The sequence below is a fragment of the Heterocephalus glaber genome, unplaced genomic scaffold (assembly GCF_053883595.1).
Source record: "Heterocephalus glaber isolate CG9 unplaced genomic scaffold, H.glaber_assembly_v1.0 deba00001509, whole genome shotgun sequence".
NCBI classification, from domain to species: Eukaryota; Metazoa; Chordata; class Mammalia; order Rodentia; family Bathyergidae; genus Heterocephalus; species Heterocephalus glaber.
The window spans coordinates 38,503,967-38,648,145 of NW_028258325.1; the positions used below are offsets into that span (position 1 = coordinate 38,503,967).

The window sequence follows — 144,179 nt, forward strand, 5'->3', positions numbered from 1 at the left end:
ATGAAGAAGTAACATACATCTGATTTGTTAATGGGAGAAAGGTCAATGTCTCATTGTAAGAACATTTAGATTAGGAAATACCGTTATAGCTATTTCTGGAAATCACTATCTACCATACCTCTAGTTCAGTAAATAATGAGCTCTGAAAGTATGATAGAATTCATATATGTATCTTTCACGAGCCAAAAGCATCTTTACTTCACTGAATATAGCATTTTTGTTCAAATGCTATTTTAATTTTCATCTTGATAGTTTAAGAAATTAGGTCATGGATGAAAACTATGCCATTTAAAAGCCATTAGGAAACATACACATTCTAGAATTGTAAAAGAAGCATTTTAGTTCTTATTAGCTTTTCTTATGATGAATTACAAAGTGAATCAGCTTTGCACTGGGATGTCAGCATGGCTCAATAAACTAATCAATGAACTAAGGCTTGAACATATGGTAAATACATTCTCCTCTCCCCAAGATATTTTAAGCCTCATCAAAATCACTCAAACCAGATGCACATTCAATTTTTTTAATGCAAGACTAAAACCCATACCAGAAATGTTTTTTGTCAGACCTTCTGGAAGTTTTTGCAACATATTTGCATGCATTCTTGAATGTTTAACTAATTAATCAAAATATACTGGAACTGGTTCAAGTGTAATTGGTTCTTAATGATCAGATATGTGGAGATAGTTATGATTTCTGTTCTATATAATTTCACAGTTGCTTCTCTTTCTCACTACACCACAATGCCTATAACTCTATTAATTATAATGACTATTCCTGATTCCATACATCTGTATCCAGTCTGCAAAAAATGATTATATATTATATTATAATATACTATGTAATATAGGAGTTAAAACAAAATGCATCTATCATCTTAACATTTTTAAATGTACATATTAGTAATGCTAGCTATAGTCATATTGCTGTACAACATACCTTTAGAACTTTTACATTTTCAAAACTGAAACTATATCCACTGAACACTGCCCCTTTTTTCTGCTCTTACAAGACCCACACTACTTACTGTTTTAATGAGTTTAAATCATCAAACCTCTCTACAAGTTAGCTAGATCCATCATACACATGAAATCACATGTTTGTCTTTTAGCAACTGGCTTATTTTTCTTAGTATAATGTCCTCAGAATTTATCCATGTTGTAGAATATACTAGGATTTCTTTCTTTTTTAAGGCTAAATAGTATATTGTAGGTATCCTCCACATTTTTTTATTCTTTCATCCCTTGATGGACATTTAAGATACTCCCATTTGAATATTGTGAATAATTCTGCAATGAATATGGATGAGAAATATCTCTTTGGGATTCTCTTTTCAATTCTTTCAGATATACATGGAATTGATGGATCATTGCAGAAGTAATTTGCATTCAAATAATTTAAAACATTAAAACTGCACCCCCTATTTGGTGATATCCAGGATTTTCTTCACCTCTCATGTCTGCAATCTTGAACTAGAACATTTAACCTGTGACTTTGATTTTTCAGTTATATTAAAGTAAACAATCTTGATAAAAACCTTTTTTATTCATTGAGTTTATTGGTACACTTTAGGTATATATTATGATCACATTCATCATTGGAACTTTGTGCCTGTAGATGATATGGCTTGGTTCTTGTTTTTTCTCATTCCCCTTCCCTCCCTTCCACTCTTTCACCATCCCTTATTTACAAAAACTTTGTTTCCATATTTTTCTTCTTTTCTCATTTTTTCTTTCCCTTCTTTCCTCTCCCCCACCCCCTTCCTACTTCCACTTCCCCTTTGAACCTTTTCTTCCTATTTCACCTAGTGTATTATACATTTGGTCCTCATTTACACTTTCAGTTTCTCATACCAGAAAAACAATTTGGTATTTACACATATGTGCCAGATTTATTCAACTTAAGACTACAGTCTCAAGGTGTATCCTTTTAGCTATAAATGTCTCTAGTTTCTCATTCTTTATGGCTGAGTAATACTCCATTTTATAAAACAAAACAAATTAAAACAAAACTGAAAACAAAACAAAAACACACCTTCTTTATCCAGTCACCAGTTGATGAGCAATTGGGCTGTTTCCAAGATTTATTAATTACAATCTATGCTGCTGTAAACATGGGTGTGCATATATCACTGTGGAATAATGCTTTTAATTCTTTTGGAAAGATGCCCAGCAGGGGAATAGCTGGGTCAAATGAGACTTCCGATCCTAGTTCTTTAAGGAATCTCCATACTGGTTTCCGCAGTGGTTGCACTAGTCTACCAGCAGTGGAGCAGGGTTCCTCTTTCCCCACAGCCCTGCCAGCATTTGTTATTCATTGATTTCATGATAGCACCCATTCTTTCTGGGGTGAAGTGGAATCTCAGTGCTGTTTTTGTTTGCATCTCTTGAATGACCAGTGATATTGAACGTTTTTTCATATGTTTATTTACTATTTCTACTTCTTTGTCTGAGAAAATTCTGTTCATTCCAGATGCCCATTTTTGGATTGGGCTTTTAAATTTGGAGGGGTCTGATTTTTTTAAGCTCTTTATATATTCTAGATAGTAGACCTTTGTCTGAGGAACAGCTGATAAAATGTTTTTCTCCACATAATGGGTTGTCTCTTCACTCTGTTCGTGGTTTTTCTTGTGCAGAAGCTTTTTAATAAGATGAGATCCCAGTTGTAGATTCTTTGTGCTAGTTCCCATGCAAATGAGATTTTGTTCATAAAGGCTTTTCCTACACCAATATCTTCAAGAAACCTTAATTAAATTTGATATTTTTAATGCTATGTTGAGTAGAAATATTTTGCTCACCTTATATTCTAATGTCAATGACTAGAACAAAACATATTCATGATAATGGCTTAAGCCTTAGGTCTAGTATGAGGAACATGGATACAAAGAGAAGCAGTTTTCTAGAATGCTCAACGGAGCAGATCTCTGGCTGCATTGATAGTGTTTAATGCCACCTGTGCTACTCTCTCTATGTCTTAGGCCCGGTGTTATAATCACTCCAGGCATTAGTTTTCTTCTGTGTAAATCGGGGATGATAAGGTAGCTACTTCTTAGATATGTTGTAAGGATTAAACTAGTCATTTGTAATAATGCTTTTAGGGCCTACCCAGTACATATTATCCAGTTATTATTACTTTTTCTTCATATCCTACTATTTTTTTGTCCCCTGATCATTTTTTATTCTCAGAAACCATTCCCTTTCACAAGTTTTCATAAAAAGTGTAGCTCTAAGCTTCACTCTAATTAGTTCAATGTGTCACCTCCAAAGTTATACTAATTTGTTCATCGTGGTCAAATTAGAATTAAAGTATAATATGCTTATAAAATATCACAAATATTTAGTCTCAGGACCTATCAATACTGTCAGTACAACATGCTTGTTTATATTTTTGTTGATAATTCTGACAACAGTTAAAACTCATTACTATTTACACTAGTTTATAAAAATTAATGTTTATTCTCTTACTTGAGATTGTGTGTGTGCACACGTGTGTACCGCCAGATGAGAATTTGAAAATATACACCAAAGTGAAAAGAATTGCACCAAATTTAATCCAAAATGTATGGCTTAGTAATTTTAGAAGTTTCCATAAACAGACTCATGAAATGGGCCAAAATCTCCATATTACTGTCAAAATATGTAATCCAAAATAATGCTGCATTTAACTTAAGTCATTTATCAGTTTTAGGGCAGTATTTATCAAAATCAGATTTCTAGTGAAAGGAAGTGCAGACCTTTCAAGAAACAAGCATCTGCAGTATCTGGCCCAATATCTATACATATAAAACCAGCTACTAGATAACTAATCTATTAAAACAGCAGTTACAATTTTATTTCAAATTAGTTACTTCCACTAAAGCTTCTTTTTATATGCAGGTTAAAAATTACAATGAACCACTAAATTCATACTCCTTTAAACCTACAGAATTACAACTTGTATGATTTTCCCAGTGCTACCTGATGCACCACTGACCAAAGGTGTTCAGAACACATGTAGCAATCATGGGTAGTGTATACTGCCAATAATTTAAGAAAAATAATGTGCTTATGCAGTGAGAATTCTTTCTAGTGAAAATATAATCTTAAAGGAGTATATTTATGTAAAATAATGAAATACTCATTAATGGATAAATGATAAAGGAATAAAGGATAATGATACTACTTAATAAGTTCAAAACAGAGAAGAAGGAATATCAAAGTAAATACTGTCACAGATTTTTTTATACTATATAATAGTCTCTTGTTTCCACCAAATGATTCATTATGGTTAGCTCCTAATAATTTTTATATTTCAATGAGCTTCCTATAATCCAAGCTTCCTATAACCCAACAGGGTTCTCGATATGCCCTTCATGTTCATAATTTTCCTTTATTATGTGTTTTCACCAGATTCTAATTTATTCAAAGTCAGACACTATATCATATTCATTACTTCTACCCTATTGAGAAAGAAAGTACTAAGGAGATCTAAGCTCTTGCCTTGGCTCAGTCTTTCTTTCACTAGTCAAGTTGTCAGAGAGAGAGAGAGGGAGAGACAGAGACAGAGAGACAGAGAGAACTTAAGTTAAATTGAATTTTGTCAACAAATATCAATTTATAACACAGAATAAATTAGCTTTTTTCCTTAGAGCAAACATGTCTAGAAATTTATTGCAAGAATGTGCTAAATAGTTTGCTTGCCAGTGTCAGAGAAAATGGAGCTAGAGAGACAGTTCAAGCTACTTTGATGCACAGGCCAATCTGGCCTGGCCCACCCATGGCTATACCCACTGAAACATGAGGTAGAGATTCAGAGATGTCAGGAGCTGCCTTTAACACTTGCTTTTCAGGAAGTAAATAAATAGGTGACCCCAAGGTGCACTAATTTCAATCAATTTTGAATCCCAATAATGTCCTCAAACACTATCTGTGTATTTCTATTTTCCCCTCCAAATCTTCTCTCCCTTGTTTGGCTTTCTTCTCTGTGTCCTAGAAAAAATAACCTCTATGGATCTGAGCACTAACCCCTTGCACTCTGGCCTGTAACCGAGGTACACCTGGGAGCAAAGAATAGACAGAAGAAGGGAGGCTGTGTCACTGGGATATCTGGTTCTCTCCTTTGGGGTTGTCACAGCACCCTCAATGATGTGTTCTTCCACTGGTGAAGAATGCACTTCCTCTTGGGGTCCTTGTGCCAACAGTAGTTTCTTCTGGATTTCTGCAAATACTTCCTTTCCTTTGGTTCTTTAACCCCATATTCTTTTTCTATAAGTAGTTTCAAGATTCTGAAAAGTCCTTGAAGATTTTTCTTACTCGGCTTTTGTAGTGTTCACTTATTAAACATTCCTTATACAATTTAAACATTCATTATTACTCTTCTGGAACCATGACTGAAAAACACTTCAAAAACATCTCGAGGCAAGAGTGAATTTTCTAATGTTCTTTACTCATCCTTGAGGAGACCAAGTCGGGAAGAAACGGATTATGTATGTGGCATAACTGATTTTGAATTCTTTTCTAATTTGCCCTAAACCTGAGGTTTACATTATAAACACAAGATTATGAGCAAAAGGCTTAAGCTTGATAAATGCAGTGTTGTGAAGGCCATCAAGCTCTCTAGCTGAAAATTTTCTTCATCTATAGAGTGTTTAATATTAGTATTTTATATTACATAAGTCTTGCTAATAGTCATCTGAAGTTATCCAAATTGAAATACATGTATATTAAAATAGTGTGCTAATACTGGTTATTATTACTAATGTTAAGATAGTTCCTCAAATTTCATATATTTTCTTCTGATAATAAATATTTTAAAAGATGAGGCAGAAAGAAAAACAAACTTTATCAGAACAATTTTTAAAATATTTTAAATCCAAGGCTTAGTTGAGTGTAAGTTTTGGTGGTGATTTGAATCACTATCCAGATATTTGACTTATAGTAGAGTGTATTAGAAATAAATATATTTACTCTATATTGTGAAAGAACATCTACTACTTTACTCAGAATGTACAATGTTTAACAAACTGTTCTTTGTGAATATTTGAAATGTAAATTTTAATAATTGAAATGCATCTACTGAAATACAGAGGGAAAGCACATGAGTAATGTGCAAGGAGAATTAAATATTTATTCCAATGAAATTATTCCTAAAGAGCTGCTTGGGTCTTAGTGCTATGAAAAGTGTTGTGAAATGCAAGACTTTATATTGACAAAAATTTTAATGGGGAAGTATGCTCAAGGAGAGGAATCATTATTATTACTATCATTTTTATATTTACCATTTCTTTTATGAAGAATCTTTTGTCAGTTTTGATGGTAGAAAATCCTATGTTAATCTCTGGATTAACCTACTTTATTTACTTCAAATAACATTGAAGCATGTATTTTCACTAATGAAACAGATTTATAATAAGTTTGTACAGATTTTAAAAGAGAGCATAACTTTGATTAATGTGTCTTTGAAAGACATTAAGTGTATGACTACAGTGGAGGGCAATTAGCTGTATTACTTGAAACAAAAGTCTTCAACCAGAACATTTCTCTTTAAAATTAAAAAAAAATTTAAAGAAAATTCATATTTAAATGCCATGATTTTTAATTAGCACATTGAAGTTACTGTGAGACAGGAGTTGAGAAACTTTTTTTTTCCATAAAATCAGATAGTAGATATTTAAGCTTTATGTGCCATTTGATTTTGTTGTCCCTGCTGGAGTCTGGGAGTCACACACCTGATGTAAATGATGTGGCTGTGGCTGTAGTTTGCCAATACCCTATATTTTGATTGGATGTAAAGAATCCTTTTTAAAGACATTTTTAGCATATACTTAAAGGGTTTCCATTGGAAGAAAATCCACTTTGGACCAAACACGAAAAGGATAATAGAGATGATGTTATTACTGAATAACAATATAGTGTTTCTGCACTTTAAACAAGGTGGAGTTTTTGTTTTTCAGGTCCCCAATTCTCTTTTGTGAAAGGAGCATTTTCTGCTATTGGAACATGGCCAATCACTTTGCCTTCAGACTAGTCCTGTGTAATTGAAAAATAAGGGTATTCACAGTTAGAGGTACAAAAATTCAATTTTAGCCTACAGAATATATGAAGTGTGCTGAATGAAAATCCTAACCAATATGTATTGTTCTCAATTCACCTAAGAAAGAGTATCTGGAAATTCAAATTAGGATTAAATCACAAATTTTTAGAATTATCCAGATGTTCACAGACAGCAGCAAAAATTACATATATATATATATATATATATATATCACTTATCTTCACTTGATCACTAATAATTCAATTCTTTCTCAAAAATCTCTATCAAGAAGAAACTTTTAAATACATTTCATAATTTGAAAAATGTGAAATATGGATCAGAAATTAATGCTGAAGTTGTGATCACATATGCTACAATAATAGAGGGAGATATCAACATGAAAATTATCAAAAAGGACACATTTTAAGAGAAAGGAACATGAAACTTTATTTCACAAGTTATAGGCTTTATTTTGTACGTAGAATCATGAATGTACAGAACACATTGAAAAATTAAAATCTTTGCCACACATAAATGCTTCTCAAAAAGATAAAGCAGAAACTGAACAAAAGCATTTTCATCACAAGCCAAAAAACTTTACTAAATAAAATGACTACACACAGTTGATACAAATAATTACTATTACAGCGATTTATTCAGACCTCAATTTTTGCACTTAAGTAAATCATGTCCAAAAAGTTTGTTCTTAACCCATTGCTGCTTAATGGTATTTCAGTTATCACAGTCACAAAAATTCACAGAACCAAAGGGTCCAAGTACATTTCATTGTTCAGCAATAAAAAATTATTTATTAAGACGAATATTTCAGAAATTAAAGGTTGAAAATGTTATCAATTTCCTGTATTCTTCTGGTCCCACAATAGCCTCTTTCTTTTCACAGTTCTCTTTTTCCCCCTCCCTTTTCCTAGAATATATATGTATATATATATACACATATATATATACATATATATGTATATATATATATATATATGTATATATATATACATATATATATGTATATATATGCTAGGATAGAAAGATAAAAGAGGCTATTTGAAGAGAAAGCCCTTTTGATAAGTAGCAGATCTTATGAAAATAATAATAAACCAGACAAACTACCTTTAATGTATACTTTGAGATAGTGTTCATTTTTACATCCCTAGTACATAAATTATTAAAAAGCTTAAAAGTGTGCATTTGATTTAAATACAACAGCAAGCAAGACTATAATACATCCAGAATTTCTTTCTAACATTTGAGTGTTTATTCACACACAGACAAATATTGTTCGATGTAGGACCTTCGGGCCCCATGTGCACACCATTTATTTTGGTCAATACCATTTGCTAATCAGATTTTAGTATCTGCCAATTCTCTTTCTTATTTCAGGTTATCTCCCCCTCCCACTGAAAACTTATTTCACCAGTACATCCATTTCCATCCTTACTCACTTTCTATATTTTAAAAGCTGCTTTAAGCTTCTTACACCCAATGTAATAATAAGATGAATCTTCCGAAGGTTTAATAACTTCTTTTTGTACTTAAGTATCTCTATTCATTCTTCCTGATTTTATAAAGTCATCTGGCCACCTGAAGTCTGTATTTTCATTTCTCAAGTGTAACTCTAGGTTTTTCCTTCCAGCTTCACTTTTGATTATCTTGATATGAATCATTACTTCCAATTAAAATGGAATTTTCATTTTTGTCCATACTTCTGTTTCTTTATTCAAGCTTCTTTCTCAACCAGAAATTGTGATCTCTATTTCTCTCACCTATGGGCATATTAAATCCTCAAAGTCATATTTTTAAACACATATCTTCCTGGAAATCTTCCCAGATTATCCATCTTTTCTTAAATTGTATAACTAATCATCTTCTCTCTCTCTGTTTGTTCCTTAAGAGTTCATATTTCCTCTTTCTAGTCTATCTGGAACAGTCTGTGCATAGAAAATGCTCCTTAAATATTTGAGTTGTGCCATCTCACTTCTAAACTGCAAACATAGGTAGGCAGAGCCAACTTTAAATTTATTAAAGTGAGTGTCGATAGTGTTTGAAACTCTAATTGCAATGTGTTTAATAAACCTTTGGTAATTGTTTTGGTGACCTTACAGTGCCATGTCAAGGCCAGTGAAAGATGATCAACAGAAGCATAGTACAACTATGTCCAGACTTCCTGTGACATAACAGTGAAGAACTGGATAAATTTGTTGTTATTGTGTCACTTCAACCCTAATGATAAGACTAATACAGTAATCAGGAATGTGGTTCCTTAATACAGCAAATTTTCCAAGAGTGGGAAGAGCATTGATATAGATATTTGATAATTTTATGTATGCATTTCATTTGTTATGTGTTTATTAAATACTGATTGTTAGTTGCAACTTTACTCATACCAATCATTCCATTTAAGCTATGCTCTTATATAATGTAAGTATAGAATTATTTAGTCACAATATACTAAATTTAAATATAATTTCATATATACAATTATGAGTGTAAGAGTCCTACCTGATATTCTTTCTGAGGCTGAATTATAGGCAAGAATGCAGCTCTCCATTTTATTCTTGTTCTTAAGGAAAAATACAGTCTATTTATGATTACAGTATATGTAGATATCAGAGTATGGGAACACATTACAGGTTTAAAAAAACCCCGATGAATGCTTTCATGTTTACCAATAGTGTGATAAAGTTTTATCAGGACTTAAAGCTTAATGAAATCTCTCTATAACTTAAAATGAAATATATTCAATGGATTATAATTCTTAATTTGACATCAAAACTTTATATTTCATTTGGCTTTACTGGGGGAATCTTTCTTTTTCTTTAATGGATTCTCAGATAATCTAAGTACTTTTTTATTTCTAAAACTAGTTAGCACTCTAGGAATTAACTTCAAGTGATTACAATTTTATTCATGTAATTCAAGGATACATAAACTATTACTCTGTCATTGTAAATCAAAACAAAGTTATGTCAGTCACATTCTTCTCAGTGCCTTTATATCCTGATCATATATTCCACGGATGGATCTATGTGATTTAACGTTATTTTCAATCCCACTGTTTTTCTAATTCTTTTCATTATTTACATCTACTTTTTGATCTATGTTAGAGGTTTGTTTGTTTGTTTGTTGCATCCAGCAAGAGTCCCAGTAAAACCATTACAATAATACATAGCTCCCCTGGAGAAAGAGAAAGATTTAAAAAAATGACCTTTGCCAACATGGTACAACTAATACTTGAAAAAAGAACAAGAATTAGAGTACATCCTCTAAGAGAATAAGCTCTTCTGACTTTTTATTTTAAAAATGTAAGTGCATCTCTACTTTTGTTTTTGTTTTTTGTTACTGGAGATCGAACTCAGGTCTTTGAGCTTGCGCAGCAGGCGGTGAAAACACTGAGCTAAATCCCCAGCCCACATCTCTACTTCTCAATGTTTATTTTTAGGTATAGTAAGATTTTTATGCTGCATCTCTTTCTGATCCATAAATTTAGATAAAGCTGCCCAAAATACCACTGGATTTGAAAACTGATTGTTTTGATGGTATATACAAGAAATATATATATAGAGAGAAGTATCTTCTATATTTTTATCAATTGTATTTTCACATGTAAATATTGTGAACATTTAAAATAGAGTTAATAAGACACCAATGAGAAAATCAAGGCAATTTATATCAAGCATATTAAAGTGCTCTGAAATGTAGTCATGCTCAAATAAAATTGAAAGAGCCTGGAAATCTAAACTACTGCATAATAATGAGCAGGCTACAGCTTAGAACATGGAACTGGCCATAAAATAATTTAGTGCAATACTTTATTTCTTTATGTATTTTTTTCATTTATTTCTAAATGAATGCTAATCTTTAAAATGTCCACCAATATTCATTGCTATAAACAAGAATGCACAAATAATCTGAAAATGAATATACACATGTCCAAAGTTTAATTTGACTCACCATCCCAGAAAAATACAGCCGTTTTGGTGAGTTCTTGTCAGTAAAGTTCAATTTCTACTTTTTTTTTTTGCCTAGAGGTTCTTTTCACTTTAATCTAAATATATTTCAAAGTGTATTTGGGTTAAAATGAAAAAAGAATTATATATTCCGAAAACATAAGGATAACTCAGGCTTTTACTGCCCATGTGGAGGAATTATCACACTATAAACTAGAGCATCAAGTACATAGGTGACAGCATCCTTTTCAAACCCTAAATTAGTCCTGGAACATAAATCTCTTCATCTGGGTAATCATTCTTGGCAATGGAAACAATTTTTAAAGTTTATGTCCAAGCTAACCCTGCTGATTCTCCATAAAATTAAATGACGGTGGATGAATATGGAGTGTTATAAATAACTGATATGCCAAGTGATTTACAGGGCCATATCACTGAAACCTAATTTTAACTCTCCTCTTTACAAGAGACATGTGGCAGCTATTGACCCCACCAGTATTTCCTATAGAGACTTCATTTGGACTTGTCTGGTGTCTGTTGAAAACTATATTGGTCCCAAATTCATGTTCCTTAAAGATATCTGTAATAAAAGTCACCTTAATATGATTCTGTGGCTTTCCTCATTTCCTATAAAAGATAATCTAATAATGATTTATAACGTTGTACAATGGGCTCTGAACTCAAGAGGTAGAAGAGACAAATGCATGACATAGGCATAAATTGTTTACAAGTAAGTCTGATCTAACAAATACATATGTAAGTCCATATTCTCAATGTGGCTTGCAACTTAACTTGCCAAATCTTTTTCCACCACAAAAAGTAAATACAAGTGCTCTTCCCTAATGATTTTATTAACTTAAAGACTGTCACACCTTTGTAGCACATGAAAAAAAGTGATCACTTCTTTTTGTATTTAATATTTATGTTGGTAGATTTTATCATCTATATTTCATAAATAGTGGAGGAAAATGAAATGGATAAATATAATTTGCTTATCATTTTTCAAATTGTATTTCAAAAACCTGCTGAAGTAGTTTCTATTTAACTTTGCAAATCCTCAAACGAAATGTAGCTGGAGTTTTGTATTTCATATTTTATAAGGAAATGGACTGTATTAAATGACAAACAAATATTAGTCATTTTATAAGTCATGTGCTATTACCAACGAGATTCATTCAGTTATTCCACAATGTATTCATAAATCATAATATCACTTTTTAACCCTACTAAATATCAACTCATAGTATAAATTAATTTAAAATCATAAGAATAAATTACTTTCTCCTCAGGAGTAAAACATCTTGAAAAAAATGCAAGGAATTCATGGCTTTTATTTATTTTTTAACAAGATATATACTAAACAGGGCAGACAAATAAAAACCAAGAAAAAAAAAATCAAGTTAAAATCCTCTTAGGTAAAAAAAAAAATAGATAAATCTTAGGCATTAGCCTCCTATTACATTGATAAATATATTTAAATAAAATATGTACTAAATTACTTCACCTTGAAAGTATATATCACAAATCCTAATAGAATATAAGTAACATAAAGAAAATGAAAATAAAATATATAATAGTATTTAAATATATTGGATTTAACAATTCATAAGTTTCATGTAAATTTAGGTAAATGAATCTCAAAGCTGATATTTTGTTTACCTATGGAAACCTAAAAATAGTCACAATACTGTTTGTATTTTAAGCATTGGTTTTTCTCCATTTTAAGTTTTAACTTCATGTTACTGAAGCACAACTGATTAAATTGGATTTGCTTAGAATTATAATTTTAGTCTAGTCATGAAATTTATAAGTAAAGATAACCAACCCAATAAACCAGATTGAACAGGGCAAAAGCTGTTGGGAAGAATATTCGAGAATAGGAGTCAATTTTGGCAATGCGTATGTGTATCCTTCCTTCCCTCCAGGATCCTGCTCTGCAGTCTTCAAAGCAGCAGAAGAAGCTGGCACAATCTTTGCCCTCCAAACACTGGTAGCCATAGTCATCCTCTCCTTGGGGCAGAGCAATGCTATTCATTGGAATCAGAGTGGAGCCAGGGTGGACATCAGGGGACACCTGAGTGAAATAATAATTGAGTTTTTCAGGCAAAGAGCAAAATAAAGGATGATTACTATGTCACCATCAAGGCAAGCTCTTACTTAGCAACACATAACTTTCCTTACATCCCAAAGATCATATAGAAAACACTTCAGAAAATGCAGTGTATATTTTATATCTTTAGAAACTTGGTGCACTATAATACTGTCAACTATGAATCTCATTCTAAAAGGAGAAAATGTTTCTATGATATTTTACACTAAAATATTTATAGTACTATGAATATACTTGTTTGCTATTATATGGTTTTTTATTTTAGTGACCATGGGAATAAATGACAATGAAGACATTGATAACACAAATCTTTTAAGAAACTCTGAGTAACACAAAAATATAAGTTTGTAGTAGTGAATAGGTGCAAATTAACATATTTTGGAGATATGCTGTTCAGGAGTTAAAACTGCAGTTTGGGGAAGAAGTGGGGTTCAGAATTTTGCTCATTCTAGCAAGGTGGCTATCCTCATAGCTGGAATTATATTAGCACCTAATTTTTTGTGACAACTGTGAAGGGTAAATCTCATAACTTATGGGGAAATGATCAGTTTTCCTTCTTGAATGGTAATAATAGATACTATTATTATTAGAGTTATTTGGGACACATATCAAGTTAACTTGTTAATGTGTTCAGGTTCTGAATAATACTTAAATGATAAAAATAATTTTTGAAAATATTAAATATAAGACAAGGTCAGAAGAACAGAGAACGTTAAGGCAAACAGTTTCGAGTCAAACAAATGTATTTTGAATTTCGAGCATTGAATAGTACAGTTCTTGAAACTTGAGCAGAAAATTTGACTGCTCTTTTGCAATTGAGATTCTGTTGTACCAATATCACAGTGCCAATAACGCTAATCTGTTTGATGATGAAATGAGATGATGCACATGAAACACCAAGCAAAATATTTGAAACAAAGTATTCAGTTGCCAGTAGATACTACTTATTGTTGCCATTACTATTATTGTTATTGCTGATGCCTGACAAGAATAAAACACAACTATAAAATCCATGATGAAGCAAACATACAGGCAATGATAACAACAAAGACTTGAGCTTCATTCAGAAAGTCACTAGAAAAAAAAAAAATACTTGAATAAAATTGCAAGTAAAATATGTATGAAGTCTTCACTTTTAGTGATTTATCATCCTTCATAATTTCTGCATATTTCCAGGGTCATCTAAATTATGCATCTTACAATTATTAAAATCAATACTTTGATTAGCTTAACATTGCATATAATGCCAAGACTATAAAAATTGTTTTCATGTATTATAAGGGGAAGTTTATTATCAGAAGTTAAGGACAAATCTTTCAAAGATTACATTTTGGGGATACTTGATTAGAGTCCAAACTTTTAGTGGGACACTGAAATTATGTAAAAACTTACAGATTGGTATTAATTTCTTTGTCACTTAATACTTAAATAACATTTTCACATGAGAGTCAGAAAGAAAAGTAGTTAACATAGAAGTTCTTTAGTTGAAAATTTTAAAGTTATTTGGCAGAAAACACATTTCATATATCACTTTGGACTGTCATAAGTAAAATACCTTGGATTTATCAGAAGAAATCAATTGTGTATGAGAGAGATGATTAAACATTAAAGTGCATAAAAATGGAGAAATACTGGAAGTAGTTCATTATAAAAATGGACTAATCTTTGTTGTTCAATATTTTGATGATTCTATTGCAATGACACTTTGACAATTTTCCAGTTTCTTTCTGCCCCTTTTCTCCCCTTCAAAAAAAAAACAAATTCATAAATTCAAAGAAGCTGCACTTCAATGAATGATGAAAGTGAACAGAAGTAGACTGCATACACACTGAGACAAATATACAAAGATCTACACAGTATCAATAAAACAAAATACTGGCAACACATAGACTTCTCACCTGGAAAACCCTGAATGATTAATGGGAAGAATATATAGATATGAGCTGCATTTATCTGAATTGCAACTCCACTACATTGGCTGCCCTCAAAAAAAGAGCAAATATTGGAAAAATAAAAATAAAACAGCTAAAGTAACACAAAAAGAAACAACATAACTGAATATCTTAAATGAATATCCTATAAGCATTGTTACAATGATCAAAAATTATAAAATACATATCTGTTTTAAAAACAGACAGGCGATAAGTATTGGTAATGAGTTCTCAATTTGAATATTAAAATTTGTAATGAACTTCTGAATGTCAAAAATTGAAATAGCCTAACAGATAAAGTATACCCAAAGAAAATACATTTCAGGAAGCTGAGGAAATGGAAATGTGAGTTTGGAAACTGTTCTTTCTCTCAAAAATGTCAGAGACATTCAATCAAAGGATAAAATGGGAATAATAAATCAATTGGCATGGAAGATACGGTATTAGTTAAATGATCGTTTCTGGATTAACAGCTGCACTGTTTGAATTAGAGAACAACTGCTGTCCAAGCAGAGAAGTAGGATGCTGATGAGTGGGTTTTGTTTTTGTTGTTGCTATTGTTTGTCTGTGTTTTTTCATATTGTTAGAACTCCATAAATTCTGAAGGAACAACAGTAAGATCATAACAACACTTCATGGAAGATTAAGACTCCTTCCTGAGATTGGTTTTGGAATGTTGTGGAGTGCCCTCATTGTTCTAACATTTATCATTTAGAGAGTATATGTGTAAGTTTGGAAGCCAGGAGTAGTTATGTTCCCCCCAACACATGAAAATATATCTGACCAGTGAAACTTTGACACATGTCCTGCTACTGGAGAATAATCAAAAACAACATTTGAGAACCAACAATACAAATGAAAAACATAATGATGAGCACTAGATTACTGACTCTAACAATTCAGGAAGCAAGAGAACATTAATTCTGGTAATTAGTCTACTCAGAAATGCATGAGGAGTTAATGCATCCATTGGAAAGAAAACAAAGGGAGAATAGTTGGAAAATTACAATTTCTCAGAAATTGAAAAGGTTATTGTAAATTTGAAAAAGCTCAAAAAGTTTTAAAATAAAATCTTGAATTTGTCCATTGTGTAGAGAGAAAAATATGTCAAAGAAAAAGATGATGGTGTGAAAATCTAGAATACATGCTTAACCTAAGAAGTATTAAAAATCTATATAACAGTAGTTTTAGGGAAAATCAAGAAACTATGGGACAAAATCTATCAAATTCCTAGAAGTAAAAGACAGCAATATTAAGTAATAATGTAAAGTATGATTTAAAAAGTCTTTCATTGTGAGAAAAAATTTTACATCACGGGAAACGTGATAGAAAATAGCAAAGAAATTAAAAAGGTTAAACTAAAATAATAATCAGACAGGAGTTAGAATTAATCACAATAATAAATTCAGATTTTAAAGTTTTGAATTTAATATGGTAACTTAATAGTTTAAGATAAAATTTAATATAACTATCAATTGTTCAGATGAAATATTGAGAGAGAATGAGACAATAGGAAAGGTACTTTTTCTTTTCCACCAAAGAGCTAATCTTTTAGCTTTTTCTCTGATACATTAAAATTTGCTGCACTGAGAATTAGAAGTAAAATGAAAGTAATCATTAGAGGAATGTAAAAGCATAAGTGGTAAAAATGTGATTAATTTTGAGAGATAAGACTAACAGTGCTAGGTAAATAATTTCATTTTTCATTTGTACATTATTGTTCTATTTGTCTCTATTGCATACACATATTAATATTATGTTAAAATTTGTTTTTTAAATGAGAATTTTACTCAATAATTAATTTGTTTCTTTTCAGCGGTAATAGTCTGTGGTACTTTTGATAAGAAGAGAAATATGAAAAGATGTTACTTAGATGTCAAAATGAAAGACTTCTTGATGATATCCAGAAGAGCATCATAGAACCACTGTGACAACTGAAATTAAATGATCACTCTATTTGTCGAAAACATCCACCATGCACTGATGTTTTACAATTACTTAGGCAACCTTTTGCTGCCTTTTACGTTTCACTAATTTGATCCCTGCTGGGAGCTTGGCCAAATATAACTTCAGGGAAAAAACTTTTTATAATTTGTGAAATAGTAGATTGATTCAGTTTTTCATTATTCTATTATGTACTCTGAAATATAGATGAATTCTTAATCATGAAGATAATCCACTGACTGGAAAGAATATCACTTGTTTGTAGAGAAGAGGCTGTGGGTTGGGGAGTTGCAGGAAAAATACACAAACCCTTCCACATTATCTCCAACTTAATATTTTGCCCTCACAGTATGCTTCTTTTTGAACTATAGCAATAGTTGCAAGATTTATCTCCCTACCTCTTTACCACTTGAATATATACCCTGTTATTTCTACTTATGCTTCAAGACTATTATTGCAAATATTCCATCCTGCTTAAAAATGTATATAACTTATCAGTATTCATAAGACAAAGTTTCAACTTTCAGCATGACACTGGAGACTTTAAACAACTTGGCCATAGAAAAGTAGTTTACTTTTCTGTCCTTAACATGCGTCATTTTCTTCTTGAGGTTCCTATTTTCTAAAAGAGCACTGTTCAAGGAAACTTTCTGCTCTGGTAAGACTGTACTGTATTTGTCTTTTTCAGTACACAAGCCTCTTGTCACATGTGACTACTGAGCACTTGAAATATGTCTAGTGTTATTAAGATTTAAATTTTGAATTTAGTTTAACTTTTATTAATTTTAAATAACCTAGCCATATGCAACTAGAGGCTATTGTATAAAGCTCAACTTTGCTCACAGTTCTGTCTTCAATGGTTCTCTCTGTCTTCAATATTCTCCCTAACTTACTCTTCTCAAATTGCAACTTATTCTTCAAAAAACTATTCCCATAATGTTACATGTTTTCAAAAATTTTCTCTGCCAAACTTCCTTTAGAAGACTAGTTTACATGCTTTTTGAACAAATTATTTACACTTGAAATGATAGGAAACCTCCACTCCACTGTGACCCACATAGCCATAAACCTCTTGTCAACACTATGTGCCTGTTGGATCAATGCTTCACAGATTGTGTTATATCAAGAAGGTCTTCAATGCTGGGGAGTAGCCATATAGCCTCAGCTTTTTGGCACCTGTCTATTCCAATAAGAACATTTCTTCTGAAAGGATATCTTGTGTTCTCATAAAACATTATTTACATTCATTGTATAAAAATATTCAGCTTCTAAAAAAAAGTATGAGAAGCCACCCATCTCATTGTCAATTCTCTTACCTCTTCATTTACTTTTAATTTTTATATTAAACTGTCATTTTTATTTTACTTTACTGTCTTACATTTGCATTGGGAATCAATTTTCTAAACTAGACTTGAAGAACCCTGAATGTGGAAAACACATTCCATTTCTTTTTGTCTCCAAAGTACCTTGCCTATGATCAGTGAAATATATATTCTGTCATTTTATGTTTTCATCAAACTGAGAGATTAAAAATAAGAAACTCCTATTCTCAAATAAGTAAAGCAGGATTCCAATGTAAGTATAACATGGCTTTCTGAGGTTCTGATCTCCTGTTGGCTAAATAATCAAGTTTCAATATGATGTACTCTTAGTTGACAATGGCTTATTTACTATAATTGCCTCTCAGTGACCATTACCTCTACCAATTAAGGGTCTTGATGACTTGGTTATATAGTTAACTTCTCAGATCTTCTCAAAAATGAAATCTGAAATAATTATACTTAAATCATTTTTAATTACTGGTAATAAAAAATCATATATTGTATGGGAATGAGTACCAATTCAAATGTCATTGATAGGCACAATAAAAAAGAAAAGAATAGAAATAAAAATAAGGGAAGAAGGAAGGAAGGGAGAAAATAATAAATACTTAATGTGGAGAGGAAGATATAAAATATCTTTATTAGTTTATATTTTTCTTAAACGATTCCCTGAAGCTAAAAATCTATTGCATTTAAATCTCATCTCTACTTAAAGGAAACAACCCACGACATCCTAGGATCCTTAGGTAAGCAGTTGGAGATGTCAAGAATAGGATTTTAATTTTGCTTAATAGCCAATATGATGATCCTTCAGTAACTCCAGCCACAAATAATCAAAAGAAAAAAAGAGGCCAACATATGCTAAATTTCAAGCTAGTCATTTTGTGGCTATTAAAAAAAGGACATAGAAGGACAAAGAAAGAGTCAGAGAGAAAGAGGAGATGAAGCCACAAACAACTAAACCAAGAATAAGGACAGGATGCTGCAAGACGTCTGGGTCTAGGTAGCACATTTAATTTTCCTGACTGGAAGAGGAGCCATGGAATGTGGAGTCTACAAAGCCAAATAGAAGATTTACAACAACAGCGAATGGAGCTGGCTTGTCTGTTCCTTATAAAAGTACATTCTGATTTACCTGATCAGCAAGACCATACAGCTAACCACTGAACCAAGCAGAAATTCAGGTTTGACAACTTATCTGCTTTGCTTTCAAAGTACTACTTGTGATGAAAGCACTCATAAAGCACATAAATGAACAACAGAAGAAAAGAAAGGCTAGAACACTTTGTTTTGGATGGCTGTACAAATATGTTTGGCTCCCAGGTAGTCAATTATAATATGCCAGTTGGATTCCTGCAATTTGCAATTCAGTAAATCAAAGCCATTTTTTATTTTTTGGTTGTACTAGACATTGAATTTAAGAGCATCACATTGAACTATATTCACACCTTTTTATTTTTATACCCCCACTTTCTTTTTTTTTTATTTTGAGACAGAGTCTCATGACGTTGCTAAGTTGCTCAGGCTTGTCTCAAATTTGTGATCCTCCTGCCTCAGCTACCAGAATGCTAGGATTACAGGCAGGTGCCACAATGCCTCACTGTCACTTAACATTTATTCATTAATCTTCCATCTTCAGTTTTTTTCTTCCTGGGTTTGATGCTAAATTTTGAAGCCTCTAACATGCAGGTTATTTTCTTAAGTAATCATTCTATAATACAGTAACAATTCTAGAATTCTTTTTATATACATTTAATTTTAAAGGATTGAATGACATAATTTTAAGGTTTGAATTGCAGTGTTTCAGCTCTCCCGAGTAAGCGTGCCATCCAAAACAATGGTCCAGAGTACATGATCTGGGGACAAATGAATAGCTGATGTCCTTACAGTTTACCCTTGTTTGGTGTCCTGTCCTTCCATGGTGTAATAATGGTTCCTACATTAGATGTTATTGGAATGAAAGCAGAAAATCCATGTGACATTGGATATTGTCTGGCTTTTCATTTATGTTTTTGTTCTAAGTATTTCCAATCACAATTTCCACAAGTAAAGACTTGAAGGTAGGAATTCAACATAAGTATGAATGAGTAAATGATAAAATTGAAAAAGCTAGATGCTTGGGCCTAATTAAAGGAAAATAGTAGAAAACTTTCATTTAAAAAACTAAAAAGTTTATAATGGATATTAAAGTTGACCAACTTGTTCTCTGATGTGTTCCCTTGGGAATAATACCAAATCCTACAGATAAGCTAAAATGATGACAGATGAGAGATTCAGAGATGGATTACACAACACAATTTCTCCACTTTCTAATGTCAGCAATGTGCTCTGCTTTCTTAGAATATTGTGATAATCTCAAAACAAAATATATCAGAAAACATACTTGGCCTATAATCTCTCTTAAAAGTAATGACCATTTTTAAATGCAAGGAAAATATTATAAAGAAATTAACAAAAAATGGAGAGAGGAACACAGAATCCTACAATTTACTAAGTTAGGTAAAATTCAAAACTTCAGGCCTCATTTTATGTCCACTAGTGTGGGCGGATGAGCTTGCCATGCATGCACAGATGTTTTATACAATCTTCATTTATTTGAGTATTTTGGACCAAATTTGCTTTTGAAACATTTACTGTAATTAGTGATAAAGCATACTTTTTGATTTGAAAGAAATAAATGCCTCAATTTTGGAGTCCAATGGGAAAAAATGAACATATATGGTCACAGCCTGGTTTTGGCACCAAGAAAGATTTTGGTCTGAGTCCTGCACCTTTCACTTAATTAACTGTCCTTGTGCACAATTCTGAGTGATTCTTTCATTTATGCTCTGAACATAAAAGAAACCATCCATGTCAAATGCTCAGAGTGCTGCCTGGAGTACTCAATAAGTGTGAGATATTACTTTCAGGTTGTCATAATTACTATCATAAAAAGAAATTAAAATAAATCAGCCAGTACTTAAGTATATGAGAATCAATAAAATCAATTTTAATATATATACTGCTGTGATATAAATTAAGGTAGATATTATGTAATTGGGATGGGAAAATAAAGAAGTACAAGTACAAAAATAAAAGAATTTTATGGCTGTGATATTCTGACATTAAAGAAGGATATTAATCTCTTAAATTAATTGTATAGGGCACACATTATTAGAAATCCATATCCTAATACAAAAATATCATTAAAGAGAAATCTTTAATAATATTTTAAGCAGAAATAATATAATACTTGTGGAAAATTTCGTAGTATAAGAAATCATTCTTTACAAGGGACACTCAGTAAGAATCGTGGAGAAATAACAAATATACTTTTCTTGGCAATGTTAAATTCCCCAGTTGCACTTTAATTTTACTTTTCTTCTGTCCTAAACCCTCAACCATCATTATTACACTAAGCAAATGTAACACGAATATTCAAAAACAGAAGCTTCAGGTAAATTGAGGTTTATGCAATAGAGATTTTGTAACATACCAAGGCCCTGTTTTTTATCTTCCTTTCTCTTGTTGTCTTGCCCTTTTTGTTGCTAGTAAAATAATGCAAGGTTCCATATTCCATTAAGGCTGCAAAAACAAAAATGAAACAAACAGAAACAAAGAGATCCATCGCAGTCACATAAGAAACCTTAGGCAAAGACTTCCTGGCAATTGTACTCAGGGTTGTCATAGTCAAAACTGTAGTGATACCTGTGGAGAGAAGGAAAAAAAAAATAGAAGATTAAAAATGATGTAACAAACTGTGATTCATTGTGATTTGGCAATATTGTGAGTTGAAATAAACAATGGAAACAAAAGGATATGATTACTAGTCATTTACAGAAAGAATTACTGGTAACCATAGCTACATGATGTTAAATGCCTTTCTGTCTGTGTGAATTTTAATCATTTAAATTACTGTGAAGCAAGCTGACTCCCGATGCTCTTCCTTCTTTTCCTCCATAGCAATGAAATTATCAACTTTTTACCAGGTGTGTGCTTGCCCAGAACAACTTTGTCACCTTTTACTCAGTGGAGTGTGACCACTGGCCAAGATCTAGTGAAGTGGAGATATGGACTGAAAGCAATGTCTAAATGATGACATTAAACGATGGGGAATGCCCTTCTTTCTCCCCTCCTCATATTCTGCTGGAATACAATGGTCAGAGCACCAGAATCCTCTTAGACCAACCATAAAGGAATCTGGAAGTTCAAATCACCAATGATGCAGCAGAAAGCTAGAAGGAACCTGAAATCCTCATACTACAATGTCCCTTATCATTTTGGTAGATATCTCTGAACTTGCACAGGAGAAATAACTGCCTTTTGATAAAACTGAAGCACAAGTGATTGGCGATCTTCTGCTATACATATTTAAAGCATAGTGTTTTCTTACATGACAACTGGAATCTATTTTTACCTCAAAATGTAAGTGAAGACTACAATCGTGGAAGGGAATATTTCAAAAACACTGAGTAAATATTTATATGTATAAGACTTCAGCACATGTAATAGAGATATGCCTAGGAGCCCCACCCTGTGTGTATATTTTTGAAAATGAGTGTTTGTCTTTATCTATTGGCCATCTTGGGTCCTTATCACTATTAATCTTAGGTCACCTAAATCACAGAGGCGCTTGTTATCTCTTCTTATTAAATTGCCATCATTGTCTTTCTTTACCTCAAAAAAAGTATCTTATAAATAGAATTACTCTCTTAAAAGTACTAAATATAATGCTGAATGCTTCTTAATTTGGCAAATACATATAGAATAGTGACTTCTACAATGAAAGGAAAATTAGAAAGAGATGCAGCAGCAGCATCTTTGGTATGGTGAGGGCAGTAGCCATGACTTTCCCTTAAGAGTCCATTGAAATATGCCCTAACAGTTCCTCTCACATACCTGTCTTTTTAGTCTCATGAGTTATTAAGATTTAAAACAAGAAACAAAGAAACATGTTCAATGCACTTGGAATCAAAGAGACAAACTGCTTTAGGTAAATTTAATCTCTCACTTCTCCACTTATTAGCTTAAAGAAAGCTCTTAACTCCTCTCATGGAAAAAACCTACACAATAATATTTATTATGACAAATATACAAAAATGATTTAATTTAGTTTTTTCCTCTTAGATACTTAGTTAATGAATTTAGATCTTCCTTTTTAATATTGCTAATTTAAAGATATAATTTTCTAAATAGTGCATTAGCTGAATTTATATGTTAAATTCTTATTAAAATTTAGTTTACGATGCTAAATTCCTATTTCTTATTCACCCAAAAGTTATCTAAAAGATCATTTTTATTTCAAAATATTTGAGACCATTATTAGTTATTTCTATTAACTTTTACTTTCATTTTCATCAGAAAATATATCCAATATCTTAGTCATTTAAATTTTATTGAAATCTTGGTTGATGTTCAACATGCAGTTGAAAATGTTATGTACACTGTGTGGTGTTCAGTAAATACCAATCAGTTCAAGTAGTTGATAATTTCATTCAGATTTTCTACATTTTGAATGACATTTTTTTCTTGTAGTTGTAACAGGGAATGAGAAAGGGATGTTAAAAAGTCCAATTATGGTTACAGGTTTTTCCATTATTCTTGACAGTTTTTACTTTAATTATTTTGCAATCAAAGCTATATTTTAATGTTTTTATATATAGCAAATGAATGCAAGTCTCCCATTTTCTTCGACTTCCACACATTTTTGAGGAAAACATTAAATCTCAACATTCTCAGAAGACAGAGCAAGATTTATAAAACTATTTTTGGTTTCTTAATTATGTCCCATCCTTACAGGAAAATTCTTGCAATTACTGTGTGTTTTGATTCTGTTATCAATGCTTGCATTTAATTTCAGTTTATTAAAACACTATTACATATCTGTTTTATGAGGCAAGAAAAACTGCAGTAGATTTCAGCTTTCAGAATTCTCTTCTTAAATTTAATAATTAATATCAGAGTGGCTAGCTTGGGAACATGATGAATTTCCTATTAAAATATCTCTGTAACTATGATAGTAAGTCAACATTTATGATATTAAATGGATAATATAATATCACTTCAGATATCATCGTTATTTCCTTCTTGGTTTTCCTTGTTCAAATCCTTAAACTCCAAAGAAAACTGCATGTCCAAGTATACAGTAAAATGCTGTAGATTTATTGCTGCCACTTCACGTGATTTAAGATTTATTTATTAGTGTAATTATTTACCAGATATCATAGGAACCAGATGGAAAACTCTTCAATGTTAGAAATAGAAAATTTCTAAACTATAACTTTAAAGGCACAAATGACAGTAGTGTTATTCATGTCCTGCACTGATCTTGGAAATGAATCAGATGATTAACAAGTTTTCTGTGTATCAACATGCAAATGAAAGTTATCATTGTCTTTTTATTCCTGCTTCTTTCTTTCAGTTTTTTTCCCCATTAAGTTTATTGGTACATTTTAGGTATAAAATATGATGACATTCATCATTGGGAATTTTACCTTTACATGATATATTTTGGTTCTTATTTTTTCTGCATCCCTTCCCCTCCCTTCAATGCCTCATGTGTAGTAATTAACTACTTTTTTTCTTATAGGATATTATTATTTAAATATATTGCTACAGGAAGAGAACAAAAATCCATTTTATTGAGGATGAATTATAAATTATATTTTTAATCAGTGTTATTTTACATACAACTGTCAGATACATTTGGATTAATTACACATTTTATATATCACAGAAGCAAGGGAGCTTCCTGTTCTTTTCAGAGACCTACCCTTTGGAACAGTTGATTGTTCATTAGCAGCATTGTAAGACCAAAGGATTTCAAAACCATCAAAACACACGCCGGGAAGTGAATGTAATTATTAGTCATTCAGCTAATATCTAAATTAAACCTTGAAAATCAATTAAAAGTACTGATAAATATAAGGAATTTTCTGAAATTTTAAGTTCTTGTTACACTAGTACATATATATATATTCCATTAGTATATATTTCATTACATATATATATATATATATATATTCCATTAGTTTCTGTGCAAACTTGCTGGAATATTTCTAATATATACATCTATAAACTTTAATTGCACTAAAGTTTTTAACTCCTATGCTATTATAGCAAAACATTAGATATTATACCCAGTGATGTTCTCGCAGGTACTGCATCTTTATTGATCCAAAAAGACACCCAAGAAAGAACAACTGTTAGAATACATGGAATGTAGGTCTGAATAGTGAAGTATCCCATTCGTCTGCTCAGGTCAAAAAAAATTGTCATGATAACATAATCCCCTGAAAGAAAAAGAATATGGTTTATTTTGGTTAGAAAATATATATTCTAACCCATACATTTAAATAGCAATGCCATTTAGTGCTAGCACAATTCACTGGTGCATATAGTCTCCTTACCAGAGATTGTGTGAGCAATTTCAGTTGAGTTTCTTAAACCCACAAATGCAAATTGATATAATCTCCAGTATTTAGGATCAGCCACTTCTACAGAAGGCTTTTTCCATTTATATTCAATTTCATTTTTAGGGTATCCATCTATAGGAAAATTTAAAAGAATAATATGTAGATTTGCAGGATCCAAATCAGATATTGTTACAATAACAACATTACACAATGACAAGGTCTTGAAAATTCCTTTGTTTGTTATTATAAAATATGCCAAATAGAAAAAATACTGAATGAAATATGTATATACAGTTTAAAGAATAATCCTGTAACGTTTATTTCATGCTGGTATGCTGATTTCAGAGGCAACTTTTCTTGGTGCATTTAGTGGCTTGTGTTGTGTGCATTTTTCATGTGACCCTATGTATCTGTCTTTTGTTTCAGGTTTCCAATTGTTAGATGGATTTGGGGGTTAAAAATATTTGTCTATTTGTAATCATCTGTATATTTTTGGAAATATAATAATATGAAATTTTTAATTATTTCTCTTTTTTTACCGTGAAAGATTTTATTTTATTTTATTGCTTCCCTCCAAATATACCTTTTTTCTGGAAAACACAAACATGCACATTGATGGCAAGTCTTATAAAGAAAAGCTGAATATAACTAAGCTGTGAATCAGTAAAAATAATACAAACAAAAGCTTAAATGATACTGTGTGAAAAGATTTGCAGGTAGGCAAAGATTTTAATTTTAGAAAATGGGCAATTCAAGTCAAAATCAACACATGAAAGACAGGCTTCGTTTTAATACAAAATTTTTTCCCACCACCACAGTTTATAAACCTTTTGTGAGATGCGCATGAGCACGGACCCGAGAAACAGTGTTCAAGTGGCAGCAGGCGGGCGCTGTCACTTTGCCTTGTTAGAACCAGTTATGATATGTGCAATTCCAATGATACTGCTTCTCAGAATTCAAAACTGGAGCATAACCATGATATTTGAAATATCTTAGCTTACGTTTACTTTGATCTTGTCAGAAATAAACTTCTAAGCTTAGCACTGTTAAAAAATGTGTTTAGGGCCAAGGATGTAGCTCAGCGTCAGGGCACCTGCCTGGCCTGAGTTCAATCCCTGGTACTCCCAAAAAAATATATTTAACAAAGACATGGGGTTGACTTAAATTTCACTTTACAGGAAAGAGAAAATTACAGTTTGTCATGAGAGCACTTTTAACAAGTTTGACCTATGCCCCCATCCGTAGTTAGGCTAACTGTATCCTGGAGCAGGTGGCTGTGAAATGGTTGGTCTACATATTACAGAGAGTTCATTAATTAACTTTATTTCCCAAACAGTATATAATTTTACATGATCTCTTTCTTTTAAGTAATTTTATTGGTACATTTTAGGTATACAATATAATGACATTCATCATTGGAGATTTGTACCTTTACATAATACATCTTGATTCTTATTTTTTCCCCATTCCCCTTCCCTCCCTTCAACCCCTCCACTCCTCTCTATTTACAAAGACTTTGTTTCCATTTTTCATTTTCTCATGTTAATTCCATTCCCGTCTTTCCTTTCCCCTCTACCCCTCCCACATCTCCTTCCCCTTTGCACCTTGATCTCTTATCAGTAATGAAATAAAATAACTGTCTTCTCTGATAATTTACTTAAGAACTTATATTTCCTTTTCTCTTATTTTCTTTTATTCTGTGGGGCTCTATACTGCGTTTTTCATATTTCATATTCATTCTAATTTCAGAGTAGATAGTGTGTGATGGGAATACACAGAGACATGGGAACCAGATACTTAGCAACTCTCCATCTCATGACATTGACTTTTAAAATTTGGGTTGTAATGAAATTATTCTCTTACTTTTATATGCAATATTAGTGAAACAAATGCAATATTTATAATTATTTTACCTAACAAATTTTACCTAGCATATCTATACTTTTTGAAAATTGTGTTTACTCCATTTTATTTTACATTTTTAAAGAAATAGTGTTTAAGCCTAAAATTATGTGAAATCATTAATTATTTTATTACTTACAGCTTGAAAATTCCAGTGGACAGGAGTGCTCATCCATAGGAAAGTTATGGAGCTGAAGATAACATTCTGCATTAATTGTCAACCTATGTAGATGGAAAAATAAATATTGAATAAAGAAATGGTTTTAATCATTAAAAATATCTTGCTTAATTTTAAAATATGATTTGGCCTACAATAACAAAGTATGATATATTAGAATATAGTAATGATACTAAAGTCAAGATCTCGAATTGTAATATTATAGCATTAATAATTCTAACTTGGAAAATTCTAAAATTTTTGCTCTCTAAAAAATTCAGTTATCTCTGTATATGTTCCAGTATGATCTCTGGATTTAACATTTCAAAATTCATATTTTAGAATCTCTGCAAACATACACATTCACATGCACATGTGCATACATGTGCAAGATGAATACATTTTACATTAGTAAGTTTGCTAATATTTTCTAAGAATGAAATGATTCTTAATATACAGGTACAATATGTTGAAGGAAATGAATTAAATACATTTGAACTTTATACATCAGTCCATTTTGAGGGAAGTTTTATAGTCCGTTCTTGATAATCTGATTATAAAATTCTGTAACAGGATGAGCTCGTAGAGAAAAATCTCAGTGAGTTACATTATAGATTTAAAAACATTAGTGATCATGTAACAACCTATTTTCCATCTAGAAAAATAACTTAAAACTGGGAGGTTTTTTTTCTTTAGCTCCAGAACTTTTTATATAGTAGTAACTGAGTTTTTAAAAGTATTGCCAGAATATTTCACCATTTGGATTTTAGCAAAGGAAAGGAATACCATATTTCCTGCATTGCAAGTTTGAGGAAGAAAACTTTACAAGCTAGTCATGTGTTAGTATAAATAAATTAGAGCAACTATAAATTTATAGAGCAGTATTACCTTAGGGTGTAAAGAACTCGTCCGTTATTCCAAATTCGCAGCAGACGATTAGGAGTTGTTATCCAGTGTGCATCTGATTTTCTTGAGTTTCTGAAGAAAGTGTCAGGAATCCAAATTTTTCCAACCATATTACTATTAAGCATAAGCACCTTCATAGTACTATTGAATTTCAGTCGACTGTCGAACCAGGTTTGGGCAAAAATTATATCTATTGTGTATTCCTAAAAGATTCAAAGAGTAATTAATTTTAGTAAAACCACTATTTTTATATTTTCCTTAGAAGATTTAATTTTTATATAATAAAATTTCCATAAGTAAATAGCGCTTACACTCAGTCTTTCTGGAGGAAAAAAATGTCATTGTCTTAACTCTTCTTTTTAATTATTTCCTGAGTTACTGAAAATACAATTCAAAATTTGCAGTAATTTCAGTTGCCTGGTATGACTCTAGTCCCTTCTGTTTTGTAAGTCATACTCAAGGTTTTATAAGATGTGAGATATAGCCAATATGATAAAAGCAAATTATCTTAATGTTGACAATGATACTAATTTTTGTGACATTTAAAATATGCTGAAGTGACAAAAAAATCACAAATTAATATAAAACCAAGACACAAATTTTCAACAAATTACCTAGAAGTCTTTACACTGCCCTTAATCTGAAAGATTGATTTTAATTATTTATCTCCATTTGTTTTAAATTTTTTAAAGCCACCACAATATTGAGAAATTATAACACGCCAAACACTATGTTAAGATTTTGAAGCCAGGCATGGTGGTACAGCCTGTAGTCCTGCACTCGAGGGAGTGGAGGCAAGAGGACTGCAAGTCTGAGCCCAGTCTGGGGAACTTAGAAACTCAGAAACACTCTTTATCAAAATGAAAACATAAAGAAAAAACAGCTGGTGATGCAGGTCAATGTGAAGGCCCTGGGTTCAGTCCCCAGTACTAGAAAAAAAAGTTTTGCATGTATCACATCACTATATATTTTTTAAATCCTGTGAAATATTAAATATATAATGCTATATTAACATTTATTTGGTAATAGAAAAGTAAAATAATTCTCTGCATATCCCACAGTTAATAATCAGTTGATAGAGGTCCCATTTGACCCAGCTGTTCCCCTGCTGGTTATCTACCCAAAAGAATTAAAAGAATCATACCACAGCGATATATGTGCACCCATGTTTACAGCGGCACAGTTTGTAATAGCTAAAGCTTGGGAACAGCCCAAGTGCCCATCAACTGGAATCTGGATAAAGAAGATGTGGTTTTTTAGTAAAATGGAGTACTACTCACCCATAAAGAATGAGAAACTAGAGACATTTATAGCTAAATGGATGCACATTGAGGCCATACTCTTAAGTGAAATAAATAGGACACACATGTATAAATACTGAATCATTTCTCTGTGTGAGACTCTGAAAGTGTAAATAAGGATTAAAATGATTTAAACAAATAATTGATAATGTGAAATAGGAAGAAAAGGGGCAAAGAAAGGGAAAATGGGAGGGGTAGGGGAAAGGAAAGAAGGAAAAGGAAAAATTATGAGAAAAAAAATGGAAACAAAGTCTTTGTAAATAGGGAAGGGTGGAGGGGATGAAGGGAGGACAGGGAATGGGGAAAAAATAAGAATCAAGATACATCATGTACAAGTACAAGTACCCAATGATAAATGTAAATGTACCATTTACCTAAAATGTACCAATAAAAGAATTTAAGAAAAAAAATAAACAGTTAATATGGAAACATCCACTGCATGGCTGAATCTGTAGCCCAGCTATAATATAAATACAAATAGTGGTGCTCAATGTGAGGACTGGTAAGTTCTAAGACAGGAGCAAAGACTTTCTCCACAATCAGCAGGTAACTATAAATAGAAAGTTGAATGATTATGAGAGAACTTTCAGGAGGATGCAATTAGGTATTAACTATCTTTGTAACCTGACAAATAAGTATTAAACATTATTTGAAAAACATAATGAATAAGAATTCAGCAACCACAAGTGCCCTAGAGAGGCATGTGTGTGAGTGTGTGAATGTGTTTGTGTGTGTGTGCACAAACATACAACTTTGAAATTAAAAGAGGAAGAAAAACAAATTGAAAACTATGAGTTATTAAATGTGTTATTGGTGGAAGGGATTGGTTATTTTCAGTTGACTTGATATTTGTAATTGTACCTGAAGAGAAACATTTAACATAAAAAATGAAAGCATCATTGGGAGCTTATTAATGAATGAAAAAATATGCCAGGGAGAAAAATACAGGATGAGGAATCAAATTATTAAGGAATTTAGATCAAATCATGGTTTGAAGACAGAATACCTACTTAGTTTAGCTGAAATAAACAAATAAAGTAATAGGAATGCTTCATTTTACCATTATTAAAAAGCAATGTTGCAATTTTGGAAGAGCACATATATGGTATTATTTAAAAGCCAATATGGCTCCAGATATTACACAATTGAATATGAGATGAATGTTTGATATGGGATTTAATATATTCAGTACATATATATGAACATATATATAGTATATGTGTGTATTATGCATTATCTCTCCATGTAATGATTCACTGTGTGATTATTCAGTTATCTACTCATACACTTGTCACCTATTATATGCCAATAGTTGTTTTCCATGAATCTGAAGACATGAAGTCCTTGTGCACAAAAGTACCTGAATTTTCATGTAGTACTAGCTGCCATGTTCAAGTAACTTGGTGAAAGAAATAATTATGATTTTGTTTCTTGGATTTTGATATGGGAGGCACACAATCAGACTGTGCCAAAAATAATTTTGCAACCAATAAGCCTTTTAAATTCCACATCCATAACCTTGCTGATGCACTCTTTCTAACTCTAGCTGAGACAGATTGCAAACACATTCCATAATATTAGTAATGAAGCATATGTCTGCTGCAGATGACCAAACATTTTATTGGGTAATATGAGAGCAGTGGTACATAATATGGGCGTGCATTTAGTAGGGCCAATGAATCCCATAGGCAATTTGACTGATAAAACTTCTTGAGCCTCCTGGAAAACTCCTGGACTAAGGTTACATTTAATCTCCATTCTAGCCTCCTTGTCCAGTCAGATGTCTTTATAAATTTTTAAATCAATTATGACTTATTCAAGTAGCCTCTTCACATGACACAAATGACTATTCATAGACTAATAGTAAAATCATGCTAATGACATGGTTTTGAGTTTTGATAGTGTCATAGTCACTTTCATCATCGCTGGAACAAAATAACTGACACTCAAAACTTAAAGGAGGAGAGATTTATTTTGGCTTATGTTTCAGTCCAAGATCAGCTGGCTCCCAAGAAAAAATAGCATGGCCATGGGAGAGAGACATAATAGAGGAAAAGCTGCTCCTGTCATGATGGCAGAAAAGCAGAGGGCACCAAAGGAGGAGCCTGGAAGGGAGAGATATCCCTTCTGAGCCATGGTCCACAGTGATCCTTCTCCTGTGACCAGGAGCCATCTCTCAATACTACATTTAGTTATAAACTGAGTAGCATGCTCCCATCATGCCATCACCTCCTGAAACCCCCATCTATGAGCACATGAGGCTTTGGGGGAAGGTCTACTTATAAACCATAACACATAGTAAGTGTAGAGAGAGGGCTCATTCTCACACCATGGTAAACCCTGAAAGAGTATTTAGTCAACACTATTTGGAGGAATTATGTCATATTTTTGGATGAGATCAAACTGCAGAAACTGATTAAGATACCAACCAGGATTATGCCTTGACATATATCCAACACTGGCTGGTAGAGAGAAGCTCATGCTATTCAGTAACTGTACCTACTAGCAGTATTCCAAATTAACAGGACATTAGAGGTGCCATTTGAAAATTGTGTATGGGTGGAGTTTCATAAGCAGCTGTGTGATACATGCATACATGCATACTCAGGTTTATAGCAGCATATGTCACAATAGCTAAATCTTAGAAACAGCATATATATGTTCATCAACAGAAAAATGGATGCAAATGTGGTATTTATACACAGTGGAATACTATATTGCCATAAGAAAGGATAAACTAGAGTCTTTCATAGTAAAATGGATGCACCTTGAGACCATACTATTAAATGAAATAAATCAAACACACAGGTTAAAGATCATATGGTTTCTCTTGGATAAGAAACTCAAAATATGAAGAACAAAATAAAAAATAGGTAATAGGAAGTAGGGAGACAGATGTTTTCCAAATGGGAAGGAGACCAAGAGATGGAGAGAGGCAGAAGAGGAAGGAAAGAGGATGAAAAAGGGAATTATGATGTATTACGTACATGCACCACGCCACAAAGAATGAGATTAAAAGTAGTAAATGTATTAAAAGTATGTACTAATAAAAAAAAACTGAGAAAACAACAGATGAAAAGTTTTCTACTAAGAAGTGTCCACAAAGATGATGAATATATGTTTAGATAATCCATCTTTCTGGAAGAGGATTAATACTCTAATTAACCTTACAGAGGTTAATACTCCAGAGCCTTTTAAATAGCTAATCCTTACTAAATGCTTCTATGGGATAAGGAGTTCATTACAGTTGGGTCATTTAATAATTAATTTAAAAATCCCATTTTGTTTACTCCTTCATATTTGTATAATACCCAGAAAATGATCAAATTATGTTTTCATATTTCATACTCCTATTTAGAGGTTGTGATCATATGCATAATAAATAAGTAAAGAAAATATGAAATCAGGCTTTTATTCACTCAGAAAAACACAAAAACTTCTAAGATAGCGTTTTGAGATAAAACAGCAAATTTATAAACTGAGATCCATTGTACTTTATCAACTTCGCTCTATTTATTTGCAAGGTAACTGGGAAAAATAGCATTAATGTGTAAATATGAAAATGTCTGCTATCTTGATTTAATGAAATGAAACCATAAATGTTGAAAGTGTATATTGCCAGTTTATTACAATGTCTATTTTGTAACTCTGTTCTATAACTCACATTTAAAGTATTAGTTTACTCAATATTAAAGTCTTTCTAGTAAATGGAGAAAATTTTAAACAAAATTCAAGATCAATCTAACCAGTTGCTCATGAAATTTGGCTGATTCTGATTAACTCATCTCACCTTGTCATTAATCTTTCCCCAAAATATCTAATCGCATGGACAAGACTGAATGATAGGCTAAGTTATGGTTAGAAGTCAGATAATAAAGCTACAGAGTAAAATGTAGGTCACCTATAGAACAAGGAGCCTTATTGTAAAATTTATAGATATCAGCTCCATTTGCTCACTTAATAAAATGTATCAGCTTCATGAGAATATCAAAATAAATTTTAAAAATTTGGAATTATTATATTTTTAAAATAAATAAGTTAAGAAATGAAGTTGTGTCAGCTGCTTAAATTAGTGAAGCATGAAGTAATACACTGAAAGAGATTCAAAAAATATCCAAACTTAAAGCTCCTACAAGGAAGGAAATTGTAAAGATCAGAACAAAAAAATCAATGACATTGAGATTTTAAAAATCAACAAATCTTTGTTCTTTGAAAGAATAAACAAAATAGGCAAACCCTTAGCCAATCTAACCAAAATAAGGAGAGTAAAGATCCAAATTATTGCAACTAGAAGTGAAATCACACTGGACACTGCTGAAATTAAAAAGATTACTAACAACTACTTTGAAAACCTGTATGCCAATAAATTGTAAAATTCAGAAGACATAGGTATATCCCCAGATACACATGAATTATAAAAATTGAAACAAAAACCCCTGAATAATCCAATAAAGTCAATAAATTGACACAGTAATTAAAAAGCTAACAATGAAGAAAATCCCAAGTCTGGATGGATTCACTGCTAAATTGTGCAAAAACTTCAGGGAAGATTTAATAGCAGTACTGCTCAAGCTGTTTAATGAAATTGAAAGGGAAAGAATACTGCCAGAGTCATTCCTGAAGCTAGCATTACCCTGATTCCAATATCAGAGAAAAATCCAAAAGAGAGTGAGAGACAGAGAGAGAGAGAGAGCAAGAGAGTCAGAGACAGAGAGAGAATTATGGACCAATCTGTTTAATAGAGATCAAAAGAGAACAATAGATACAGATTACAAAAAATACTCAAATATATATGTGCAAACAGACTTCAATAAATCCTCAAAAAGTCAACCAAGTAGGCTTCATCCAGAGATGCAAAGATAGCTCAGCATTTGCAAATCCATAAATGTAATACATCACATAAACAGAAGCAAGGACAAAAATCACCTGAGCATCTCAATAGACACAAAAAAAGCTTTGGACAAAATCCAACATCCTTTTATGATAAAAATACTGAAGAAATGAGATATAGAAGGACTTTATCTCAATCCAATAAAAGCCACTTATGAAAAACCTACTAGCAAAAATATATGTATTAAACGGTGAAAATTGAAAGATTTTTTTTATTTAAAATCAGGAACAAGCCAAAGATATCTACTATAACCACTCATCTTCAACATAGTACTCAAAACATTAGCAAAATCAATAAAGGAAGAAAAGGAAATAAACAGGATATGTATAGAAAAGAAATAAATAATTATCATTATCTGTAGATGACACGAAGTATTTTCAGATTTACCTAGAATTACCAATTTCCAATATCTGACCTTGGAACCTGAAATAGTTCTAAGCCATTGTTTTGCTGAAATGAGAAGTATAAGCTAAAAGTCCTATTACTTTGTTTTCTGCATCATGCTAATCACACATCTTATTCTGTTTCTATCCTTGATATTCTATTTATAATCTCAAAAGGTAAAATACTGAATTTAGTATGACTATACAACAGCTAAGCTCTGGAAATGATAGAGAAATAAGGTGGTTATGACATAATGAAGAGGGTAAAGTCAGCTTCCAGATGTATACAACAATAAGCACTCTGAGACCTGAGAGGAGCTACCTTTAAAGCTTTGTATTAGTCAAGGTCCTCCAGAAAAACACAGTCAATAACCTAGATGGATGAATGTGTGAGAGAGTTGACAGGTCTATTTTGAGGAATTGGCTTATGTGATATTATGCATGCTGACAACTTCAAAGTCCTAAGAGCAGGCAGGTAACTGGTGAGCCAAGGAAGAGGTGGTATTTCTGTCTTCAAGCAATAGGCTTTCTAGACACAGAAGCCCTTCTTCCTCAAGGGGTACCAGCTTTTCTTGTAAGTGTCCATGTGATTAAATGAGGCCCACCTACATTATAGGGAGTAATTGGCTTTTTTCAGAAACTACTAATTTGCATGTTAATCACATCCAAAAAAATATCATCAAAGACACATCTAGATTAATGATTGGCCAAATGTGTGGGTATCACCAAGGTGACACATTAAAATGCACCATCACAGGGCTATAATGAGAGGAAAGATCATTCATAGATTCAGAAAGATTTGAACAAAATTATCCCTGTGATTCATTGTTAGAAATGAGAAAATGAGTAATTTTTGTGTAGGAAAAAATATATTCCCCACTCTCATATTTTCTACATAAATGTATACTATTTTCATCTTGTCCCATTTCTTACTATACCTCAGTGAAGTTTGCTTCATATTGCCCAACTGAATTGAAGAAATATATTAAAAATACATTTTTATAAGTGTTTGGTTTTATGTCTTTAGTTTTTACTCTGTACTTTGAGTTTTGTCTATATGTATGCAATCTAGAAAGAAGTGGTCTATATTGAATACATAAGAAGTATTCAGAGGATGGGCCAGGGATTTAGCTCAGTGGTTCCGTTGCCTGCCTTGCAAGAGCAAGGACCCGAGTTCAATCCCTGGTACCAAAAAAAAAGAAAAAAAAAAAAAAAGAATTATTCAGAGGGATTCCATGAAAATACTAGTTTTAGGTGTGCAACAATAACTGGGTAAAATAAATGTACTCATCATATATTTTAAACCTACTTTAAACATTCTATATCCTTGTGAAATTCAACATTGACTTATAATGAAACAATTCTTACTAAAAGTATTACTATTAATTTGACAAATTTTAAATGTAGTTAAATTAACTCATTATATATTATTACTAATTTGTGGAATTCTTATCACTATTCAGATTCTCAGTGGAAAAAATGAAGAACTTTCCAACACTATAAATCAGTATGTTGCTGGAAGAGCACTGTTTGTACCGATGTTGGAAGCACTTGCTTCCTCCATTTATCTGAGAATCATAGTTCATTTCTTATTGTTGTATCACAAAGCTGGGTAATTCTAGACTTTCCAAGACTTGATATAATTTACACAGTTTATATTACTCCATTTTTTCGCAATTTCCATTGTAATGTCAGAAGTAAAGACACTTGAAGTTTTATTTCACATTTTAATAAAAGTGCAGAGCAATTGATGACAATTCAAATCCATTGCTACTGCAAGATCTTAAAATATTATAAGTTGTTAGAAACATTTGCACTTGTAGACATAAAAATGACACACTGAATAAGGGATAAAGCAGCATCTTTTAGTTATATACATAATTTTAAATAATCTTTAGATAATGATACTATCACTGAATATATATAAATCATGTAGGGCTGAGTTAAATACAATGTAAAGCACAAGAATTTGATGGAGAAAGGAAATCATGTCAAATTTCTGACTCTGTAAGTTACCAGACTATGGTGCTGACCATGTTGCTTATGTGCTTTTATTGGCTAAATATGGGCACAAGGCAAGATCATCACTATTATCTTCCCAAACTCTATGGATCCACGATCATCAGAACATTATGGAGTTTTGGAAATTAGCTTGCTAACCAGTGCTCTAACTCTAAACACAGATAAAGGCTAGGAATAATACGGTGTCTTCCAATGATGCTTCCTCATAAAAATACTTACCTTCTATTGTTATATTCTTACACTTGATGTTGGCCAAAAGGCAGAGAAGCGATTATTGTTATATTCTTTAATCCTACCTAATACTTCCAAGTTTATAGTGATATGGTTTAAGCTAGTGGCTGCCAAACCTAATTGATTAGAATTTATGGAAAGGATTTTCAAAATTTTAATTACAGCACCCTGGTCAGGATTCCCAAATAAGAAACAATTGGAGTGGTTTCTGAGAAGTTGAATCTTTTTCTTAAATATATTTTGAGGTTATGAATGTTTAAAAAAACTTTGATTTAGGATCCCATACCTTTCCCAAGGTTTTATATCTTCTAGGCTTTTGATAAAAAAAAATAAATAAAAGATGAAGCTAGGCATTGTGGAATATATCTATAATCCTAGTACTTTGAAAGGTTGAGGCAGGTGAATAAAATGTTAAGAGTCTAACTTGGACAACTTATCTACTTACAAAGATCCTGTCCCATAATAAAAATTTTAATTTTAAAATGGGGTGGGGTATAGCTCAGGGCCAAGGCACTGAGTTCAATTCCCAGGATTGAGAATTAAAAAACAAAACAAGGGGGAGAGAGAGAAAGAGAGAAAGAAACTCATTTAGGAGGAGGAGCAGTGGGAGAAGGGAGAAAAAGGAGAGAAAGAGAAAAAAAGAAAGTCTTTACCATACAAAGTAGTTGAAATCTAATTGGAGAATTTTAAGACATTCAAACATATGTTAGAGTTAATATCCATAAATGGGAAAATTTGACCACTACTCTTAAAACTGAATCCTGTAGGCTACCCTCTCCAAATAATAGCTAAGTTAAACATTATAAGAGAATATATGAGTATGCCTGCACATTTAATGGAATATAGGTCTATAACATTCAATTACTACATGGAACTCTATGTAACTTTAGCCTGTAATGTCCTATGACAAAATACTAATTGCCAGATGTTGTCTTAGACCATGCTGAAATACCAGTGTATATGCTAAGCTTCTTTTTATAGATATTAATTATTTTGTTGTATTTTATATTATTAGTAAAATAGTAACTTGTTACTCATCTATAAATAAATTTTATATAAAAAAATAAAACCATCAAAATGATACTTCATAACTTTGAGTTCAGCATGGAAAGCTTTTGATAATTACTTCAAAATTCAAGTAATTCATCTTTAAACAAAGGGATCAAAAAAGAGAAATAATAAGAACACACGAATTGACTAAAATTACAACAAATGAAATAGTAACTTGGAGCAGCAAGGCTAAAAACAAGGCTAAACCCAAGTTTTGACTACTGTACTTGTATGAAAGTCAATGGGTGGCAACAAACTGGTGAATATGCCCAAACTTCTCCCCTCAAATCTAGCCTGAGACCAGAATTATCATGCTACAACCTCTCATACCCACCAAGCCATAAAAGATTAAAAATAACAAATTATTCATGACTATCTTGAATATTGTTACAAAACAGACAACTCTAAAACTTGACCAAAATTTATCATAGGTTTCAGGTGTGTTTTTATATTCTATGGAAAAAATTATTGGTGGCTAAAATATTTAATGACGTTACTCAGTCACAATAATTTGAAAACATACAAATGTCATATAATGATTACTAAATATATTGTACAAAAACAAACCCTAATGTTATGCAACCCTTAATTCTTTAAAAAGAAATTAAGTGATATAACATATTAATAAGAAAATGCAGTTTTATAAAACAATACAGAGTGTTATCTATGTATATACAGTTGCTTAAGATGGTAATAACAATGGTAACCCCTGGTTATATCAGAATATTTTTATTTTTTTTAATTAATTAAATTTCTATTTTTCCTATATTGAATGTATATTACTTTTATTATAGAGAAAAATACTACTTTTCTAAAATTCTGTTTTAGAAATAAATAACATCAGGGGGCCGGGGATTTAGTTCAGTGGTTCCACTGCCTGTCCTGCAAAAACAAGGACCAGAGTTCGATCCCCGGTACCAAAAAAAGTAAATAAATAAATAACATCAGGATCACCATTTATAATTTAAAATCTGTACGGTTGCATGCATAGATCTTTTTCCTGACCATTTCCCTTTTTATATTAGCATAGTTTACATTTTTAAAGCATCATCTCTGCTAGATTTTATGCTTCTCTGAAAGAAGGTGACTTTATCTTTTCTAACTCAGAAGCCAATGCAGCAATTATGCAAATGGCAAAAAATACAGCAAACATATAAAAATACAAACTAAAAATGAAATGTTTATTTAAATAAAAATTAAATTTTTTACAAATTTGGGTATTTAAACATTTATTTACTTTACAAATGCAAAGAACTTTAATTTCATATTTATGGTACAAATGAGATATTGGATCAAAGCAGAGATGAAAAACATTCATTTTTAGTATTGTATCACTGATACTTTTCAATAAAAAAGAACTAAATATTATATTGTTTTAAAATAAGATCTGTAAAAAATAAATTTTATATCATCCAGGTACAAAAGAAAATCAAATAGAAAATGAAGAAGTAAAAAAAGTAAAAATATGATAGCAGGTCTTAAAATATTGTATATGTAGATGAAACAAAGAAACTTGTTTTCTGCTGTTTTTCTTGTTCATAAGTCCTGAAGTTATTGTAACTGGTACAGAGTGACTGTCTTCTGTTAATATTATACAATAAGTAAAAATGTCCTTTCCTATGTAGAAGCTCCGCCTAAGGCTTTGTCACCTTAAATGTAGAAGCATCAGGAACAGAAAGAAGGGAAGGGAAAAGAAGAAGGAAGAAGAGGAGGAAGGGAAGGATTTGTGTGTGGGGGTGAGTGGAGGGTCGACATATAGAATATTAGAACCCCATTGCATGAACCATACTGGAAAAATGAGTTCCTTGCGACAGAATAAATATACAGAGAAAAATTTATCTAAGCAGTCACTTTCTCAATATTTCTCAAGATTCTTTAAATTAATGTTATATATCTAAATAGTTTATGATAATATTGACACTGGTAAGACAAATAAAAAAACCTTGAAAGTAAGTTGTCAACATTTTAAATAGCTTACTTAACTGTAACTATCTCCCAATGTAATTGCTGATATTTGACCATTAGACTTAAATGCAAAAAACCAGAAGAAACCCTTTTATTTTCATTTAATAGTGAATAAGGATTATGACTTTGCATCTATCCATATACTTTTGTTTTACAGTTTTTAAGGTAGGAATAGTGGCACATACTTGTAATCCCAGCACTCTAGGAGGGTGTGGTAAGAGGATTGCCAATTCAAGCCCAACTCAGGCAATTTAGTACTTAATAGACCTGGATCAAAATAAAAATGATAAAAGGTCTGGGGATATAGCTCATTGAAAAAGCCTTGGGTTCAATCAATAACAAAAATAATAATAAAAAATAAATAAAAGTTTGTTTTTATTCATATTTTGTTGTTTGCTTTTGCCTTACAGAGAGAACAACTGAATTTTCCTCTTTTGTTAAAAGTAGTCTGAAAAATGTTATTTTAAAAAAATATTTCTGTACTGGCCAGTGTAAATTTATTTACTACCAAATATACACGATCCTGTGTGTACTGCTGGCCCTGTATAGCCCCAGAGGGTTTCTCAGGTCTTTCAGAATTATCTTCTTCATAGCTGGTACCCCTGTTCTTTAGACTTAACTCCATTACCAAAAGCAACCCTAAATTTCAGCAGTTAAAATATACGCAGCTTCAGAATTATACCTGACATGTCACTCATGCAATTATAATGATATGAATTAAGTTCTATAAATGTGACTGGATTTTCTCATTCTTGATCAGTTTTTATAAATTGCTTATTTTTTTCCCTTCATTTTCAAAGTTCCTGTATTGATAATCTCTTCATATTAGACTAGATACAGATTACTAGTCACAAAAAGTAAACTCATGTTAAAGTCTTATCTGAAATGCTCTACTTAGCTATATTTGTACATAAAAAATTTGCAATGCAGTCTTCGGTTAAATACATGTTGAACTTTCTAGAGCTCTCACTGATCTTGACTTGAAGAAGTGCTACAATCTTTGAATGTCTGCATTTGCTAGTCAGAAGGTAAGTTGCTATGGAAACACATGTACTCAATATATTGAATTAAAACATGTCCTTTTCCCCAACCTAGAAAGTTGAGAGCTTAAAAAAAATGTAAGCCCAGTCTAAAAACCTCAATCAACATTTTCTTGCTTTCATTTCTGATTCTAACTATATTTAATCAGAACATACATAAAATTGAATTAACTATCCAAATTACTCTGATTTTTCCAATAATTTATTGACTGAATCATTTTTTCATTTAATATATAATTATTAAGTACCTATTTTTGATAGGAACATAAAGACTGGCTTATAGCACTGCAACGAAGAGAAGAAAAATATTTCCTATTGTAGAATGGTGTTTTATGTAACACTGAAAATGTATTGAAGTGCTATTTTATGTAGTCAAATTTGTAAAAGCATCTAATTTGTAATAAATCAAATTTTGTCTCACTTAATAAAAAAACAGCTCAGTGGCCCACATCTATAATTCCAGCACTTTAGAAGTCTGAGGCAGGAGGATAGCAAGTTCGAGTCCCACCTAGACAATTTAGGGAGTCTCTCCAAGAATACAAAATAAAATTTGGCTGGGAATGTAGCTCATATGGAGACCCTGGGTTCAATCCACAGTACTGCCAAATAAAAAAATTAAACTGGTATATTAATGTTTTTTCTAGTCTACTTACTTAAAATGTGTGCATAGTTAATGGAAGAAAAAAAAAACAACTACTCTCTTGCTTAATTAGTCATTTGCTTGCTTGATTACACTTACATTCAAAGCAATTTTGTTCATTTTATGAAAAGTGAATTCTAATTTTCTTGTATTGTTTAGTTAAAACAGTCTTCTGAGTAAACTTCTTATTGATCCCTGGTTTGACAATGCAGTTCTTTAATAAACACTATCAATTGTTCCAGAGGTTCCCCCCCCATAAGTTTTAGTATTACTAGTTTCAATAGCAATTTCACTTAATTACCATTTGCAGAACTATCACTGACCAAGGTTACAAGTGTGCAATTCATCCTAGTGAGAAAACTAAATCTTTATTACCATGAATCTTTTATAGAAGATCATTGTTGAAGCCTCCCGGTGGCCATTCATGCCAATGTGTTTCCGGGATACTATTACAGCTGTGAATCCTATTCCTATTTCTCTTTATTTTAATGATGACATTTTATATTTTACAAATACAGAAGAATTGAAAACAACACCCCCCCAATAAAGCAATTTAGGAAAATGCAGAGTTTTCTGTATATTCAAATTGGCTTACTTTCTCTAAGCATTGGTCACCTAAAAAACTGAACAATACCATATTATTCTAAAGATAAAAATTAACATTTTAGTAATGTACTACCTTAGGAAATTTTATAGTTTCTTAATGTTAAATATTCAACACTATCACCCACAGGTATATAAAATGTTTTCTTGGTATTGGGGATTTAGCTCAGTGGCACTGTGCCTACTTCACAAGCATAAGGTCCTGAGTTCTATCCACGGTACTAGAAAATTTTAAAAAAGAAAGAAAGAAAAAGAAAAAAAAAATTCTCTTTCAAAAACTCAACTGGTTGAATAGAAATTTGTTTTAGGCAGAGCTGATGTTAAAACATTCATTGCAACTTTTTCTTCTCTTTGTTTCTGTTGGCACTGTTTTTTCTTTATTTTCTGGCTAATCTTGCTATTTTATTAGCTTTGTTTTTGAACCTTAAATATGTGTTACTAAGGTCTGATAGCATTTTTTTTCTTCTCTCTTACATTAAGCTTCCTTCCCTTTTCTGGCCAATCTTGGAGAGATTTTGCACATTCCTGAGAAAGATTTGACTTCAGCTCTGACTCTCCCTTGAGTGTTAGTCTCTTATTTAAGACCAACTGCTAGCTCAGTCTATGCAGACATCCCACCATCCTCTCAAAAACCAATTTATCCATAGCTGGTAATATTCATTTCCCTATGGTGAAAAAGACATCAGTTATGGTACAGCCAAAATGCTGTCACTATAGCAATCAGGGCAGACACTGTGAAAGTTAATGTTGGTCACAGAAAGAGCCTATTGAGGAAGAGAAAAACAGAATGTGGCTGTAATAGGAGTAAGCAGACACAGGCAATTGGCATATTATAATGAGTCTTCATGTAGAAAGTGATAAAAATCTATAATAAAGAAATGATTTGACTCTTGTAATACTGAATAAATTAAGTAAGAAGATCAGCAAGTTGTAGAGAATTCCCTTCAATATCTTAGGGGATGAATTGTGTTACTACCAAACTTCCTATGTTGAAGCTCTAATGCCTCAGAATATGACTGTATTTGAAGACAGGGCTTTTAAAGCAATGATTACTTTTAAATGAGGCCTTTATGGAATATCCTAATCTAATCTGCCTTGTGAGGAGAAGAGAAAATATAGATAGGTAAAGCAATGCCAGGAATGAGTTAGAACAAAGGAAAGAGAATGTGAGAAGGCAGTGAGGTGATGACCATTTGCAACCCAGCAAGAGAGGCCCAGGAACAAACCAAACCAGCCAGCATTTTGCTTTTGGACTTCTTGTCTCCATAATTGTGAAAAATATATATCCACTTCTTAAGCCTCACAGTCACTGGTACTTTGTTATGGCAACCAGAGCTGAGTAATAACATCAATGATGAAATCACAGGAGATTAATTGAATAACACAATATTGAGCTCATTAAATGAGCCCTAATAGTTTGACTCACAGAAACAGGATTGTTAAGGTTTGGAGCAGAACATTATAATCTATTTTTTAATAATGCGTTCTGGTTATGCTACTGTCATTAATTACTGTCCTTCAAATAGTAATAAAACACCATGTATAAAAGATAAGGCACAAATGCCACACTTCATCATTTTCTATCCTAAATGGACCTCCCTTGATATTTTCTAATAATCTCTCTTCTCTTATTTTCTCTATCTTTGCTATCCACATGCTATTTTATTTTTTTTAATTGATGTGACACATAATAATTGTTCATATTCATGGGTTGCATTGCTCTTATTTAATACATGTGCACAATTTGAAAAAAATCAAATCAGGCTACTTAGCTTATGCATCTCCTCTTCAAATTCTTTATGAAATATATAATAAGCTGTGAATTACAGCTATCCTGCTGTTATAGAATGCTAGAACTTACTCTTCCTGTTTAACTATATTTTGTTTATCCTTATACTCTTACCTTCATCCTCTTCCTCTTCTACACAAAGTTTCTGAAATTAGTGGTTCAGGAATTAAATCTGCAATCCTACTTTCTCCCAGCACCCTCAAACCAGTATCTGATTGACATGATCCATGCATGTATTTGGGGCTCTGAGGGAAGAAGTGGGGACATAGGAACAATTTTGATGATGGATGATGGTCCATTCCTACATTTACCATTCCACCAAATTCACCTAACAGAGAAAACCAACACTTTCTAATTGCTACTGCCAGTGGGCCCAATTTAGCCTATCTCTTTTTCTTTTTCTTTCTTTCTTTTTTTTTTTTTTTGGTACTGGGGATCAAACTTAGGACTTTGCACTTGCAAGGCAGGCACCAGAACCACTGAGCTAAATCCCCAGCACTAGCCTATTTCTTACTGAATTCTATGTATATTTGCAATTCATAATTATTCCCCCCTTCTTCATCCTCTTTAATCCTTAAGATTATAAAATGTCTCCTCCTGGTGTTTCTCCCACCAGTCTGACTTTCCTGACTATGCCTCTATTCTGCACCTCTGTTTCTTCCACCTGTATTTTATATACCATCTGGTCCTCATATCTGTACTCTTCTTAACCTGAATGTTCCCTTGGGTCATCTCAGAGATTCTTGAAGTTTTAACTACATTACAGACTTCTTGCCTCTTTTCCTTCCTGTGCTATATATTCAGTCCCAATACTTCCTTCAACAGCAGGCATATAAGACAAATTGCTCCGGCCAGTGCCTCCTGAATGTGCCCTTAGTATCTTTCTTAGTCATTTTTCTTGTCACTGGGACAAAATACCTGATGCCTGCAACTTGAAGGAGAGGTTTATTTTGGCCAGTGTCTGCCAGGCTTACACACCATATTGGCATGGTGGAAGGATCTGGAAGGAGCAAAGATACTCACATTGTGGTGATCAGGAAGCAGAGAGAGAAACAGGGAGCCCAGAAGGGAGATAGACCTTTCCAGGTCATGCCCCAGAGTCTCCGCTCCAACCAGGCCATAGGACCTAACAGCACATTTATCTCTGAACACATCCATGGATTAATTCCCTGATGAATACACTGCCCTTGTGATCCAGTCACCCTCTAAAGCACCACTTGTGAGTACATGAGCCATCTAGGGGACATTCTTGATCCAAACCATAACAGTACAGTGAACCCTTGACTTATGAACTCAATCTGCTCCCAAGGTTTGGCTGTAACTAAATCAATACAGCTGAGATCTGGATGTTCACCTGGGTACAAGCTATAAATAACAAGAGGCAGATAAATCTCCCATTAACCTAATTAACCCAACTTGTTCATATGTCATGCTGGTTGTAACTTGAGGGTCCACTATATCTAGGACACATACATCTATATTCCATATCTTAAATAACGGCTCAACTATCTGATAGGTCTCCCACCACCTCAGCAGCTATTATGTATAGTAGTTGCCCTCTTCCTATGGTGCCTTGCCCCCTCCCCTGTGTGACATCATGCCAAGATGGTTGCTCCCACCAAAGAACAAACCCTTCTTCCCAGCATGCCCCTGTTCCCACCTAGAGAGTAACCTAATACTCGCTCACCTCCTACCACCTAGTGACATCACCGGCTCCTCCATTCCCTAGTCACTACCTCACTCAACCCCGCCTCAGCCCCTACAAGCCCCACCCCAGTCTCTATAAAAGACTCTCCCTGCCCCAGCCATATTGCTTTTGTCTCTCCTTTGTTCAGAGACAGCCCGGCAGATCCATTCCCCTAATAAAGGCTTGTTGTGGCCTGGTCTGGTCTTGGTCTTCAGCCCTTTTACCTGACACTATCTATAAGGTTTCTTCACTCTTTACCTTGGAGTCAGCCTGTATATAATTAGTTAGTTACCAAATTCTGAAAAATTCATTGATATTTCTTAAATGTGCTATTGTCTTCTCTGGCTCAATTTTCATTTTACCTACGATAGTAAAATGACAACCCGATTGTCTCCAGCTCAAAAATACTATACTAGGTAAAACCTTGGAGATCTATTGCCCACACTAATGAAACCTCTTAATGGTCTCTCTTATCCTAGTCTTGGCCCCTTACATCCATCTTGTGAAAAGTGACATCCTGCAAATGCGTATATTCCTCTTATGAAAAGTTTCTGATCATTTCTGTTATCCAAAGAGACATAATCCATACAGCACACAATACTTGTTTCCCTTTATAATACCTTGCAAGACCATCCTAAATAAGGCTCTTAAAAATTCTTTCATCCTCAGTTCCTCATCTTGCACTTTACATTTTCTTAACATCAAATTTCCCTGGATCTTTTCAGGAAGTTTGATTTCTCTATGTCTCTGGGCATGCTGCCTTTTCTGCCAATATGTCCCTTTCCATCTCAGACCCACTGTTTTCCCCTAGGCCTATCAATATCCTTTTTTTCTAGATTTCTTCAGCCACCCATTTTTGATGGAGCAAGTGATATTTATGCCTCAGCATAGTCCTATCAAATACACTACACGAGAATAGCAGGCTACCAATTCAGTTATTAAATAAATGATATTTCAGTTCTTATTGCCAATACCTAATATAGAGTATTACACATCGTAGTGACCTAAAAATTCATTTAGAATGATCTATCAGAAATTACTCCTGTGTTCACTGTATCATGAAGGCATATCATCAAGATCTCTGGATTTGTATCATTCCTTACTCACCATGTTTATGGGATCAACTGGTCCAATGCTGTTTACATAAATATCAGTTTCTATTACTGTAGGCCTCACTGCAAAATACCAACATAGAAAATGGTCAGTTATTGTCCAAGGCTATCATAAAGAAATCTTAGCTTTAGATCAATCTTAATAATTTGTAATATTCCAATATTTTAATCATAAAAGCTCCTTTATTATGAAATGCAGAAATATAGCCCCTTATAAAAAACACAAAACCTTTTCAGTGTGCAAATTAATAATATACATAAAAATATCTTAATTAGAAATTCCAGTGTATGTGCTGAAGATATTAAAAAATGTCTGAATCATACACCTAATATAAGGAAGTAAATTTTACAAAATATTTCCTAATTTGTTCTAAATTCACCGTAGAATTGTAGGATTAGAATTAACTTAGAGACTAAATAGTATATAATTCTACTGAATGCTTATTGATAGTTGCTATTAAATATTCAACAACTTTGCTCTCAGAGAAGTAGGAAAGACCTGATTTGTAGCTTTTACTGATTTCTAAGTTGTGAATATTCCCACAATGATGTCTTACATAAAGATATCAAAGTGAAAGCATTGAATGCAGAGTTGGAAAATGTAAATTAAGTATTCATTATGAAAAATTTTCAGCACACATTAGAATTCATAGTATAGTTATTAAGTTTTTTTAAGATTAATGGACATAATATATGTTACAAAATTATCCAGATTTAACTTGTACAAGAAGTTTAGTAAAAATTGTGTATACTTCCTTCTTTCCTCCCTTAACAATATTATTTTAGATTATTGAAAGTTGGCTCCAATATCAGTCAACTTTAACTCTATTCTCAGAGACTATACCATATAGACTTTCCTATGGATTTTGTCATTGCTCTTGTGTGTAATCCTTGTTTTTTCCCTAACTAATACAAAGAAACAAACAAACAGTATTTCAATGGTACAGATAATATTTTTTAAATTTTATCAAAATGTGTAGCATTGATTAGCCTTTCAATTGTTTACTAAATGATACAATTGAAATTTACCTACAACAGTGTCATGTCTGATGGTGATTTAGGCTTTCTTATTCCTTTTATTTCCCCCACATTTTTTATTAATACATGTTGAGTAGACAACTAATGGATGCAACTTTGGTAGATTTGTACATGCTCATAAGATACTGTAATCATCCCCTGCAGTGCTCCCTCCTCCAACCTCCCCTTAGTTTCACATTATGTAGGGGAGTTTCAAGTATAATGTGTTTTGATCATATCCATCCCCTTACTATCCACTCTTACACACTGTCTCTCTCCCCCTCTACTCCATTCCTCTTGTAGAATAATAGTCTCTCTTCTACTTTCCGGACATGGTTTATTTTTAGACTCTACATATTAGGGAGCCCATGGGATATTTGTCTTTCTGAGCCTGGCTTAGCTCGACATAATGATCTATAAGTCAATCCACTTTATTGCCCAAAACAACATTTTGGATTTTTTCTTTTAGTCTTTTCTTTAGTAAGATTTTTTAACTTCATTTAATGAAATTTGCAAGAGTAGGACAATTCATACCCCTGTGTTTTTCTGTTTGGTATGGAAAACATTTTCACATAGTTTGTTTTACTCCCCTCATCACCACAACAAAAAAAAAAAACATAGAGCTCGGTTTTTGATTTGGCAAATATTTGTTTGAGGAATGGGTGTAAAGTGTTCACAAGGCAAGCAAGAAGAAAAGAATTTCAAGAAGAAAATTTGTCATATCTTTCCCAGAGAATTTATAAAGAAAAAACAAATGAGATAAACCAGAAAAATAAGTTTTAACTTGTAGAAAAGTCAATCTGAAAGTTTATCTGCTATTGCAGCATGATTTTGGTCATTTTTGTTCAGTTCATCTTTCTAAAATTTTTCTAGTTTTCCTTTCTGTCCTAGTATTTATCACTCAATTCAAAAGTAATGATTGACCTGCCAGGCTGCACTTTCAACCCCAACTTCTGATCTCACCCCTCTGAATATCTTTTCAACCTGTGTGTCCCTGTCTAGCTCTCTTGGCATTTCCCTGTGTGGCAGAATCTCCAACCTACCAAACCTCAATGGAAAAGTTTTGGTATTTTGCAAACACTTATACAGATTTAAAATAATACTTCTGTTTATCCTTTGCAATGGAAAAAATTATCTACCTTTTCAAAACCAGACAATATTTATCTAGTTTGGGAGGGTTGTTTTCATTATGTATTATACATATTTTTTAAAAAGCAAAATGAATAAGATTTGTTAAAAATAGTTTCAGTATTTGAAATTAAGTTTCCAGACCTACACATTACAGAAAAGTAATTCTTCTTCCTAGTCAACGATTAGGTATTGTAATTAGAAGTAAGTCATGTGACTTAGAGAAGATTTTACAATTTAACTGAGACCGATGACCTCTGAGATGAGTTGCTTTAATCGTTTGCCATTTATTTCTGACTTGCTATAAATCGTAGCCAATACATATCACATAATTACACTAGTTATGGCTAGATTTGCAGAATGATTTTTAGGAAAGTCAATTAACAACAATGCAATAGGTTTTTTCTTTTCAATTTAAGTATATTTATTGCCAGTTATAAGCAATGTACCACTCTTACATAATTACATTTCTTTTCAATTACTCTAATAAATTAACAAATACTGAGTTCCTGCATTTGCCGTGCAGTCCTTGTGGCTAAATACTACCTTCACTGAGAGAAGTAAATGGTTCCCAGTAACATTTTTATTTTCACAGCAGGTTTAACCCATTTACATTGTAGAAATGTTTAGTTATAAGTTAGGTAGCCTGCTTTCCTGATATCTAAACTTCTTATCCAATGATGAAGCTATAAGATGAAGCCATATGTGTTAGAAAAATTAATTCCAGCCTTAGGGTATGAGCTCCATAGAACCAAAGACACTGAACAACATAAAGCAAGTTGTCTATGTATGGGACTGAAGAAGAATCTTATCAGAAAGTTCAAAGTGGAAAATTGCTATTAGTACAAAGATAATTTATAATAACTAAATATTTATTTACAAAGTATGAATTTTTTTCAGTTATTATGTGCCTATTTTGTAACTTTGTGGTGGTGGTATTTGATCCAATCCTTTAATTTGCAGAAGAGAAAAAATAAACCTGAAAGTGAAATATTTAAGATTAATTTTGAAACTACAAGTGATAATTATATGCCTCAAAATATACAATTAAGAGAAAAACAACAGAAATCTGTAACTGCTCCATAATGAGCAGTGACTCACTGCCACTTTGATTGACTTACAGTATAAATAACACTTGTGGATAAAATTACTTCAAGTGTCATGGAAGGTGATAAAATGCCCTTTTTCAGCACTATGATTTTCTTAGACTAACATTTGTTCCATAGCCAGATTTTCATGATGTTCAGACAGGAAAACATCATCTTTCAATTCAAAACTAGAAAAATGCAACTAAAAAATGGAATTCCAGGCTTATTAAATGATGCCTTGGAAGTAGGCACAGATTATGTTTAATTCATCAATACATACAGAGATCAGAGATCTTTGCAGTGGTGTAACAATGAATGAGAAACCCATGTATCGCCACACCAAATTACATTTTATATACATAGAAGGCAGGTAGAGATGACATTGGATCATTTTTGCAAGGCTCTTTTCTGTGCTATGATTCTAAGTACTTTCTTTAAGTAAACCACCAGAATGTAAGTAGATAAACTCCCAGAGAGAATGAGTATATAGGAAAAACAGAGACTCAGAGCAACTTGAGCATCCACAGAATAAGAAAAGAAAGGAAAACATTTTTAAAGTTAAAAAGTAGAAGCAGTAAAATCAATACGGCTTCCACATTCAGTTTCCAAGTGGCTAAGGCAAAACTGAGAAAAGCCAATTCCAGAGGTAAGCAATTGGTTTGTCAGACAATACAAACTAAAATATATTTTAAAATATTTTCTCCAAATTTAGCTTAAACGTTGTTTCTTGAACACCTTAATCTTTCTAAGATGTGTTCAACAATTATGTAGCTTTTTGGTCATTTTTGTTTTTTTAAATCAATTTAGGTCAATTAAAAGCTCCAGTGCTGGAAAGTAAGCTTTACAGACATTTCTTACCATTCAGAAAGAAAAAAAGCAAACAGTCTCACTGGCCCAGATATTACAATGAGCACACAAAAATGTTTACTTTATGTTTTTGACCTCCATTTCAATTGAATAATAATTTCATGAAACCAAATATATTACTGTTTGCAAGGGATATGGGTAGGATTCCCAGACGGAAAACAACCCACTAATCCAAGCACTTTTACACACTAATTGATTTTGTGTTCTCTTCTCATCTGAACCTAAATACGGATTTATTTTTATCAAGATATGCACTAAGCTTTATGAAGCTTTTCTGAAAGTTCCTTCAAAGAGTAAACTCTCTATCTACAAATTATTTCTTCAAAGTACTGTATCAATGTTTCAGTTAAATGTACCAGTGATACATTTAGGAGACATAATAGTCAATACTTTCACCTCAGAATATCTCATTCTAGTATACTTATCAGGATTATGCTTGTTTACTGAAATGAGCTAGGAATCACTGTTTCTTTATCAGAAAAAGTTTATGTACTATTTAAATCATTTATTTCTTGTATGCTTTTTAGTATCATCAATGAAGAAAAATATTATTGATTATTTCTTAACTATATACTTAGATTGTAAATAATTATTGGGACAAATGGAAATTGGGCCTTTGTTTTCAATAGTACAGTAACAGTATCGAGGTTATCTTTCTAGTTTTGATGGTTGTATTATGATTATATTGAAATAATGAAATTATATTTGTTGATCACAACAAGATTAAAATAAAAATCAATAACAATAGACAATCTCTTGAAATTAAGTATTAAAAAATCTATGGATCAAGAACAAATCTAAGGGGCCAGGGATTTAGCTCAGTGGTTTCGCCGCCTGCTGCGCAAGCGCAAGGACCCAAGTTCGATCCCCGGTACCAAAAAAAAAAAGAACAAATCTAAGGAAATAATTAAAAATTTTTTTAAAATGTTACCAGTTAGCAAACTTGACAAAAGAAGTAGAAAAAAATATCTTGATATGCTTAAAGAAAGTCAGTATTTATTAAAAGATTGAATTAAGGTTAAAAATCTTTCACAAGGAAAATGCCAGGCCCATATCACAGTCTGCAACCGGCTCATTGGCCAGGAGAGAAAACTGAAGTAAGGGATGTCATGACCAGTTACATTTCCCTGGAATACAAGAAGGAACAGGGAATGTAATTGGATGTTCTAGTGCAAATTTCTCATTCTACGTGCAACTTTCCTTCAAGGAATTTGCTAATTCCTAAATTATACACGTAAATGATGTCATGCTGACGACCAGTGCAGAAAGCCGTTGATCAAGAAAATAACAAGGAAAGATTTCAGCTATTTCAAGGATATTTGAGCACAAAGGAGAGACTGGTCTCCGATCAAGATGGAATTAGGTAAATGTCAATAACAATAAATCTAGAACACAGCATGATTATTGAAATTAAGCAATATACTTCAAATGTCCAAGACAAAATTCAAAGAACTAAATTGTGAGTGACTAAAGCAATGCTTAAGGAAACATAAATTTTCTACTCCCCTATCTCCTGTTTCTTCTAAGAAAGTGTAGAATAATAAATAAATAGAAATACGCAAAAATTATGCCTTTGGCATCACTTAGAGTATACAAATTTTAAAATGAGCTTAAAGAAAACAAAGAGGAAGAAAGCAATATCCTATCCTGGCAAGAAACCTCTCAAGCTCCGACTCACTAGGACTGGAAAGTACCTCTTTCTTACCAGCACAGCAGAAGTAAAGAAAGAAGAAAGAAGATGGAGGTCAGTGATTGGCCCAAGATAGACCTAAAATGACCATCAAAGAGAATAAGTCTAATGTTAATCTGGAAATATTTAAAAATGTGTTCTGACACTAGAACAGGCACTAAGAGAAAAGATACATATCTATAAATATGTGTAATTCCTAAGAGTTATTCTTCAAAACAAGTTGTTTCTGGACAGAGAAAAATGTCAAAAAGGAAAAGAAAAATGTGCCTTGAAGCTGGATGGTGAAAGAGGAAGAAGCAGAGGTGGAAGATATCACATTCTTGAAAGGAAAAAAGAGAACCTATAAATTGAAAATTATGTAATTTCTCACCCCCTGCCCCGGCAAAAAAGAAATAAACATCACCACAACCATCGAATCCACTCAAAGAAGCTGAGCTTTGTTATCATGATATGAGTATATCAATGAAGTAAGGCTCTGGTAAAACACCTACAAACCACAAAATAATTACAGGAAAGAAATAATGCAAAATTTTAAAAAATCAAGATTCAACACAAATCAATCGTGGAGAATCCCAGCCCCAAATATAAAATAGCAGAAACCAGTGGGAAAATACTCAAAACAGTTAAATGCATTCAAGAATTTGGGAATAAGAGAAATTATTTTGGATGAGAAATTCAGACAGTACAAGAGGAATGTACTTTTCTGCCCCTTAAACAAACAGGTAGAAATGATAATCAATCTAACATAGGAAAAAACACAGAAGAAAAAGATAAAATTAAAAGATGAGCAAAAATAAAAACAATAAAAAATTACTAATAACCAGGAGGAAAATCCAGACAATGTAAATGTGATAAAACAAGGTCGGAAGATCAAAGTGCAAGTTGTGAAATATAGGACAAGTTAAGTGTGATTAACTAACCTATATTTGCAACCCATGAGAGCAGTCAATGCAGTGAAACAGAACTAATATTCAGTATTATAATGGAAAATAAATAAGTGGATAAATCTTTCTGGAGTTGAAAGAACACTTGAAATTACTTTATGAAAAGAATTACTGAACAACTCTAAGATTTAAACTAGTAAAACTATTCAACTGAAAGATAATAACTCAAAGACCTTCAGAAAAAAAATAATAAATAAACGCACAAATAAATAAATAAAGCACAAGGCCTAAAGAATTGGACTAGTATCCAACTTCTCAAAAATAACACATGGAACAAGTCACCAGTGAAATAATCTGTTAAAAAGAAAACTCAAAAAAATGAACCAAGGGTCTTGTATCCAGCCAAGCTGTCATTCATATAAATCCACAGAAAAACAGTTTTCCACATCTAAAAACTACTTCAAAAAAAATCTACTGAAGGAATAAATGAGTGAGAAAACTTTAACAACAGCAGCAAAAAGATTAATGCTAGATTTTGGAAACAGCATATATATCCATCTAAGCATGAATAGATTAGGAAAATGTGGTATTTATACACAATGGAGTGAATACACTGCCATAAGGAAAGATAAACTTTAGACATTCAACTTGAGAGCATAATGTTAAATGAAAAAAGTCAGATATGAAAGCTTAAATATTTACTATAAGAACTATGATAATATTCCATACATATCAAAAATAATTTTAAACTGGGCATAGCTCACTGCTGTAATCCCACCACTTCAGGAGACTGGGATAGGAGGATCTCAAGCTTGAGCTCAGCCTAGGCAACTTTGAAACTTAGTAAGACACTGTTTTAAAATGAAAAATAAAAAAGGACTGAGATGTAGCTCAGTCCCAAGGCCCTAGATTCAGTTCCCCTCTACTGTCAAAAAGTAATAAAAGCAATAATTTTAAATAATCACAATATGAGATGTGCTGAAAATTGATTATCACCAGTAGCACTTGAAACAAAGATGTTAAAAATGAATAGCATGGGGCCGGGGATTTAGCTCAGTGGTTTCGCCACCTGCTGCGCAAGCACAAGGACCCGAGTTCAATCCCTGGTACCAAAAAAAAAAAAAAAAAAAAAATGAATAGCATTGAACCAGGGATTTAGCTCAGTGGTTTCACAGCCTTCCTCCCAGGTACAAGGACCCGAGTTCGATCCCCGTTACCAAAAAAAAAAAAAAAAAAAGTATAGCATAGTAACACTGGAGGGAGAAAGAAGATTCTCCTAAACAAATTTGGAGAACAATCTGAATATATATCACAAAATAAAAAATGTATAGGAATATTATATTAATTAAATTTTCAGATACATGTTATATAGAGATTTTAAATTTAAAAACTATACTTCTGTTTACTAACACTGAGAAAATAAGATGATATGATACATGACAGTCAAGTTTTCATTGCTGGAAGAGGGAGTGACAAATAAAGAAAGAGTAAAGGCTAGAAAGAACCCTATGGTATTCGAATTCAAATCAGTACAAACTCATGATTCACATTATGAAGGAGAGGATGAAATACAGATGTCCAGAAATATGTGAAGAACATGTTATTTCATGCTTCCATCCACTGAGAGGATCAAAAAACAAAGACACTCAATATTAATTAATATACTTAGCACTTAGCACCTGGACCTTAAATTCTTTATACTATTCTAGGGAAACAAAAGAGAAGTCATGTCTCCTTGAAAAATAGTGAATTCTATCCCTGGTTCAAGTCAAGCTTGTAGTATTTAATGTGCTAGAAATTAAGCATGAACTTAGAAAATAATGTGAATATATGTGACGGTATATTAACCAAACTATAAGGGATTCTAATGGTCAAATATTTATTCATATTGTACAATAAAATAAATATGATAGTAATGGATGATAAGAGAGGAAATAAAACAAATAACTATAAGTCTACACTACAGTGAAGCAGTGAGTTAACAAGTACATAGAGAAGACGGTATGGTTAAATGCCAATGATCATGTGTAAAAAGAATGATGGTGATATGGAGTCACCACATGGAAAAGCACAGAAATAAGTGTCACAAGTAAGAATGACAGATATAAGGGACAAGACTGTGGTGAAAAACATTTGGGTAGTTTTGCAGTATTGTCTCAAGATATATGAAGTAATCAGAAAGCTAAAAATTAGAACTTTAAAGAAGGGAAATCTAGTACAAACAACACTTAGTCACATGATAGAAGTTAACATTATAAGCAATAAGACACACTAATATCATGTACCTTCTGTTACAATACACTGAAAAGGCACAATACCAGTGCTGTGGTAACTTGGTAAAAATGTATAACCTCACCTGAGGTCCTACTCATCAGTGAAATAAATAAGACACACATGTGTAAATACTGAATCATTTCTCTGGCGTGAGGAAATGAAGGTGTAAAGGAGGACCAAATTGTATAAAAGATATTGTGAAATAGAAAGAAAATGTTCAAAGAGAAAGGAGAACTAAGGAGGGGGTCAGAGGAAAGGAAAGAAGGACAAGAAAAAAACTGAAAGTAAGAAGGGAAAAATGGAAACAAACCTTACGTATATGGTAGGTGGGGTTGAAGGGAGGGCAGGGAAAGGGAAAAAATAACAATCAAGATATATCATATACAGGTACAAATTCTCAATAATGAATGTGATCATAAGGTATACCTAAATGTACCAATAAACTCAATAAAAATAAAATAAATGAATGACATGTAATCTCAAATTCAGGGACACTCAACTGTTTGAAACTGCTTACAATTATTAAATTCATAAAATAAAATTGAGAAACTATACCAGATAAAAGGAGAGTAAGGAAACATGAGAACAAAATATAATGTGTGATCTTTGGTAGAATTCTTAAGCAGAAAACAAAACATTAGACAGGTACAAAATAAGATAAATGTGTGTAGCTCAGATAACAGTATGACATCAATATTATTTTCTGGCTCCTGTAAATATTCTGTGGTTACATATGATGTTGATCTTAAGGCTTGTATTAAGGGATTATGGGAATTCTATGTGTTAATTCTAAAATCACCAAATCTACTATTTATTTTACTAAGTCTACAATTTATTTTGAAATGAAATTATTTTAGCAATCAAAAGAACTCAGGAAATTAAATAAAAGGAAAATAGATTGATATAATTGAATATATTTTGTGACAATGAAATTTCAGATAATTTTTCAACACTAAAATTTGATAAAGCCAAATTTTGATTCTATGATAATAAAAAATGAAATTGAAAAATACTCCTTAATACAAGATTAATTCATAAATAAAGGAACAGGTTACTAATGATAGGAATGTAAAAAGAAAAATCTCAGAACCTAAAAATATTAAAAATATCACAAAATATATTATATGACAATTCAACACTTACTTTGAAAGATTTCAAATAAATTCTTTGCAAAGTTCAATTTCTCACAATTGACCAAAGAATAGCAAGTTTTCATAAACTTATTATATTTAAAATTTTGAATGGTTAAAAATCTTCCCACAAAAGTAAATTTTAAACCATCATATCTTTGCCCAAATATATTTCCAAATATTTAGGAAATATGTAATATCTTTCTTAGACAAACTCATAAATAAAAAGGGAAAAGTGACTCATTGGTAGGTACTAGTAAAATCTTAATTCCAAAACTATAAAAGACATTACAGACAGTAAAATGACTAACCAATATCTTCCATTGATAATAGTATTTTAAAACAAAATACCAAATTTATTCCAGTGATATTTTAATGTTACTAGATCAGAATAAAGTGGCATTTTTAAAGGAATAAAAAGTTAGCTTAGATTTCTAATTGCTCTAAGATATTTATAGAATAAATAGCAAGTAGAATAAAGAACAAAATATAATCCATATGATTATTTCAATACATCCACAAAAAATATACGATACATGAGGTTGGAGGGGGAACTCTAGTAAAAAAAAAAAATGTAACAAAGTGTCTTTAAAAAAGAAGTCCACAGCAAACATAATAGGTACTAGTAAAATATAGATTGCTTTTTCTGATATCAGAAACAAGCCAAGACTATTCAACATTTTGTTCTAGTCTTAACCATACAAATTTGACGTGGGGAAAGGTATAATATGAGAAACAAAGAAGGTAGCAATAAGTAGCAAAAATACTCATTAATCTCTATCATATAAAATCTCAGATAAACATATCAATATATTACTAAGTTAAGAAATTCAGCAAGGATTCTGAGAACACAGTAAATATGCAAAGTATCTATTATATTTATATATATTGAAAACACAAACTTAGAAAACCTCTCTTTTTAAAAAAATCCATTCAGTCTTGCATTAGAAACCCTAAACACATGGACTGAAATCTAATCAAGGTGGCAATACCTCTTCAAGGAAAAGATAACATTTAAAATCATATATAAATAGAGGAAAGGATAATGTTTACAAGTTTGATATGATAAAAGTTCAACACTGTAAAGATTTCCATTTCACTATGTTGGCTATATATTAATGCAAGCTAAATGAAAGTCTTTGTTTACATACATTTGTTTGTATTAAAGAGTTACACTGGATTAAATCAGACCCAGAAAGTTAAATATTGCATGATTTCACTTATGGGAGAAACCCACAGGACAAATAAAGTGTAAAATTTTTAAAAAGTCAGGAAACAGGGAGGCAAAAATTTTAGAATTGGAGAAGGAGGACAAAGGAAAAGTAAAGAAGGAGAGAGAAGGGAAAGGATTAAAAATGTACAAGATGGAGCTGCACGGGCATGCAGGCTTCCACCAGAGGTCTGCCATTCCATCAGTGAGTATGTTCAGATCCCAGGGAGCAGCTGTGTGGCCCAGACCATTGCGGCTGCAGGTAGATCCCAGCCCGGGGTCTGCCCCGACCCCAAAGGCTCCTGCACACCAGCCCAAGCCAGGGCTGTTCAGAAAGGAGCTGCACAGGTGCTCAGGTTTCTGCCAGAGGTACACCATACCATCGGCAACAGCCAGGGACCCATCTGGAGAAGAACTATACAGGCACACAAGCAATACCCAGAGGCTTTCCCCATACCATTGATAAGTATTTGCTGACCCTAGCCAAAGCCTGTGGAGACAACATGAACTGGGGTCCACAGCTCCCAACCAAGGGTGCTCCCAGACAACAGCTACACAGAGAGGCACACCTAAATACCATCCCAAGTATGCACAGGCCCCATCCAGAAGCCCACTCAGACAACAGGTCATCTCAGGGATCCAGAAGGCCACCACTCTGAACCCAGAAATTAGTGTACTAGTGAGCAGCAGAGTAAAAGCTGCTGGGGGCCTCGCTGAGAATTCAAGACCACTAGGTGAGCAAAAAGTTGCCTCAACAAAGACAGCAGGATGCATCTGTTAAAATGAGAAGACACGAAAATAAGTATCAAAACCAGACTTCCAGATCAGCTAAGGCAAACCCACAGGACAACAAAATGGAACAATATGATACTCAAACACCTGGACTCCCTGAGGTGGCAATGAAAGAGGACCTGCAAAAATGAAATCAGAAATAATTTCTCAGATAACAGCAGAGATTGTGCCCATAGTACAAGACATGATTAATAAATCTAGAGTGGATACACAAAAAAATAGAGGAGCTGAGGAACATGATGGAATACCAACAAAGGACACAAATGGAATTCAAAGAACAGATTTAAACAGATTTCCAGGAGATTAAATACTCCATTGAAAGCAGCAGAATGAGTCAATGAGAGGATAGAATTTCAGCTATAAAAGATAGGATCACAATTAGTGACCAGGAAAAGAAAAATTTCTTAAAAATAGTAAGTGACCATGAGAAATCAATTCAGCAGCTGTTAGACTGATTAGAGTCAATGAAGAAACAGGAGAGAGTGCAGGCAACATAAAAAAACTGTTCACAGAATTCATGGCAGAAAACTTCCCAAAGTGCGGAAAAGAACTTGACATAGAGATAAGTGAGGCATATAAGACTACAACTAGCTGTGATCAAAAAAAAAATCTACACATTGTCACATAATAGTTAAAATTTCAGAAACCCAACAGAAGAACAAAATTCTACAAGCAATTAGAGAAAAGAAACAAATCACATACAAAGGAAAGCCATTAGAAAGGATGGAAAGCCCAACAGAAAGGAAAGTGCATCACAGCAGACTTCTCAACACAAACCCACAAAGCAAGAAGAGTGTGAAGTGATGTATTTCAAGCCCTAAAAGAAAATAACCTCCAACCCAGATCAATGTACCCTGCAAAACTATCTTTCAAAATTGATGGAGAAATAAGATACTTTCATGACAAAGAGCACCTTATGAACTTCATGAATGCCAAACTAGAACTCCAAAAATTTTTAAACATTATCCTAGAAAAAGACAACAAAGATCACAACCCCAGGAAGCCCTGCAAAATGAATCCATCAAGCACAATGAGAAATTAAATGCAAAGGGGGAGAATCCAACAAAAAGAAAAAGTCATGACAAAGATAAGTCAATACATATCAGTTATAACCATCAATGTTAATGGTCTCAGTTCACAAATCAAAAGAAAAAAGACTGGCAGAATGGGTCAAGAAGCAAGTTCCAACAATATACTGCATACAAGAAACACACTTAATTTAAAAAGAAACTGATAGATTGAAAGTCAAAGGGTGGAAAACAATGCTCCATTGACAGGAACCTGAAAAAATGCAGGAGAAGCTATGCTCTTTGAGGATTAAGTGGATTTCAAACCAACACTGATTAAGAGAGACAAAGGACACCACATCCTTGTAAAGGGAACAATTCAAGAGGAAGAGATGACAATCCTCAATATATATGTACCAAATATGAATGTCCCCAACTATACAAAAGGAATATTAATGGACATAAAAACCCAAATGAACATTAATACAATTGTAGTGGGGGACCTTAATACCCTACTTTCACAAATAGATCATCTAGACAAAAAAATAAACAACAAAATACTAGAACTCAATCAAACTCTTAAACAAATGAACTTAACAGATGTTTACAGAATGTTTCACCCCACAAAATCAGAGTACACATTCTTTTCAACTGCACATGGATCGGTCTCTAAAATAGATAACATACTCACTCATAGAACATGATTACGTAAGTACAAAGGAATTGAAGTTATCCCCTGTATATTATCAGACCATAGTGAGATGAAATTGGAGATCAATAGCAAAAGAAACTGCAAAAATTTCATACACACATGGAAACTGGACAACACACTTCTGAATAACCAATGGGTCACAGAGGAAATTAAAGAAGAAATCAGACAGTTCCTACAACTAAATGCCAATGCCAATACAGCATATCTGAATCTATGGGACACAATGAAAGCAGTCTTATGAGGGAAATTCATACCAGTGAATACTCACATTAGGAAAACAGAGTGAGCTCAATTACACAAACTGATGCTGAACATCAAGCTTCTAGAAAAAGAAGAGCAGGATAAAACCAAAGTGCTTAGAAGGGAGAAAATTATAAAGATCAGGGCAAACATCAATGCAATGGAGACTAAGAACAATACAAAAGAATCAATGAAGACAAGAGTTGGGTCTTCAAAAGAATAAACAAAATTGACAAACCCTTAGCTAACCTTATCAGAAAAAGGGGGAAAAAAGGCCCAAATCCATGCAATTAGGAATGAAAAGGGTGAAATTACAACGGACTCAGCAGAAATCCAGAGGATCATCAATACCTACTTGGAGAACCTATACAACAAAATGATGGAAAATATAGAAGAAATGGACAGATTCCTAGATACATGTGAATTATCAAAGTTGAACGAAGATGTCTTAAAACTTCTAAATGACCCAGTATTAGTCAATGTATTGAAAATGTAATTCAAAACTTACCAAATAAGAAAAGCCTGGGTCCTGATGGTTTCACTGCTGAGTTCTACAAAACATTTAGAGAGGAACTACTGCCACTACTGTTTAAACTCTTCAGTGAAGTTGAAAGGGAAGCAATATTCCCAAATTCATTCCTGGAAGATAGCATCACCATGATCTTCAAAGCAGAAAAAGACCCCAAAAAAGAGAACTATAGGCCAATCTCACTAATGAACATAGATGTAAAAATCCTTAATAAGATATTGGAAAATAGAAGATCATCAAGAAAATCATACAACCTGACCAAGTGGGATTCATCCCAGGGATGCAGGGATGTTTCAACATATGGAAATCAGTAAATGTAATACACTATATCAATAGAACCAAGGAAAAAAAATTTATGATCATCTCAATAGATGTAGAAAAAGCATATGATAAAATCCAACATGTATTTTTGATAAAAACCCTACAAAATATTGGAATAGATAGACTCTACCTCAATTTCATAAAAGCCATCTATGAAAAACCAACAGCCAATATCATACTACATGGTCAGAAACTGTATTCCGTGGAACTAAAATCAGAAACAAGACAAGGATGTTGACTATCACCACTCCTGTTTAATATAGTTTTGGAAACATTAGCCATAGCAATTAGAAAAGAGAAAGAAATAAAAGGAATAAAGATAGGAAACAAAGAAGTTAGATTATCATTATTTGCAGATGACATGATTTATATAGAAGACCCTAAGAACTCCACCAAAAGTCTTCTAGACTTAATAACCAAATTCAGTAAAGTAGCTGGATACAAGGTCAACACACAAAAATCAATAGCTTTTCTGTACACAAAAAACAGACTCACAGAGAGAGAAATAGGGCAATCAATTCCTTTCACAATAGCATCCAAAAAATTTAAATACCTAGGAATCAACCTAATGAAAAATATCAAAGACCTCTACTCTGAAAAGTATAGCACTCTGATAAAAGAGATTGAAGAGGATATCAGAAAATGGAAAGGCATCCCTTGCTCCTGGTAGGAAGAATCAACATAGTGAAAATGGCTATACTTCCAAAACTGCTACATAAATTCAGTGAAATCCCAATTGAAATTCCAGCAGCATACCTCACAGACCTGGAGAAAACAATCCAAAAATTCATTTGGTACAAGAAGAGACCTAGAATAGCAAAATAATATCAACTAGGCAATAAAAACAAGGTAGGGGATATCACAGTCCCCAACTTGAAACTATACTACAAAGCTACAGTGATAAAAATAGCATGGTACTGGCAAAAGAACAGACCTAAAGACCAGTGGAATAGATTAGAAGATGCAGAAACAACTCCAGACACACTTAGCCACTTCATCTTTGACAAAGGAGCCAAACACGGTCACTGGAGGAAAGATAGCCTCTTTAATAAATGGTGCTGGAAAAACTGGGTTTCAACTTGCCAAATATTAAAACTAGACCTATATCTCTCACCATGCACTAAACTAAAATATAAATGGATTAAAGATCTAAATATTAAAACAGAAAGAGTAAACCAGCTGGAAGAGAGGTTAGGAAGAACTCTTGAAGACATTGGTGTAGGAAAAGATTTTATGAACAAAACCTCAGTTGCCCGTGAACTAGCACAAACAATCAACAAGTGGGATCTCTTCCTATTAAAAAGCTTCTGGACAGCAAAAGGAACCACCAACTGTGGGAAAAGACAACCCACAATGTGGGAAAAAATTTTCACCAGCTGTCCCTCAGACAAAGGTCTACTATCTAGATTATATAAAGAACTTAAAAAATCAGATGTCCCAAATTTAAAGACCCAATCTAAAAATGGTCATTTGAAGTGAACAGACATATCTCAAACAAAGAAGTAGAAATAGCAAATAAACATATGAAAAAATCTTCAACATCACTGGTCCTTCAAGAGATGCAAATGAAAACAACACTGAGATTCCACCTCACCCCAGAAAGAATGGCTGCTATCATGAAATCAACCAATAATGAATGCTGGCAGGACTGTGGGGAAAGAGGAACTCTACTCCAGTGCTAGTGGGAGTGTAGACTGGTGCAACCACTGTGGAAATCAATATGGAGATACCTCAAAGAACTAGGATTGGAAGTCCCATTTGACCCAGCTATTCCTCTACTGGGTGCCTTCCCAAAAGAATTAAAAGAATCATACCACAGTGATATATGTGCACCCATGTTTATAGCGGCACAGTTTGTAATAGCTAAAGCTTGGAAACAGCCCACCTGCCCATCAACTGGAATCTGGATAAAAAAGATGTGTTTTTTTATATAAAATGGAGTACTACTCAGCCATAAAGAATGAGAAACTAGAGACATTTATAGCTAAATGGATGCATATTGAGGCCATACTCTTAAGTGAAATAAATAGGACACACATGGGTAAATACCAAATAGTTTCTCTAGTGTGAGAAACTGAAACTGTAAATAAGAATTAAAAATGATTAAAATGAATAATTGATAATTTGAAATAGGAAAAGGTGATAAAATTCATATGTAATTTAAAGGACGGAGAGTAACAATCTTGAACAAACTTGATTGCCTCCATTAAATAGATCATCAATATTTATAATTCTATGTCCATTAAAACAATGTGGCACTGGCACCAAACTAGATCTCTCAGTTCCATTTAAGTATTAGCTTTCTTATGGAGTATTTCTGTCCTTCAGGACATTTTTTCAAAATTCTCCCGAAGCACCTTTTATGGTAGCACTTATAAAATAATTACATTAAAAACATTTACATGACCAGTTTCACTTTAGACTGTGAACTTTTCAGTGGTCATTCCAGCTAATAGTCCTCAAACCTAACACGGTCTCTGACATACATCAAATACTCAAAGAACTTGTAAATGATTAAATAGCACAAGAGAAGATGTTTTTTCAGTCAACAACATCCCAGATTGATAACTCTAACTTACCTCCTATGTCTGGACGAAGTTTATTGTCATAACCTTGAAGCAATGAGTTGAGAATTTGTGTAATATCTCCTTCATGAATTTTTGGTGCCAAGACCCATGTTTTGTTCACTGTTAAATCCTCATCATCTTCATCATCTATTTTATCGACACTAAATAATTCAAAGAAAATTTTGAATGACATAAAGTTAATCAAACTGTATATACAAAATAGTTTAAGATTAGTATAATTGCATAAGGGAGTAATAAGGGATGGAAAAAATTACAGAAATGTTACTGCCAGTAAGACCAGTGCTTTCATCCTATTAGCTATCTGGATATAATAATACTCAGAAATTAAGAATTTAGTGCAAGAAACATAATGTCAAAATAATAAACAGTATCATAATATATTAAAGATAATCTCATAATAATATAATATGTCATCTATATAATCATAATAATGATGGACTATCCATATAAATAGTGCCCCATTTGCACAACCTACATGGTGACCCCAGATTGTCACACTCAATAATAAAAATTACAAGGTAAAGAATTAGAGTACGAGTTATAATAGCCTATGAAAATATATGAAAATGTATGTGTATAAAAGAAGTAAGGAAAGGTACATGAAGTGCTATATAAGAAAAGAAAAGCATTGTACACACACATCCTGACTCCCCAGATGATATTTCTGGCCATGCCTCTGGAATTAACAAGGGTAAGATCGAGTTTCATTCTGAACTGTGGTAGAAACATGCAATAAGTTAGCTGTTTACAACAATAAATCAAAAGTAACAAAATTTTCTTTATTACATATAAATAATCTCATCCTAATTAGAGGAAATGAATTCCAGGTTTAGTAACACAGACAATTGCAATAAATCTCTAGTGCTCCAGTGGAAAAAGATCCAAAAGACACAACACTCACATTGGTAAATTTCTGATATGCTAGGTTATTTATATATATTTTAGAGACATGCTTTTCTCCAGTAGTAAACCTTACAATATCTTAAAATCTTTAGTTGATCTTTGTATACTTCCCTTCAGAATTCTTTTGCTTTGGACCTAAGCATCTTAGCAAATGCAGGTCCCTCTCCTCTCATGGGCATTACTATAGTTTGGATCTTAAGTGGCACCCAAAGGCTTATGTGTCTGAGACCTGATCCCCACCCTTTGGCACTACTGGGAGATGACAGAACCTTGACAATTAAGGACCTAGTGGGAGGAAGTTAGGTCACTTGGGAATACCCTTGAAAGTGACTGTGCCACTCTGCTCTCTTCCTCTCCCTCTCCATTTGCTTCCAATCTGCCATGAAGTAAGCAGCTTGTCCGGCCACATGCTTTCCACCATGATGAGCGGCTTCATCCCGGCCTAAGAGCTACATGGTCAACTCATGACAGAGAGAAATCCCCAAAACTGTGAGACAAAATAAATATTTCCTCTCTATAAGCTCAGATCATTTTATAGTAACAGAAAGCTAACACAATTATTATAGCAAATTGAAACTCAATCTTAAGGAATTCCTTATTTTATATTCACAATAATTCCATGAATAGTAATTATCAACAGGTTATAGGGTGCACTATTTTTCTCAATGTCTGTCCTGTCCTTCCTGTCAAGAGATTATAATTCACACTGACTTCTAACTTGTTAATACTACTTTTGAAAGGATTACATACTTCTCTATCCTGTTGAATTAAGGTGTGGCCCTGTGATTAGTTTTGGCTTATGGAAAACTAGTGACATGTGTCCCTACCAAGGAGAAGACTTAATGTCATTGAAGTTTACCGCATTGTTTTTCCTCCCACAAGAGAAGCATCCATATTCGGAAGCTAATGAATTATTGTACTCCACTGATCAGAATGACATTGATGGAGCCAAAATGGAAACACAATGGACAAGAAGCCTGAGAGAAAAATAAACATTGAGGATTAGAGGTCACTGATGTTTGGGAGTAGTTCATTACCACAGCATAACTTGGTGTGTCTCTGGTAACAGCTTCTGTGTAGTTCTATTAATTTTCACTTACTGTTTGAGGAAACAAAATTTACAGATGTTAAATAACATGTGCCTCCATTCTGCTACTAAAAATATTACCAATTCCTCCCATTAATGGTATGTCAATTATATAGGCAGCCTTCATAAAATCTCAGCCAAAGCAATGTTAGCCCCCCCATGAAGGTATAATGTAAATACTTTGCATTTGTTACAAAATCTCAAGGCCTCTAGTCAGATGCTATTAGATTCCAAGACCTATGCTCCTTCCATTTTATTACATTCCATTACTTTACAGATGAGAAAGCAATCTGAGAAGTTAATTACCTTGATCAAGGTAACATTGCTAATACAGTAGACCTAGGGTTCTGAACCCTGCATTTCACAATGAAAACAACTTAATGCCATTTCCAGTGTGAGTGAAATTTACAAATGAACATAAAGGCTTTAATGCCCAACTTCTACAGATGAATTAGCTATTACAAAGTGTATAAAGCTCAACTTTGATCACACATGTAATTAACAGATTTTTCACTTGAGTATTCTATTGTAGTAATTGATGCATTTTATTTAACTGTGTAAATTGTATACTACTGAAATAATATATGACTTTCTTCAAATTTTCATATTATTTTTTCTCTAAGTTAAATAAATAAGTACATATATAGGTAAATCAAATATTGAAAATGCTGAAGTATTAAGAATCCCTGCAGGTGTGTGATCCTGGAAAGTTTTCTTACCTAGCTAAACTTTTTGGCACATTGGCAACAATACAAATTTAGGTATCTACTCAGCTCTTAATCCCAGCTTTAGAGAATGAAATATCTGTCAGATGGTTTGGTGGCAGGTTACTGCACATATAAAGCAGTTGTTTTGTTCTTGAGATATGATTGTAGTCAAATGGAATTTCCATGAGAAATAAAGCTTTTACTATTTTGTATTGTAAAAACATCTCAGTAAACAGAAAGCACAGGTTCATAGTGTTTTCTATTCTATTCTATTCACAGAGATAATATGAAAACTGACCTCAGTAATATAACAAAGTCATCTTTTCTCATTTTTGCCAATAACAGAAAAGAAATTTTATTAGTTAATTTATTTATACCTTCTCTTTATGGTATTGAAATTATCTTCAGAGTATTAATTAATTACTTTCAATATTATATTGTTATTTGGGTGATTAAAAAGAGCTTAGAATTTTAAGAACATTACTATATCTCTGAAATTATAATTTCTTTCAGAGGAATGGAAGATGTTTATAACTTTTACACATATTCTGGTGAATATTCATTTAGGGGAAACAGCTAGGATTATCTTAACACTCTGAGACTTTTTGGACTTACATTATCTTAGGTACTTTCCTTGTTGTTGGGAGAAAATAGCTTATTTTGGCTTATGTTGTAGAAGTTTATGTCCTTGCATGGCCAGTGGAGAGTGTGGATGGAGGAAAGCTGATCACTTCATAGCAGACAGGCAGAGCAGAGAGCAAAACAAGGCACCCTGAAGGGAGATACAGCTACCAAAGTCACACCTCTGACCCACACCCCCAGTGACCTGCCACTTTGAAGCAGACCCCACCTTCTAACCACAAGTGAGCTGCACTCTCCCTTAATCCAATTACCTTTCAAACCCGCACATTTCAGCACATAAGGCTTTGAAAGAACATCCAGATATAAATAAATCATAACATATACTCAAGGACATTTTAAAAATAATTTACATTAGTATAATTTTAACCTCAATAGAAATACTCTTAGACTCTTGATTATATAATTTTACTAATTGTTTGTTATAATGATGAATGTCTTCAATATTATTTCTAGGAATTTTGCACTTACAATATACTGTGTTTCAGAAACTGTGTTTGGTTTCTATTACATATAGCATTTATTTTCATTTTAATCCCCATCCATATTAATCTCATGGAATAAACATTCATATACTTATTTTACAATTGAGAAAAAAAAGAATTTCCAGCATATGTTACTACAGTATTAAGTAATATAGCCAGGATTTAAAGAACGCTGGATTTACTTTGAAAACATGCTTTATCTTTCTTTGAAGTTTCCCTGGCATCATCTCATTGTACCTTTATCGAATAATCCAAGTGGTTGGATTTTGTATTTTATAATTCAAAAGAACACAGCAACATTTTGGTGCATTTGAATTGTGTATAGTGAGAATGCCTAGTCTTTAGCCTGTGTTCTGAGTCTATAAACTAATAATCTCAAAGAATCACACCTGGTCTGATGAAAAAAGTTTTTATTGTGCTCAGTTGCAAACACCATGTTTTGACTCATTTATGAAAGATTACGATGTATGGAAAATGTGTGAAGTGAAAGAAATGCAAAGACAAGTAACATTGTATTCTGGATCTGGATGACCATATTTTCCCATAAAGAACATACTATTCAAAGGATACAGAAAAATATAAACATGAATGCTTATCACAGCATTATAAGATGCGACAATTTTAAATAATAAATGTGTCACAATAAATAATGACAATCATATAATGGCATGTGAGGATTTGTTCAGGATGATGGTGAAGAGTCTACAAAAACATGAAATTATGTTCACAATTTCATATTATATGAAAATTGCATAAAACAACTTGGTTCTATTATTATTTATGTATAATATTTAGAAAACAGTATAATGTGTATATTTAATGTGCTATAAGATGTGAAATATAGAAAGTTTATTTTTTCCTGCATGATAATAGGATCCTGTAATTTCCTGTGCACATTTTATAATACTGCATTAATATGCAAAAAGCAGTTCATTTGACAGGAATGCCTACCTACAAATGAACCGTCTCTTCTTATATTCCAGAAACTTCTCAGCAATTAATTTCTAATCATAGAAGATAAATAATTAAGTACAGTCTTTTATGGAGAGAGGCAGAACATTATAACCTGTCAAGAAAATTTTCATGGCATCTCTGAAAATTTGCCTGGGAACATCAGTTGCCTGAGTGCAGCTGCCAGCACCACAGTTCTACATTGAATCTGTATAGACCCCCGCTGCCCCAGGCTGCTTTCAGGCAATAACTGAACATGCAGGTTGCATTAGTATAGATTCATTCCATGACTGCCTGGGTAAGGCCTCCACGGAAGGGCAACTTGCCTTGAAGGACTACTACTGGCCCTGCCAAAGCTTTCTGGAAAGGGCATTGCACTGTGAGCCTCATGTGATCCAAGCCTCCTCTTCTCTATTTTCATAGGAGTCAGTCATTCAGTTTTACCCAAGGCTGCTCTTCCCTCCCATCCTACTCCTCCACTCCCCTTTACCTTTTCCAGACATGACTTCCAAAACTCTCTTAACACGTCTAATCTAATCTCACCTTGGCATAAGGCTTCTGCTTACCTTCTGCAGTTACAATCTTTAAACTTTAAAGAAAGTCCTGAGTCATAAATATAATTGCTTCTTTTTAACCTTACTAATCCTTTTTAAGGTTAGTAAAAATTGTAAATAGAAAACATTGTTAATACAAATTTCTCAGATAATAGGAGAAAATTCACATAAAAAGTACTTTAATGATTGCACTAGTCTTATATAACAAATAGGAATTTTGAATTAATAACTAAGAAATGATTTAAATACAAATAATATTACTCCATAAAATTATGAAGGAAAGCCATATTTATCACTGAAGAAAAAGTTCATTCCTATAGCAAGTCAATCAGTTAATAGAAACTATTTTTCATGGTAATTATTCATTGACATTTGCCCAAGACAGTTCTACTTTATACTTGTGGTCCCTGAATAGTTTTTAATAGCACCTTCTCATTCACAAAACGGCCTACTTCGGATGATAAATTATATAGTCACCCTATAGATGGTTCGCATAAAAGTGACTGTGAGTGCTCTGATTCTGACACATGAGGGAGCCTTTTCCATTAATCTGCTAGGGAAGCAGAGATGAAACTCAGGGCAGCTTAATGACTTGTCTGAAAATTTGACTAAACCCTGAGGGAATATTGATAGACTGTTTTCCCCATAGTTTGAAAATATGTTATAAGTGCAAGTGAAATATATCGATGAGGCCATTTTTTATATGTCAGTGGAAGAGAAAAGAGAGTCACTGTTTCTTGCACTAAGTATATATGTAAAAAAATCACTGGGAAGTAAATATAATAAATATTCTGTGAGCACTATTTCTACTTCAACACTTTTGAATTAGTTATCCACATGGAAAAAATTCAACCAGGCCTCTCAAAAAGTTAACAGCAAATTTACTTATGCTGTTATTATTTGAGGTTACCATAACTTGATATTGTACAATTAGATATGACAGAATGTTACTAATAAATTAATCAGTAAACTAATTCAAAAGTTAGATAACAGGTAAATATATTTGGTCAAAAGACCTGAATTCTTGCCTTTTATGCAGAGAGAAAATGAAATATCTTCAGAAATCCTGTCTACACTACTATAATTTTAAGATCATTGAATACAATTAACTAACTGGGTCATTTTGCTACTCCTATCATTTTAATATTAATAAATACAATTAAGTGAATTGTTTTGGTGTCATTAACATTTCTTCACTTACTTGAGAAAAAGCATAACTAATTGACGGGAAAAAAATGTAGTCTTGAAATTGAAATTTTACATGTTTTACATCACAATCAAGAACCATATTCAAGCTAAGTTTCTTATTGATTTCCATGATTAACTACATGTAATGTCTCCAAAGATTCTATAACCTGTATATTGTTCACCCTCACATTAAATATACCTAGAAATAGGACATCTGAAGTATAACCATATTAAAACCAGTCACATCACATTTATTACATAAAAACATGGAGATGAATTATGCAAATGTAAATTAGTCTCATAGTTAATATCATTTTATTTGTCATAGGTAAAAATCTAGATGTATCACTGATCAAAATTACCATATTGTACATTAGTTATGTAGAAGACTGTCTTCTAGTTAAAACATGCTGAGAGGTTGCTGTGAAAATAAGTTACTATGAAATATTTTAGAAACCCTAAAACAACACATAATAATGGAATCATCAACTGTCTGTTAACACAACATTCAGTATAGATGTAAACTCCTTTACATTTCTCTCCTTTTCCAATGACTTAATAGTTGTAATGAACATGGTACAGTGCTATAATAAATATACTAAATATTAATTACTGTATTTGCTATATACATATGTATCCATAAATGATACAAAGATATATGTAGCTAAAATAATTTATTAACACATGGTCACAAAATTCATTTGCCAATCTAATGAATAAGCATGGAACCTAATCATCTCTCCATCACATTCTCTTATCAGTAAGTAGAATACTCATAATAATCTTTTTGTTAAGTAAATAGTGCTCTATGAATGACATTTATTCATAACTATTGGTCATTATGTGAATTACATTCCTGTTTGTATTTTAATAGTAACTTTAAAAAATTAACAATATTTTGGCTGGGGATTTAGCTCAATGGTTCTGCCACCTGCCTCGCAAGCGCAAGGACCCGAGTTCGATATCAAAAAATTTTTTTTAAATATTTTATTAAACTTTATATAAGAATCTATTAAGTGGCTCTTGGGTATTAAGAAATGTTTTGGATGGTGACGATGCAAAGATGAACATGACAGCGCCTGAAGGCAAGCTCACACACAAAAGGTAGAAGATTTAGGTTTTGTAATCATCTTAATCTTTTAATGATAGTGTGCAACTTAAATAACTCATTAAAGGTATTGGAGCCACAGTTTTCTCATCAAATTCTCAAAGTTTAGATCTTTGTATATATTTATATACAAATATTAAAAATCAATGCAACCATAAAAGGAAATTTAGGACTTCATTTTGAAATGGTAAATTGGACATCCTAATCTTCCTTTCTGAGAAGTCAACAACAGCAAAAACAAAGACAGTAAGAAAATAAATTCTCAAACACTAGCTTTGATAAACAAGAATATTTGAGAAAGTCAGAATGAATGGAAGGGCTGTAGATATCTGAGGGACCTGGCAGAAGGGGTCTTTCTGAATTTAGGGGCAAATTTGATGCAAAGTAAAAACAACTAAAAAATCCAGATGCACTGTTGGCAGATGTGGGTCTTTTCTAAAACAAGCTTGGTTAACACAAAACAAAATGAAAAGAAAGCCAATTTGCTGAAGCTGAAAGAAGACAAAAAAAAGCAGCTATGTATGAACACAGCTGGTATTTTTAAATTGAAGTCAGAGTATCTCTGCACTGCCTGTAGGAGTATCTTGCCTGCCTGGACGTTTAGGTGCTTTGGAGAATTTGGCTTATACTGAACAATTAGCAAGAGAAAGGAATATTTTTAAAGGAGAATTAGCCACTTGAGGGAAATTTTTAAAATTAAAAAAATTAACTTATATTTCACAAACATGACTCACCTGTGACTATTGATATAGACAAATTGAACCTAAATATCAAATATGTATTTAATCAAAATCTATTTCCAGACAAATACTACTCCAAGTTTCTGAAAATTCTTACAAACTAATGTGCATATGGTCATAAAAATAAAATCAAACAAGAAGAAATTGGCCAGAATTATTTTCTTCTCAAGGTTGCAGTAGCTCTTTGCTCTGCTGCCCCAAATGTCTAGTTTTATAGATACTTACATGTTATCTTATTTATGTCTAATTTGTCTTTGTCTAAAGACAACTCTAAAGCATCTGTTCTAAGCCCGTCTGTTTATAGCTCCAGGAACCCATATCTTAGTTTATTTACTTAAAAGGTATAAACACATGAATGCCAGGTACAGATGGCCTTTCATTTCTGACAGGAAAAAATTGTTAGTTTGTAGTGGAATCCAACTAATGTCTTAGTTTAAGAAAAAGATACAGTCATTTCTGCTGCCAAGACCTCAATTCTGCCCATTTCCAGTTTCCCTGATACTTGGTCATTCAATTCTTCCTTGGGTACCAGGGGATACTCTATAGCTAGTCATTTATGTATTTGTTTATTTATTTTGCTTAAATGTGGTTTCCTTATTCAGTATGAAAACAATATTATTGCACCGAACACCTTAGACAAGCACGGTTAGATAAGGGAAGAAAGATGCTCCTTGCTTCATTTTATAGTGACAAGAAAGTGACAAGACATCCAGAGAAAAGCCAGTGCCCCTAATTCACCATTACATGTTTGAGCCCAACATCTGCTGAGGTAGCTAATAGCAGACCTTATGTTATATGTAGAGATTTCTTCAGCAGAGTGAATAACCTTGTCTACCAGCTAACATTTCAAATGCATAGGCTTTATGAGCTGAAAATATAGTCTAGTAAGAACACTATTACTAACTCCAATTTACATAAAAGCTTATAAACTCAGGACTTAAACAATGAACAGTTTGCCTTACTCTGTTCAAATGAATTAAGCTCAGATGTTCAGTATTTTAAGTTCAATAATTACTGGTTATATTCATTTCTTTTCTTTCACCTAATACTTCCTTTTCTTATTACTTTATCCTGGTCTTCAGAAATATTTTAAGTAATATTTTTGTAATAATAATTGTAAGTGACTACATATAATAATTTCCCAGGGATTAAGCTGGATATGAAAACAATCATGAGGGAAGGGGAGTCATGGGTGTTGCTTCATTCTCCTTTTAGCTCCCAGTGTAGCCCCCTTTATATCACTATTATGAGTATGATTTCACAATTGTCTGTTGTTCACCCTTGCACTACTGAATAAGTTTTCTTTTTCACTTTTCACTAATTAGCAACTCATTGTAGTTTGTCATTTCTCAGTGAAGTTTCAATGTCTTTTGTGGAATAATATGAGTAAATTGATTGTTATATGTTTTCCTGATAATACAATTAAATAAAGTACACAATGCTTTATTTTTAAGTGCTTTATTTCATTATAAATGTTATTATTTAGCATTGCAATACAATCATTCTAAATTCTACAAATACATATACACATAAAAATGCACATATAAATCCTCATTTCCATTCAAATTCATGCTTTCTCCCTTTATCTCTTTCCCTCACACCTTTTTATCTATCTTCTTTCCCTCTCAAACTCCTCTCTGTCCTGCTCTTTGTCTCATATATGCAATTATGACTGTAATCTAAAAATTATACAGTTTTAGACCATTGAGTATATTTGATTATCCCCTTGACATTATTTTGGGTAATATCGGCAATCCTGCCTTATCTTAATTTATATTCTCCAGAATAACTGTTAATTTATTTTCAACAACAAAAATCTATTCTATAAATGTCCCAATTAAACAATATTTCTTACTAAAGATTTTGGCTTTTTAAGTATTTTATAATTATGACCAGTGTGTTCCTTAAACGGGATCTCTGAATCCATTCTACTCTTGGTGATAACTCACTTTTAATAGGTAAAATCAAAAATAAAAAATTTTTTAATAATTTTTTTTTTTAATTTTGAGGCAGGGTATTACTAAATTGCCCAAATTGGGTTCAAATGTGCCAATCTCTTGCCTCAGACTGCTAGAGTCCTAGAATTACAGGTATGTGTCACCATTTTTTTTTCTGGTACCGGAGATCGAACTCAAGACCTTGTGCTTGTGAGGCAGGCATGGCGCCACTGAGCTAATCCCTGCCCTACTAATAAATATTTAATTCCATTTTTAATAAGTATTAGTGTATGATAGATAAATATCAATACTAGAAGAAACATGACTCTACAAGTATGATGGATAAAATCCAGTAGATTTCCCAGTACATTGTAAGCATTCATTGAATATTTTAATATTTATAAGAAATAGCATTAGAGAACAGTTCTTTATCTGTCAATTGGAAATACTTGGGGAATATATTCTATGGAAGATGATGATAAGTATAAAATGAAAACATGTGTTATGTAAATGAACCGACTCTCCACGATGAATATAATCATTATTTACTGCAAACATGTCCCAATAAAAATAAAAATTAATAATAAATATAATACTGAGAAAACTAGGTGACAAAAGGAAATGAATTTTTAATTTCATTATATGGATTTCTTAAGCTACAAAACAAACTGTTTGACCCTTCTTTGCTCAACTTTAAGTTCAGGATGGCCAATATTTTAAGCTCAATAATTATTAGATATATGAAAGTTTCTAATGTAAGAGCTCTCACAAAAAAGCCACAAAAAAACAATAGTATGGTCTGCCAGTGTCAAGTTAATTTTTTTTAAATTCCTGCTTATGAATATACTAAAATTTTGACACAGTTTAATGTGTTGCCAAATCTTTTTGTGAGGAGTAGAGTTCTGCTGAATTTCTTGACCTGGAAGACAATTCTCTTCAATTCCTACTTGCTTAATGTAGTCCATTCATGGAATCTTCAAGTAAGAGCTAAAGGTGGAATTTCTGATCTAATATGTCATAAAATTTATTAAAAATGAAAGGAATTTACTCTTTCACAGCAACCTTAATAATAGGCATTTTGCTAGAGTTTGAACACATTGTGTTAGTTTTTGCCACTATCCAAACTATGGGAATTGCGCCATTTTGTTTACTAATACAACCACAGGGCCTAAAGAGCGCCTGGCGCAAAATGGGCACTCAGTTATTACTGGTTTCAAGAATGAATAAATGAGCATGTGTTCTATAGGTAGGCATTTTGATGGGCTTTTATAATTGAATATAACTAAGGCTATAAGAAGTTTAAATAACTTTCCCAAATTGTCACTGTTAGGAACTGGCACAGATAGAATTCATTAGAAAGCCTCTTAATTATTGAAAAAGTTTCCTCTTGGGTCTCTCTACTCCTACCTGGAGAATCTCTATAGTTAATTATCAATATAAAAACTGGAGAAATATTTTAAACATTTGGATAATGTTGTATCATTTTGATGCCCAAAAGACTGGATCCAAATTAGATGATTCCTTATTTCATTCAAACAAATAATGCCTACCATGTGCTCACAATCTGGTCTCCCATCTCAAACTCCTCTGCCCTTAACTGCACCTTAGTGTGGCTAATATTTAACCTATTTCTGGTAATTTTTCAATATTACTCGATCCCTCTATTTAATATTAAAATCTGTCATGGCTCCAAATTTCATAATTCCTTACTCAGTTCACTTTTTTCTCTGCAGCCTTAATCATATTCTAAAATTCTATATGTAATTGATAAAATAGTTGTAGCAACATTAAATTATATCTGATTAGTTAGGCCTTCAGGAAAAGAAAATTTCACAACAACAATATTATATTTATTTCTTGTTGAAGATTTCCCTTTCTGAGTCTCAGTGGTAAAAGGGCAGAAGTGATTTTGTTTGTGCTTTATTAATTTATACCAAATGTCTAGAAAATTATATGTCATACAGGAGGAGTTCAATACATATTTATTGAATAATTTTTTTGGGGGGGTACCAGGGATCGAACTCAGGACCTTGTGCTTGCGAGGCAGGCGATGGCACCATTGAGCTAAATCCCTGGCCCCTTTATTGAATAAATTTTTAAAAATATAGCCCCATCAGTGACCTACTGCTCAGGATAAGTTAAGTATTATTTACTTACAGATGTCATACACATTTCTATAAGCATAGATTTCTTTCCTGAACTTGTTGCTTAACTAGAAAGAAATGTGTACCTATTTTTAAATTTCTGAGTACAAAATATTCTAATGCCAAAGTCTGTAAGAATTGCCTTTCCAAAGGTAAATATAAGTCATGATATTATTTATATATGAAAGTCAAGGAAAATAAAAATTAAAAATATTTTATGAGTGAACAAAATATATTAAGCTTTTTAAAAATTAATTTTATTGGTGCATTTTACTTATACAATATAATGACATTCATCATTAGAAATTTGTGCCTTTATGTAATCTATCTAATTTCTTTTTTTTCTTAAATTCTTTTATTGGTACATTTTAGGTATACAACACATTTACATTTCTCATTGGAAACTTGTACCTTTACATGATGCATCTTGGTTCTTATTTTTTCCCCATTCCTAGCCCTCCCTTCACCCCCTCCATCCTTCCCTATTTACAAAGACTTTATTTCCATTTTTTCCATTTCTCATCATTTTTCCTTTCCCTTCTTTCCTTTCCCATTTCTTATTTTTTCCCCATTCCCCGCCCTCCCTCCAACCCCTCCATCCCTCCCTATTTACAAAGACTTTGTTTCCATTTTTTCATTTTCACATATTAATTCCATTCCCTTCTTTCCTTTCCCCTACCCCTCCCACTTCCCCTTCCCTTTTGCCCCTTTTCTTCCTATTTCGTATTATCTATTATACCTTTATTCCTTATTTACACTTTCAGTTTCTCAAACCAGAGAAACTATTAGGTATTTACACATGTGTGTCCTATTTATTTCACTTAAGAGTATCACCTCAATGTGCACCCAATTGGCTATAAATGTCTCTAAGCTTTTAAAATTAGGATAAAAGATACATTGTCTTTAAAACTCCTCAAAATATACTCCCCTGCTTCTGAAATAGTTAGCCCATCATTGTGTCCACTTTCTGAAGCAGTTCTGGAAGTCTTTTTTCTTGAGTGTCTTTATAAGGTGTGATTAAAAAATATGGTGAAAGCTGCCGATGAGTGCTATCCAACAGAAAGGCAGCTAATAAAAACATGACAGTGTAAACTCCTCTGATTATTCACTATATCTGGCCCTTATGACTTCTGCTCCTTCTCCAAAGTCAAAATAACCATGAAAGATAAACATTTTGAATTGATTTGGGATATCTAGATATCCATGGTAGTGCAACTAAAGACACTCAGGAAGAAGACTACCACAATTGCTTCAGAAAGTGACAAGAACAATGGTATAAGTGTGTCTGTTGAGGCAAATTAATGGCAATGTGTCTTTTACTGTAATAATTTTTTAATTTGAAAATTCACCATGTATTTTGATCATAGATCATCTTTTGCCTTTATATTCTAGCAGCTAAATTCATTTTTGCAAAGCTCCTTTCTAGAGTTCAAGCTCTGAATATTATTGCTCATATTATTGTTTATTAAAACTTGTTGAGAAGTGACATAAGTAAAATGACAACAGAATTAAAAATTTGAACTTTTAGAGCTTTAAGGAGGTTTTAAAATGATTGTTTATTGATTATATGATTATTTTATTAACTTGATGGAAAATGGGATCCATCAGTTGATACACATGGATGCAAATGCTTTGGAAATTTAATAAGAGACCAAATTTAGAATCTTGGGTGAATGTGGCCCACTGTGTGCTTTCAATCTGTTTAATGCTTAGCTCTACCATAGATTGATCATACTGTTAAGGAATTCAACAAGATATTGTTAAAAACTAGCCCAAAGTCTGACATATAGTAAAAGCATAAAGACCATAAAATTACTAAGTAAGTGAATGAATGGAAAAGAGGTTAAAGTATATCATGTCAATTTCAGGTAAAATTACAGTGAACTGGAAAATAAATAAAATTATTGGGCACTATGAAAGAATTATGATAGGTATCCTTACATAAATTTAAGTTCAAATTGTAGTAGCTTCCTGGTATTAGTACTAACTTAGCATAAATAAAAGGAAAAAGCCTTTCACAGTTGCAACACAAACTACAATATGATTAAGAGAAAATGTAATGGAAAAATATAACTCTAATGTAAACAAAACCAAAAGAATGAATTGAGGAATATAAAGATAGAAAAATATAAAGACAGTAAATATTTTTGCTATAAAACAATGTTATTAATACCTCATTCTTAAATTGTATATTAAACAGCTATAATCCAAATCTTGTATTTTATGTGTAACAAGTTAAAATAATTCTAGTTAACAATCAGTTAAGTATGACACTTTATAAGAAATTACTGAAAAAGAATTATTAGATGGAATTTGTACTGTGAAAATAAAAAGAAAACAAAGTTGCTGTAATCAAAGCCTATTGTAGCAAAACATAAAGAAATCAATGAGAACAAGATAACGCATTGAAAACAAGATACCAATTGTAAAGATATTTTGAGTATGACAAAAGTGATCTGATTTGTTTAGAAATGAAAGGATGAAAAAAATCAATATCAAATTTTAACTTGCAAAGAAAATTTCAAATACACTAAAGATCAAAATATAGCAGCCAAAGTATAAAATTATTGAAGAAAACACTGAAAATGTACTTTGGCCTTTGGAGTAAGGAAGCCAGTATAGGTAATGTGCAAGCAAACTAGGAACAGAGAAAAACTAACAAAAAAACTTAAAGAGAATTATCGATCACAATAGGTCACCTTAGGCAACACTAGAGACAAAAGATCCACTGAAAGAAATTTACAACATAGTTGGTATGCAGAATTGGGTGGGGGGACTAATAGATAAAATTATGTTAAAATTTAGTGGTGAAAAAGGAAAATCAGTTTAAAATGTTAGCTATCATATTAGCAACTAATTAAAAGATCCATCATACCCAGTAATGGTGACAATATAGATAAATGATTTCTTTATCATTTAGTCGAGCATGAAATGTCCCTATTATAAGTAACTGGGAAATATTGAAAAAAAACTTGAAAGACATGCACTTGTGTGTATCTGTATCCATACAAAATACAAGGCCCACAGAAAAGCTAGGGACTATAATGGAATAATTTCATAAGTTAAGAGAGCTATGAAATGCATCCTATAACTAGTCTTCATGGGTGGGGAGACTATACATGTTCTTTTGAAATCACTTTTATGTGACTGTTAATTGAAGAGAAAGAAAGCATAGCTTTTACTGCAGCATGTTCTTTAAAAGACCACTGAGTATAGAGTACATTAAAATGAAAAACACATTCTCTGTTGTTTTACTTTACATCCATAGAACCTGACAGGACATAAATTACATTTATAAATGATAAAACCCTTCATGACACTCTCATTTTCTAAATCTTTGATGCTTTTATCATCAGATAAATGCTTCAATTCTGCTAAAAATTTTGCAAAGCAAAGACATAAGATTGAGGCTTATTAAATTATAAAATATACTACCAGACCTTAAAAGTGAAAGAAATGAGAATTAGTCCCACTGAATGCAGAAGTGTATGCCTTTTACCTGTTTTCAGCCTTTAAATCTTAACATAAGAGCAAAACATTTTCACTAACATGAGATCATCTTGAATTATTCATTTCAAAAAGGAGATAATACAAATGATCATTACAGAAATTAGCAACAATTTTTTTAATGTACTCTAGATATGACAATATGAGGTTTTTCAAAAGCAATTGTCATTAAAGAAATCCCAGAAATAGGTGTATACTAATCAGTCAAAACAACAAATTAAGTTAGAGAATACAGATGTCCAAGTAGCATGTATATTCAATCCAGCCAATATGGCTACTTTGTGATAATTAACATGGCTATTTAGTGGAAAAGGTACTTGTTACTCAGGACACTGTATGACATGGGAAAATTACTCTGATAATGATTCACTTCTAGAACACTGAGAGATGACTTTGTCCCTGTACTAAAGCAACACACACTGTGGAAACTTGCCAGTGATGATCCTAAAAATCTCCCCCAAATTAGCCCAGTGACCAGCCCCCTCCATTCCAGCAGTCATAAGCTATCTAGGGAACCAAATCACATTCTGATCAGACTATATGAAAATATTTATGTGAAACTCAATATATTTAAATCATAGATTTTCTGATCTATCCAATCCAACTATAGTTTGGAGAGCAGGATCTATGTTTACTTCCATGTCTCTATTGTTAGCATAGTTTCTATTACTTTATTATTGTGTTTGTCCAAAAATAAGAAGTAACATTAAATTTTAGAACACATTTTCTTCAAAAGAAAAGGATTCTTACAGCTCAGAATTTCAATACCATCCTAAATCATATAGCGTTAAGCAGATGTGATTATTTTAATGCTACAAGTAGATGATCAGAGTAAAAGAAATGACTGGAAAAAGAAAACATGCAATTTATACACAATGTAGTAGTTCTCTGCCATAAAGATAAACGACTTTTTCTAGGAAGATGGATGCAAATTGACACCATCATGTAAAGTACAATAAATCAAATACATAAAGTTAAATATTGCATGGTTTCTCTTATATGAGAAATCCAAATTATAAATAAAATGGGCATCTGAAATGAACAGACATTTCTCAGACAAAGAGGTAGAAATAGCAAATAAACATATGAAAAAATGTTCAACATCACTGGGCATTTTAGAAATGCAAATGAAAACAACACTGAGATTCCACCTCACCCCAGAAAGAATGGCTGCTATCAAGAAATCAACCAATAACAAATGCTGGCATGGGTTTGGAGAGGAAGGAGTCCTCCTCCATTGTTGGTGGGAGTGCAGACTGGTGCAACCACTGTGGAAATCAGTATGGATATACCTCAAAGAACTAGGACTGGAAGTCCCATTTGACCCAGTTATTTCTCTGCTGGGTATCTTTCCCAAAGAATCAAAAGAATTAGACCCCAGTGATATATGTGCATCCATGTTCATAGCAGCACAGATTGTGATAGCTAAAACTTGGAAACAGCCCAGTTGCCCATCAAATGGAGACTGGATAAAGAAAATGTGGTTTTTCTGTAAAATGGAGTACTACTCAGCCATAAAGAATGAGAAATTAGAGACATTTATAGCTAAATGGATGCATATTGAGGCAATATTCATTTTTTATTTTTGGTTCCAGGGATCAAACTCAGGACCTTGTGCTTGTGAAGCAGGTGGTGGAACCACTGAGCTAAATCCCCGGCCCGAGGCAATATTCTTGAGTGAAGTAAATAGGACACACATGTGTAAATACCAAATAGTTTCTCTGGTGTGAGAAACTGAAAGTGTAAATAAGGACTAAAAGGTAAAATAAATAATGTGAAATAGTAATAAAAGGGGCAAAGGGGAAGGGAAAGTGGAAGGGGTAGGGGAAAGGAAAGAAGGGAATGGAATTAATATGAGAAAATGAAAAAAATGGAAACAAAGTCTTTGTAAATAGGGAGAGATGGAGGGGTTGAAGGGAGGGCAGGAGAATGGGGAAAAAATTCCCAATGATGAATGTCATTATATTGCATACCTAAAATGTACCAATAAAATTAATAATATAAAAAAGAGCTGGAGAGAGAGGGAAAGAAGAGGAAATAAAAGAGATTAAAAATGGAATTAGGATGTGTTATATACATGTACCCACTCTCAAGAAGTAATATAAACATTATGTACTTCAAATATGTACTAAATACATAAAGCCTACCCAACTATGAAACAAATCTCTTGTCACAATCAGGTTATTTGTTTCTCTCCATGTCCTTCACAAAGTTCGACTTAAACAGCCTATGACAACAGAAAGCATACAATCTTCTCCAGATTTGCATTGGGGCAACTACTAAGGGGAGCCTCCTCAGTATTTCCACTGTACCTCATCTAGAATTATTAGTAGCAATTAAAATAATTATCACCATTCTGTTAATAAACCATCTGAACAAACTACCAACACTAGCTCAACAGGAGCAAGACCTCCCTTCTCTCTGTGATGTGCATCTATCAAACCTATCACATATATGGCCTGTATTTACTACACAAAGGGCAAGGATTTTTTCTTGTTTACCACTTTATCTCCAGATCCCAGGACTCTGGATAACCCATAGTGGACACTGAATAAGTAAGTTTCTGAATGAAGTGCAATAAATGTTTATTGAGTGACTGAATACCTAAGACTATTTCCTGAAAAATGGAACTTTGATTGGCCAAACTATTTTAGTACTGAGGGATTTAGAGTCTGAAATTTTCTAAAATAGGGAAAAAAACCATAAATTTTATTCGTCTCCTACTGAGTACAAAAACATACTGATAAGCCACTGCTTGAGCAGATCTAGTCATAAGTTCCTCATTATCTTGTTAAAAGACTTTTTTTCCTGGAAGAAAAATCCACCTTCAAGTAACTGTCACAATCTGGTTATATCTATATGTGCCTGGTATATCTATATGATAAAATCAACCAAGATTCTACAAAGCATCCTTAAAAATAGTAACTCGTCTACAAAATTTATCGACACTAAAAATTGTTTTCTTTAATTCATTATCTTTTGGTCTTCTTTTCTAGACCAAGTATTTCAAGGTGTCAAAGTTTCTCCTAAAAACATCATTGTAGCACACCCCTTGTATTCCAGAAAGTATGTGATAGGTGGATTTTTTTCTACTTATTATGCTGGTATCAATGAAACAAGAATTATATCCCCTTCCCCTGCTTTTTTCTTCCCTTCTGTCTTCGTTACTTTCTTGTTGCTTAGACACAACTCTAAGGAGGAAAGGCTTATTTTAGCTCAGTTTGTAGAGGTTTGAGGCCACAGTTGGCTGGCTCTGAGGCAGGGTAGCATGATAGAGGAGAAAGAGTTCATGGCATGGCAAACAGGAAGCAGAGAGAGTTCAAGGAAGAGGGAGGGAGACAGACCCTTCCAGGCCACACCCCCAGTGACCCACCTCCTCCTACGAGACTTTACCTCCCAACATCACATTTAGCTATAAACTCATTACTGACTAAGCCATTGATGAGTATCACGCACCTATGATGCAATCTCCCCCAAAGCACCTATGAACACATGAGTCTTTGGGGGAACATCTAGATCTAAACCATAACATCTTCCCTTTCTTTTCCTTCATTTCCCTTCTCGTTTCTCCCCTCTCCTCCATTCCCTTCTTCTCACCTTTCCTTTCTTTCTCCTTTCCTATTATTTCCTTCTTCCTTCTCTTTCTTTTTTCTTTCTTTCTTTTTTGTTTTTAGTTTGCTTTCATCCACATTTGATTTTGATTTACAATAATGCTTTGCTTCACCAATGCTTCTGTTCGTAAACAGAAACATTGGGCAAAGTTTTGCTTCCATTCATGAACTCCACATCCAGGGAAGAATAGGACCACAGTCATCTTTCAATCATGAACACAAATGCAGCCTTTTCCCCCAGAATCCTAGGACAAATTAAGTTCATGAACTGAAGCAGCATTGTATCTTGAATTTGTACTGAGTGCTTTGTTGTTTTAAAATGCAAGTTCTAGAAATATGAATTTAAGTCTTGGATCCAGAACTTATCAGCAGGAATATGATTAATAAGTTCCTAAAGTCTCTGTGCCTCCGTTTTCCCATTTGTAAAATGAGGTGAATAATATTATCTAGGCTTTATTCTACTTCATGCTTGGTTGGAAATTTGATAAGTATAATTTTCTCAGCTGAACATTTGTCATCAGAATTGTGAAGGTATTTTCTCCATAATCTTATGGTATTGCTTATGAGAAATAATGTATGTCTTTATTTCTCTTTTCTTGATTATGATTCGCTATATTAGCATTATCTTAATTTTCTGGTTGCTGAGCCAAAATAACCAACACCTAAACAAAAGGAAGAAAAGTTTATTTTGGCTCACAGTTTGTAGAGACCTTAGTCCAGAATTGGCTGGCTCCAAGGCAGGGTTACATGGCAGAAGGGCATCACAAAGGAAAAAAAAACAGCCCATAGCATAGAAGACAAAAGACAGGAGGCAGCAAAAGCAGCAATTGATGACAGCAGCCCTCTTTCTGTTCCTTATAGTCTGCTCAAGCTGTACACTCTTAGGGGAGGTAGCACTCACACCCAGGATGGGCCTTCCCATTATCCACACCCAGAACTTTGCCAAACTAATCAGTGGACTAATTTAGTAATCACACACCCTTAATCCCAGCATCACACACTTTAGATTTAGCCACCTCTGAAAAGCCCCACCAATGCCTGCATAAGGCTTTGTGGGGACATCTAGACACAACCCACAAGAAGCATTTTCTGACTTCAAAAGTTTAACTCTGTTTATCTTTGTAGTGCTGATGGTATACTTACTTCTTTCAAGTAAAAGATGTTTTCCTTTCATCAATACCCTACATCTAGATGGACAGGCTCCCTGCAGGTAGTATATGTATATACTCAATTCATCACCTAAAATTTAACACAGTGCACTGCCTTTACCACACAGCAGGCATTCCATAAAAAAATTATTGAATAAATGAATGATCTCTCCAAAACTAAAAAGATGTTTGATGACATGTAAATAAAGGACTTCATTCAACTATATTTAAAATGACTTTAACAAAGATAAACAATTTCTTGATTCACTGTTATTTCACAAAGTATCTGTTATTATGTCCTTCCTTACAGACAAATGTTAAGTGCTAGGTTCATTGCACAAATTGTCTTTCTTGGTCTTGAAACAATCTGTAAATGCAGATGATAAATGAGGACCCTTTGCCTCAAAGACATGCCTGAAATCATTCCAATGGTAGAGCTGAAACTAGAGTTTAAATTTGATGGTAAAGTTCAGGATTCTTACTTGATACCTTCGTACATATGAATTGTTCTCCTGAAGCTTATATATTCCACATGTGCTCATTCTCCCTTCATGCTCCATGGCAGGCATTTATCATATGTGATCATATCAATCTGTCATCATCTCAACAGACTTTTTTTTTTCAGTTTTCTATCCTTTGTCTCTTCTCTTGTGGGCCTCCACCTACTTTCTTATGTTCCTATACAAATTGTAATCACCTTTATATAAAAATGAAAAATTAGAGTAATCTATTGGGGGTTCAAATAAAATCCCAAACATTCCCTTTCTTGCTTAGCCAGATCTGTGCTTTGTAGTATAGAATGGAATGAAATTGAAGAAATTGAAATTGAAGAAGGGTATTGCTTGTTGGATATCCTAAAATACTCTATACACAAGAGGATTATCAATTATACAAGAGGGTTTATATTTTAGCTTTGAAATAATTTTGTCTCTCAGTTTTTTGAATGTGTAATTATCATGGAGCATCACCACATATTAATATTTTTCTCATGTTTACATGCATTTTACTAGAAAATTAAACACAAATCTCAACACCTAAATAAAAATCATTCACTATCCCAATACACAAAATATATTACTAAAGCTAGTTAAAAATAACATATTGTTAATATGTATATATGTATATTTTTGAACATTTTAATCTGGAAAACTTTCTATGATTAGTGATTCTTAGAAATTTTAAAAATAAAAACAAATTAATTTATTTCTCAAAATACAACTTCTCAGTCAAAGCTTATCTTAGGTGGTTTTCATAACAACTAAATTCTCAAGGTAATTTTTCAGTTCTTTTTGAAAACCTGATTAGAGTGAGATATTTTTCAACACTGCAAAAAAGTTAAATCAGGGTGAAGAAATAGAAACAACTTGACAAGCTACCATAGAGCCTCCTGGAGAAATAAACTCAGGATCCATGACTACAGCTTTTAGTTATAACAGGGTCAGTTTTCATAATTCAGCAGTACAAAAATCAATATATTGTCTCTCCTTTATGCTCTTGATGGAAACTAATATGGGAACACATTTTTGCCTCTGATTAGGTATAAGACATAATGGTTTCAAATTTAGTAAATCACAACATAGAAGACTTTATAGATTTACTTTAGAAATCAGTATGCCAACAATATTGCTACAGGCAGAACTATCTATGGTTAGTTTTAAAATGTCTCTCTAGAAAAGGGTAAAGAGAAAGGGAAATATGATTGTATGTGATATATACATGTTGAAATCAGTTATCTCTAATTAAATATTAAAAGGGTAAGTTCAGCACTACTTTAGCTACTTTAAAGGGTGAAGACAAACTTTCATAACTGAGGCAGAAAGAAAAGAATTCTAACAGCAACAAATAGATTTATTTGAATATGTATCTATTCATTACCTAGAATAATCTAGATTCTATATTATTATGATGAAATGAATTATTTATCAATTTAACTATCACAGCATGCTCACTGCCTCCCTCTGTATATGGTAAAAATGTACATGGCATTCATATTTAGAATTTGCCTCTTCACAGATACAAAGAAAAGCCAGTGAAGCAACACTTGAGTCATTTTGTTTCAGTTCAAACCTTAGATGTACTGAATGTGAAAACCGGAAGCAATCATTTGGTCGATGAAGCAACTGTGTCTAGAGAGGTTAAAGATTCTTAATACATGAGATTGTGTATTTAGACCGCTAAGGGAAAAGGGGTAAATAAACTGTAATATTTGAAAAAAAAAAAGAAAGCCACTAAACGACAAAATGTGTCTAGCAAGGCAAATAGACTTTAATTCAATATAGTTGTTCCATCTGCTGGTAATACTAAAATTATTCACTCTGGCCATATACTGAAATTATAATAGTGATTTATAAAGTAATGATATAGTGTAATGGTAGACTCCCATATGCACAGTGATTGTACTTTACTCAACTTCTAAGTAGGATTATAATTGAATAATATCATTGTAAATGTGTACTTAGGTAAAATAAGTTATATTTTCTTGGGTAGTATATCTATGCCATTTATAATAACTAGGTTTTAATCGACATATTTTAAAACTTTTCTTCCTTCATTCTTTCACATGCTTCAGGTGTGTACCAGAGAAGTCCATTTTCCTAACAGAATGCTTCCAAAGTTTTATTGAGAGGTATTACAGCCCAGTCTTGTTCCTGTCAGACTAGAGGCTTGTGATTGGTCACATTACACACATAGACCCAACACGTTCACATAACCATACGTTTTTTAAATTTCTAGTGGACTGCCAATTAAAATAAAACATTCCTGGTTCAAATAAAACATAAAGAATCATCTCTGATTTAAACATTGCACATTTTCAACTCTGAAAGAGATTTTAGCCAAATTTATTATCTTTCTTGTAAAACACTGGTTTATTCCAGCAAGTTACCAAGAAGAAAGAGAAAGACTAGATTCATATATAGAAAAGCATCATGCAAACCATGCTGTGTAATAAGAAGTTTAGGAGATAACTTTGTCTTTGAAATGCAAAATCATCTAGAAAGTTCATCAAAGCATTCTTTCAGGAAATGTAGTAGCAGTCATTTCTAGTCTCCTACATTCCCTCCCATCGGGAACCTTTACTACTTTACACTGTTTGAAGTCATAGAGCCATTGAATGAACCTCTATGCTTCAGAAATAAGCTAATTTCATGCTGAGAGTGAAGAGATAAAATCAGAAAATAAAATGATGGCAAATATTGTACATGTTTCTCAGAAATGCAAATTACTTAGGATGATTTTCTTTTTTAAAGAAGGGGGGAAGAGGTAGAGAAGCAAAGAATAGTTTTAAGTCCTTGAATTTACTCACCAGTTTCCTAAATGCAGAGTCAGTAATAAGAACATCAATCTCACCCCTCTACTTTGACTCCACAGAAGAAAAGGGGAGAAGAGAAAAGCTTCCCAAGAACCCATCGGATCGGATCGGGATCTCTTTTTCTGTTGGTGCTGTACTGGCTCAGTCTCCAGGACTTTGCTTCCCTCCTCAGCACCCGCAGAGTAGGAGCAGGGCGAGTGTGGAAAGGCGATACACCTCCTCACCAGGTAGGATGCGACTCCCAGCGGAACTGAGCGGGCAGCCAATCAGACCGAGAGGAGGACAGCATAAATTATCCCGAGAAGAGTTGGGCCAATCACCGGCCCAAAGAGGCGGAGCTTCCCCTACTAGAAATCGAGCCCAGTAGGGAAAAGGGCTCCGTTTTTTTTAAAAGAAAAATAAACCCCTCTCCCTCCCAGCCGCAGAGAAGCGTTTGAGTGGCCTTGACAGACTCTCTTCCCAGGGAAAGAACGGGCTGGCTCCTTCTTCCCGCCCGCCTTCCCTCCTCTGTTTCCAGGCGCTGCTTCCTTCCTCTCCAGGCTTGGATTCCGGAGAGACCCGGGAGAAACAAGCAGGGCCTAACTGGTTTTCCCTCGGCTGGGGAGGATTCTGTTAATCTGGGTTAATTATCATTTGTTAACTTTGAAGGTGGGCCGGAGTCTTATTTCTCTTTGCAGACCTAGTAGCTGACATAGTGCCCTGCAGGAAGAAGTTCTCGGGAGATGTTGAATATGAATGAATGAATGAATGAATGAATGAATGAATGAATGAGCGGGCTCCTGCGTTCTCTCTGGGTACCCAGTCGACCTGCCCCCACCCCAGCGCCTCCTTTCCAGTGAGAGCATTTGCAGTATACTTTTCCAAACAAGGACCAAAAACATGATCCTAATGAGGAATGGCAAGGAGGAAACAATCTCATTTTACAAACATAAAAACAGAAATCTGATTGTGGAAAGGCTCTCTTACCCATAGGAATTGTGGGGATCCTACATGGGTGATCCTTGCTCTTTCCCCTCTTCTGTTGCCTTTGCGTTTGTTGGGCTCCAGTGTTTGGTACCTAACTTCAAAGGCTCTGCTCTGAGTTCCTAGCAGAGCCCCAGAGTTGCCATGGGAACCAGAAAGCCTCTGGCAGCTGGAACAACTGCACTATCAAAGAAGGCGGCGGCGGTGAAACAGGCTCTGTGCCCAGCCATCTTCTGCCTTTACGCCCTGCTAAATCCCTGCTTCCCATGGAAGTCACCTGAGGTTGTGGTCTTGGGTGTCTCATTAATCACTCCTAGAATTGCCAGGCTGCAGGACTGACGTGAAACGTACCACCTAGTTACTTGGGAATATTTGTTTCCCAGCAAATATTTTAAGCCAGAAGTAACAGTGTTTGTGCATGGCGGTAAGGAAACTGTTGCTGCACTGCCCACTGAAATCACTTAGAGGAATGGAATGGGGGTAACAAGGTCACTGATTTTTTTTTTCTTGCCTGAAATAACAAAGATTGAAGTGCTGGGCTTTTCTCTCATCTGTGTGATTCTCCATCCTTGTAGTCTACAGTGAAAATAAATATTGACCCTCCTTGTTTGTCTTCTCCCACTCCATGTTAATTAGACAATATTTTTCTCTTCTAGAAAACATGTTAATCAAAGTAGTTTATATCAAAAATTTATAAAACAGTAACAGCTCATAAAATATTTTGAGCTGACTAGATTTAAGTAAAAGGTGATAATATAAATCCAGATTGTTGTGAATTTTCTTTTCTCTCCTCCACACATTTTGATTAAGAATGTACTTTGGATAGTTATTTAACTGTATCATTGGATGCACAAGCTAATTCGCTGATCTGATTAGCCAGGGAAGTAGGAATTAATTCACTAGAAGTATGTTTTGAATAACAAATACTGGTCTAGTTACCCCTTGCATTTTCTTAAGATTAGGTAACAGTTTTGCAATAAGAGTGGGAATATGATATTGCCTAGTGTTATAGCTCACATTTAATAATCTCATCAGTAATTCTTAACAAGGTTTTACTCTTACTCTTCTAATATGTAACTGAAAGATGCTGAGAGCACTTCAAGAGAAATTAATGAAGGAAAGGTGAAGTATATATTCTTAGGTCAGAGCACAGTATAAAGGATAAAGGATTAGAATAGGGGAACATTTCTCATATTTCCCTAAATCTGATTTTGACAATTTTGTGCTAAATAATTTTCAGTTTTTCACTCTCTTTCATGCACACTTATCTGACTCTTTAGTTCTGTGTCTCTTTGTTTTGGTATTTTTTCTTTTTGTAATGTATGTTTTCTTAGAACCTGATTTCAATCTGATTTTATCACAATTATATTTCCCTAGAAGTCATATAAAAGTATATAATCCCTCTAGAACCTCAAAAATAAAAAGAAGGAAAGAAAAGAATGATAGCTTTGTATATTGGCCATTCCTTGACCCCTATCAGTCACTCATTTGATTTGACAAACCAACTCTGTATGCAAATGTGCGTGTGTGTGTGTGTGTGTGTGTGTGTCTGATGGAATCTATTAAATTCTGAATAAAGCAAAGCAGATACCATGCACTCATTAGGCAAACTGCAATGCCTCATTGAAGAACATTCATGGGGAAACAGATCATTAGCTTCCTCACCCTCTTTGTCTCTGTGCTCATAGTTTCACTGTCATTGATAGCCATACTTTGCTTCTTCAACTCCCATTCACTCTCCAAACTCTTTGGTCTGGCTTTTGCCTTTGTAACACTAATGGTGCCATGTTGCTAAATCCAGTGGTAGTTTCCAACACTCACTTTGTATGAACTCATCTGTATTTGATCTAGCTGACCATCCCATTTTTTCAAAACCCTCTTAGATATAAAAATATTCCTGTTTTTCCCTTTATGTCTTTTCTCTACTTGCCCTATATTTAAGAATTCTTTGGATGCTAATTCTATCTTTTTAAAATCTACATTTCAGTGTTCAAATATCAGCTCAGCTTGTTTTCCTCTTACATCAAATTGTTGCCTTTAGTAATGACATCTATTCAAAATCTGTATATACTGCTGTAAATACTTAAAGTCTATCACCTCAAATAATACTGGAGGTCAAAAAATATCTATTGGGTTTTAAAAATATATACTAAACATATACCAGCCAGATAATCAAACAATAGATCTTACTGTTCTTTTGTTTTTTGTTTTGTTTGTTTTGTTTCGTTCTTTTGGTTTTTGGTACCAGGGATTGAACTCAGGACCTTTCACTTGCAAGGCCTGGCACCACTGAGCTAAATTCCTGGCCTGTAGACCTCAGTTTTCCCCAGAGATAATCTATCATCAAACATTTTCATTATCTCCAAATCTTATTTCCAGTTTAAAGGATAGCCTATGGTCACACCCAAGATCCTCTACTTATTAACTATCTAAAGATGGAAAGCACACTTCTCTTTTCAGAGACTTGTTTTCTCCATTAGTACTCCATCACTGTGACAAAATACCTCAGCAAAACAACTTAAAAGAGAAAAGTTGCATTCTGAAACAATTTCAAAGGCTTCAGTCCAGGAGCAGCTAGCTGGCTTCATTTCTTGGGCCACTGGCGAGGCAGAAATGTCATGGCATAGAGGGTGTGGTGAAGCAGAGCTCCTCCTCTCATGGCAGTTGGAAGGAAGTCAGGAAAGAAAAGAGACAGGGAGGAGGGGCTGAGACAAGATATAGGGCCCAAGGCCACATTCCCGTGACCCACCCCCTTGTCCAGGGCCCACCTCCCCACAGTCCATTCAGCCATGAACTCCTCAGTGTATTGATCCATTGATGAGGTTAACCCTCATGATACAGCCACTTCCTCAAAGTCTATCAGCTGACTTGGGGGGAGGCATTTTAGATCCAAACTTTAATGAGTTACACACTGTTTATGTGAAAATAAAATTGTATAGTTTTTATGAAACAGAAGAGTGCTCGGCACTTACTAAGTGCTGAGATAATCTTAATGGTATTACTGTAATTATCATTATCCTACATTTTTCTGTATCCACTGTCAATCCAAGTGGCCATCAGGTATTAGACTGCTGCAATCCCTTTCCATTTGCAATTTTTGCCTCTCTTATTTATTTATTATATAAGTGCCAGAATGATCTTTTACAAAGCAGAAATCTGAAATTCTGTTCTGCTTCAACCATTTAGATCTCCTATCATACTTAGAACAAAATGCAATATTATTATGATAACATTTGTGACCTTACAGCTCCTGACCCTTACCTTTCTCTCCTGCCTCATCATTACAGTTTTCTCATCTCCTTGTGTTCCAGGAAGAATGTGTTTCCTTCAATTTCATTACTGCCATGCCTTATCTTTTCCTTATGGTTTTGCAGATGATTTCTCTATAGCCAGACAACCCTGTTTCCATTCTTCCACCCTTTATTTGGGGATTTCTTTGTCATCCTCAGTCTCAGCCTAACTGACACATCTTTGGAGAACCCCTGCTTCCTCGGTTTAAGTTGACTTCTCAATTAGCACTCTGTGCATTTCCTTCCCGATACTTGCTCTATTTTATAATGCATTCATTCCCTTAATTCAAGAACCAGTCACAGAACACCTGAGTTTCAAGCACTCTTCTCTACACTAAAAATACCAAAGTAAGCAAAACAGACATGTTATTATATTCTCTCAAACTTTTTATAAAATGAGTTAAATTTTCTTTCTGAAAAAAAGTTGTATAATCATTAGCTTGATATATGTTTTCTATTGACTGTCACTATTCCCAATATCTGACATAACATCATAATACCATCGTTGAATAAATAAATAAAGATTAATAATCTACATTTTCATATTACTATTTCTATAATTCTGAGCATAATACTACATTTTGTCAGCATATTTTCTTTATAAAAATAGGATTTTAAGATGGAATTTGCTGATATTTTAGTCACTTTCCTCCTTCCTGAGACACAGCACTTGACACTTGACAAATGTTAAAGGAGGAAAATTTCATTTTTGCTCACAGTTTGTAGAGGTTTCAGTCAATATCTCACTGGCTCCAAGGCAGGGTGGCATGGCAGAGGGGAATTGCAGAGGAGAACCTGCTCATGTTATGATGGTGTGGAAGCAGAGAGTGAGTCAAGGGAGAAGCAGGGGAGTGAGATATGATTTTCCAGGAACTCAGATCCTAGGAACTAATCCACTGGAGATTATCACAACTCTAAAAGTCCTAAAAGTATCATCTACCAAAAGTCCCATCCAAGGGCCTATATGGCTTTGGGTGGACATCTAGATGTAAACTATAACAGAAGGATTGATATGGCATTATTAGAAAACATAACTGAAAGGTCTACCTTATAGTTGCCCTTTATAATTGATGATGACCTGGACCCTGGAGAGTGTTATGGCTTGTATATAGATGTCCTCCCAAAGCCTCATGTGGTCATAGGTGGATTTTTAAGAGGTGGCTCAAATCTACAGTGTGTGATGCTAGGATTAAGGGTGTGTGATTACTAAACCAGTACACTGATTGGTTTGGCACTGCCCTAATCCCTGTAGTCTGGATAAGATAAAAGGAACATTATGACATTGCTGTTAAGGGCCCTTGTTTCTTTGCTATCTTACGGCTGCCAGGAACTCTTCTTTGTGAACCCTCTCTGCCATGCCACCCTGGCTTGGAGCCAGCTGATTATGGATTAAAACTTCTATAAACTGTGAGCTAAATAAACCTTTCCTCCTCTAATTTTAGATGTTGAGTATTTTGTCTCAGTAACAAGAAGAGTAACTAACACAGAGAGTAAATCCAAGCAAGCATCATGAGTCTAAAATTAAGCTTAGATAAAGAAGGAATTTGGAGGCAGTTAACATAAATTTAAATTTTGCCTACATTAATTATTTTTGTGATCTCTCGCAATCACAACTCTCTGCACCTCAAATATTCTATTGCAACATAGATATGACAATTATACTTATCAAAATGAATTAGTATGAAGATCAAACAAAATAACCTTAGCATATTAAGTGCTCAGCATACTAAGGCCTTAGCATACTTTTAAATTATTAAGTGACAGCAATATTAATTATTATTGTTATTACTATTGATTATCAGCACAAAATGACAGCACATAAAGAAGGCATGATAAAGAAATCCAAATAATTAAGTAGTAACAATTATATAGCTATCATTGTTTGATACACATTGGGTATCTTAATTGATCTGGATAATTTTGCTTATTGAAATCCTTCAATGGTCTTGACTGACAGTCTTTATTATAATTCCTTTATTTTTTTAAATGACAAAAATGTAGGGCAGAGATTTAGTAGCTTTCTCAGGATGCACAGTAAGTGAGGGGGAGAGTGATATTTGAATTTACAGTCAGTTTCAGTGCCCATGTTTTGAACTGCTACATGGTAGCATCCTTTGCAAGGCAGATGAATCATATTTTCTTTAAAGGATATTGTTCATATTTCTGCCAAGGCCACTATGTCCCTCTCAGCTTAACCAACACAGTTATTTCAGTGACTTATCTACCAGGACACACTGTCATGAAAACATTTCAAGTTTCATAATAAATAACCATCCTATTAAAATGTCAAAAATGGGAAAAAAGTTTTGAAGAATGGCTAGTAAGCAGCAATGTTTCAAAGGTATATAGTCCTGTTTAAGATATAAGACACTTACATGCAAGAGGTCTAGTACTTAAAGATTTATTGCAGCCTGGCATTTAATGAAAGCCCTCAAGGTTTTGATGGAGCTTTATTATATCAATTACTCACTCACTGCATGTATAGCCTAATACGTTTTATTTTTAAAATGCCTGCTAGCAGAACTGCCATTGAAATAGTAGCCCCCTGGTATCTTTGAATGGGTCCTATCCAGTACCTAACTCCCTTCTGATCCAGTTTATATCCAATAATAGGTCTACTTATGTAGCTTTGACTAACAACTAAAGAATAATACAGTTTCCTTTGATAATTTGAGTTGAAGGAAGCAGAGAGAGAGAGAGAGAGAGAGAGAGAAAGAGAAAGAGAGAGAATTTTCTTCTACTTGTGTATTTCTTCCCTCACTTGTCTCACTGCAGTTTTTGATCTGACAAAGAACATAGCAAGTATGTATAAATACCAAGAAACCATTTGTATTCTCAAGTTTCCTCTTAGCCCCATGAGGAATGAAACAATCACCAAAGGAGTTGTTTCTCTGTTTATTGATAGAAGTCTGCTGAGCCTGTCTGAGAACGTGTTCTAAGTGTGTTTTATCAGAATAGAAAGGTTATAATATTCCATTGCCAAGATGGCTGCAGTGAATCAATGCACTAAGCTATTCTGGATATGACGTGGTAAGTCAAGGAGGTAAGAGTGTCTCTAACAGTTTTGCTTTTCTAGTTGACTAAATCTTTACTAAAAGTAATCTATAATGATAAAGTTGAAATATCCTTGGAAATGCAAATACTGATCAGGTCTATGGTATTCTGTTACATCATCAAAACTAAGACTGTTTTCTGATTGATCATGTGTCTTTAGAACTGAAGTAGATGATCAATATTTAAAATTTTATTGATGTGTATAGGAATAAAAACTCCACATCTGATAAAGAAAGATACAGCTTGAGTTGTCATAATGGAATACAGATCCTTCAAACAATGCTCTGCTGTTTTGATATCAGCCAGTTTCTTTACCCACTCACCTCTGTCCTTATAACATACATTCTTCTGTATCTAACACAATAGACATGATAGCAGTGATAAAAATTATACATTGATTCAACAACATAGACTTGTACTTACTAAGCATGATGTGGTTTGGTGAGTGTTTAATGTTTAATATGTCTGTATCAGAATCTAATACTTAACCTACAAAATAGCACCATGTCTTAAAGGCATCATCTAGTCAACTGGTAGAACAATAATTAAGTTGGTCACTTCCAAAGATGTCATTTTAGTCTGTAAGCTACTTGAGTTGTCAAGAGTTTGTGAGAAACATCCTAGGTTACAGTCCTTTTTCTCTGTCCCCTCACATCCAATCTCCTTCCTTGGTGATCTCTAGTTACTTTGGACTTTCAAAGTAGGCTGAGTTCTTTTGAGCAAACAAGAAGGGGGCTCTGAGAAAGGTCCAAATTACAGTTTCTTCAAGAATATTAACACTTCAATATTTGAGAATAAGTTATTCTTGTATTCTACATTGTAAGAAATATTTTTACATTAAATCTTTTTGGACAGATCCTATATAAATGCAGTAGTCACCATTAGATACAGACATCTATTTTTTCTGTATTTCAAGTACACTCTGTATGCAGTGCATTTATAGCAGTTGACATTTTATGTTGTGGTGCTTGTAATATGGGAAGATATCTATGGGTGAAGCATTCCCTTTTGACTTTATGTTATTAATACCTACCAATATTTGACATGCTAAAATTATTAAATAAAATGTAATTTTGGATGAATTATTTACTTATATCTATCAACCTACCTATGATAAATGATAAAATTTTAAGTCATGAAGGCACAACCAAGAACTAGAAACTTGTCAACAGATTTAAATGAAAGGGTAGAGTATGCAAATGTTCATGTGAGGGGAGATTGTTCATTAGAAATTGAGATGTGGGCCAGGGATTTAGCTCAGTGGTGCTGCCTCTTGCCTTGCAAGTGCAAGATCCGGAGTGCAATCACCGGTACCAAGAAAAAAAAAAAAGATAGAAAGAAACTTAGATAATTACAATTTTACTACGAGAGAAGTCCTCCAGAATTGTAGATTGTTGGATGGTTTGCCAAAACTAGACTTGAAAAATAATCGTGGGATATATTTTTCTGTATATCTAGGCTAGTGACAAAGAATAGGAGCATGGACAATTAATCTCTGCAGCATGAGACACATAAACCATGAGAAAAGAATAAAATGAGGAAAAATTTATTAAAACATTAAAACAGGTAAAATAGATGGTGAGGAGAAAGCACCCTAGTCCATCATAGAAATTATAAATAGATGTGTATTCTTTGGGAATCAAATTTTATTTTAGGAGTAAAGCAGTATTTCTATGAAGACAGTAGTTCATTTAAAAGATTCCTTCATTATTCCTAAAGGCAACCAGAAATTATTCTGCTCAAACTTCTTGAAATGATTATATAGAGGTCATTATCTATGGTCTTTAGGAACAAATTTACCATTTTTAATTTCCTATTGAAAAGAAGTTTAACTTAAAGAATTTTTTTTAGATAATTGTTTGCCTTTGTAAACTTTGAGAGGCCAGGTATTATTTACTTTTGAAAAATATTTCCAACATGGCTGCTTAACAGGAAGACCTAGTGAAGCCTTTAAATATACAAATTCCACCACACTCTAAATCTGATTCAGAGTTTCAGTAGGTGAAATTCTGAAATGTGTACTAAAGGAACTTCTTAGGAAATTCTTATATAAAGTTTATTTAGACTTGAATTTTATCAAATGTGATGGGAAAATTCAGTGAATATATATTTTATCAAAGATATAGAGTAAATTAATTATTGCTTCTTTAAATTTATCACTTTTCTAAGAATATTACATATTTTCTAGATCTTAGCAACTATTAATATGCCAATGCAATTATACATATATTGGTGAGCTTTCTGATAGAAATCACTGACTTCTTAAAGAAAGGATGGATAAGATCCATAGTCTAAATTTTTTTGCACAAGTAATATATGTATGCGTTTTAATTTTCTGAGAATAACTTCTGTATATTTCTCATTAATTCAGCAAATATTGGGTTACATATAAGAGTTTCCCTCTAAGAACCAATATCCTAAGTATTCATGTAGTCATTAACTTGCATGTTTGCTAGCTTATACTCGAGACCCACAGTAAACACCACTTAAATTACAAATCCCAGTGCAGTTACTATGAACCTATACAGCCCTAAAATAAAAAAGATGCAGTGTGTTAATGAAATAAGGCCAAATGATATGTTTTTTCGTATTAATTTACATATGACATAGCTCAGAAGTTTAATTATTTTTTATAGTGGAATTCAAGAAAGAGATTGTTGTTACCTCATGATAATTTCATCAATTCTCTCTCTCTGAGTTGATCACATTGCTGACATACATGGTAAAATCATGAACACTTATTACTGGCATGCTGGGTACAGGATGGTGGTTTTGATTTACTTGTATTTCACAGTGCTTCACCCTGTATAACAGTTATTATCTGTGTGGATTCAATGGTAAATCAACCAAATAATTGGGGTAAGGATTGAATGATTAAAAGGCATCCTTTTCAAGAAGTGAAAGCATGAGGCTGAGACAGAAAGCTCATTTATACGGGAGATAATAGAATTAAGTTTTTGAAAAATCATATTGTAGTTAAAATATAACAGGGATGAGTAAAAAGAATATAATTTAGGTTGATTTCAACTGTAGCTATTGAGATATGATCTACATATGGTAACACTTATTCTATTAGTTGTGCAACTCTGCTGGTTTTGACAAATGTATACAGTTTTGTAACCACTACAACTATGAAGATTTAAAATAATTTCATTTCCTAGAAATTAGTGGTCTAATTTTAGGCAGTATAATTTTGCCTTTGTCATATAAATAGAATGATAAGTATGTAGTTCTATGTGTCTCTGTCTTTAAATTTGAGATTCTGCTTCATTAGATATTTATAAATATTAAATATTTATAAGTTCCTTTTAGTTCCCAAATGCAATTAAACAGCATTGTATTGGATGGATGTTCCAAGATTTAGTTAGGGTTAAAAGAGTTAGGATACAAAAGATGATTGATGTTTGCCTTCTTTCCAGTTTCTGATGTAAGCATTTATGTATCGTTCTTTTGAGGGCATCTTCATTCTTTCTCTTGGGTAGATTCCAAGAAGGGCAATTGCTTGGTTTCATATTATAATATATATAGGTACACTTTACATATTATATACGAGCTACTAAACTGCATTCCAAAGCCATTGTTGCATTGTGCATTCTGCAGCAATGTAAAATAGTCTCTGTATCCTTGTTAAGACTTGGCATTACCATTTTTAACCATGCTCATATGTATATAATAAAATCTTATTTTTGTTTTTATTTGCATTTCCCTGTTAGTACTGCTGTTGAACATCTTAAGTGTACTCACTTTTCATCTATATTTCTTTTATGATGAGTAATCTCTTCGAAGGTTTTTCTATTTTAATAATGTTATTACTGAATTATGAGAGTTCTTTATATATTCTGGATACCATTCTTTTAATGGATAAGTGATTTACAAATATTTTCTCCAAGGCTATATCTCATTTTTTATTTTCTTTTGAAATGTCTTTTGAAGAAGAAAATACTTTGACAATGATGAAGTATGTTATCAAATTACTCTTCATTTATGATTCATAGTTTGTAGAACGAGTGTGGTGAGGAGGGCATGCTGTTCTCCAGATATAGCCTCAGTCTTAAGACCCCATTTGCATAACTGCACTTTGGAGGAGAGCTTTCTCTACATTTATGCTCTGCATCCTTATGGATGACAAATTGCCCTCAATCATTGGTTGGTTGTGGGTGAGAGTTTCCTGTCTCTTTTACAGTGATACAACACATCTGCCCAATGTTGATGTAGAATCTAGGAAACATCTCCCAGCAGCAATGAATCTTTCTCTTTACCACAGTGTGAATGTTTGCTACCCCTTCCCTATTTGTTTTAAGTCTTCTCCTCATGACAGAGATGAATCCAAGGAGGCAGAAAGGACATAGAACTTCCATCTGCTCCTCTATCTCATACCTCATGTCCACATGCACTCCTGAATGCAATTGTGCTCAAATTTTGGCCCTGCCCTTTATTTTTCCTCTGAGAACAAAGTGAATCACACTTGAGAAGAGCTTTCTACTAAACTAGATGAGTGTTTTTTGCTTTCAGATCACACAGATGAATAATGTGAAGTCTCATTTTGTCTGGGGGTTACTGACACATTAAACTGAAATTAGCCTATGATTATTTCTTAAACTTCTAATTGATTTATTCTTAAACAGTTTTATGGTGATTTCCTTTTTCCTCTGTACTGTGCCAAAAGTGAAACAGACAATCCATGTGTCTCATTTGTCCTCTTTAAAAATTAGAAATTACTCATTTACCTTGTAATTTTAAGTCTGTGATGAGCTAAACAAATCACTGATTTTATAATTCATTTTTCCTAATTAATAGTCAGAGTGACATTCTTTGCAACTTCTACATCTTAGACAGAAACAAAACTACACTTAGTTTAAAAAATGTGTCAAAAATTATAGAGAGGTAATAATTGATATGACCAAAATCCATGTGTAAAGGAAATTAAAAGAGTACAGGTTTTATGCAACTACATATTCAAAATGTTTTCTCATTATCTTACTATGTAATCTGAAATCAAAGAACACCCATTTAAATTAAATTTTAAAAAATTAAGATTAATAAAAGCCTTTTCTAAACATCACTACAAGAAAAGTTTATACTTCAATCTGAAACAAACTACATTTGGATTATTTCAATTTTGGAAATCCTACTCGACAAATAAAAAGCTATGCTGCTAAAGTACCATCTCAAAAAACTAGACCAATCCATTTAGGAAACTGAAGTTATTGAGACAAATATCTTCAATGAGCATTTGAGAAAGCAAATTAAACCATACAATATTTTGGCTATCTCTGCAAAGCTCTCTATGAAGAGAAAAAACTGGGACTAATAGAAAAATAAATGTTGTTCTCATTTTAATAAAGTGAGAAATGTTTTGGAGACATGTTTTAGATGCTCTGTTCTTGTGCTTTTCTAGACATGTGAGTACAAATAAATTTCATAACCTCAGTAAATCATTTATGTTCAATACAGAAATTTGTAAAATGTAAGCAAAAAATGACCTCACTTATTGTTCAATTGGCATGTAAATAATTTGCAATATACAATATGCTTCATTTCTTAAAGAAAACCTTGGGCTTTTATTCATTTTGGCATAATCAAACATGCATATAACATATTTTGATCATATATGTAATATATATGATATACATGTTATTATATATATATGGCAGATTTTTTAAATACAGTCCACTGTTGATAAACACTTAGGGTATTTCCATAGCTTAGCTCTTGTAAATTGTATTCTGGTATCTCTGTATCAGACTGACTTAATTATTTTGAGACTATACCAAGGAGTGTTAAACCTAGAAGAAATAATAGATTTTGTTATGATTAGGGTCTAGATGTCCCCCCAAAGTCTCATGAGGTCATAAGTGGCTGAATTTAGTGTATGTGATGTTGGGATTAAGGGTGTGTAGTTACTAAACCAGTACACTGATTGGTTTGACACCACCTTAATCCTAGTAGTCTGGTTGAGATAAAAGAGGCAGAAAGACGCCATTAAAGTTCCCTTGTTGCTTTTGCTACTGTGTAGGTGCCATGAACTGTTTCTCCTCTGTGTCACCCCTCTGCCATGTGCAACTCTGCCTTGGAGCCAGCCAATTATGGACTGAAATTTCTGCAAACTGTGAGCTAAATAAATCCTTTTCCCTTTAACTTTGGGTGTTGGATATTTTGCCTTAGCAAGAGAAAAAAGTAACTAAGACAGCTTTATTTTCAGTTTTTTGAGGAATCTCCATATTGATATTCCATATAGCTTTGTGAATTTGCAATCCCACCAATAGAATTTACTGTTATTTGTATTTTTTAATATTTTAGTTTATTAGTACACAATGTTTACAGTACATAGTGTTTATATTCCTTGGGCTGCATTGGTATGTACACATAACATATCTTAATTCCTTTTTTCATCCCCTTTCCCTTTGCTCCCTCCCTCTTTGACCTATCCCTTGACACCCTGCTTTTTGCACAAGCTTGAAGTAAATAAAGTTTATATTCATTGTATGTAGTTGGTACATGTACATAGGACATCCAAATTTCTTTTCTTCATCTTTTATTCCCTGCTCCCCTCTTCATCTCTTGATCCCCTTTACATTTAAGGATGATCCATCGCCTACTTCCTATTATTTGTCATTTACTTTGCTTTTTATTTTCACTCTGGGTTTTTCATATAAGAGAAACAATGTGATATTTATGCTTGTATGTATAATTTAGTTCATTAACATTATAGTCTCAATGTACATCCATTTTCCTATAAATGACTCAAGTTTATCTTTATGGCAAACAACTACTCTGTGCTGTGTAAATAAAACATTTTCTTCATCCATGCAAATATTGATGGGCATATGGGCCACTTCCAAGATTTTGCTACTATAAATTGTGCTGCTGTTTACATGGGTAGGCATAAGTCTCTAACTTTTGGGGGAAGATAGCTAAAAGGGGAGAAGCTGGGTCAATTTGTTATTCATATTCGTGATGATAGGCATTTTTACTGAGGTGACATGGAGTCACAATGTAGTTTTGATTTGTGTTCCCTGATGGCTGAAGTTGTTGAACAATTTTTCCTATCCCTTTTTGGTCATTTGTATTTCTTTTGAGACATGTCTATTTAATTAATTTTCCCAGTAAATGATTGACCAATTGATTGGTTTTGTTACTTGGTTGGTTGGCCTTTTTATTTCTTTTTAATTCTTTTATTGGTGCATTTTAGGTATACAGTACGTTTACATTTATCATTGTGTACTTGAAGCTGTACATGATGGATCTTAGTTTTTATTTTTCCCCCGTTACCTATGTGCCCTTCACCCGCTCCACCATTCCCTATTTACATAGATTTTGTTTCCATTTTTTTTCTTTTCTCATAATTTTTCCTTTCCGTTCTTCCCTTTCCCCTTCCTCTCCCACCATCTCTACATCTTTGGACCTTTTCCTAACTCAAATTATCAATTATTCATTGTAGTCATTTTAATCCTTATTTACACTGTCAGTTTCTCACACTAGATAAACTATTTGGTATTTACACGTGTGTCCTATTTATTTCACTTAAGAGTATGGACTCAATATCCATCCATTTAGCTATAAATATCTCTAGTTTCTTATTCTTTATGGCTGAGTAGTACTCCATTTTATTAAAAAAAAAAAAAACAAACACATCTTCTTTATCCAGTTTCCAGTTGATGGGCACTTGGGCTATTTCCAAGCTTTAGCTATTACAAACTGTGCTGCTATAAACATAGGTGCACATATATCACTGTGGTATGATTCTTTTAATTATTTGGGGGAGATACCCAGCAGGGGAATCACTGGGTCAAATGGGACCTCTAGTCCTAGTTCTTTGAGGTATCTCCATACGGCTTTCCACAGTGGTTGCACCAGTCTGCACTCCCACCAACAATGGAGGAGGACTCCTTCCTCTCCAAACCCATGCCAGCATTTGTTATTGGTTGATTTCTTAATAGCAACCATTCCTTCTGGGGTGAGGTGGAATCTCAGTGTTGTTTTCATCTGCATCTCTTGAATGACCAGTAATGTTGAACATATTTTCATATATTTATTTTCTGGTTTTACTTCTTTGTCTGAGAAATGTCTATTCATTTTGGATGCCCATTTTTGAATTGGGTCTTTGAATTTGGGGGGGTTGATTTTTTTCAGTTCTTTATATATTCTAAATAGTAGACCTTTGTCTGAGGTACAGCTGCTGAAAATTTTTTCCCACATTGTAGGTTGTCTCTTAGCTCTCTTGGTGGTTTCTCTTGCAGTGCAGAACCTTTTTCTTTTTTTTTTTTTTTTTTTTTTGGTACCAGGGATTGAACTCAGGTCCTTGTGCCTGCACAGCAGGCGGCAAAACCACTGAGCTAAATCCCTGGCCCAGAAGCTTTTTAATAAGATGAAATCCAAGTTGTTGATACTTTGTGCTAGTTCCTGTGCTACTGAAGTTTGTTCATAAAGTCTTTTCCTATGCCAATGTCTTCAAGAGTTCTACCTAACTTATCTTCCAGCAAGTTTAGTGTTTCTTTCTTAATATTTAGATCTTTAATCCACTTTGATCTTAGTTTAGTGCATGGTGATAGGTATGGGTCTAGTTTTAATCTTTGGTAGGTTGAAATCCAGTTTTTCCAACACCATTTATTAAATAGGTTGTCTTTCCCCCAATGAGGGTGGGTGGTTCCTTTGTCAAAGATGAGGTGGCTGAGTATGTCTGCAGTTGTGTCTGCATCTTCTAATCTATTCCACTGATCCTTGGATCTGTTTCTTTGCCACTATGATGCTATTTTTATCACAGTAGCTTTGTAGTATAGTTTCAAGTTGGGGATTGTGATACCCCCTGCCATGTCTCTGATGCCCAGAATTGCTTTTACTATTTTAGGTTTCTTCTGATTCCAAATGAATTTTTGTATTCTTTTCTCTAGTTCTGTGAAGTATACTGTTGAAGTTTCAATCAGCATTGTATTAAATCTATATAGTAGTTTTGGAAATATGACCATTTTCACTATATTGGTTCTTCCTACCCAGGAACAAGGGATATCTTTCCATTTTCACATATCCTCTTTGATCTCCTTTTTCAGAGTGATGCAGTGTTCAGTGTAGAGGTCTGATTCCTAGATATTTCATTTTTTTCGATGCTTTTGTAAAAAGAATTAGTTCCCGAATTTCTCTCTCAATGAGTCTGCTGTTTGCATATAAGAAGGCTATTGTTTTTTGAGTGTTGACCTTGTATCCAGCTACTCTACTGAATCTGTCAATTAGATCTAGACGACTTTTGACTGAGTTTTTTGGGTCTTCTGTGTAAAGTATCATATCATCAACAAATAATGACAATTTAACTTTTTTCTTTAGTATCTTTATTCCATTTATTTCTTTCTCTTTTCTAATTGCTGTGGCTAATGTTTTCAGAACTATATTGAACAGGAGTGGTAATTATGGCCATGCTTGTATTGTTCTTGATTTTAGCATAAAATTTTTCAGTTTTTGACCATTTAGTATGATGTTGGCTGTTGGTTTTTCATAGATAGCCTTAATGAGGTTGAGATAAACACTTTCCATTCCAATTTTCTGTAGCGTTTTTATCATGAATGGGTGTTGGATTTTGTCAAATGCCTTTTCTGCATCTTTTGAGATAATCACATGGTTTTTGTCCTTGACTGTTAATATAGTGTGTCACATTTATTGATTTATGGATGTTGAACCATCCTTGCATCCCTTGGATAAATCTGACTTGGTCAGGCATATGATCTTCTTGATGACACTCTGTATTCTGTTTGCCAGTCAGTATCTTGTTGAGGATTTTTGCATCTATGTTCATTAGGGAGATTGGTCTATAGTTCTCTTTTTGGGTTGGGTCTCTCCTTGGTTTTGGAATCAATGTAACACTTGCTTCCAGGAATGAATTTGGAAGCCTTGCTTCCCTTTCAATTTCCTTGATGAGTTTAAAGAGTAATGGCAGTAGTTCTTCAAATGTCTTGTAGAATTCAGCAGTGAAACCATCAGGACCTGGGCTTTTCTTTGCTGGTAAATTTTTTATTACATTTTCAATTTCACTCATTGTAGTTGGGGTGTTTAGAATTTCTATATCTTCATTTAACTTTGGCAATTTGAATGTACCTAGAAATCTGTCCATTTCTTCTCTGTTTTCTGTTTTATTAGAGTACAGCTTCTCAAAGTAGGTATTGATGATCCTCTGGATTTCTGCTGAGTCTGTTCTGACTTCACCTTTTTCATTCTTAATTGCATGGATTTGAGGCTTTTCTTTCCTTTTTTGATAAGGTTGGCTAAAGGTTTATTGATTTTATTTATTCTTTCAAAAAACCAACTCTTTCATTCATTAACTTTTTGTATCATTCTCTTGGTCTCCATTGCATTGATTTCTGCTCAGATCTTTATAATTTCCTTTCTTGTATGAGCTTTGGCTTGGTTATGCTCTTCTTTTTCTAGGACTGAGGTTCTGCTTTAGGTTATTTAACTGAGTTTTCTCTGTTTTCCTAATATGGGCATTTACTGCTATGAATTTCCCACATAGAACTGCTTTCATTGGATTCCGTAGATTCTTGTATGTTATACTGGCATTATCATTTACTTGTAGAAACTGTCTAATTTCTTCTTTAATTTCCTCTGTCATCCATTGGTTGTTCAGGAGGGTGTTATTCAATTCCCATGTGTTTGTGGGAGTTTTGCAGTTTCTTATGTTATTGACCTCCAATTTTATTGCACTATGGCCTTATACATACAGAGGATAACTTCAATTCTTTTACATTTACTTAGACATGTCCTATGAGCTAGCATGTGGTCTATTTTGGAGAATGACCCATGTGCAGCTGAAAAGAATGTGTATTCTGATTTTCTGAGGTGGAACACTCTGTAAACATCTATTAAGTCCATTTGTTGAATAGCTTGGTTCAGTTCTAGAATTTCATTGTTAATTTTTTTCCTAGATGATCTGTCCATTTGTGATAGAGGGGTGTTGAGGTCCCCCACTACAGTTGTATTAGTGCTTATTTGGTTTTTCATGTCCACTAATATTTGTTTTGTACAGTTGGGGGCATTTGTATTTGGTGCATATATATTTAGGATTGTCATCTCTTCCTCTTGGATTGTTCCCTTCACAAGGGTATAGTGACCATCTTTGTCTCTCTTAATTAGTTTTGGTTTGAAATCTACTTTGTCTGCAAAGAAGATTGTTACACCTGCTTTTTTCCTGGGTTGCTGTGGCATGGAGAACTGTTTTACATCCTTTTACTTTCAGTCTATGAATTTCCTTCTGTATTAGATGTTTTTCTTGTATACAGCATATTGCTGGATTTTGCTTCTTAATCCATTCTGTCAGTCTATTTCTTTTGATTGGTGAATTGAGGCCATTAACATTGATGGTTATAATTGATAGATATTGACTCATCCTTGTCATGATGTTTTACTGTTGTTGGCTCTTTTATTTCTTATTTTTCCACCTTTTCCTTTAGTGTCTTGCCTTGCCTGGTGGCTTTGCTCTGTTGGGCCTCATGAAGTTGTGATCTTCATTGCCTTTTTCTAGGATATTGCTTAAAATTGTTTGGAATGCAGGTTTGGTGTTCATGAAATTTCTCAGGTGTACTTTGTCATGGAAGTATGTAATTTCTGCATTGATTTTGAAAGATAATTTTGCAGGATACAACAGTCTAGGTTGGAATTTGTTTTTTTTTAGGGCTCGTAATACTTCACTCCAATCTCTCCTTGCTTTGAGGGTTGGTGTTGAGAAATCTGCCATGATTCTGATGGGCTTTCCTTCATAGGTGATTTGTTTCTTTTCTCTAGCTGCCTGTAGAATTTTGTTCTTCTGTTGGGTTTCTGGGATCTTGACTATTATATTTCCAGGGGTAGATTTTTTTTTTAATCATGGCTAGTTAGAGTTCTCTATGCCTCACTTATCTGTATGTGCAATTCTCCACCTCTGTCTGGGAAGTTTCCTACTGTTACTTCTTTGAACAGTTTTTTTTTATGTCAATTGTACTTTCTCCTGGGTTTTTTTTGTGGATTTCTATCAGTCTTATGTTATTCTTCTTTGCATCATCTAGCAGCTTTTGGATTGATTTCTCATGGCCCCTTACTATCTTTAAGAAATCTCTGTTTTCATGGTCCTTAACTGTGATCCTGTCTTCTATATCTGATATTCTGTCTTCAGATTCTCTTAATCTGCTCTGCATGTTTTCAATGGAGTTTTTTTATCTTCTGAATATCTGTTTGAATCTGTTTCATGGATTCCATTTCTTTCTTATGTTGGATGATCATGGTTTCCATTTCTTTCTTATGCTGGGCATTCATGGCTTCCAGCATGTTTCTGACCTCATCTATTTTCTTATCTGTTTCTGTTCTACAGCCTCTAATCATGTCTTTCACTCTGCTCACCATCTTTGTGTTTATCTGGGAGATTATTTCTGCTTTGAATTTTTCTAGGGCCTCATGCATCTGTTTTATTACTTCCTGTGCTATCAGTTCAGGGTGTCCAGCTTGTTGATTATCAGACTTTTCCACCTTATTTCCCCAAGAATTTGCCTTTTGTGGGATAGAAGCCTGAGTTTGTGCCTTGTTTTAATGTCTTCTCATTTTTGTTTCTGGTACTGTCCTTGGTTTAATTCCTGGGTTGATATTTCAAAATTGCTTAATGTAGGTATCTTTGGTGCTTGTATTTAAAAGCCTTGTGTGGTGATTGCTTTTCAGGGGTGTCTTCCAGATATAGCTGGGTTTAGGTTTTGAGACTGTAATGACTCTGAGGCTATTTCATTTTCATTATACCAGGAAGGAAAATTGATTAGATCAGTCACAACATCTTAGCCCAAATGATAAAATCAGCAACACCATAGCATCAAGCACAGCTTAGAAAATGACAATTTGTGGTAGTTATTAATCTATCACATTTAAGTGTGTGAATTAAATCAAAACCAGGGACCAACCCAACATATGTTTATAGTGAATAAACTTTTCAATATAGCAACTTTACCCTTCAGGATGGGGAGTTAGAAGGATTTGGGGAGGGAGGGACAGGTAGAAAGATCAGGAAAGATTAGCGGTGAGGCCAGAACATGCAGGAAGATCACACAAACTCTAAGAAATTGTTTAAAGGCAAGAGGAAAAGGCAGAATGAAAGAAGAAAGACATGAACAGAACCATCTAACACCAATAGGGAGGCTAGATACTGTATTTACTTTCCTTTAAACCTTCAAGAGAAGGAAAAAGAGAAGAAAAGAAAAATAAAGGAGAAATCCGAATTCAGTCCAGAAAAGAACAAATAGGGAGATGAAGAACAATGTGGGACAGTGAGAGAATGAGTGAGGGAGAGCGAGTGAGAGATTGAAAGAACAAAGAAGGAAAAAAAGAAAAGTCAAAAATCTTGAGTAGAAAAAAGTAAACTTAAGAATTAAAAATAAGAGAAAATTTTTTTTTCTTTTTTGCAAATAATAAAAAATAGAAATGAAGGGCCTCCTTCAGGGTATGTCTCTGCTGTCACAGAAGGCAATGTAGGCAGCCATGTGGATATACAAATCAATAAGTCTCAGAAAGCCAATGGCAGACCTGTGAGATTCAGGGAGATTTCTGGCTTTTAGTCCCAGGTTGAGCTCCCAGTCTTCCTGTAGGGTTGAACTCTGCAAAGTTCTACTGCAGGTTCCAGTTGCCCTTCCCCTGAAGATAGTTCAAGTTCTGATGGGAGGTGATGATCCCTCCAACTCACCAAGTACAGTGGTCTGTGGTGCCTTTATTGTAGAGATTCTCTTTACTTTTCCACTGAGGTTCAGTTTTCGTCCAGGAGCCTGAGGGGCCCTCTTTCTGTTGTTAACTTCTGCTCTAACTTGTGGCATTCAAGACAAGGGCCTGTATAATCCCCTGTGCCTCTGTAGTGTGGAACCAGGTAACAGAAGAGCCAGGAGGCTAGAGCAGGGAGGAGGAGGTGATGTGTATGACAGGGGTTGGGGGGGAGTGGGACTGGGCCCTGCAGGTGCCTGCACAGCTAAGCAGAGCACAGGATGGAGCAGGGATTCCAAGCTGTGCTGGGGTCCTCACCGTGCTGTGAGAAGAGCCTGGAATGGAGCAAGGGCCTTCATGCTGCCTGGTTCCTCGGCTTGCACTGGTTGGTTGCATGGAGCAGAGCAGGGGAAGGGACAGGGGCTCCAAGCTGCACCTGGGTCCTCACCGTGCCATGAGCAGAGCCCAGAATGGAGCCTGATTGGCTTTTTTGGTGTGTGGGTTTTTGAGTTCTTTATATATTCTGAACATTAATCATTGCAAAAATAACTAGCAAAGATTTCTCTCCTATTCTATAGGCTATATATTCACTCTATTGTTTTCTTTGCTGTCTTTTCTCTAACATATGCTGTTGGCCCTTTGACAATTAATTATTTCAAGGAAATTGAAGCCATTTAAAATAAGTTGATAAAGTGTCTATTTTAACAAATTCTTTTTATTAATTATATTGGTAAACTTAAGGTATACAATATAATGAGATTCATCATTGGGAATTTGCACCTTTACATGATCCATCTTGGTTCTTATTTTTTCTCCATTCCCCTGCCCTGCCTTCAACCCCTCCACCCCTCCCTATCTACAAAGACTTCATTTCCATTTTTTCTTTCTTTCATATTAATTCCATTCCCTTCTTTCTTTTCCACTACCCTTCCCATCCCCCCCTTGCACCTTTTCTTCCTATTTCACATTATCTATTATACCTTTTAGTCCTTATTTGCACTTTCAATTTCTCACACTAGAGAAACTATTCGGTATTTACACATGTGTGTCCTATTTATTTCACTTAAGAGTATGGCCTCAATGTGCATCCATTTAGCTATAAATGTCTCCAGTTTCTCATTCTTTATGGCTGAGTAATCCATTTGACCCAACTATTTCCCTGCTGGGTATCTTCCCCAAAGAATTAAAAGAATCATACCATAGTCATATATGTGCATCCGTTTTCATAGCAGCACAATTTATGATAGCTAAAACTTGAAAACAATCCAATTGCCCATCAACAGGAGACTGGATATTTTAACAAATTCTTATATTTACTTTCTTAGATTCTCCATCTCTACCAATTCTTTTCCCAAACAGTTGCTCCATCTACATAGATATAAATCTATTGTTTAATTCTCAGATAAAAAAAATGCACCTTTTGGACTGGGGATTTAGCCCAGTGTTGCTGCTGCCTGCCTCCCAAGTGCAAGGTCCCAAGTTTGATCTCAAGTACCAAAAAAAAAAGAAAAAAAATACACTTTTTGACACAAGTCTTCTTTTTAGAGTTTATCATTAACTTATTCTTCTTGATATTAAGTTCAAGAGAATTAAAATGAACCTTGTGAATCCATAAGAAAGCATCTAAGAAAATATTTTAATAAAGACTGTAGAAAATGAATACATAGGTTTTTGATGGCACAAGCATGTATGGTTTAGCCGTGTTCATCAAAGTTCAAGAATCTGCATAAAAGGCTGATGTCAAAACCTCATAATAAATTTCCAACCTATTCACATAAAAACCCACTAATTCCACAAGCTGTTTGGATGCCAACAATTTTTTCCAAAAATAATTTTTTCATTTTTTAAAAAGTAAAAATTCTGTACCAAGAAGACTTAGATTTCTTTTCTGTAGGAATTCTTAAAGTGAGTTAATCTTTGATGAGTTTCCATGAAGTATAGTTAATTTTCAATATTAGTTACTCAATCAACATCTCCATTTTGTTGTGTTATATTTATTTTGCTTTCTCAGACTATTGTACAGTTTAAAATTTTATAGAATATCCATTAGGGTATAAGATATTTATTATAATAAATAGTGACTTTCATCTAGTATCTTCTCTGCATGTTTCCTTACAAACACATTGTAGTTGGGGAATGCTGATTTAGCATTCATGGTTTTTGTTTTTGGTACCGGGGATCGAACTCAGGTCCTTGCTCTTGTGCAGCAGGTGGCAAAACCACTGAGCCAAATCCCCAGCCCAAGCATTCATGTTTTGACTTTTTCTTCAAATATCTTTTCATGCGAAGATGAAAGACTAGACTTCTCAAGTGAAAGAGAAGACTGAAACATAGAAAAACAATTGTATCTGAAAGATTACTTGAAATCTTTTATAATATTGTAAATAAAAATATTTAATGTTAAATATAATATTCTAAAATATTTGCATATAAAAATAAACTATTGAAATTATTAATATTTCAGTGATCAAATTACATGAAATGAACAATTTCTTCTTAGTGGGATCTGTGTTGTCTTTTTACATTTATTATTTAATTTAATTTCTAAAAGTTGTTTCATTTTATATTATTATTTCTCTTTTAGACATAGAGTAATGGAGACTCAGAGAAGTTGAATAACTTGTTCAAAGTTACACAGCATTAAATGGCAGAACTGACATCTAAATCCTAGACATGCCTAATTCTAATATCCTACTAATTTCCACTATAGTTCAAAAGGATTTAAGTAGCTGCTTAATGCTAAGAGCACATTTATTCATTTAAGTAACATGATCTTCCTAAAACATCAAAGAAAGATCCAGCAAAATGGGTATCATTGGTAAGAAAGCACTGGTTTCTTTAATCATAAAAAAAACAACTTGGGACTTGAATACTCAAATAACTAAACTACTTTTCCATCTAATTTTTTATATCCACTCAATATTTTTCTTTGTTCTTCTAGTTAATTTGTTAGATGTATTTATTGACAGAACTTCATGATTACTACTTAGATTCAATGTAACAGAATTTATTAATAAAGGCCTTAGTCCAACAAACTTCAAACCAACTGTCATTATTACAAACTCTAAATAGTTGTAAGCTTACTCTAAGATAAGATTAAATGATTATTGTGTTCTAGACATGAATATAATTTATGAGAGATAGAAGTAAAAGCAGTAAAAAAAAATAACACAGAGAAACACTTTAAAGAAAAATCAATCATATAAGCAAATATTAATCCAGGGTCACTGAAGCCTTAAGTCACTTTCCAATAGTTAATGTTTGGTAATATGTCAAAGCTATTTCAAGTTATGGTTATATAATACAAAACAAAGGAATTCTGTCAGGTTGTGAGATTTCCTGGTGGTACCGGAAAATATTTCAGGGAAATATGCCATGAATTCTGATAATTTAAGTATGCATTCAGCTTCCTGTAGTGTGTTATCCATGTTATACTGAGTAGTACATTATTAAATAGTCAGGTCCTCAGCTATTGTTGGTTACAATTTCCAGATGCATCATCAGCCCAGGAGAAGGCTCCATTCTAAGTTAAATAGAAAAGACAAAAGATTAACAAAAGTGTCTAACAAAAGACACTTGAAGTACCCATGTCCAGCTACCTGGCTGAAATTTGTACTTGGGGGAATACATGGCTCTGATGAAGATACAAGAGGCATAATTATTTGCAGTGAAAACAGATAAATTACTACAGCAGAACAAATTCATACAAAAATATAATAATATGAACCTTGAAATGAAACATTAGCATTCTAAGATCCACCAAAAGAAAAAGTAGAAAAGACCAACATTCTATTAATCAGGGAGAAAAAAATTACAGTTTGGAACATAAATTATTTTTAAAGAATAATTTATTATTTGTTATTTCATGACAATGAACTACAAATTGACAACAAAAGTGACAACCCTTTAGTTTTTTGTATTTCATAGTTGTATAATACATTCTTCATGGTTTTAATTAATTAATATAGATTTATTTATGTTCAATAAATATTTTGTTAACTTCAGAAATTTGAGTTAAACCAAAACACTCAATTACTCAGCCATAAAGAACTAGAAACTAGAGACATTTATAGCTAAATGGATGCATATTGAGTCCATACTCTTAAGTGAAATAAATAGGACACATATGTGTAAATACCGAATAGTTTCTCTAGTGTGAAAAACTGAAAGTGTAAATAAGGATTAAAATGATTAAAATGAATAATTGATAATTTGAGATAGGAAAACTTCCAAAGGTGTAGGGGTGGTGGGAGGAGAAGGGGAAAGGGAAGAAGGGAAAGGGAAGAAGGGAAAGGAAAAATTATGAGAAAAGAAAAAAAAGTGGAAACAAAATTTATGTAAATAGGGAAGGGTGGAGGGGGTGAAGGGCACATAGGTAATTGGGGAAAAAATAAGAACTAAGATACATCATGTACAGGTACAAGCACCCAATGATAAATGTAAACATACTGTATACCTAAAATGTACAAATAAAAGAATTTTAAAAAAAACACTCAGATACTATTCCAAATGGTTATATAAACCATGTGGAAATTTCTGAATGTATAATCAAAATTCTGATGTGCATAGTAATCAAAACCAGGAATAATAGCCCTTTCTCAGAAAATTTCTATCTTTATAAGCCTCATTTTTTGAGTATTGTGAATATCACAACAGCATCTACTTCTGTATTCTGAAAATTTGTATTTACTACTTGTCTTCAAACTATACTGAGTATTTAGAGGATCTGTTTCATTCATCTTCATGTCTCCTGTGCTTAACATTATGCCTAGAATACAGGAGGGATTCAATATGTTTACTGAAATAAATTGAATAATGTATGAATGAATAAAGAAAAACACAAAGGAAAACAATGTGACATTTCATTCAAAGGAATAAACAAGAATGAGAAATTGATATTAACTTGTGACTTTGACATTAATCAAAGAATATTTTAGAATTGAGTTACCTTATTTCAAAATGTAGAGCTTCAACAAAATCAGTAAGTTTTAAACATTCAGTTTATTAAAATTTTTCTTATATTTCTTAATTATGGAGATTTTTATTTAATGAAACTTACCATGAATCTCAATATACAAAATAATAGAAATGGATCTGAATTGGCTGAATCAAACACATGAGTTATAGAGTCCAACTTGTCCCTTCCACTGTCATTTTGTTCTTATCCCACACCATTTAGCAAAATCAATTCTTAGTGAATCTTCCATGAGATTTGCAAAAACCATACTTGTTGGGAACCAGTATTCTAACATATGATCTTCAAGCAAGACTATACTTTAGATCTAAAATGTCTCCCAACATCTCCTGTTCAGAAGTAAAGCTTTAAAAAGGTGATTGAATCATGAGGACACTATACTCATCAGTGGATATATTTTCATCCCTGTATCCTCCTTTCTTTCTCTGTTTCCTGGCTTCCATGAAGTAGGAAGCCACCTTTTGCCATTCTTTTCTATTAACCCATTTCTGCCTTGGGGCCAACCAACTATAGACTAAATCCTCTGAGAAATTTCAGCCAAAACAAACCTCTCTGCATTTAAATTGCATGTATTGGGCATTGTGTCTCAGCAGTGGGAAAGGGATTAATACAGAGTTTAGAATCAGAAGTAGGGTCATTGCTGTGACTATACTTGATCATGTGGTTTAGAAGATTTTATACCTGGTTTGAGGAAAAGTTTAGTGAAGCATGGATATGCCAGCTAGAAAAACTTCAGAATGTGATGTCAAGCTTGATGTATGATACTGATTAGAGCTCAGAAGATCAGTATGCTGAGAGAAAGGCAGACAGTAAAGGCCAGGTTCATCAGGCTTTGGATGGGAATGAGGATTGTACTAGCAACTGGACTAGCAGCCATGCAGTTTTAATTCTGGTGAAAATTTTTTTTATATTTTGTCCAGATCCTAAGACTTGACATGAGGCCAAATTTAAAAGTGGAAGATTAATTGATCTGGTGGAGGAAATTTCAAGGCAATCTATGCTCAGTCTGTGGCACGGGTACTACTGGTTGATTTTTGCTAGATTTACAGTGAGAATCAAAAGAAAAAAGCAGAATTGAATGATTTGGAAAACTGGCAGCTTGGCTAGAAAGAAGCACCTACAATGTCAGGGCCATTAGAATATAGTTGCTGAAAAGATGATAGAAGCTAAGTATTTTGAATCAAAACATTAGGAAAGAGGGATTAAAAGCATCTCAGAATTTTGCCTAACTCCACCCTTTACAGGATCAAAGGTATAAAAGGCTAAATTCCATTGAAATACTTTACTATGGAAAGAGAGTCCCAGGGCACCTGATTCATTCATGGCCTCCCAGGGAGATGTTTCCTCAAGACAAGACAAGCAGACACTCAGAGGCAGCTACAGCCATGATCCAAGGAGGAGAGACTACTGGTCAATCTTGCAACAGACATTAACATCATACACTTGGTACAGGTTTTCAAGCATGAAGAAAGCAAATACTGTGAGGTAATGAAATCTTCCAACCAGATTTCAGAGGAAGACCTGGAAGGCCAGAAAATATGTCCCTGAGAGGTCTGTTTGTGAAGCTGTGAGAGTGAAGCTGAAAGTGAAATCGAGAGCTTAGGAAGTTGGAGATTCCATAAGTATGAAATGTGTACTAACGAAAACTGCAGGTAGTAAGAAGACCTGCCTAACAGGTCGGCAATGAGGGACACAACCAGAAGTGCCACAAAGGCAGGCTGCCCTTTGGAGCTAACATTTCACTAATCCTGTATCCTGGGCACTAGATATTATGTGATAAGATTTAATGTTTTCCTTGCTGTTTTCAATTTTACTTTAGTCTGATTCTTTTTCACCCTGTATTCTGCCCTTTTGGAATAGGTGTGTTTACCCTGTGCCATTGTATGTTGAAGTCTACAAATTTTTTTTTTTTTTTTTTTTTTTTTGGTTTTTACTAAAGCTCACAGCTAGGAGTTTCCTTTGTGTCTTACAAAAGACATTGGATTTGAAACAACAATACTAGAACTATGGTATTAAGACTTCGATGACTCTTAGATATTATTGCATAATGAGATGCATCATATATTTTGAATAATGAGATGGATATGAATCTTTTAGCAGCCATTGGAAGAATGGTATAATTTAGATCTAAAATGACCCCAAGATGTCTATTTTTGAGTGCTGGAGATTTCAAAAGGTGATTGAATCATAGGGGCATTACACTTATCAATTCATGGCTGAATGTGTTGTTAAGAGTTTGGGCCTGGTTGGAGATTGGTCCCTGGGGATGTGAGCTGGAAGGATGTATTTTTGTCCTCAGTGCTTTCCTTCTCTCTTTACATCCTGGATGCTATGAAGTGAACAGCCTACCTCTGCCATCCCATTCTGCTGTGCCATTTCTGCCTTAGAACCAACCTACCAAGAACTAAGTCTCTGAATACTATGATCTAATATAAGTTTAAATTGTGCATGTCAGAAAATGTACCTCAGTGAGACAATGACTAACATGAGCAATGAATTGTTATAAACAACTGTATATATAGAGATAGATATTATGTGTGTAAATTACAAAATATTTTATAGTTAACATACCATCACTCTGCCTTGTTCCTGGTATGCCACTTTTGCTGTGATTTAGCTATTGATAGGCTTTTCATATAAATTGGTGCATATTTAAAACAAATAAAATGATCAATAACATACTGGGGGAAAGTCTTACTTGGGAAAGTCTCAGAACCATTGAATTTTTTTTTCTCTTCTTACAACTCTGATCTACTCTTTTTTTTCCCTTAAATTCTTTTATTGGTACATTTTAGGTATACAATACATTTATGTTTATCATTGGGAACTTGTGCCTTTAAATAATATATCTTGGTTCTTATTTTTTCCCCATTCCTTGCCCTCCCTTCACCCTCTCCACCCTTCCCTATTTACAAAGAATTTGTTTCTATTTTTTCCTTTTCTCGTCATTTTTTTCTTTCCCTTCTTTCCTTTCCCTTATCACTCCCACTTCCCCTAACCCTTTGGACCTTTTCTTCCTATTTCACATTATCCACTATACCTTTTAGTCCTTATTTACACTTTCAGTTTCTCACACAATAGGAACTATTCTGTATTTACTTATGTGTGTCCTATTTATTTCACTTAAGAGTATGGCTTCAATATGCATCCATTTAGCTATAAATGTCTCTGGTTTCTCATTCATTATGGCTGAGTAGTACACAATTTTATTAAAAAAAAACACATCTTCTTTATCCAGTTTCCAGTTGATGGGCACTTGGGCTATTTCCAAGCTTTAGCTATTACAAACTGTGCCACTATGAACATGGGTACACATATATTGCTGTGGTATGATGCTTTTAATTCTTTTGGGAAGATACCCAGCAGAGAAATAGCTGGGTCAAATGGGACCTTGAGTCCTAGCTCTTTGAGGTATCTCCATACTGATTTCCACAGTGGTTGCACCAGTCTGCACTCCCACCAACAATGGAGAAGGGTTCCTTTCTCTGCACAATGCTGCCAACATTGGTGTTTGGTTGATTACTTTATATCAGCCATTCTTAATGGGGTGAGGTGGAATCTCAGTATTGTTTTCATCTGCATCTCTCCAATAACCAGTTATGTTGAGTATATTTTCATATGTTTATTTGTTGCTTTTACTGCTTTGTCTGAGAAATGTCTGTTCATTTCAGATGCCCATTTTTGAATTGGGTCTTTAAATTGGAGGGGTCTGATTTTTTTTAAGTTCTTTATATATTCTAGATAGTAGACCTTTGTCTGAAGTACAGCTGCTAAAAATTTTTTCCCACATTATAGGTTGTCTCTTAGCTCTGTTGGTGGATTCCATTGGAGTGCAGAGGCTTTTTATTAAGATGGAATTGCAGGTGTTGATTCTTTGGGCTAGTTCCCGTGCTGCTGAGGTTTTGTTCATAAAGTCTTTTCCTGTGCCACTGTTTTCAAAAGTTCTACATAAATTATCTTCCAGTAAGTTTAGTGTTTCTGTTTTAATATTTAGATCTTTAATCCACTTCAATTTTAGTTTAGTGCATGGTGGTAGATATGGGTTTAGTTTTAATCTTTGACAGGTTGAAATCCAGTTTTTCCAACACCATTTATTAAAGAGGCTATCTTTCCTTCAGTGAGGATGGTTGGCCCTATTGTAAAAGGTGAGGTAGCTGAGTATGTCTGGAGTTGTTTCTGTACCTTCTAATCTATTCCATTGATCCTCAGGTCTATTTCTTTGTAGTACCATGCTGTTTTTATCAGAGTGGCTTTGTAGTATAGTTTCAAGTTGGAGATAGTGATACCCTCTGCCATGTCTCTGTTGCCTAAAATTGCTTTTGCTATTCTAGGTCTTTTCTGGTTCCAAATGAATTTTTGGATTGTTTTCTCAATTTCTGGGAAATATATTGTTGGGATTTCAATTGGGATTGCATTGAATCTAGAGCAGTTTTGGAAGTATGGCCATTTACACTATATTGGTTCTTCCTACCCAGGAAAAAAGGGATGTCTTTCCATTTTCTTATATTCTCTTTGATCTCATTTTTCAGAGTGCTGTAGTTTTCAGTGTAGAGGTCTTTCACTTCCTTCCTTAGATTGATTCCTAGATATTTCATTTTTTTGGATGCTATCATGAAAGGGATTGTTTCCTTAATTTCTCTCTCAGTGAGTCTGTTATTTGTGTATAAGAAAGCTATTGATTTTTGAGCATTGACCTTGTATCCAGCTATTCTATTGAATCTGTCAATTAAGTCTAGAAGTCTTTTGGCAGAGTTTTCTGGGTCTTCTATGTAGAGTATCATATCATAAGCAAATAATGACAATTTAACTTCTTCCTTTCCTACCTTTATCCCTTTAATTTCTTTCTCTTTTCTAATTGCTGTGGCTAATGTTTCCAGAGCTATATTGAACAGGAGTGGTGATAGTGGATATCCTTGTCTTATTCCTGTTTTTTGCATGAAATTTTTCTGGTTTTGACCATTTAGTATAATGTTGGCTGTGGGTTTTCATAGATAGCCTTAATCAAGTTCAGATTAAGGCCATCTATTCCAATTATCTGCAGGATTTTTATCTTGAATGGGTGTTGAATTTTCTCCAATGCTTTTTCTGCATCTATTGAGATGATCATATGATTTTTGTCCTCAACTCTGTTAATATAGTGTATTTCATTTATTAATTTATGGATGTTGAACCATCCTTGCATCCCTGGGATAAATCCAACTTGGTCAGTATGTATGATATTCTTGATGACATTCTATCTTCTGTTTGCCAGTATCTTGTTGAGAATTTTTCCAACTATGTTCATTAGGGAGATTGGCCTGGAGTTCTCTTTTTTGGTTGGGTCTTTTCCTGGTTTTAGAATCAAAGTAACTCTTGCTTCAAGGAATGAATTTGGGAGCCTTGCTTTCCTTTCAATTTCCTTGATGAGTTTAAAGAGTAATGGCAATAGTTCTCTAAGTGTTTTGTAGAATTCAGCAGTGAAGCCACCAGGACCTGGGCTTTTCTTTGTTAGTAAATTTTTAATTTTGTTTTCAATTTCAAAGATTGTAATTGGGGTGTTTAGAATTTTTATATCTTTTTTAACTTTGGCAATTTATATATATCTAGGAATCTGTCCATTTCTTCTGTGTTTTCCATTTTATTATAGTACAGGTTCTCTAGGTAGGTATTGATGATCCTCTGTATTTCTGCTGGTCTGTTGTGACTTCAACTTTTTCTTCTTAATTGCATGCATTTGAGCCTTTTCTTTCCTTTTTTGATAAGGTTGGTTAAGGGTTTATTGATTTTATTTATTCTTTTGAAACACCAACTCTTCAATTCATTGGGTTTTTTTATGTTGTTCTCTTAGTCTCCATTGCCTTGATTTTTCTGCTCTGATATTTACAATTTCCTCTCTTGTATAAGGTTTGGGTTTTTCATGATTTTCTTTTTCTAGGAGCTTGAGGTTCAGCATTAGGTTGTTCATTTGTGCTCTCTCTGTTTTCCTAATACGAGCATTCACTGCTATGAATCTCCCTCATAGAACTGCTTTCATTGTGTCCCATAGATTCCCGTGTGTTCTATGGCAATACAATTTATTTGTAGAAACTCTCTAATTTCTTCTTTAATTTTCTCTGTGACCCTTTGGTTGTTCAGGAGGGTATTATTTAATTTCCATGTGTTTGTGAGAGTTTTGCAGTTTCTTATGCTATTCATCTCCAATTCTATTGCACTGTGGTCTGATAATATACAGGGGTAATATTAACTCTTTTGCATTTACTTAAACATGTCCTATGAGCTAGCATGTGGTCTATTTTGGAGAATGACCCATGTGCAGCTAAAAAGAATGTATATTCTGATTTTGTGGGGAGGAACACTCTATAGACATCTATTAAGTGCATATGTTCAAAAGCTTAGCTCAGTTCTAGAATTACATTGTTGACTTTTTGTCTAGATGATCTGTCAATTTGTGGGAGTTGGGTAATTGAAGTCCCCCACTACAACTGTATTAGTGTGTATTTGCATTTTTATGTTCATTAATATTTGTTTTGTATATTTGGGAGCATTCGTATTTGGTGCATATATATTTAAGATTATCATCTCTTCCTCTTGGATTGTTCCCTTCACAATGATATAGTGACCATCTTTGTCTCTCATAACTAGTTTTGGTTTGAAATCTACTTTGTCTGAAGATAAGATTACTATCCCTGCTTTTTTCCAGGTTTCTGTTGCATGGAGAACTCTTTTCCACCCTTTTACTTTCAGTCTATGAATTTCTTGTTGAATTAGGTGTGTTTCTTGTATACAGCATACTGTTGGATTTTGTTCCTTAATCCATTCTGCTAGTCTCTTTCTTTGATTGGTGAATTGAGGTCATTAACATTGATGGTTATTATTGAAAAATATTAACTCATCCTTATCATGATGTTTTGCTATTGTTGGCTCTTTTTTTATTTTCCCCCCTTTCCCTTTGGTTTCTTGCCTTGCCTGGTGGTTTTGCTCTGTTGGGCCTCATGGAGTTGTGACCTTCATTGTCTTTTTCTAGGATATTGTTTAGAATTCCTTGGAGTGCTGGTTTGGTGTTCATGAAATTTCTCAGGTATTCTTTGTTGTGGAAGTATCTAATTTCCCCGTTGATTTTAAAAGATAATTTTGCAGGATACAACAGTCTAGGTTGGAAGTTATATTCTTCTAGGGCTTGAAATTACTTCACTCTGGCTGTCCTTGACTTGAGAGTTGGTGTTAAGAAGTCTGCTGTGATTCTGATGGGCTTTCCTTTGTAGGTGATTTTTTTTCTTTTCTCTAACTACTTGTAGGATTTTGTTCCTCTGTTGGGTTTCTGGAATCTTGAGTATTATATGTCTAGGTGTAGATATTTTTTGATCATGGCTAGCTGGAGTTCTATATACCTCACTTATCTGTATGTCAAATTCTCTAACTCTGTATGGGAAGTTTTCTGTCATTAATTCTGTGAACAGTTTTTATGTGTCATTTGTACTTTCTCCTGCTTTTTTTGTGGACTCCTATCAGTCTTGTGTTATTCTTCTTTGCATCATCTAGCAGCTGCTGGATTGATTTCTTATGGTCCCTCACTATTTTTAAGAAATCTCTGTTTTCATGGTCACTAACCACAATTCTGTCTTCTATATCTGATATTCTATCTTCACATTTGCTCAATCTGCTGTGAATGCTTTCAATGGAGTTTTTAATCTCCTGAATATCTGTTTGAATCTGTTTCATGCATTCTATTTCTTTCCTATGTTTGTTGTTCATAATTTCCATTTCTTTCTTATGCTGAGCATTCATGGCTTCCAGCATGGTCCTGAAATCATCATTTTTTTTTATCTGTTCCTTTTCTAGAGTCTCTAATCATGTCTTTCACTCTGCTTACCATCTCTACAGTTGTCTGGGAAATTATTTTTGTTTTGAATTTTTCTAGAGCCTCATTCATCTGTTTTGTTACTTCCTGTCAGTTCATGGTGTCCAGTTGTTTGGCTGTCATATTTTTCCACCTCGTTTCCCCCAGAATTTGTTTTTGGTGAGCTGGAAGTCTGGATTTGTGCCACAGTGTCTTCTCATTTCTATTTCTGTTATTGGTGCTGTCTTTTTCTTTAATTCTTGGGCTGATAATTTAATATTTCTTATTATGAGTATCTTTATTACTTGTGTTTAGAGCCCCTGTGGACTGAATGTTTCTCAGAGATATCTTCGAAGTATAGCTGCAATTTTAGGCTTTTATTCTCTAATGACCCTTAGGCAATCTTATTTTTGGTATACCAGGGAGTACAACTGATGAGATCAATCACAACACCTTAGCCCAGTTGAGATAATCAACATCAACAATAGCATCAAACACAGCTTAGAAAATGACAATTTATGGTAGCAGTTAATTTGTCACCTTTAATAGCTCAAGCTAAATCAAAATCATGGGTCAACCCAAAATATGTTTGCAGTAAGTAAACTCTTCAATATGGCAAATTTTCCCTTTGGGATAAGGATTTAGAAGGTGTTGAGGAGGTAGGGATAGAGAAATTTTGGGAGAGGGAAAGGTTAGATGTGAGGCTAGAGGACACAGGAAGATCACACAAATTGTGGGAATCTGTTGAAGACAGGAAGAAAAGACAGCGAAAAAACAGAGACAATTACAGAACAAATAGTGAAGCTAGGAATTATATTCACTTTCCCATAATAGTGACAGTCATGAGAACTGAGAGAGAGAAACAATTCAAAATGGGACAGGAACAGGAACAAAGAGGGAGAAAAATATGGAGCCAGGAGAGAGAGAGAGAGAGAGAGAGAGAGAGAGAGAGAAGAAGAAGAAAAGAATATATATATAAACAAAACCAAACCAAAAAATGTTCTCCCTCAAGATATGTCTCTGCTATCCTGGTAGACAATGTGGGCAGCAGTGTGTGGGTCTAAGACAATTAGTCTCAGCAAGCCAGCTGTAGTCTACTGATATTCAGGCTGAATTCTGGCCACAAGGTCCAAGTTGAGGTCCCTGACCTCCTGCAGAATTAAACCCTGCAAGGTTCTATTGCAGGTTCCAGCTGTCCTCCTCCCTAAGAGAGTCTGGGCTTCTATTGATGGTGCTGATCTCACCAACTTACCAACCATGATGGTCCAGTGTGCTTTTATTGAAGAGATTTTCTTCTCTTTCCCAGTGGGCTTCAATTTTCATTGAAGAGCCCCAGAGAGGCCCTCTCTCATGTTCACTTCTGCTCTATCTTCTGGGGCTCATAACCATGGCCTTTATGTTCCCCCTGGTGCCTCCAGATTCAGATACCATGTGGCCTGTGAGGTGAGGTCCAGTGGGACGCAGCCTGTTGTGGTCTGGTGGGGCTGCTGGTGTCTGTGAGATGGGTTCCAGCAGGATCCAGCTGGACTGCTACTGTCCTACTTCTCTTAAATTGCCTTCTTTTTAATGCTTAATGAAGTTGTGATTAAGAATAAAGTATATAAAAGGAGAACATCAATTAAAGATGAAACAATCTCTCTCAAATGTGGTTCATTCTAAATTCAGTAGTTTACTCTTCAGTTGTTTCGAAAACACAACTTTCTTAGTCTAATATAATATTGCCTCACTCATACTTCTGGTAATGAATTTAATGAGGGCAAGAAGAGGTTGTATAGTAAATATTTTCTGTGAAAAATCTTTAAAATATTATGTGATAATCATTTTTAAATTTCTGCAACAGATTGTTGGTAACTAAAACATGGCTGTTTTACTTCATAAGTGTCTTGTCATTTTTGCATGAATATAGTCATACATATGTTATTTTTTCTATAGTAGCCTTCATGTTAATAGTATAGCTTGATTAGTATATTTCTATATTTATTAATTTTTTATAAAAATAGAAACATTCTTCTAAAGTTAATTGCTATCAAAAAATAGAATAAAGTGGGGCTGGGGATTTAGCTCAGTGGTTTCACCACCTGCTATGTAGGCGCAAAGACCTGAGTTCAATCCCCAGTACCAAAAAAAAAAAAAATAGAATAAAGTATTTTTTTGTATATATTAAGTAATTCAAAAATAACATAAGTTTCATATTTACGAATAAACCCAATTATTTTGATGAAGGAAATTTTCAGATATTTCTTCTGGGCACAGAAATTCACCAAGACAACATTTCTGTAGAATAGTAAACTAGATTTAGTTTTTCCTTTTCTAATCGCTATGTAAACAGGAACCAAATATTTGATTGAAGAATGTATGTTAAGTTTCTGAATGCTTAATTTGAGCCAGGCACTATTGTTATATTTTTAAGGATGTTAAACAGGAAATTATATAGAAATAGATTTAAGGTGAAGCTATTGAAAATGATGTCCTAAACCTCTGTCACAGTCAAATTGAAGGATCACAAAGACAACACTGCAGTTCTTGGTTCCAAGAGCACACTTCCTTTTAGTGTAACCATGAACCAAGAGTCCTCCTCCAGAATCCTGGACTCAGAGCCATGCTACTAATTGCCAGCAGAAAATAATAAAAATCTTTGAATATCCCTTACTTCACATAGATTACTTCAAATTTTAAATTTCAGCAGTTGGCAAAGTTGATGCAGGATTCTAGCTGCAAGAAAATCTGGAAAATGTAGTTTTATCACAGTAGAGGGAGGTAAAAAATATTCATATTCATATTTTTTGTTAAGCTCTTATAGAAATTTCATTCTACACAGTGATTCTCCTTTTACGTATCTTTCCAAAACTGTTAAAGACATCATAATACAGTAATACACATGTACCCTTTTATAACAGCAAATTTCATAATAGCTAAATCTTGGAAGTGACCTATATGTCCACCAACAGCTGAATGGATAAAGAAAATGTGGTATTTATACACAGTAGTGTACTACTCTGTCGTGAAATTGGGTATTTTTACGATTGTATCCAAAGAAAGGGCTGAAAAACCTATACATCTTCTTCACTCCTGTTCATAAATTAGAACAAATGTTACTTTTGCTAAAGAAAAATTTGATAGCCCTGGAAAATAAAAGTAGCCCCATAAGTAGGGCAGATATTTTGGAAGAGTTCTCAGAAATACATGATCTTTAGAATCATGACATAAATAAACAAGATTGAAGAAAACTCACTACAATTCAAAATATATACAAAAATAAATTACTACATTTGTTATAATTTCATGACTTTCCAAACTCAGAGTTAAAAAAATGAATCTCAGAGAGGGGACCCATAACCAATCAGCAGAATAATTTAATGAGGCACATTAGCCTAAAGTTAAAGGTATGATGACAGTATAGCTTTCTAAAGGGGGGGGGGGCTAAATGGTATGGAGAATTGAGCTTCTAGAAATTTGGAACTAGCAAGATAGTCAATAGTTGATCTCTCAAGAATAAAGACTATTTATTTTGGCAATTATGGGGCACATAACTAGGCTTCCAGAGCTCCTTCTAAGTAATCTAAATGACACCTGTCAAATAATACTTTGCTTACACAGAAAAAATGAAATCAATTCTTCTTCTTCTCCTCCTCCTCTACTACCTCAGTAGCAAGAGGAAGGCTCATTTGAGAAATCAACTGACACTGCTGTAATGAAAACCTACTTTGGGTACATACAACAATCAATCTGAAATTCATTCATTAATATAATTAATTTCCATGGAGTTTGAGGATAATTAATATACCTAAAGAGGACCAAAATGAGTCAACAACTAAACCCAGAAGAAACAAAAATGAATCAAAGAAGTAGTAGAAGTACTAGAAATTCTCACATAAGTTTCAGAAATTTTAATTCAGAAAAAAGAATAAAATGTTGTGAAACAGAATAAAATTGTAAATAGTACAATATATTAGTACTTTAAAATATAAAGAAATATAAAGTATATATACTTACTAGGCTGGTTTTGACTTAAATTTAAATGTATATTATGACCAAAATCATAAGGCATCTACATAAAGAAGATTGTGGAGATCTAGTTAATGTGTTATCCACAAAAAAATAAAGAAGTACACCCTGCTTTTGTTCTTGCTTTTGTTTATTGCTGTTGTTTTGTTTTGTGTTTTGAGGCCATAATTACCCTGAAAATCGTCCTCAGATTGAAAAAAACCTATAAAATTCTGAAGAAATTGATTCATTCTTTCCTTTAAATTTCATTTACTGACAAACTAGTCAAAGTATAAATATTTTAAGATAAAAAGAAGTTTAAAAGCTTCAAACAGGCAGGAAAGCAGGATCTGTAAAGAAATAAGTACTTTCTATCAAAATTCTTTTTTTGCAACACTGAATATTAGAAATAAAATAATACCCTTTCAAGAATGTCATTCAAGAATGACATTTGCTTTCAATTCAGAACTCCATTTACATTGTTACTTTAAGTATGAAAAATAAAATATAGTTATTTTCTTTCAGAAGTACAATAAAATTTTAAGTGTTTGTTTCCCAGTTCAAACAAAGAGTTTTTGGAGAAACCAGTGTGAACCAGAGTGATGTGGCTGCAGCCAGGTCCCTTCCAGAGCCTCACCCTGATTCCTGAAGCTTGGATCCAACGGCCCAGACAAAGCCTCACCTGGAAAAGAACTATGCAGGTGCACAAGCAATAGCCAGAGGTCTGCACCAATACCATCAGTAAGTGGATGCAGATTCCAGTGAGAAGCCAGTGTGGTCCAGAGTGGCACAGGTGAAGTCAGGTCCAGCAAAAGGCCCACCCAGACTATGGCTGCTTGGGCCCACAGGCCCCAGCCAAAGACCCATCTAGAAAAGAGCTCCATAGCCACACAAACAGCCAGAGGCCCACCCAGAAACCTACCATTGATAAGTGTGTGCAGACCCCAGCCAGAAGCCTGTTCAGACACCAGTGACTGGGGTGCACAGTCCCCAGCCAAAGGCCCTCCCAGACAACAGCTACTTAGAGGGGACAGACCCCAGCTAGAGGCATACCCAGATACCTTCCCAAGTGTGCACAGGCCCCAGCCAAAAGCCTGCACAGGGCAGCACAGGGATCCAGAAGCCCATCATTATCAACCAAGGAATTGGAGCAGAAGTGAGTAGCAGAGAAAAGGTCTCTAGATGGCTTGCTGAGAATTGAAGATGACTGGGGGAGCAAAAAGTCACCTTAAAGCACAACAGACTGCATCAGTTGAAATGAGAAGACATATAAACAAGTCTCAAAACAAGATTTTCAGATCATCTAAGGCAACCTTAAAGGGCAACAAGATGGGATAATATGATACTCAACAACCTGGGCTTCCTGAACTGGAAAAGAAAGAGGACCTGGAAAAAATGAAATCAGAAACAATTTCTCAGATAACAACAGAGATTGTGTCCATAGTGCAAGACATGATTAATAAATCTAGAGCAGACACAGAGAAAAAAATAGAGGAGCTCAGGAACACGATGGAATCCCAACATAGGAAACAAATGGAATCCATAAAACAGATGCAAACAGATATCTAGGAAATTAAAAACTCCATTGAAAGTTTACACAGCAGAATGAGTCAATGTAAGGACAGAATTTCAGATATTGAAGACAGGATTCCAATTAGTGACCAGGAAAAAAATTTTCTTAAAATTAGTAAAAGACCATGAGAAATCAATCTACCAGCTGGTAGATGATGCAAAGAAGAATAATATAAGACTGATTGTAGACAATGAAGAAACAGGAGAGAGTGCAGATGACATAAAAATACTGTTCACAAAAGTGATGGCAGAAAACTTCTCAAGCAGGGGAAAAGAAGTTGACATACAGATAAGTGAGGAATATAGGACTCCAACTGGCCATGATCAAAAAGACAAAAATCTACACCTTGGCATATAATATTTAAGATTCCATAAACCCAACAGAAGAATAAAATTCTACAAGCAGTTAGAGAAAAGAAACAAATCATATGCAAAGGAAAGCCCATCAGAATCACAGCAGACTTCTCAACACAAACCCTCAAGGCAAGAAGAGCCTGGAGTGATGTATTTTTAGACCTAAAGGAAAATGACCTCCACCCGAGACTGATGTACCCTGCAAAATTATCTTTCAAAATGGATGGAGAAATAAGATACTCTCATGAAAAAGAGCACCTGAGGAACTTCATGAATACCAAACCAGCACTCCAAAAAATTTTAAACAATATCCTAGGAAAAAACAATGAGGATCACAACCCCAGGAAGCCCAGCAGAATGAATCAATCAGACACAAGAAATTAAATGCAAAGGAGGAGAATCTAACATAAAGAAAAGTCATGACAAGGATAAGTCAGTACATATCAGTTATAACCATCCATGTTAATGGTCTCAATTCACCAATCAAAAGAAATAGATTGGCAAAATGGGTCAAGAAGTGAGATCAAATGATGTGCTGCACACAAGAAAGAAAGTTATTTTAAAAAAAAACCTCTTAGAATGAAAGTTAAAGGGTGTAAGACAATACTACATGTGACAGGCCAAAAAAAAAAAAAGCAGGAGTAGCTATTCTCTTTCCAGATAAAATGGATTTCAAACCAACACTGTTTAACAGGGACAAAGAAGGACACTACATCCTTGTAAAAGGAAAAATCCAAGAGGAATAGATGACAATCATTAACATATATGCATCAAATATTAGTGCACCTGATTATATAAAACAAATATTAATGGACATGAAAAATCAAATAAGCACTAATACAATGGTAGTGAGGGACCCCAATACTCCACTGTCACAAATAGATAGATCCACTAGACAGAAAATTAAAATTAAATACTAGAACTCAAACTCTTGAACAAATGAACTTAACATGTTTACAGAATATTCCACCCCATAAAATCAGAATACACATTTTTTCAGCTGCACACAGTTCTTTCTCCAAAATATACCATACACTTGTTCATAGATCATGTTTAAGTAAGTGCAAAGGAATTGAAATTATCCCCTGTATATTGTCAGACTGCAGTGCAATGAAATAGGAGATGAATAGCAAAAGAAACTATGAGAATTTCATAAACACATGGAAGTTGAACAACACACTTCTGAAGGACCAATGGGTCACAGAGCAAAGTAAAGAAATAAGACAGTTCCTACAATTAAATGACAATGTCATTACAACATATCAGAATCTATGGGACACAATAAAAGCAATCTTATGAGGGAAATTCATAGCAGTGAATACACATATTAGGAAAACAGAGCCAACTCAAATAAGCAACCTAATACTGAATTTCAGACTTCTAGAAAAAGAAGAACAAGAGAAAGCCAAAGGCCATACAAGACGAAATTTTAAAGCTCAGAGCAGAAATCAATCCAATGGACACTAAGAGAATGATACAAAAAACCAATGAAGTAAAGAGTTGGTTCTTCAAAGGAATAAACAAAATTGACAACCTTATGGGGAAAAAAAGGAAATAAAAGGCCCAAATCCATGCAATTAGGAATGAAAAGGGTGAAATGAAAACAGACCCAGCAGAAATCCAGAGGATCATCAGTACCTACTTTGTGAACCTATACACCAATAAGTTGGAAAATACAGAAGAAATTGACAGTTCCTAGATATGTGTGAATTACCAAAGTTGGATGAAGAACTAAAAATTCTAAACAACCCAATATCAATCAATGAAATTGAAATTGGAATTAAAAATCTTACCAACTAAGAAAAGACTGGGTCCTGATGGCTTCACTGTTGAATTCTACAAGACACTTAAAGAAGAGCTATTGCCACTACTGTTTAAAAACTTCAATGAAATTGAAAAGGAAGCAATACTCCCAAATTCGTTCCTGGGAGGGAGCATTACTTTAATCCCAAAAGCAGAGAAAGACTCAACTGAAAAAGCGAACTATAGGTCAATCTCACTAATGAACATAGAAGCAAAATTACTTAATATGATACCAGCAAATAGAATGCAGAAGATCATCAAAAAAAGCAAACACCCTGATCAAGTGAGATTCATCCCAGGGATGCAGGGATGGTTCAATATACACAAATCAATTAATGTAATACACTACATTGATAGAGGCAAGGATAAAAACCATATAATCATCTCAATATATGCAGAAAAAGAATTTGACAAAATTCCATGCACATTCATGATAAAACCCCTTCAGAAAATTGAAATAGATGGTCTCTGTCTTAACCTGATAAAAGCCATCTAAGAAAAACCAACAGCCAATATCATACTAAATGGTCAAAACCTGATATCCTTCACACTAAAATCAGGAACAAGACAAGGATGTCCACTATCACTACTTCTGTTCAATATAGTTTTGGAAACATTAGTCACAGCAATTAGAAAAGAGAAAGAAATAAAAGGAATAAAGCTAGGAAACAAAGAAATTAAATTGTGATTATTTGCAGATGACATGATACTCTATATAGAAGACCTCAAGAACTCCACCAAAACTCTTCTAGACTTCATAATCAAATTCAGTAAAGTAGCTGGATTCAAGGTCAACACAAAAATTTTAGTAACCTTCCTGTACATGAACAACAGACTCAATGAGAGAGAAATGAGTCAAACAATTCCTTTTACAATAGCCTCCAAAAAAAAAAAAGGAATATCTAGGAATTAACCTAATGAAATATATTGAAGACCTTTACTCTGAAAACTATAGCACTCTGAAAAAATTGATCAAAGAGGATATCAGAAAATGGAAAGACATCCCTTGCTCCTGGGTAGGAAGAACCAACATAGTGAAAATGGCCATACTTCCAAAACTGCTATATAGATTCAATGCCATCCCAATTGAGATTCCAAGAGCATACTTCATGGACCTGGAGAAAACAATCCAAAAATTTCTTTGGAACAAGAAGAGACCTAGAATAATAAAAGCAATTCTAGATAACAAAGACAAGGTAGGGGTATCACAATCTCCAACTAGAAACTATACTAAAAAGCTACTGTGATAAAAATAGCATGGTACTGGCAAAGAAACAAACCTGAGGACCAATGGAACAGATTAGAAGATTCAGAAACAACTGCAGATACAATCAGTCACCTCATCTTCAACAAAGGAGCCAAACATCCTCACTGGAGGACAGATAGCCTCTTTAATAAATGGTGCTGGAAAAATTGGGGTTCAAGTTGCTAAGATTAAAACTAGACCTATATCTCTCACTATGCACTAAACTAAAATCAAAATGGATTAAAGATCTAAATATTAAAACAGAAACACTAAATTGGCTGGAACAGAGGTTAGGTAGAACTCTTGAAGACACTGGTGTAGGAAAAGATTTTATGAACAAAACTTCAGTTGCATGTGAACCAGCACAAAAAAATCAACAAGTGGGATCTCTTCTTATTAAAATGCTTCTGCACGGCAAGAGAAGCCACCAACAGTGTGAAACAGACAGCCCACAATGTGGGAAAAAATATTTTGCCACCTGTTCCTCAGACAAAGGTCTACTATCTAGAGTATATAAAGAACTTTTAAAAATCAGGCCTCTCAAATTTAAAGACCCAATTCAAAAATGGGGGTCTGAACTGAACAGACATTTCTCAGAAAAAGAAGTAGAAATAGCAAACAAACATATGGCAAAATGTTCAACATCACTGGTCATTCAAGAGGTGCAAATGAGAACAACACTTAGATTCCACCTCACCCCAGAAAGAATGGCTGTTATTATGAAATCAACCAATAACATATGCTGGTGGGACTGTGGGGAAAAGGGAATCCTCTCCAGTCTTGATGGGAGTGTAGACTGGTGCAACCACTGTGGAAATCAGTATGGAGATACCTCAAAGAACTGGAATTAGAGGTCCCATTTGACCCAGCTATTCCCTACTGGGTATCTTCCTAAAAGAATTAAAAGAATCATAGCACTGTGATATATGTGCACCCATGTTCATAATGGCACAGTTTATAATAGCTAAAACTTGGAAACAGCCCAATTATCCCTCAGCTGGAGACTGGAATGAGAAAATGTGGGGTTTTTTATACAATAGAGTACTACTTAACCATAAAGAATGAAAAATTAGAAACATACATAGCTAAATCGATACACCTTGAGGTGATACTCTTAAGTGAAATAAATAGGACATACATGTGTAAATACCAAATATTTCCTCTGATGTGAGAAATTGAAAGTGTAAATAAGGATCAAAATGTATAATAGATAATGTGAAATAGAAACTGTGCAAAGGAGAGGTAGGAGGGGTACCAGAATGGAAAGAAGGGAATGGAATTAATATGAGAAAATAGAAAAATGAAAACAACATCTTTATAAATAGAGGGGGGTGGAGTGGTTGAAGAGAGGGAAGGGGAATGGGAAAAAAATAACAAGATATATTATGTAAAGGTACAAATTTTCAATGACGAATGAATGTCATTATATTGTATACCTAAAATGTACCAATAAAATTAATTTTAAAAATTTAGAATTTTCAAAGAATTCTTTAAGAGTGAATGGCAGAATTTTATAAAATTAAATATTTATAGATATAAATTATAAGAATCAATAGCTATAAAATAAAACAATACTGAAATCATAACTTTTTTCTGTATAATGTTAGACCTTAACCTATCAATTACAATATGATTTAGAAGAGATTATTATAATATCAAATTCAGAACTGATCAATAATATGACTAAATATGGATTACAGCTGAAATATAAGGTTCATTCAGTTAGTTATCTTTATTAAACAAAGGTAAAAAAGCACATGCTTATCCTAATAGAAATTGAGAAGTCATTCAATAAAATTTAATATGAAGTTTTAATTGCAAAAAATAGTGAATTTAAATATTTAAAATTTATCTAGTTAAAAACATCAATCACAAATATATCTAAATCATCAATCTTGGTAATGTTAGATACATTTTTAATAAATGTCAAATGTAGATAAGAATGATCTTTTTATTCAATACTATCCTGGAAATATTTTGATGACGCATAGATGAACACATATATACATACACATACTACAACTATTGAAAGGAAGAAATTACACCAGTCATTAAATGCATCATATATAATTCTATGTATATTCCACAAAAACAAGAATTGTTGAATATATTGATATATTCTCAGAAACTAGTCAATGCATTTCATATTTAGCTACTCAATACATATGTTTAAAGTGCCCAAAGAAAATGATATATGGTCAATAAGTTTTACACAGCATATTTAAAATTAAATGAAAGAATTACAATAGAAAATTTATGGAAACAAACACAGAAAATCCAGAAATGAAATTGATAATTATATGTCTATAAAAAATTCTCACTCTAATTAAAAGTACACAGATAATACAAATACATTTAGATTATTGTGTTTTCTATGTTAAATGTCTTTATGTTAGTTTTTTTCAAATTAATTTTAAATATTAAGCTTTAATATAAAGTGCACTAGTAGCAGAATTTATAAAAAGCTAGAGTTTTTAAACAATAATTCATTGGAAGATAAAAATTTACCAAATAAATATCTTTAAGTATCCAGAATGACTGGTAAACATAAGAAAAGATGCACCTGTGAATTTAAATGACTTCAACATTTTTTTTACAATTTAGAACAGCTAGAAATATTTGCAGGTTTACTAATACTCTTTGCAAATGAAGTCACAAAAAGAAGAGTTCAGCAGGGAACTTACAAGTAATTAAATCATATGTTTTTCTAAAATTGAGAAGTGAGCTAAGATAAAAGGAAGAATGTCAAACATAGCATGCATATACAGATCAGAAAAATGTTGGGGAGGGGGACTAGGCATACTTAGAATTATGAAAACAGACAACAATCAAAATACACATAAAGAGATTAGAGGAGGACAGTACCATATTTAGCAGAACTTTCCTTAACATAGAAAAATCCCTTAAACAAAACAAGGAAGTATTCTAAGTAGTTAATGTAGATCAAGTAAAAAAAATGTAACATCACTGAAACATAGGAGAAAATAACCTTTCTTTTCCAAATACTACCAATATGGCAAAACTATAAATATAACAAGTAAAAAACTGACCTAAAACTAAATGGAAGAATCTAAGACTGTGCATGAAAATATACTCAATTCAAAGAGAGGTAACATTATTGCAGATAGGTAAGTTAATTAGATATCTTGTGTGCAGTTAGACAGGACCAACATTCCAGGAGCCAGCATAGCAAGGAACCAACATGGAGAACAATTGAGGCTCATTCACTAGTTAGCATTATAAAAAGAAGAGGCAAAAAAAAAAAAAAAAAAAGAGAGGCACTACTTCCCCTACAGATTGATAGCAGTGATTGATATTCTAAATGGGAAATTCCTTATATGTGACTTGTTTATCTTATTGGTTGGTCATGGTTTTGTCCCACCTCATGCCCACCTTGTAAATTTCCATTGGGTCTTATAGTTTTGTCCACTTTGTACCTCCCTCACCACATGGCTTTGCTGTATAAAACATCTTTGAAAAGTAGGGTGAGCGGACAACCCACTTTCCAGTCCTCCTTCTGTCTCTCTTAGGCAGAAGCTTTATTTCTCCCAATAAATTTTTCCTACTCTTAACCTTCATTGTCCCTAGAATTCATTCTTTGATTCTAGAGAACACAGACTCGCATTTCAGATATCTAGCAGGTTTGAGAGTTATATTTTTTACCCCTATATCAACATAATAATAGCAACCTAAGAATTGGGAAACACTAAGTTGAGGTCAATGTCTGGGACTGATCTATGAAATAAAACCTCATAGAAATTATACATTTTGGCTGCGAACTGAGAAATATATATAAAATATATGGAAGTGATAATGCATACAGAAATATAAATACATCCCATTTCTGTAAACTTACTCTATTAGAAAAATGTTTTCCTCACAAGGATGTAATTTACAAAAACCGAAGGAGAAAGGAGGAGAAAAAAAAAAACAATAGAAAGAAGGAGCGAGAGATTGCTTTTCAGAGAATAAATTCCAATTATAGTATAAGTGTTTGTGTCAATCGCAACTTGGTGTGTCTTGGATGTCAGCCATCTTCTCCACATAATCTATCACTTAATATACACAGTCAGCTCCTGATACCATCATTTGTCAACATGGAAACTTCAATAAACTCTTCCCAGCTATGTAGTCACCAGTTTTCTCTGTGGTTTAGATTATCTCTATGCTTTTATAGCAATTGGAAGGTATATAAAGCCACATTTTCTATCAAATTTTTACTCATTATTCTAATAAACATTAATCATGCTGCTGCTAACATTATGTTTGCATATAAATAATATGTTTAATTTATTAATTAATAATATATTGATAAATATGCATATGCATTTACTAAGGATTAATTGCAATGATAGGAAATGTGGAAATGATTCACAGTAATGCATCTTTCTAAGTGCAAGAAAATGCAATGTTGTTATCAAGCAGAGTGAAGATTTGAGCAATGAGCTTGCTGAGTGTTTCATTCGGCTTTTATAACAAGCTTTGATACTTGACTGGAGATCTGAAAGGGTCATGGTATGAAATAACATTTAGAGTTGAACAATTAGCCAAGGCAATCTATGTGCAGGAGTTTTGTTGTGATTGTTTAGGAGGGGAGAAAGGTAGCAAAAGGGGAGAGCTGCACAGTAGAGAAATAGAAGCTGGTGTGAAGCAACTAAGAGCTTAATCCTTAGTAACTCCTTAGTTTCCTAATTATGAGACCCTCCTTATCTCTGCACCTCCTCCTTGATTCTCTCTTTAAAATCCCCAATTGCTTCTGTAAAAGTTGAAACTGAAAAGTTGAAGCTTCACTCTGGATTCCTTCCTTTCATACAGTAGTTATTACTGATTAAAATCTGTTCTTACTATTTTAGCTAGTATCTGGCTTAGTTTATCTTTGACAGATGTGGCAAAGCAAGAGCAAAAGTTAGATTTTCCATTATAAAGAGCAGGAGTCCAATCATGAGTCCATAACTGAAGCTATGACAGATTGCCAAATGCCTGAATATCTCTGCAAAATGACTAAGGACTTTCCTGTATGTGTACTGGATGTAAGGAATCTGACCCTTAAACTGACAATCTAAGACTCACCAGAAGTGAATCCCATTCTTGGTCACTATCAAGAGAAAGGCAAATACTTTTAAAAAAAAATTTCAGGAAGCTATATATTTTTGTCTGCACTCAAAACACCACAAAACCTGTTCTTTTTTTTTTTTTTTTTTTGTGGTACCGGGGATTGAACTCGGGACCTTGCGCTTTCGAGGCAGGTGACAGAACCACTGAGCCAAATCCCTGGCCCAAACCTGTTCTATTTTTATGAAATCAAATACTTTGTAAATATTAATCTGATATCATTCCTTCTTAATAGTGATGCAAGAAAAAAATGATCATTTCTAGAACTCAACCTTTAATTTCTACTATTTAATCAGTTGGATTGTTAATCTTTGTATACCCAGAAATTCTTCTTTATACTGCTCTTCTGAGAGAAGTGGAGAGCCTAAATTTCATTTTATGAAGTATCTAGGAATTTGTGAGGGTTTTCTTTTTTTTTTTTGCATTTTTCTCTTCCTAGCATGCTTAAGTGAGTATAAAAAATGTTGTCCTCCAATATGTGATTTCTAACTCTCCACAGTAGGTAAGGAAAGAAAGAAAGAAAGAAAGAAAGAAAAAGTCCAATGACTTGAAAATGTGTTTATATTCCTTGAATCTTATGATTTCTACTTGTCTTTTTTCAGTATTCATTTCTGTATGTAAATCTCCAACCACAGTACTTATGATTTCATTAACCCAGATTTTCAGTGTGCTATCTAACAAATGCCATGTCTTTTACTGCTTTATCTTTGTTGCTTGATTTGACATAAGTAAGCACTTTCCTTTTTGAAAACATATTTCTCTTCTGAAAGATATTTTGATAGCTTCTGTATTTTTTTCCAAATAAATAATATTATCACACTGAAATGGAAGTCACCTTGCTGACATGATTATTTATAAATGTCAAAGTCTGAGGGCCAGGCTTATTTATTATTTTTCTGAAAAGGGGACCTTGAAGATTACAAAAATTTCTTCACATTTGGAAACATGAAATCTTTATTTTTAATTATCTGAAAAGTTTTATTTAATAATTTTATTATTCATGAAGGTAAATCTTGTATAAATTCTTCCTAAAGTAGCAATTGTCAATGCTCTTTTGCACAAAAAGAACATATCAATTATATTTGCATAGAGAAGCATATCAATTATTAAAATCAAATTTAAAATACTCATTTAGTGTCATTAGTATTTTGGAAGGATACAGAACATATTTAATCTGAGTTTGCAAATTAGGTATAGAAATAACATGTGGGCATGACACAAAGGAATTCATAATACTATGCAATGAATAACTGATATCAAATGAGATTTATAGGATAAATGCTATTTGGGGTTTAGCAAAGGATCAGTAGCTTAATAAGGAACTGAACCTATGTACAAAAAAACATAAATACCTGCTAGATTAAAAACAGTAACATCATTTTTGTGATATAATAGCATTTGAATTCCTAAGTGTTTTATGTTTTTTATATGTATTATTTTAATTGTATGTATTCATGGAGTGCACTATACTAAATTGATACAAATAGATAATGTTTAGTGATTAAAACAGATTAATTTCCATCTCCTTCAATATATATCTTATTATTGATTTAAATATAATTGTATATATTTCAGGAATACACTGTGATAGTTCTATACAAATAAGAGTAATTAATATTTTCATCTCCTTATCATTTTTATATTAGCCTTTGTCCTCCTCCTCTTTAGAAATTCATAAAATATGTAATAAATTATTGTAAACTATAGTCTTTCCACTGTTATACAGAACACTAGAACTTATAAATTGTAGCACTGTTTCAACACTCACTATCCAACTGCCCTTTATCACCTCTTCTCAAACCTTCCTGGCCTCTAGTTGTTATTATTATACATTCCAATTAACTTACTTTAATAGCCACATATAAGTGAGAAGTGTGCAATTTCTTTTTATGTTTGATTATTTATTTCACTTCACATAATATTCTCCCATTCCATTTTCTGTAATAATAAGATATTATTATTATTTCATGGCTGAACATTTCATCATATATATACACCAGTTTTGTCATGCATTCATCTATGAATAGTTATATAGGTTAATTCCCATTCATATGAATTCAGATTTAGATATAAATTTGAAGCTAATTGTAGTTTTGATTCCTACTATGATTGTGATTGTTATTGTTTTTTTAATTTGTACAGAACAGAAGGATTATTCTAGTGATTCAATGCAAAATAGCCACTAGTGCTGCCCCACCCCTATTTGGACCTCCAAGCCACAGAGCAAACCAGTGAGGAACAGAGCTGAGCAGGTGCGTGCAGCACCATCCCAGTGTCCCACCCTTGCTTCTGGCCTACTGGTGTGCCTGTACCTGGATGCACAGTGCAGAGGCACAGGGGGTCATAAAGGCCATTGTCCTGAGCTCCAGAAAATAGAGAAGAAGTGAACAAGAGAAAGAGGGCCTTACACCTTCTAAGTCCCCATCTCAAAGAGTAAAGTTGCTATATTGAAGAGTTTATTCACTATAAATGTATTTTGGGCTAGTCCTTGATTTTGATTTAATTCACATGGTTAAAGGTGATTAATAACTACCACAATTTGTCATTTTTCTAAGCTGTGCTTGATACTATTGTTGTTGCTGATTGTATCACTTGCACTAAAGTGTTGTGATTGATATAATCAGTTATCTTTCCTGGTATAATGAAAATTAGATTTCCCTAGAGTCATTAGAGACTCAAAAACTAAAGACCAGCTATATCTGGAAGACACTTCTGAGAATCAATCATTCCATAAGGCTCCTAAATACAAGCAACAAATATACTTGCAATAAACAATATCAAAATATCAACACAGGAATTAAACCAAGAACATTTCCAACAACAAAAATAGAAATGAGAGCCAGGGATTGGATTTAGCTCAGTGGTTCCACTGCCTGTCCCACAAGCAAAAGGACCCAAGTTTGATCCCTGGTACAAAAAAAAAAAGAAATGAGAAGACATTTAAGCAAGGCACAAACCCAGTATTCCAGCTCACAAAAAGCAAATTCTGGGGAAAACGAGATGGAAAAGTCTGATAATCAACCATGTGAACACCCTGAACTGATAACACAGAAAGTAACAAAACAGATGAATGAGGCTCTAGAAAAATTCAAAACAGAAATAATTTCCCAGATAACTAGAGATGGTGAGCAGAGTAAAAGACATGATTAGAGACTCTATAACAGAAACAGATAAAAAAAAAAAAAAAAAAAAAAAAGATGAGTTCAAGACCATTTTGGAAGCCATGAATTCCCATCATAGGAAAGGAATGGAAACCATGATTGGCCAACATATGAAAGAAATGAAATCCATGAAACAAATTCAAACAAATATACAAGAGATTAAAAATTCTATGGAAAGTATACACAGCCAATCTGAAGACAGACTATCAGATATAGAAGACAGGATGGGAGTCAGTGATCATGGAAAGAGAAATCTCTGAAAAATAGTAAGGGACCATGAGAAATCAATCCAATAGCTGCTAGATGATGCAAAGAAGAATAATATAAGACTGAAAGGAGTCTACAGAAAAGCAGGAGAAAGTACAAATGACGTTAAAAAAAGGTTCACAGAAGTAATGACAGAAAACTTCCCAAACAGAGCAAAAGAATTTCATGTACAGGTGAGTGAGGCATATAAGACTCCAACTAGCCATGATCAAAAAAAAAATCTATACCTAGACATATAATAATCAGATCCTGGAAATCCAATAGAAGAACAAAATACTACAAACAGTTAGAGCAAAGAAACAAATCATATACAAAGGAAAGCCCATCAGAATCACAGTAGACTTTTCAACACAAAACCTCAAGTCAAGGAGAGCCTGGAATGAGGTATTTCAAGCCCTAAAAGAAAACATCCAACCTAGACTGATGTATCCTACAAAACTATCTTTCAAAATTGATGGGAAAATAAGATACTTCCATAACAAAGAATGCCTGAGAAAGTTCATGAATACAAAAGCAGCACTCCAAACAATTTTTTTAAATATCCTAGAAAAAGACAATGAAGGTCACAACTCCATGAGACCCAACAGAGCAAATCCAAAATATTTCATCAGGCAAGGCAAGAAATTAAAGGGAGAGGGGGAAAAGTAAAAAAGAGCCAACACCAGGAAAATAACATGACAATGACAAGTCAATACATATCAGTTATAACCATTAATGTTAATGACCTCAATTCACCAATCAGAAGAAATAGATTGGCAGAATGGATTAAGAAGCAAAATCCAACAGTATGCTGTATACAAGAAATAAACCTAGTTCAAAAGAAACTCATAGACTGAAAGTAAAAGGATGGAAAACAGTTCTACATGCAACAGAAACCCAGAAAAAAGCAGGGGTAGCTACCTTATTTGCAAAAAGAATAATTTCAAACCAAAACTAAGTAAGAGAGACAAAGAAGGTCAAGGGAACAATCCAAGAGGAAGAGATGACAATCATAAATATATATGCACAAAATACTAATGCCCTCAACTGTATAAAACAAATATTAATGCACATGAAAAACAAAATAAGCACTAATACAATTGTAGTAGGGGAGCTAAATACCCCACTCTCAAAAATAGACAGATCATCCAGACCAAAAAAATCAATAACAAAATACTAGAACGGAACAAAGCTTTTGAACAAATGCACTAAATAGATGTCTACAGAGTGTTCCACCCCACAAAATAAGAATATACAATCTTTTGGGCTGCACCTGGGTCATTCTCCAAAATTCTCCATACTACTTCATAGAACATGCTTAAGTAAATGTAAAGTAAATGAAGTTATCCCGTGTATATTATCAGACCATAGTGCAATTAAACTGAAGATCAATAGCAAAATAACCCATAAGAACTTCAGAAACACATGGAAATTGAATAACATTCTCCTGAACAACCAATGGGTCACAGAGGAAATTGAAGAGGAAATTAGACAGTTTTTAAAAAGTAATGATAGTGCCAGTACAACATATAGGAATTTATAGGACACAATGTAAGCACTTCTATGGGGGAGATTCATAGCAGTGCATGCCCACATTAGGAAAACAGAGAGAACTCAAATAAAAAAACCTAATGCTGAACCTCAAACTACTAGAAAAAGAAGAGCATGACAATCCCAAAGCTCACACAAGAGAGGAAATTATAAAGATCAGAGCAGAAATCAATGCAAATGAGACTAAGAGAACAATGCAAAAAGAAATCAATGAATTGAACAGTTGATTTTTTGAAAGAATAAATAAAATCAATAAACCGTTAGCCAACCTTATCAAAAAAAGAAAAGAAAAGGCTCAAATCCATGCAATTAGGAATGAAAAAGTTAAAGTCACAACAGAACCAGCAGAAATCCAGAGGATCATCAATACCTACTTTGAGAACCTGTACTCTAATAAAATGGAAAACACAGAAGAAATGGACAGTTTCTTTGATAAATATGAATTACCAAAGTTGAATGAAGAAGATATGAATTTCCAAACACCCCAATTACTATCAGTGAAATTGGAAACATAATTAAAAATTTATCACAAAAAAAGCTGAGGTCCTGAAGACTTCACTGCTGAATTCTACAAGACATTTAGAGAAGAACTATTGCCATTACTCTTTAAACTCATCAAGGAAACTGAATGGAAAGCAAGGCTCCCAAATTCATTCCTCGAAGCAAGTGTGACTTTGATTCCAAAACAAGGGAAAGACACAACCAAAAAAGAGAACTCCAGGCCAATCTCCCTAATGAACACAATTGCAAAAATTCTAGACAACATACTGGAAAAGAGAATACAGAGTGTCATCAAGAAGATCATACACCCTGACCAAGTCGGATTTATCCCAGGGATGCAAGGATGGTTCAACATATGCAAATCAATAAATGTAATACACTATATTAACAGAGTCAAGGACAAAAACCATATGATCAACTCAATAGATGCAGAAAAAGCATTCCACAAAATTCAACACCCATTCATGATAAAAACCCTGCAGGTAATTGGAATCCATGATCTTTATCTGAACTTGAAAAAGGCTATCTATGAAAAAACACAACCAATATCATACTAAATATTCAAAAACTGCAAACCTTTGCACTAAAATCAAGAACGGGACAAGGATGTGTACTATCAACACTCCTGTTCAGTATAGTTTTGGAAACATTAGCCACAATTATACAAGAGAAAAACATGAAAGCAATAAAGATAAGCAAGGAAGAAGTTAAACTGTCATTATTTGCTGATGGTATGATACTCTATATAGCAGATCCAAAAAACTCCACCAAAAGAAGTCTAAACTTAATTGACGGATTCAGCAGAGTAGCTGGGTATAGGGTCAACACTCAAAAATCAGTAGTCTTCTTATACACAAATAACAGACTCACTGAGAGAGAAATTAGGGAAACAATTCCTTTCACAATAGAATCCAAAAAAAATGAAATATCTAGGAATCAATCTAAGGAAGGAAGCAAAAGACCTCTACACTGAAAACTACAGCTCTCTGAAAAAAAGATCAAGAGAATATAAGAAAATGGAAAGACATCCCTTTTTCCTGGGTAGGAAGAACCAATATAGTGAAAATGGCTGTACTTTCAAAACTACTATATAGATTTAATGCAATGCCAATTTAAATTTCAAAAATATACTTCACAGAGATAGAGAAAACAATGCAAAAATTCATTTAGAACCAGAAGAGACCTAGAATAGCAAAAGCAGTTCTAGGCAACAGAGACATGGCAGGGAGTATCACAATCCCCAACTTGAAATTATCCTGCAAAGCCACTCTGGTAAAAACAGCATGGTACTGGTAACAAAACAGATCCAAGGATCATTGGAATAGATTAGAAGATTCAGATATAACTCCAGACATACTCAATTACCTCATCTTCGACAAAGGACCCAACCGTCCTCACTGGAGGAAAGATAGCCTCTTTAATAAATGGAAAACTGGATATCAACTTGCCAAAGATTAAAACTAGGCCCCTCTCTTTCACCATGAGCTAAACTAAAATCCAAGTGGATTAAAGATCTAATATTAAAACAGAAACACTAAACTTGCTGGAAGATAACTTAGGTAAAACTCTTGAAGACATTGGCATAGGAAAAGACTTTACAAACAAATCCTCAGTAGCATGGGAACTAGCACAAAGAATCAACAACTGGGATCTCATGTTTTTAATAAATTTCTGTGCTGCAGGAGAAACCACCAACAGAGCTAAAAGACCACGCACAATGTGGGAAAAAAATTTTACCAGCTGTTCCTCAGACAAAGGTCTACTATCTAGAATATATAAAGAACTTTTAAAAATCAGACCCCCCAAATATAATGACCCAATTCAAAAATGGGCATCTGAAATGAACAGACATTTCTCAGGCAAAGAAATAAAAGCAGCAAATAAACATAGGAAAAAATTTTCACCATCAATGGTCATTCAAGAGATGCAGATGAAAACAATATTGAGATTCCACCTCAACCCAGAAAGAATGGCTGCTATCAAGAAATCAACCAATAACAAATGTTGGCAGGGTTG

The 144,179-nt window shown here is 33.5% G+C and overlaps 1 protein-coding gene across 2 annotated transcripts; it reads right to left on the minus strand.

Annotated features, from left to right (window-relative positions):
- Positions 1–12,128: 12,128 nt before the first annotated feature.
- Positions 12,129–89,946, minus strand: Gabrg1 (gamma-aminobutyric acid type A receptor subunit gamma1). 2 transcript variants are annotated; one of them, XM_087187555.1, is made up of 9 exons: positions 89,813–89,946; positions 64,819–64,967; positions 47,346–47,413; positions 28,619–28,839; positions 27,713–27,795; positions 25,666–25,803; positions 25,396–25,548; positions 21,753–21,964; positions 12,129–13,044 (listed from the first exon to the last, which is right to left on the minus strand). In XM_087187555.1, exons 3-9 carry the CDS (start codon positions 47,346–47,348, stop codon positions 12,775–12,777), a joined length of 1,080 nt encoding a protein of 359 aa, XP_087043681.1. In that variant the 5' UTR covers positions 47,349–47,413; positions 64,819–64,967; positions 89,813–89,946; the 3' UTR covers positions 12,129–12,774. The 2 variants fall into 2 exon arrangements, with proteins under 2 accessions (XP_087043681.1, XP_004849835.1); XM_004849778.3 differs by lacking the exon at positions 89,813–89,946 and adding an exon at positions 88,841–89,096.
- Between the last annotated feature and the right edge of the window lie 54,233 nt (positions 89,947–144,179).

What these genes read in the sequence shown, in the direction of transcription:
- Gabrg1 (XM_004849778.3), bottom strand. Translation starts at nt 88,944, where the DNA reads ATGGGTTCTTGGGAAGCTTTTCTCTTCTCCCCTTTTCTTCTGTGGAGT. An exon ending in ACTTCGTCCAGACATAGGAG is followed by an intron (nt 47,414 to 64,818) that starts GTAAGTTAGAGT and finishes GGTATTTTGCAG; the next exon opens with TGAGGCCTACAGTAATAGAA. An exon ending in AATTGCTCACACAATCTCTG is followed by an intron (nt 25,549 to 25,665) that starts GTAAGGAGACTA and finishes TTTTTCTTTCAG; the next exon opens with GGGATTATGTTATCATGACA.